This window comes from Vulpes lagopus, chromosome 11 (assembly GCF_018345385.1).
Source record: "Vulpes lagopus strain Blue_001 chromosome 11, ASM1834538v1, whole genome shotgun sequence".
Classification (NCBI taxonomy): Eukaryota; Metazoa; Chordata; class Mammalia; order Carnivora; family Canidae; genus Vulpes; species Vulpes lagopus.
The window spans coordinates 107,640,076-107,784,254 of NC_054834.1; the positions used below are offsets into that span (position 1 = coordinate 107,640,076).

The 144,179-nt window shown below is 36.0% G+C and overlaps 1 protein-coding gene across 1 annotated transcript; it reads left to right on the forward strand.

The window, feature by feature from the left end:
• Window positions 1-40,775: 40,775 nt before the first annotated feature.
• FSIP2 (fibrous sheath interacting protein 2) lies at window positions 40,776-116,521 on the forward strand. The gene is made up of 24 exons (XM_041722477.1): window positions 40,776-40,874; window positions 41,769-41,894; window positions 44,869-45,030; window positions 45,730-45,819; window positions 47,134-47,273; window positions 48,377-48,518; window positions 49,016-49,126; window positions 52,441-52,567; window positions 55,227-55,316; window positions 63,371-63,483; window positions 64,224-64,266; window positions 65,464-65,570; window positions 68,048-68,111; window positions 72,193-72,250; window positions 75,926-75,962; window positions 78,258-84,718; window positions 84,767-87,225; window positions 88,900-98,387; window positions 100,904-101,365; window positions 102,908-103,008; window positions 108,964-109,010; window positions 111,341-111,384; window positions 115,045-115,114; window positions 116,370-116,521. The coding sequence occupies exons 1-24, from the start codon at window positions 40,776-40,778 to the stop codon at window positions 116,519-116,521; spliced, it is 20,793 nt and encodes a 6,930-aa protein (XP_041578411.1).
• Window positions 116,522-144,179: the final 27,658 nt, after the last annotated feature.

The following is a 144,179-nucleotide window of genomic DNA, read 5'->3' on the forward strand; positions in this document are numbered from 1 at the left end:
TGGTCTATCACACACACACACACACACACACACACACACACACACACACAGAAAAATAAAACCCTGGTGTTTCTATGTTTTACAGTGATCTCTTCTACAATTATCCAAGTTGATTGACTTCAATCTACACTATGAATTTTAACTTACCAGATACTTTAGAGATAAGTTATAAAGCTATTATGGGAATCTCATAGAATGCTAGAAAAAAATACAATGTGGACTTAGAACTAAAACGTTTTACATTCAACAGCCTCTAGATACCTAACATACTCAGCATCATTTCAAAGACTGTATTTTTTCCTAATCAATACACAGTCATACCTAAGAAAGAAGCATCCCTTGTCTGCTCATTTACACATGTTTAGTCAATGACTATTAAATTAACACAATATGGCTAATTTATAGCTGTGAAAACAAACGGCGTGTTCAAAGAATGATAATGAGCACTTGTGGGGAAAAAATCTTTTTTTTTTTTGTTATTCCTTATGCTCTTCCTTATATTATTTTAGGAATTGTCTGAAATTATGCCGAATAATATAGTTATCATATCATTTTGTTTGGTACTTTCACAGACTGAAAAGAAGCAAACTAGTTTTCTTAAATACAAACAATTTTGTAGTTTATATTAAAAACTATTTTATAAATATAGTCAACTCATGAACTAAATATGTAAGCATCCAAACATCAGAATATGTATTTAAAATGACTTTAAACTGTTCCAAAATATGATGATGTCAAGAAGATGAGGGTCATCTTTTTCTATTAATCCAAGTTGATGATTAGCAAGCAATCATGTATAAGCATGAAAACTGAACATATATTCATTCTATAAATCTTCCATATTTATTTTTCTTTTCAATCCATTTTATTTTGTCAGACATAGACTAACCAAAACAGAAAAAAATTATTTTATGCTATAATGTAGGAATTATTTAAGACTATCAATATACCTTCCTATCCACTAAAGAAATGCAATAATTGCTAATTTCTTCTAAGGCAATAATTAACACACATCTAAGGTATTCAGATCAATTAAAATATATTTGAGAATAAATGCTCATGTTTACTAGATATTAGGATTTGGCAAATGATAAACTGCTATAATCCCTTCCAAAAAAGAGAACATACTTATGTAAAATTATGTATTCTAAATGATTCACCAGTTTTTTAAGACAAAAATTTTTAATGAGGAAGAAGCAAGATCAACTCTGAAAGACAGTATACATAGCTTTCAGCCTCAAATAAAATAATTTCTTTCATATCAAATTGTATATTATGCACTAGTCTTTACATTCATAGTTTATATTCATAGGTAGTTTCTATTACTATGACAAATGACTGTAAATAAACAATGCAATGATAGTGAACTTAGAATTTCAAAACAGCTCATTATAAACATACATCATGCAAGAATTAGGAAATTATCTTTATGATTTATTTTGTTCAACTATGTTCATATCACAGTTGAGAAAGAAAAGGGAAAATCAGTATGAGAAAAATGTAGTTCAAAAATTATCCCACATTAAATTCTGTGAAGTTATTTATTCTGAATTAAAAAGAAAAACATCCGAGTCTCATGACACATGAAATGTCTTAAGAATGATGGACAAATACAAAAGCAATTGTATTTCTAGTGAAATGAATGAAAACAAAGGTAAAGGGAACACTTTCTGACGCTAAGAATAACTGCATTGTAAGCATGGATTCAATTATAACTTGATTTGTCCTGTTGTTTGTGCTCATGTCCAAAGTAATGATAATCTTGTGAGAAGCAATTTCAAACGCTGAATATGACTGTGAATTAATACAAGTGTTATATTTAGACATCCACGACTTGTTTTAATACTCTATAATACAGTCCTCGTCAGGCCAAGGGTAAACATATAGCCCTCATTACTGCTTTCATCCAGTCATGGGGTAGGTTGCTTCATTTTCAGTAAAATAATTTTGGGTATCTTAACCCTTAAAATATACTTTTGTGCATTCCCTTGTTCTAGCTCATAGGGCCCACTATCATTTGACAATTTCACAAAGTTTTTTTTTTTTTTTAACTGTATCTCCATCTGGCACATACAACAAACCAAATGCTGAAAATGTGGTCAGATGGGATTTCTCAGGTTTATTTGAATACTCTAGATCTTTTGTGCTCTTATTTTGAAAACATTATATTTTAAATAGAGAATATATGATATGTTTCCAAAATATAAAACTATATTTTATTAAGAAACAGATCTGAGGGGAAAAAAGTGAAAATGAATCAAGTTTCCTGAATACAAAATTACACAGAGATTGCTTTAACTGAGGATGAATGTATAATAAAGACAAGGTGGAAAGAATAAATGGAGAAGCACTGGGATACCTGTAAAACGCCTACGTGACAAGCAGCTCTATAAAGAGCACATGTGTGAATGACCATAGTGCAGACTGAACAGCTGAAAGCTTTAGAAGACAATGGGTTGTATATTCCCTATATCTTAAGAAATATAGAGCACGAGTACCTGGTGCACATCTACTGAATGGAGAGGTCATACCAAGGAAAGGGAAAATATCTTAGCATAATAACTTCAGTGTTCTTGGAAAAAGATACCTAGCTAATAACAATAATTATAATAGAAAAAGCACCATATAACATAAAGTTCATAAGGGCAAATTGCATTTTGCCTAAAAGTGAAAAGACATGTTAAATAAGACAAAAAATATTCAGTATGTACCTGAGATTAAAAAAAAAAAAAAAAAAAAAAAAAAAAAAAAAAAACAAGTGCCAGACAGAAAAAGAATAAATAAATTCAGAAAAATAGATGCAGGAAGATGGCCTGGTTTTGAAGCAGATTTAGATCCTGCAGAGGGTAGGAATGTGTGGATTTTTAATACCTACATGGCCATCCTTTCTGGCTCCATGAGGCAGGAACTGAGTTGCCATACCAGATTTCAAAATATGTTTTAAAGCCATTGCTGTGGGATACATTTTTCTTCCTTATAAAAGAAAACTTGAGTGAAGTTTTATCTTTGTGAATAAGTGATGCTGAGGAGAAAAGGGTAAAAACATTTCTAGAGAGACACAATTAATTCATTTTGATGGGATAACAGCTCAAGGCCTCAATGATGACTGGGAGACCTAAGTCTACAGGAATTTACATATTTAACAAGATTCCAAGCTGATTCTTAGTCACACAAGTTGAGTCCCACCGACTTGGGGATATGGTCCAATAAAGATAAAAGTATTCTATTCTAAATAGGTTAGCCCAAACTGACTAAAAAAAAGAAAGAAAATGTATTCCATTTGATTCACAATCAACTCTCAAGTTATTTTGTACATGATGCTAAAATAAGATTGCATAGAATATCCATTGTCTAAACTTTCCTTTCATGCAAATACCTACTAGAGAAATTATTTCAATAAGCCGATTTTATTTCTTAAGTTTTAAGTTAATATTTTAATGGCAGCAAGTAGCTAAATTGGTGTCTTTTTAAAAAGCATAATAGTTTCCAGAAGTATTGAAATAAAATGTTCTCCGTAAGCAGAGACAATGGAAAAAATTATTTTATTGCCCTCGTGGATTCTTTCCTTTTTTCTAGGAACTACTTAATGAGCCAAAGACATCACTATTTACGGAAAAGGTTTGATTATCAATTGCTTAAATAATAAATTAATTCAAAGTGATCATGTGGATTCTGAATCCGACAGCTCGTTAATTTATAACAAATACCTATTAAATGCCTTCTGCATATAAGTTACTGAATAGTACAAATACTCTTTGCTTCACCGAATTTACCTTCCTGTATGAAATAATTGTCATCAGTTGAATTCAATTTGGGCCTGAAAATTCACTGTTTTATCCTCCCCTATGTTATCATAGGCAATATATGAATATTGAAAATTGGATTGTTTGGGAGGACAAGAGCTTGTTTATCTTCTGAAGGGAATTTGAATTTTGGTCATAAATGCTTGGAGCACATCTGGCATATAGGATAAGGAAAATGATAAGTCATTAGACAAACTGCAAAGGGTCACAGTGGAGCATGTGCCCGTGCGTGAATATGAGGACTACACCCTGGGGGAGTGCAAGGCATGTTTGGCCTGCTGCTTTAATGTGTCCTACATGATTTGTTAAGCAAACAAAAGACTATGGGAAGCTCGCTCCTCTGAGTGTGCCAGGGCGGCAGTCGGGCACTGGCCCCATTCTTTCCAGCCCACCAGCCCTGTGAGAGCTGCAGATGCAGGAGAGCTGGCTGCTGCACCAAGGTAAAGATGGCACAGTAACCACAAAGAATTATCAACTACAGAAATGTAAACTGCAGCTGCCGTCCTGGAAGAGTACACAGAGAGGGAGAAGGCTAAAACAAAAAACAAAGCAGGCATAAAACACGCACAGAAGCCAAAAATTAAAACCCACTCTCTTAGATGTGTATTTAAATACATTAAAGGTGATCGATACAAATATCATAGAAAATTGTATGACATATATATATTTGTATATATTGAATTTGTATATATTGAAATATATACATTTTTCAATCCAATACATTGAATTTGTATATATTAAAAATATATATGTTATATTATAAATATATAATATAAATATATAAAATTATATATAATATATAATAAAATTATATATTTATATATGATTTAAAATTATATATTATATATAATTATAATTTTAAATTATATATATATATATATATTAACTGAGACGTGAGGAAACTGAATTGATAGAGGAGAAACACCTGTCACCTGTGATGGAAAATGGTTTTCTACGTAACACCATAAATTTGAAGCAAGGCTAGAATTACAACCTGAGACTCATAATTTCTAGTGTAATCCGCTTTCCACAAAGCGTGCTGTTATTTGATTATTTTCTCAAATAGTACCACTTAATAAATTCAACCGATTATTTGATTTTCTGATAATATGTGGAATGAACATGTGCCACTTTTGTTAAATTTCTCATTTTATTAAACAAATTTTAATAGTGGTTCTAAAATATTTTAAGTACCATACGTTATAGTTTTTCCTGTGACAATGTTCCTTCTATTATTTAACCCTTTTGTTGTTTTGGTTTTATTTTAGTTTCTTAAAAACTAGATGTGTGGTACCCTTGATCCTTTTAGGAAAGATTAATTAAGTGTAAAAAATTCTCTTCCATTCTTTACATTACCTCTGCGTGTTTTGGGAGCTGTGGCTCAATGTTTATATTCTGATCTTGCTTTTTCTGCTGCCGGCTATCTTCAAATACCTGTTAATCTTCAACCGATTTTTAATATTTACAAATGAAGGACTATGTTGTTTAGTATTACCATTAGCATTTTATTCTTTTGCGATGGTAGAGGGTTGCAAACAAATTACAACAATGGTGGGAGGTTGCAATATTCTTTGCATTATGCAAGGAATAAGTCCAAGCTCTGAAAAATGGACAAGTTCTAAGTAGAGGCAGCCTTCTACTCAGGGAATGTTGTTAAGGAGATGTGTAGACCCTTCAAAACACTACAATAATAAAAAATATGCTATTCTGGGGTTGGCATACTTAATATTTATTTCAAAAATGAGTGGCATGAAATTCTTTTCTTCCCCCCAGTCTCTTGACTAATTTGGGGATGGAAAATCGTCTGAGCCTTTGTTTGCTCTCCAATTCTCACACTAGTTCCCTTCTTTGAAATGACTATTTTAGAAACCATGTCTTAGTGTCATAGCCCGTTGCTCCTCGTACACAGAACATATATGCTTTCAAAGATAGGTCTTTCGTTCATTACCGTGATTGCTCCTCCAACAGCCCATCACTGCATTCAGATCCTTTACCACATCCTCTTCTATGCAAAAATCAGTTATACCTTCTTTTCAGAGGTCTCAATCAATAATCATCCACTCTCTCTATTCTAGAAATTTGTCAGTGTTTCTCTTCTGTTGAGGCACTATTTCTTATTTTGAAATGGATTTATTCTTTTGTTATTAGTATTTTGTATACATCAACTCCCACTTCAGTTAGATTTTATGAATGAAAAAGGGTAAACCATATACTCTATCATCTTGAATCACTCATTTGTTCTTCATGCTAGTTTTTAATTGTTTTGACTAATTTTTTAATTCATATAAATCTGTCTATTTTTTTATAGTTTCTTCCTTTTTTTATTAGAAAGATTTTGCTCTCCCTAATATTATGTGGTATTTTATTATCAATTACAATTATTTCAAACTTTTATCCATATTTTCCTCTTTCTATATGACCATGAGAAACACAATGGATAAAATAAATAAATAAACAATAATTATGGACACCAACATGTGACTTACTTAGCTCCACTTGAAGAATTAGGGGGAGTTCTAAAGGGTAGTGAGTAATGAAGAAAGAATAAGACCAAGATGGCATAAACTTGGGTTTTAAGTAGATTAAACTGTAATGAAAATGCAATTAAAGCATTTATAGGACATCACAGCTCTATAGATCTCCCAACTGGCATGGGTTATAATCAATGTGAATAAATTAAGTATTAAGTAACCATGTATTTACATCCTCTAACTTGGTATTGCTTCCAGAAGGAAACTGCAGAGTCAGGAAATGATGGTGCAGATTTCCTGGCTTTTTCTGTCTTCTGGCTTGAGCTACTAATCTCTTGCTGATTTGTTTGATCTTACTTCAAGTTTTTACCAAAATAGATCACATAAATCCAAAAGAAAAGTCACCACATTGAACACACAGGATTTTTACCTGAAATTTTGGATTCTATTAAACTCCCTATGGGAATATAATGAATGCTCGCTTTGACATAATTATGCGATGACTCTTTCTTTGTCCAACACTATGAAATCTTTCAAATTTTCCTAGGGATAAGTTTTTTTTTAAGTAAATGGTTAGTTTAATTTATTCATGATACATTAAAAATTGCATGTTACAGGTTTTTTTTTTAATTACAACTATTATTTAAAGCGTTTAATGTTCACCAAAAAATTGACAGGAAAGTGCAGAGATTTCCCATATACCTTCAGTCCCCACATGTTTTTTAAACCTAAGAATCTGTGTTTCTCTCTGTCCACCCCCACTCCACCCCACTCCAACTCCATACGGGATCTCATTCAATAACATACGTAATAAATAGTATACTCAGACTTGCTTTCTGTATTTTGCTTCAGTCTTTCTGGTTTTAGGTTCTTTTTCTTTTTTGTCTTTATGTGTTTCATTTTCCAAAATATAGTTTGTTTTAAAGCTTTACTAAATTTCTTAAAGATTTATTTATTTATTTTTAATTTAAATTCAATTAGCCAACATATAGAACATCATTAGTTTCAGATGTAGAGTTCAGTAATTCATCAATGGTATATAACACCTAGTGCTCATCACATCACATGCCCTTCTTAATGCCCATCACCCAATTACCCCATCCTGCTACCCACCTCCCCTCCGGCAACCCTCAGGTTCTTTCTCAGAACGTGAGAGTCTTTCATGGTTTGTCTCACTCTCTTTGATTTCTTCCCAGTCCACTTTTCTCTCCTTTCTCCTATGATCCTCTGCACTGTTTCTTATATGCTTCATATGAGTGAAACCATATGATAATTGTCTTTCTCTGATTGACTTATGTATTTATTTTAGAAAGGGAGAAAGACAGAGAGAAAGTTGGAGGGGAGCTGCAGAGGGAGCGAGAGAGAGAGACAGAATGTCAAACAGACTGCCTACCAAGCACAGAGCCCGACGTGGGGCTCAATCTCATGATCCATGAGATCACGACCTGAGCCAAAAACCAAAAGTTAGATGTTCAACGGACTCAGCCACTCAGGTGCCCCTAAGCTTTACTAAATTTAAAAGGGAAATCTTTTATATGATGTAAGCCAACTTGAAACTAAATTCTGCTTATTCAGCAATAAAATAAATGAAAGAAAAATCTATTGACTAATCCCACAAATAATCTCCACCTGTTTCCTAGACTTTGATAATATACACTGGAAGGTTCAATGTTGATGAATAACAGTAAAATGTCTTAGTTTGTATTATGCATTTTCTTTATCAAAAATAACAGCTTCTTTTGTTTGCCATTTATAATCAACAATTTTATAGATATTTAGATCTTCATATTCTCTACAAATGTTGTCAAAGTACATCATCATTCACTTATTCTATTTCCCTTTCTTCATCTACTCCTAACATACACGTGGCACAAAGTGCTCCTCCTCCTCAGTTATCTCTTTCATGAACCTACCTACTAATTAGTTGCACAGGCCAGAAATATGGAAGTTATTTTTGATGACTTCCTTTTCCTAACTTCAACATTTAATTAATCAATCAGCAAGACCTCTGTATCATTCAAATCTATCTACTTTTCTCCTTTACATTGCTATAGTTTAAGTTCACACCACCATGTTTTCTTGTTTTCTGAGCCTCTGAGGGTTTCTTGCATTACTCCTGCTTACATAATTTCACACACTGTAGCTGTAGACATTTTTTTCTTTCTGCATTATTTTAACCCATAATTAAAATATGTTAATCATAGAAGAAAATTTTCCTAAGTAAATAACTATACAGATTTAATAAATAAAGTGGGTTTATCATGTTTATACTTCTGGATTTTATTATATGTCTTTTTTATTCCTACATAATTGTAACTTTTAGATATGAGTACATTTTGCTAGTAATTATTTTTATTAAAGTTGAGGAATCTTGCACAATAAAATCAAGTATTAATATATGAGAAATATGCTCAGGTACACTTTTTCTAAACATATTTTCAAAACTGTCAAGTAGGATTCATTTCATTTTTAAAAATTTGTGAATACTTATTTTTTAATATATCATGATAAATTGAAACTGTCATTAAAATTTTGTGATATTTCAGAATCAGTTCCTTGGTAATATTACATTCAGGGATAATTTAGACATAAAGAGAAATATGATATATTTTCTAGACAATTATGCATAATAACCTTGCTCAAAATTTGTAACAAATTAACATTTTAGGAACTAACGATCCAGAATGATAAGATGGAAGGTGAGAATAAAAGAAAAATGATTAATTCTGCATAATTCTCTATCTTTAAAAGATTATTATAGGTTATTATAGATACTATATATTATTAAGAGATTATTACTTATGAATTCTTATGATCTGTTGGCATCAGGGTATAATTCTTATTTAAATTTGCAGGAATAAGAAATGACCTAATATAGCCCACTTCCTATTTAATAATGGGTTATATTAATTTCCAATTATTTCTTCATATAACTCGTCAAATTGTAATATTGGAAATTAACATTGCTATTGCAATTTAACAGTATTTGTACATTCTAGCAATACTCTCAATCTTATAATAATTTAATAAATTGAGAGTCTGTTCTGAAAGTACTCCTATAATATTAGGATCAATCAGAAAAAACACATTTTTATTTTTGTGAATCTATTTTAGTGTCTTTTCCTTCAAATGCAAGGACGTTTCCTTCAAGTAATTTATCTAGGAAAACACAAAATTGAGAACTTGGGTTATTAATGAAAGAAGATATTAAACGATCAACTGTGTTTTTTTCCTGATTAGTGAATCTCTACAAGAAATCTAGTTCAACAATAACAAAAATTTACCTAAAATGAAATACTACAGAGAAGGAAACTAAAAAGAAAGGCAACTCCAGAGATCAACTGCTTGTTGACAAGCAAAGCAATTTAACTGAGAAAGAACAGTCTTTCCACAAATGGAGCTAGAAGCCCTGGATATCCGTATGCAAAGAAAACAAAACAAAGCAAACAAAAAGGAAAAAAAAAAAAAGCAAGAATCTAAATTTTAAAACTTCCCAAAAATTAACTCAAATGGGTCATAGACATAAATATAAAATGCAAAGCTATAAAACTCCTAGAAGATAAAAGAAAATCTAGCTAACATGGGGTTTGGTGATGACTTCTTTGGTACAACACAAATTTTTATGATCCATGAAAGACAAGAAAATTGACACATTCAAATTTAATAAAATTAAACAGTTCTCCACTGTGAACAACTGTTCAGAATGAAAAGACAGGCCACAGACTAGAAGAAAATATTCATTAAACACATACCTGATAAAAGACTAGTGTCCAAACTATGCAAAGAACTCAATAATATACAAAATATTTTTAAAAGCTTGTCAACAAGAAAATAACTCAATTTAAAAATGAACAAAAGATTTGAAAGACATGTCACCCAAAAAGATATACAGATGGTAAATATACATGTGGATAGATGTCCAACATCATGTAAAATTAGGGAACTGCAAATTTAAAACATTAAATCCCACTATACGCATATTAGAATGATTAAAATCCAAAACACTGACATCAAATCTTGGTGAGGAAGCAGAGCAAGAGAAACTTCTATTCATTGCTACTGAAAGTGCAAGACTGTGTACGCACTTTGAAAGACACTTTGGACGGGCCTTACAAAATCAAACACACTATTGACCATATGATCCAGCCATTGTGTTGTTTGGTATTTTCTCAAATGAACTGAAAATTTATATATTCACAAATGCCAGCACATAAATGTTTATAGCAGCTTTATTCACGATTGTCAAAACTAGGAAGATGAACACTAATAGGTGAATGAATAAACAAATTGTAGTACAGTAAAAAAAATACAATACTAGGGATCCCTGGGTGGCGCAGCGGTTTGGCGCCTGCCTTTGGCCCGGGGCGCGATCCTGGAGACCCGGGATCAAATCCCACATCAGGCTCCCGGTGCATGGAGCCTGCTTCTCCCTCTGCCTGTGTCTCTGCCTCTCTCTATCTCTCTGTGACTATCATAAATAAATAAAAATTAAAAAAAAAATACAATACTATTCAGCACTAAAAAGACAAGAGTTATCATGTCATGAAAAAAGACATGGAAAAAATCTTAAATGGTGATTTCAGAACCATTTAAAACAAGCCAATCTGAAAAGGCTACAACATTTCCAACCATATGATATCTGGAAAAGGCAAAGCTATGGATACAATAAAAAAATATCGGTGGTTTTTCAGGGGTGTAGAGGGAGGGAGGAAAGGATAAAAGGGAAGGAAAAAGGAGGGAGGGAGGGAAAGAAGGATAAAAAGGTGGATCACAGGGATTTTAGTGCACCAAATCTATTCTGTAAGAGACTATAATGGTGGATATATATATATATATATATATATATATATATATGATAAAAAATGTAACAGAGTGAACTCTAATATAAATTAAGTATTTTAGTTAATAACTCATCTATGTTAAGATCATCTATGGCTCATCTATGTTAAGAAATGTACCATGCTGATGCAAGATGTTAGTAAATAGGGGCAGTGGAGAATGTATTCGGGAATTCTGTATCTTATGCTCAATTTTTCTACTCTATATACCTAAATTTGTTCAAATAAAAAAAAAAAGACTGTTTAACTTAAAAACATGGGCAGGGAATTGAACAGACATGTCCCCAAAGAAGATAAACCGAAGGCCAATAAGCATATGAAAAATATTCATCATAGTCATTAAGGATTCTTCAAAACCACAATGATATACCACTTGATACCCACTAGGACAGCTACTATGAAAAAACAAGAACAAAAGACAAATATTGGCAGGGAGTTGGAGATATTGAAAGCCTCTTACAACGCTGGTGGGACTATGAAGCAGTATAGCCTCTGTGGAAAACACTTTGACAATTTTTTGCAAAGTTAAACATAGACTATACCCTATGACCCAGAAACACTGCTTCTAAGTATATTTCAAAAGTAAATTTGCATCTTGATTTTTTTAAAGAGATTTTATTCATTTATTTGACAGAGAGAGCGAGACAGCTCAAGCAGGGGGAGCAGCAGAGGGAGAGGGAGAAGCAGACTCCACGCTCAGATCCCTCCTGGGATCATGACCTGAACCAAAGGCAGACACTTAACCCACTGAGCCATCCAGGCACCACTGTTCTTTCAGTCTTATACTTTTATAGGATTCTTACATTACCCTATGTAAAGTACTTTAATAGTATTTTTAGGTAGACTGTGAAAGAATAAAGACATAAATGATATTCTTCAGAGCAGTGAAAAAAATAAATCCAAGAGATACAGATAGGAACCCATAGAGGAGAGAGCATGGAATACTAAAATATTTTAAAAAACAACCAGATTGGGCAAAGAGAAAATCAGAGCAGTTGAGTCCCAGATATGATATGTCCTAAAACAGTTTCTTCCTTGAGCCTTCGTGTCACTTCTTTCAAGTTATGTTCAGTTGTTTCAGTTTCCAAAACTTCTGATTTTTTTTTTTTTTGGTCTATATTAGCTAAAATCTCCACCCCACCTCACTTCTCAAAAAGTCAGGATTCAGCTCCTTTAGCTGTAAAGGGAATTTCCTTCTCGATTAAAATAATTCCTTATGTTAACTCTGAACCATCTGACTCTTAGGCACAGCTCATTTAAAGCCTATGTGTGCTCACTCAATGCTCAGATGTTCTTTTTTTTATTTTTTCTAGGTTTTTATTTCTATTTAATAAGTATTTTGCTATAATTCCCTAGATGTAAACAGTAGATTTGAGGTTATTTCTGAGGTTTCTATGTTAAAACTAACTTTCCACTTAAACATAACTCACGATTTTGTGTCTGTTTTTGTGTTGATTCTTTGAATCCTATCACTGCTTTCCTGAGTCTCTGGAATCCAGGCTTCATATTCCCCATCACTGTTTGAGAGTTTATAGTTTATATCTAGATATTTGATCATCCTTTCTGTATCAGTTTAACAACTGGGTTTAGCTAAAAAAAGAGAGAGAGAGAGAGAGAAAGCTGCCTACAGAAGCTTTAAGAAATAAGACTATTTTTCTCGTGCAATTAAAAGTCTGGAATAGGCAGTACAGAGCTCATTTAGCTGTCAAAATAAATAAAATAAAAATAAAAATAAAAAAATAAATAAAATAAAATAAAATAAAATAAAATATAAAATAAAATAAAATAAAATATAAAATAAAATAAAATATAAAATAAAATAAATAAATAAAATAAAATAAAATAAAATCTTCCTTCTATCTTTCAGCATTTGAACCTCTGAGACTTTTTCCCTCATGGCCTAAGAAGGCTATTCTGAGTTCAGTCTATCTATATTTTAGGTGTAAAGAAAAGAACAGGATGAAGCCAAAAGTTTTCCCAGAAACTCAGGTCTACTGATTTTGCATCTTTTTATCCAGAACTGTAATACGTGGCCTCATTGGCTGCAGGATAGTCTGAAGAGGTGAGTGTATTTAAAAGGACACATGCCTCTCTGGACAAAAACATGGGTAGTAAAGAAGGGGGACACTGGAAAACAAAGATGCAATTAGTATAGCCAAAAAAGTCTATTTTAATAACTACTTTCTGGGTTCTTCAGTACAATCCAAGTAGTAAAATCTCTTTTGATCCATATCAATAGTTTACACTTCCCAAGGCAAACAGAGCAATTCACTCCCACAGACATTATCATCTTGTCAAAATCTCTGAAGATCTAGGAAATGCTCCTGTCCTCCGTCCAAGGACACGCATAGACTCAGTAGTCCTATTGCATTCTTTTTCTTTGTGAAATCTCAAGTTGATATCAGAATCCAGATAATTCAATTTCTGATTCTTTTTCCTCCAGACGATCACATTTTGTCCATTTCAGAACCTTTCCTCACAGATCTGTGCTGTAAAATCCTTGATCTATATCAAAAATTTATTTAATCTGTATGCTATATCATGAGAATCTTAAAAACACTATTGTGACTTATATGCAGATATTGCTGATATTCTAAAGTTCTACTGACAAAAATTTGATATATCTAACAAATTACTTGAAATATGTAATATTTGGTTATTATTTGATTGGTCATTTATCATTCTCCATTAATCTAAACAAATTTTTTCTTTTTTCTTTTGGGAGCTGACATGGCAAACTGCATCAAACTAAAATTTTTGAATCAAATATTCATGGCTTTCTTCTTATAATTTTCTCATCAAATGGCTATTTGTTGGGGCACCTGGGTGGCTCAGTGGTTGAGCGTCTTCCTTCAGCTCAGGTTATGATCCTGGGGTCCTGGGATCGAGTCCCACATCGGGCTCCCCACAGGGAGCCTGCTTTTTTCTCTCTGCCTGTGTCTCTGCCTCTCTTTCTGTCTCTCATGAATAATAAATAAAATCTTTTAAAAAATGGCTATTTGTGGCTCTTTATTAGCTTTCCCATAATTCATTTTATCTTTTCCTTCATGCATTTCAAAGTGAATGCTAGTATCATTATATTTAATGACATAGTACTGTCTGTATTGAATACTGGAGTATGGACAGAATTCAAGGATTTTTTTGATATAAATATTCACATGCAATAAAATGGATGAATTTTAAGTGTACATTGGCTGGATTTCGATGAATGAGCATTCCTATGTAACCCAAATCCTTACCAAAGTAGAGAACGTTATCATCACCTTGGAAATTTCCTTTATTTCCCTTCTCATTCAGCTCTTACCCACACTCCTTCAAATGTCAGCACTGCCATGATTTTTCCCCTATAAACACTAGTTTTACTTGTTCGACAACCCACGTAAATGGACTCCTTCAGTATACATTCTTTAGAGAAGGCTTATTTTACTCAACAAACCATTCTTGAGATTTATGCTGCTGTTGTGCATATTATTAGTTTGTTCCTTCTCATTGCTGAGCAGTGTTCCATGTGTGAATATACCACATTTGTTTACCAAGTCTCCTAATGTAGGACGCTGGGCTGTTTCCATGGTTTGGACTATTATGAAATAGAATGGTTATTAACATTCATCTGCACCTCTATTTTGAAAAAATATTTATTTCTTTTGAATAAATACTCAGATGGGGACTGCTAGGTCAAAGAGTAGTTTAGTTTTACTTTAAAGAAAAAAAGGAAGGAAAGAAGGAAGGAAGGAAGGAAGGAAGGAAGGAAGGAAGGAAGGAAGGAAGGAAGGAGGAAGGAAGGAAGGAAGGAAGGAAGGAAGCTTCACATTGTCTTCCAAAGATATTTCACCATTTTACATTCCATCACCTATATATTTGTTAGTTATCCCAATCGAAAATCAAATAGGTTTGGTTATGTCACATTCTTGCTGATATTTGATATTGGCATTCATTTTAACGGTGGACATCCTGATGGGTGTGTAATAGATCTCTCTGTAGTCTTAAATTGGATTTCCTTAATAACTAATCATGTTGAATTGTGCTGTTTTGAGTCAGCTTCAGGTATGCATGGCTTCAGAGTCAGCCAGAGATTTTACCACAATTTATACATACAATTTGGAGCTCCTTATCTCTGTACTTTCAGATCTAATATTTCCACTGAATTTTTTTTTCACTTTGCTATTTTCTGCCAATACTTCCTATATTTTCTCATTGTAAATATATTTTCCTTTACTTTACTGAACATAGTCAAAATAGTTGCTATAATGTCTTGGTCTGACAGTTGCAGCATTGCATTAATTAGCATTTACCATTTGTTGATAGTTTTTTCTTTAATACTAGGTCACATTTTCCTCCCTGTGTGAATAATTGGATTTTGTCCCGATCATTATGAATAATACATTGGGTACATTCTAGATTCTGTTATTTTGCTTGAAAGAGTACTAACGTTTTTGCTTCAGACTGTTTTACTTAAATTGCTGATTCATGCCTGCATTGAATGGCAGCGTAGATTTCCATTCAATTTCTTAATCATTGGTTGCAAGTTGCTTTCAATTTGACCCTCACATGACTTGTTCAGGGATCATTCAGTGACTTGGACTGAGGTTAAGAAACAATCAGGAATTTTCTCCTGGCTTTCTCTTTTCTGGTGACTCCTTCTCCACTTTCCTGTAGCTCTGGTTTACTGGCGCTTTTTCATTTGGTTCCTCAGCTTGAACGATTTCACATTTTTCTGTTAAACTTTTGGAAACCTGTGCCGCCACTTTTGCAACTATGGTGGGAATTATTCCCTTTTGATTGATTCTCCTAAGTTTTGCCTCTCCCCCCCACACACAAAAATTAATAATATAATTGCTTACGTTTTTAAGCGACAGAGCCTTAATGTAGTATTTTGTTTTCCCCCAAAGTTATTAATAACTTACCTAGAACTAGTGCATTAGGTGCTCATTCCTCCAAGCCGAACAACAAATTCTGGAAGAATACGCTACTTTTAGTATCAGATTAAGACCCTGACATTTCAAGTGTCACAAATATCAGCTAATGACTAAGGAGAACTAGCTTATCTAAAAAGACTTTTTATGGATCTTTTCCTTTTATTTAAACTATATTACTGAACTAGCATCAAATGAATTCTGGACCTTTCTCCTGTATTTGCAATAGACAGCCATTCTATCGGTCCAACTATTTCAGAAGTACCGTTTATTTCTACAATTCTTTATTTTTTTAAAGATTTATTTATTTATTTATTTATTTATTTATTTATTTATTTATTCATTCATTCGTTCATTCATTCATTCATTTATTTATTTTAGAGAGAGAGCGAAACCAAAGGGGAGGGACAGAGAATGTGAAGCAGACTCCACACTGAGCCTGAAACAGGGCTCCCTCTGGGGACATTGAGATCAGGACCTGAGCCAAAGCAAGAGTCAGACATTTAATCCACTGAGCTGTTTTTATGACTCATAAATGTTTAGACGAGTATGATATTAAAGAAGGGATACAGGCGCGAGTAAAGGAAATGGAAAAAATGAATATTAATGTATGTCTACAATGCGCTAAGTATTTTGTTAGAGCAGTGAACCCTAAATATCTGGTACTGAATAAGCTTAACCCAGCTACTGGATTTTTTCCACATGGCTCTCATAGCAAGACCTCAGATTTTAACCATGCAAATATGACTTAAGCAAATTAAATTAAAAAAATAAATTCTATTTACTATATAATTGTCGAATTTAAAAGTTCTCAAAGTAGTTTAGTACTTTTAAATCCAAGTAAGGGGGAACTTTAAAATATACTTCTGGAGACAGGATGGAAGGTGAAATGGGTTCATAAAATAAATAAACATGTAGAATAATGTCCAAATACAAAATAAAAGATTCAGAAAGATAGGATACTCTTCATGTGTACATAATATGTTACTAAGAATAAATATGCCTTAAATTTTACCCAGGTTAATATCTGATGAACCTTTGTCTAACAGGTTGATTAAAATCAATTTCAAGTGTAAATTTCTCTTTCTTTTCATTTTCATATCAGAAGGATTTATATCTTATAAATCAATAAAGGTACATCTACTTCACATTTTAGAAACAGTATACAGAAATATTATATAACTTAAATAATAAATGAATCTTAGATTCCCTGTGATTATTTTACAAGTATACAACCTTTGTTATGTATTTTGCAGTAAATTTAACTTAAAAATGCAATTATTCTTTTGAGTTACTCTATTAGTATTTTAATACATTAAAAATCACATTAAACTTAATACCAGAGTGAGAAAAGGCCTTCCATTTAGTGAAATCCAATCATTCTTTGTGCTTCAGTCTACTTTCGTAAATCTTTTCCTCAGTTCTGATGATATCATAAAACGTCATTCACTTGGAGTCAATCGTGTGCCATCTTGTGATCTCACTTTCATTTGTGGCATTATTTCTATTTTGCACACAGTTAATGTCCTGTTTCCCTAAATGAGGACTTCACATTGTACTTCCAGCTGTTTCTTTACAGAGACACACAAAAGACACACACACACATCATATGGTGCCTACATACAAAAATGAAATATATTAATGTTTGAAAATGTGAAATGTCTATTCTTTTCTTTGGTTTGAGTAGAAGATTTACTAGAAATCTTACATTTTTGAAGATATAGATAACTAAAGAATTCTATAATTTCTATAGCTGAATTTAGCTAGTTATACGTTTTCTGTCATCCTAAAAATGTTTTAAATTATATATGTAAATTCAATTTAGTTAACACATACTGTATTATTAGTTTCGGGGTAGAGTTCAGGGCTTCATCAGTTGCATAGAACACCCATTGCTCACTACATCAAGTCTGCTTCTAATCTTCATCACCTGATTACCCCACCCCCCCACCCACCTCCCGTCCAGCAACCCTCATTTGTTTCCTAAAGCTAAGCATCTTTATGGATTGCCTTCCTCTCTGTTTTCATTCTATTTTATTTTTCCTTCCCTTTCCCTATGTTTTTTTCTGTTTTGTTTCCCAAATTCTACATACGAGTAAAATCATATGGCATTTGTCTTTCTCTGCCTGACTTATTTCACTTAGCATAATACCCTCTCGTTCCAGCCATATCATTGCAAATGGCAAGATTTCATTGTTTTTGATGGTTGAGTAGTAATCCATTTTATATGTATATAAATATTTATATATTTATATAAATATAAATGGTATATTTATATACTATATATATATATAGTATATATATTCCACATCTGTTTATCCATTCATCTGTCAATGGAAATCTGGACTCTTTCCATATTTTGGTTATAGTGGACATTTCTGCTATAGACACTAGGGTGCATGTGCCCCTTCAGATCACTATGTTTGTATCCTTTTGAAAAATAACCTGGTAGGCAATTGTTGGGTCATATGATAGTCTATTTATAATCTTTTGAGGAATCTCCACACTGTTTTCCAGAGTGGCTGCACCAGCTTGCGTTCCCACCCATAGTGCATGAGGGTTCCCCTTTCTCTGCATCCTCACCAACATCTGTTGCTTCCTGAGGTGTTCATTTCAGTCATTTTGACAGGTATGGCATGGTATCACATTGGGGTTCTGATTTGTATTTCCCTGATGCTGAGTGATGTGGGGCATGTTTTTCTGTACCTGTCGGCCATGTGTATGTCTTCCTTGGAGAAAGATCTGCTCATGTCTTCACCCATTTCTTGACTGGACTTTTTAGGTTCGGGGGTATTGGGTTTGAGAAGTTCTTTATAGATTTTGGATACTAGCCCTTTATATGTGGATACTAGCCCTTTATCTGATGACATATTTGCAAATATCAGAGGCTGCCTTTTAGTTTTACTGACTGCTTCCTTTGCTGTGCAAAAGCTTTTTATCTTGATAAAGTCCCAGTAGTTCATTTTTGCTTTTATTTCCCTTGCCTTTGGAGATGTGACTAGCAAGAAGCTGCTGTGTCTGAGCTCAAAGAGCTTGCTGCCTGTGTCTTCCTCTAGGATTTGGGGTTTTTTTTTTTTGTTTTGTTTTGTGTTTTTCCTCTAGGATTTTGAGGGTGTCCAGCTTTACATGTAAGCTTTCACCCATTTTGAGTATCTATTTCTATATGATGTCAGAAAGTGGTCCAGTTTCATTCTTCTGCACGTGGCCGTCCAAGTTTCCCAACACCATTTATTGAAGAGACTGTGATTTTTCTATTGGATATTCTATCCTGCTTCATCGAAGATGAGTTGACCATAGAGTTGTGAGTCTATTTCTGGGTTCTCTGTTCTCTTCCACTGATCTCTGTGTCTGTTTTTGTGCCAGTACCACACTGTCTTGATGACCACGGCTTTGTAATAATACAGCTTTATGTCCAGGCTTGTGATGTCATCAGCTTTGATTTTCTTTTTCCACATTCCTTTGGCTATTTGGGGTCTTTCTGGGTTCCATACAAATGTTAGGATTATTTGTTTCAGCTCTGTGAAAAATGCTAGTGATGTTTTGATAGGGATTGCATTGAAGGTGTAGATTGCTTTGGGTAGCATAGACATTTTAACACTATTTGTTCTTCCAGTTCATGAGCATGGAATGTTTCTCCGTTTCTTTGTATCTTCCTCAATTTCTTTCACAAACACTAGAGTTTTCACAGTGCAGATCCTTTATCACTTCGGTTAGGTTTATCTCTAGGTATCTTATGGTTTTTGGTGCAATTGTAAATGGGATCAATTCGCTGATTTCTCCTTCTGCTTCATTGATAGGGTATAGAAATTTAACCGACTTCTGTGCATTAAATTATATCCTTTGACTTTGCTGAATTCCTGTATTAGTTCTAGCAATTCTGGGGTGGAATCTTTTGGGTTTTCTACATACAGTATCATGTCATCTGTAAAGGATGAAAGTTTGACTTCTTTCCTGCTTATTTGAATGCCTTTTATTTCTTTTTGTCGTCTAATTGCTGAGGCTAGGATATCCAGTACTATGTTGAACAGTGATGACAGCAGACATTCCTGTCATGTTCCTGACCTTACGGGAATTGGTCTCAGGTTTTTCCCATTGAGGATGATATTTGCGCTGGGTCTTTTGTATAAGGCGTTTATGATATTGAGGTATGTTCCCTATATCCCTACTTTGTTGAGGTTTTTTTTTTTTTTATCAAGAAAGGATGCCATATTTTGTCAATTGCCTTTTCTGCATCTATTGAGAGGATCATATGGTTCTTGTTCTTTCTTTTATTAATGTCATGTATCACATTGATTGATTTGCAGACGTTGAAGCACTCTTGCAGCCCAGGAATAGAACCCACTTGGTTGTGGTGAATAATCCTTTAATGTACTTAGATCCTACTGGCTAGTATCTTTATGAAAATTTTTGCATCCATGTTCATCAGGGATATTGGTCTGTAATTCTCCTTTTTGGTGAGGTCTTTGTCGGGTTTGGGGATCAAGGTAATGCTGGCCTCGTGGAATGCGTTTGGAAGTTTTCCTTCCATTTCTATTTTTGGAAACAGTTTCGGGAGAATAAGTATTCATTCTTCTTTAAATGTTTGGTAGAATTTCACTGGGAAGCCATTCAACCCTGGACTCTTTTGTTGGAAGATTTTTTTATTACCGCTTCAATATCTTTTTTAGTTATGAGTCTGTTCAGGTTTTCTATTTCTTCCTGTTTCAGTTTGGTAGTTTACATATTTCTAGGAGTGTATCCATTTCTTCTGGTTTGCCTAACTTGTGGGGCATATAAATGCTTATAATATTTTATTACAATTGCTTGTCTTTCTTTGGTGTTGGTTGTGATCTCTCCTCTTTCTTTTATGACTGTATTTATTTGGGTCCTCTCTCTTTTCTTTTTGGTAAATCTGGCCAGGCTTTTATCAATCTTATTAATTCTTTCAAAGAACCAGCTCCTACTTTCATTGATCTGTTCTACTTGTTTTTATTTTTTAAATTTCTATATCATTGATTTCTGCTCTAATATTTATTATTTCTCTTCTCCTGCTGGATTTAGGCTTTATTTGCTGTTCTTTTTTCCAGCTCCTTTAGGTGTGAGGTTAGCTTGTGTATTTGAGACTTCTCTTGTCCCTTGAGGAAGGCCTAAATCGCCAGATTTTTCCCTCTTTGGACCCCTTTCCTGCATCCCAAAGGTTTTGAACTGTCATGTTTTCATTTTCATTTGCTTCGATGTATGTTTTAAAATTTGTCTTTAATTTCCTAGTTGACCCATTCACTCCTTAGTAGGATGTTCTTTGACCTCCATGTATTTGTGGTCCTTCCAAATTTTTTCTTGCATTTGACTTCAAGTTTTAAAGCATTTTGGTCTAAAAATATGCATGGTATGATCTCAATCTTTTTGTACCAGTTGAGACCTGATTTGTGACCTAGTATGTGATCTGAAGAATGTTCCATGTGCACTTGAGAAGAATGTGTATTTTGCTGCTTTAGGATAAAATGCTCTGAGTATATCTGTGAAGTCTCTGGTCCAGTGTGTCATTCAAAGCCTTTATTTCCTTGTTGATCCACTTAGATGATCTGTCCATTGCTGAATGGAGTCTTTATTCCCCACTATTACTGTATTATTACAAATGAGTTTCTTTAAGCTTATTATTAATTGGTTTATATATTTGGCTTCTCCCAAGTTAGGGACATAAATATTTACATTTGTTAGACCTTCTTATTGGATAGAGTCTTTTATTATGATAGAATGTCCTTCTTCATCTCTTATTACAGTCTTTGGCTTAAATCTAGTTTGTCTGACATAAGGATCACCAGTCCAGCTTTCTTTTGATGTCCATTAACATGATAGATGGTTCTCTGTCCCCTTACTTTCAATCTGCAGGTGTGTTTAGGTCTAAAATGAGTCTCTTGTAAGCAGTATAATGATGGGTTTAGTCCATTTACATTCATAATAATTATTGAAAGATATGAATTTAGTGCCATTGTATTATCTGTAAATTTGTTGTTCCTATACATTATCTCTGTTTCTGTTTTTTTTTTGGGGGGGGGCTCTCTCTTTAGTCAAAGGATACCCTTTAATATTTCTTGCAGGGCTGGTTTAGTGATCACAAAATCCTTTAGCTTTTGGTTCTCCTGGAAACTCTCTCTCTATTCCAAATGACAGCCTTTCTGGATAAAATATTTATCCATATTTTTAATATGGCTGCATATTTTTCACATTAGTACATCAAATAGATCATGCCTGGCAGTTCCGGCCTCCCAGGTCTCTGTGGACACGTGTGCTGCCCTCCTTGTAGGTTAAGGACTTCTTGTCCTGAGCTGCTTTCAGGATTTTCTATCTTTGAAATTTGCAAATGTCATAAGTGGGTGACTTTTTACTGATTATTATATGTCAAAGTGGGTGACCTACTTTTATTGATTTTGAGGGGAGTTCTCTACAGTTCCTAGACTTGAATGCCTGTTTCCCTTCTCAGATTAGAGAAGTTCTCAGCTATAATTTGTTCAAGTGAACCTTACCCCTCTCTCCTGTTCTTCATCTTCTGGGATCCCAATTATAAAGATATTATTTCGATTTATGGAATCACTGAGTTCTCTAAGTCTCTCTTACTTATCTAATAGTTTTTATTTTCAGATTTCTTATTTTCCATAATTTCATCTTCTATATCATTGATTCACTATTCTGATTTGTTCTTTCTTCTTGTTATAGCCTCCACTTGGTTCTGCATCTTTGTAATAGCATTTTTTATTTCAGTCTGACTAGATTTCAGTTCTTTTATTTCTTCAGTAAGGGATTCTCTAGAATCTTCATGCTTTTTTTTTTTTTTCCAAGCCCAGCTAGAATCTTTATAACCCTTATTTTAAATTCTAGTTCAGGCATCTTACTTATATCCATATTGATTAAATCTCTGGCAGTGAGTTCTATCTCTTGCTCTTTCTTTTGGGGTGAATTTCTCCATCTCATCATTTTGTCCAGAAAAGAAAAGAAATGAGAAAAAAACAACAATAATAACAACGAAGGGGACCCCTGGGCAGGGCGTGATCCCAGGTTCCAGGATTGAGTCCCATATCCGGGTCTTTGGGGGGGAGCCTGCTTCTCGCTCTGCCTAAGTGTCTCTCTCTCTCTCTCTCTCTCTCTCTCCCATGAATAAATAAATAAAATCTTTAAAAAAAAAATGGAAAGACAAAACAAAATGAAAAAACTAGACCTGGCATGTATTTTGGTTTGCTTGTTAGAAGAAACTAGATTCCAAAATAAGAAAAAAAGAAAAACTTTCTATGTATACATTAAAAAAAGAATTGAAAAAAATAATACTAAAAGACTAAAGAATAAAAAACAAAGAATGCTATTTACTGTTTTCCCCAAGAGCAGAAACTTTGCAGCCCTCTATGATTAGTAAACTTGGTGTGAGCGGGTTGTTCCTACTAGGCATCTGGGGGAGGGACCTGTTGTGCTGATTCTCAGGTGCACTTGCCCTTTGCAAATGCGTCTCCCTTGCCAGGAGGCCAGGCTCAGTGTAAGCAGCTCCAGGTTCTACTCGGTGGTGCTGTTTTGCTCCCTGAAGGCTTTCAGCCCTGATGAGTGGGATGAATATGGCAGCACCCATTCTCCAGCCCCAGGACTGAAAGTTCACAGCCCCCACTCCTCAGTGAGCCTTACAGGAAAACAATCACTCATCTCTCTGGTTTCCATCAGAACCCTGTGGTCACCTGGCCTGTGACCAAGTGTTTTCACCTCAGGCACACAACTGAGTTTCAAAACTCCAAATCCTACAGACTCCTGTGGTGTGGATCCATGCTACTCATCCCGCAGGAGGGAGGCAGGTCTTGCCACTCTTCTGCCTTTTGCTGGGCCCCTGCCAGGAAAGCAGTTGCATAACCACACAGTAGTTTGCAGTTTATGGCAACACAGAGCAGAAGAAAGCAGGCACCTAGACTCACCATTTTCAGCTGGCCTTCCCACTCTTAGGTCTGGGAACCCTGCCAAACTCAGGCACCTCTATGCTTCCTGTGACCCAGGGAACCCGGAGATGATGCTATCACACCTGGGACTCCACCCTCCTTTGCTAGCCAGGGGTGTCCTCCGCTGCAATCGGACTTCTAAAAGTTCTGATTTTTGCACTCCACTGCTTGTGATATTTTGTAGTAACCTCCTTACACAGGCTCCCTCCCCCCCCCTATGCTTAGACATATCACCCGGGTTTCAAGTCTCCTCACCTCCTACCTTCTCAAGAAGTGGTCACTTTTCTACTTGTGCAATTGCAGCATTTCTTTTCCCAGATCTCTGACCGATGTGTCAGGTGTTCAGAATGATTTGATAACAATCTAGCTGTATTCAAGGGTTGAGACAACGGGGTCCCCTACTCCTCCACCATCTTAACTTCTCCCCCTGTCATCCTAAGATTTTATTGTGTATATGGATTAGGCTGTTAGTTGGTGTGCTTTTTTTTTTTTTTTTTGGTTTATAAAAATAATTTTGACATGTTACATCTTGTAAATTTAAGTTATAGAGCATATTACTTTTTTTTAAGATTTTATTTATTTATTCATGAGAGACATAGAGAGAGAAAGAGGCAGAGACACAGGCAGAGGGAGAAGCAGGCTCCATGCAGGGAGCCCGACGTGGGACTCGATCCCGGGACTCCAGGATCAGTCCCTGGGCCAAAGGCAGGCGCTAAACCACTGAGCCACCAGGCCTGCCCAGCATATTACTTTAATACATTTATATATTATAATATGATTGCCATTGAAGTAATATTTATCACATCACAATAGTACAGTAGTATTGTCTGTATTCATCATACTGTGTATTAGATCTCTATGGCTTATAGGCTGAAACAGAATCTTATCCCCTCACACTCCATCCCCTGGTAACCACCATTTTACTCCATTTTTTTTTTAATTTACAAGTTGGACTTTTTTAGACTCCACATATAATTTATATTATTCAGTACTTGTCTTTTGCTGTCTCACTTATCTTGCTCAGCAAGGTCCATCCACGTCATCATAAATGATAGGACTTCCTTGCTTCTTATGGCTGAATAAGATTCCATTGTGTGTATATACAACATACTTTCTTTATCCATTCATCCATCAAGGAACATTTAGCTTAAGCTTAATTTGTTTCTTTTTCTAGTTCTTTGAGATATAAAATTAGATTATTTGATATCTTTCTAGTTTCTTAGTTAAATAAAAATTGCTACAAAATTCTTTCTTAGAACTGTTTTTGCTGTACGTCACAAAGTTTGGTATGCTGTATTTTCATTTTAATGTGTTTCAAGGTAACTTTTTATATTTTCCTTTTGATTTCTTATTACTTGTTTAGAAGCATGTTGTTTAGTTTCCACAGATTTGAAGATCTATTCACTTTCCCCTTGTTGATTTCTAATTTCATGCCACTGTGGTCAGAGAAGATAGCCAGTATGATTTCAATCTTCTTAAATTTGCTAAGATTAGTTTTGTGGTCTAATATATATTAGGATCTATCCTGGAGAATGTTCCATGTGTACTTGAGAAGAATGTGTATTCTGATGTTGTTGAATGGAGTATTCTATATATGTCCACTAAGTCCATTTGTTCTAAACTGTTGTTCAGTTCCAACATTTCCTTGTCAATATTCTGTCTAGACAATTTATTCATTGTTGATAGTGGGTACTAAAGTCCCCTACTACTATTATATTGTTGTTTATGTATTAGTTAAGGCCTATTAGCATTTGCTTAATGTATTTCAGTGGTAGGAGCATATATACAGTTGACCCTTGAACAACAAAAGTTTGAATCATGTGAGTCCACTCATACATGGATTTTTTTAAATATAAATATCATTACAGGTACTGTAAATGAATTTTCTCTTATGATTTTCTTTTCTTTTTAATTCTCTTAATAACATTTTCTTTTCCCTGGTTTACTTTATTATAGGAATACATATATAAAATGTATACAAAACACATTGAATCAACAGTTTATGTTATTGTTAAAGCTTCCAGTCAACAGTAGGCTCTTTATAGTTATATCAAACTTTTGAATCTGAAATACAATATTAAAAGTATATACTGAAAATGCTTATTAGGCATATTCCTAGTCTCTTTTTCTCTAGAGTCTCTGGACCCCCTCTCCCCAGGAAGAACAGTAAACCCAGAGCTATATAAACCTCATAAGGAGGGCAAAGAAAAATTCCTGTGACTGGCAGAATCAGCACCATTTTGGGGTGTCCCAGGAGGTCACACACACTGAGGTGGCACATTATGAGAGCTCACACTTCCACATGCCTATCAATAATGGCTTTTTACTGAGAAATCTGAAAATACCACCCTCACCAGGTAACTGAGTTCAAGTAGGGCACAAGTAGTAGGGCACAAGTAGTAGGGCAAATTAACTTCATCATCTGCTGATAAGATATATTGAGAGAAAGGTGGTGCAGCATCTGTGGTATTCTAGTCAAATATGCTTAACCTGAATCTAATGACCAGGAAATATTATACAAAAACTAAATGAGGAAAAAATCTACAAAATAATAGGCTTCAGCTTGGAATTATATCAAGAACTCAAAAGACAAGTAACAACTGAGGAACTGTTCCATATTGAGGGAGTCTAAGTAGAAATGCTTCCTTTAATACATGATCCCAGATCCTGGGTCCTGGATTAGAATGTGTTTGTTTGTTTGCTTTGTCATAATGGGTATCTTTGGACAATTGGTAAAATATGAACGAGATCTTTGGATTAGAAGGTAATATTAGTGTTGAATTTCTGATTTTAATTATTGTGCTACATTTATACAGAGAATGCCTTTGGCTTTTAGTGATTATACACTTAAGTATTTAACGATAATGGCACATCAGGCTTTTAAATTACTATCAATTTATTGAAAAAGATCTAATGGGGGTGTTTATCAGGGAACTTAAAGGGTGTGTGTGGAAAGAGAGAGAAAAAGAGAACAAATGTAAAATGGGGAACACTAGAAACAATTGGGGAACCTGGAATTTCTTGTAAGATTGAGATTATTTCGAAATTTAAAAAGTATAAATAACATCAAAGGAATGAAACAGGAACTTAATAAGTGGAGAGAATATTTATAAATATCCTTAAATGGAAAGCTGTTCTTGGAATGGAAGACTGAATACAGTAAGATATCTATTTTCTTCAACTTTATCTATAGCTTCAATGCAATTCCAATCAAAATTATAGTATATTTTTATTTTTGTAGAAATGTAAAAGCTAACTCTAAAATCTATATATAAATGCAAAGTTCTAATATGTCTAATATTGTTTTGAAGAAGAAAAATGAATCTAGAAGCTGTACAATACCAGATAAGTCTACAGTAATTAAGAGAGTGGGGTAAAGGTGTACGGATAGACAAACAGCTCAATGGAACAGACAAGGAGCACACTGATTCATGTTTTGTCACCTGATGTATGCCAAAGTGCCTCTGCACTGAAATGAGAGAAGCACCTTCAATAAAAGGTGCTGTATCAGTTGGAATCTATGAAAAAATACAAGTTTTCACCCCCCACAACCCACAGGCATTAATTCCAGCAAACATCTCCAAGAACCTAGGATAGGCAACAAATCTCTGAATAAGTATATAAGAAGCAAAGTATTAAAGGAAAGATGGAGAAATTGAATGTCAAAAACTAAGAGACTCTTTATCAAAAGACACTGTAATAAAATGAAATCAGGCCACAACTGACAGAAGATATTTGCAATACATGGAAACAAGAAAGAACATATCCAGTTACATGGAGAACACCTCAAATCAATAATTAAAAAGGCAATTGTCCCAACAAAGAGTGAAAAAAACCTGAACTCTTCACAAAAAAGTATACACAAATGGCCAAAAGCAAATGAAAAAATGTGCAACATCATTAATCATCAGAAAAATGAAAATTAGATACTACTCCATATCTATCAGAAGGCTAAAATAAAGCAACAACAACAACTGATTATACCAATTTTGGGTGAGGATGTGGGGAACTACAATTTTTATGCTACTTGTGGGAGTATAAATTAGAAATCCACTCTGGAAAATAATTTGCAGTATTTACTAAAACTGAAAATGTTCATGCTACTGCTCATCAATTCCATACCAGAAATAAATATGTGCATCAAAGAACATGTACAGTAATTATTTTTCAGAGACACAGGCATGTACAGTAATTTTTATAGCATAATTAGTTGTAATATCTCTAAACTGGAAAGAACCCAAATGTTCATTGATAATAAAATGGAAAAGTATGGTTTGCTATACCCATACAGTGAAATGCCCTTCATGACCTACTCGTATATGCAACAACAGGGATGAATCTTACAAACATAATATTGAATAAAATAAGCTAAGCATAAATGATACACACCCTTACACTCCATTTATATAATATACAAAACATTCAAATTTCATCAATACCTACAAATGTCAGAATATTTCGCTTGGAGACATCATTGATAGTCCTCTGGTGTGCTGACAACATTCTACATTTTTATCTAGGTGACAGTTACACAGGTGAGTTTATTTTGTAAAACTCAGAGACATGTGCCTAACAATTGTGCATTTTACTAGATATAGAGTATACTTCTATAGAAAACAGTAAATGAACAATAAGAAATCAAATTCTAACCCATGCACAGTTTGGTCAGCTTCATTGCAATTTGTAGCTAGTAGAAATCTTCCATTTATTTTAGTAAGTTAAAGAAGCTGTTATAATACTTTTGAAAGCAAATATCACAAGTGTGTGAAATGCAAATTGATGATAATATGTGATGCTCAACATTGAACTAAGAAAACATTTGTAAAAATTTTACGTTTAGTAATTTTAAGATTACCTTGTGAAGCACATAGTGCAATGCTGTTAAAATATTAACAATGCCAACGGTAGTGATTATTATCATTATCACTAATAATTATCATTATTAGCGACACTATTTACATTGGGAGTTTACATATGGTTGACAATAATGTAATATGAGCTAAGATGTACTTAGTTTTGTGAAATGCAAAGCTGTTGGTATCCTCCTGCATTCATTTTGGTCTAATGACTTAGTTGAAAATAACCTCTCAGCAAGTATATTTCAACAAAAAAGTCACAAACCACAAACTACTATTTAGATATACTACAACAATGAAGCAATGAAGGGAAGAAATAAGGAAAGAGAATGAGTGGGAGGGGGAGGAAACAAGAGGTGAGATAGGAAAGGACAGTGAATGAAAGAATGAAAAGAATCAATAATGTGAAAGATTTAGATAATTCAATTTATGGCAATGCTACTATGCTGGAGTAACACAAAATTTTGCCAGTAATTTAACACTAAGTTTCTTCTAAATGTTTAATTCAATGATACATCACTGACAGTTCACTTTCATTTAATAAAATGAATAATATAAAACATACTTGCTTCACATTTCAATTGCATTGTTTAATATTACCAACTCAGAGAAATTATAAAAATAATTATCACTATTATAATCTAACAATCTTCATATAAAGACCTATTTGCAAGTCTACACATGTTGCAAAGCAAATACATTTTATTACAAAACTAAATCATTTGTGAGATGAAATTATATGTAAAGAAAGTTTTCAAATTGCACACTTTTGATAAAACATGGTGCAAGCACCTGAACATTAAAAGCTAATTTAAGCAAATCAATTGCTTTATTTTTTGTACTACTAAACAAGAAAAAATCTGGGGAAATTAGTTTAATAAGCTATTATCCAACACCCTAAAATCTTCCATTGTAGGAATTGTTTTTTTAAGACATAATTGTTTCTCCATAATTCAGTACCTACAAAAATAATGGTTTCAATGATTACCAAGGTTATCTAAGGCAAACACAATAAATTTAAAATGAGGACAAATCTAAAACGTGTCTCTAATATTGAGAGCCATCAGAGGCTAATAAGATCATACTGAAAATGAAAAACCTACATAAATGAGGGCACGAGGAATATTCGATTCATAAATGACAAACTTTCTCTGAATTTTCTTCTCTTCCTCACTTAAAACATTTTATTTTCTGTACTTTCAAGATCTTAGCAAGAAACAACGGATCTGACAATCTCTTAAATATGGCCAGAATTTTCAGAGGACATTATTCCCTTTTCAATATGCACTCCCTGGGTCAGAATGGAAATATTAAGAGTGCACCCTTGTGAGTCCATAACTGAAGATGACTTTACTATTTGTATAAAGATATCAAAGAAATTTAGAAAAAATATTTAAAAGGGAGTAAAGGCCTCTAATAAGGGTTAGCAAAAAAAGACAAAGTCATCTAAAGAATCTTAGTAAATATAGCATCAACTAATTTGATTCTCATGTACACGTTATTTATGGTAATAAGTGAGCTGCTAGCATCACACAACATAGAATTCAGACAGAAAGACTCAAATAAGGAGGAAAAGAAATAAGGGAATTTATTTTTTCTACAGAATTTCTTCTAAGGTCATTTTTATTCCCACCATTACTTTTTAAATCATGCTAAAAATAAAACGTTTCTCAGGCTGTTTGCTAATTAGGTGAAAGAACTAAGCATCCAAACAAACAAACAAACAAACAAAAAAGCCCCATAACTGATAAGCTGCTTTCTGAAATAACCCTGCCATGTTAATATAAACGACCAGCTGGCTGAAGATGATAAGGAAGTAGTAATATTTTTAATTGGCACTTATTCTGAATACTTATAATACCAACTACATGAAAGGCTAAAAAATTATCCCATGTTAACAAAAAACAAATTTCTCTTAATATCAGAAGGATTCAAAAGTAAAGATATATAACCACAATTAGAGGCACTTTATTTAAACGGATATTTATTCTTTAAAAAAAAAATGAAAACAACCACCACATTTCCATGGTGATTGCACTTACAGTAACAAATGTGTTTATTGGAAGAAAAAAAAAAAAAAAACCTTAACTTGATGCCAGTTTCAGCTTAATAAGTAGAACAGATCCAGAGTTATACTTGGACAGCATTAAACATATTATCTTAACTTTTATGATTTGATGGTAAATTGACCAAAGACTTGAGTTATAGCTTAAAGTTCCCACTAATCTAATTTCTAATGTTGGAAGATTTCATTTTATTAATCCCTATTATCCTTACTTGTAAAATAAAAGTACTCATTTAAATAATGTATAATAACATATTCTGTTCTAATATTTTGAAGGGTTTTCACTTTTTAGAATCTTAATTGAAATATAAAAGCTCATAATCAATTATCCTGTGTTACTTTCAAAAACTACTTCCTTAAATCCATAATACACATATTATACATCTTATATATTTATATAAGCAAAATATGTAAATTTTATATCTATAATTAAATTTTCATAAAGTGATATTCTTGTTAAATCTGAAACACACTATTTTCTATTAATTCCTCTTTTGTTTTATCTTTAAAAATATTGTCTTGATCTACTGAGTTAATTTCACAAGTTACTATTTTTTTCCTTCTTTTAACAAAATAGCTATGTTTATGTACATCAGTAAGCCTGGTACTTTTTCAATCTGCAGATACTTATAGTTTTTACAACCGTTCGTGTATGAATGCTGAACAAATGTGATTAAAATATTCTGATTCAAAGAAAGTATGCAACAAAATTATTGCTACAGATTTAATGATGTACCTACTCTTGAAATAAATGAATGAGAGAAAGGAATGATAAGCCATGACATTGATATTTACTATTCTATAGCTCATGTTCTTAACATTATTAAGACAATAATTAAACAATAATTCAGGAGTTAAAAACATGCTATCTAAAAGGAGACAGTGTCAATTAGAAGGATCACTGTTCAGAGATCAATGACAAAAAAAAAAGAAAAATCAAAAACCAGAGATATACCAAAGTAAAACATTGGCAATGTCTATTTAAGTGTGACCAAGAAAAAAAGAAGATAACTGACTCACTAACTGAAGTGTTATTTATTGAATTCCTACTATTGAATTTTTCCTACTTAATAATAATTACTGGGCACCTTTCTAGTTATTGAAGAGTATATAGGCAAAAATTGTATTGAAGAAGACAGGCATAAATCTTCCCTAAAGAAATTTCATTTTATTGTGATGAGACATACCCATGTCTTCACATGGTCTTCTTTCTGTGCCTGTGTCCAAATCTCTTCTTCCCATAAAAAGACCCATGCTATTAGACTAAGATCCATCTTAATGACCTCATTTTAACTTAATTACCTTTTTAAAGACCCTTTCTCTAAATATACTCAGTTCTGAGGTACTGACGGTTAGGATTTCCACATATGAATTTTAGATGGACACAGTTCCACAACAATGCCCAAGTTTTTATAGTAGTTGATCATGTAAGCAAACACCTGCTGTTTAGTACGTATCGATTTTCTGGACTCCCAGATAGAAATCATAAGTCCGATGAACCACACTGATTTTATAATCAGTCTAGGCACAGTGAACCAGTGTTATCAGTTCTTGAATGGCTCAACTGCCAAGTTCCCCAATGCCAGTCACCAGGGGAGGGGACTTTTCAAGTAGGCTTTGCAAAAAATACCAACCTCAGATCTACTGCATTAACTCTTTTGTGTATTGTCAGGCTGACAAGTTCAGGGTTATTTTTAATTTGGGATATATTTTAGGCCAAATACATACATTTTTATTACAATTACTAAATTTTGCATTGATTTATTTAAAATATACCAAATTTATGTTTTGCAAATTAGTCCGTAATATGCAACCTGGCCACTATTTTCATTTTACTTATCCTCTAAGCTTGTATAATTTTAAAAATAACAGAAAATTATCCAGTGATTTAGCTAAAAGTCAGCAGAGTGAAGGTTTCAAAAAGAAAATTAAAAATACAAAGAGGAAAGAATCTCTATTGTCTCTGAAACAAAACAAAACTAGAAAAAAATAATTTTAGCTAATACCTGAAACCACAACCTATGAGAAAGATTTATCCAGGATAGAAAGAAGATGCTAACAGCAGGCACATGCCTTATCAAATCTCTATTTGTGGGAGGATAAATTAGTGTAACTGCTTTGAAGGAAACATGATGATAACTATATGAAAGATAGATGAAATCAACATACCCTTTAATCCATAAATCTATGTAATAGGATGCTTATTATAAAATTTTTGTAACAGCATAAAACCTAAAAATTCATAAATAGAAGATTAATTAAATAAATTTTTGGTAATTACAGCATTAAATACCGCTTATGTATAGTGAAAAACTAAACCAGTATAGTCATATGGAATGATCTTCAAGATATATTGGTCAGTTAAAAATGGAACATGGGGAACCCTGAACACTAAATGCTTGATAATATAAGTTTGCATATGTTGGGGAAAAAGAATTTCCTCTGCCCCTCAAAATCCTTCTAGCTGGACTAAGAATCAAATGGATATGAGACAGAGTAACAGAAGAAAATCAAATTTAGTAGCACATGCATGGGGAGTCCACGCAGATATGGAAATTTCCAAAGTGAGGCCACATGATGCTTATATGAACTGAGAAGAGGGGCAGGGCTCTGAAAATTTACAGCAGAGAAAGATCATTAGCAAGAATGTAAGAGGAGATGTTTGGAAACCACAGGTTGCCCTATTATTCAGATCAGTTTCTTAGGTAAAGAGGAATCTCGGTTAATAGCTCCATGCCTGGCACACAGAGACAGCTGGGGGTGGGGGTGGGGGAGGCAAAGAGCTTTTTTTTTTTTCTGAATCTGCTGCATCATTTTAACTCAAAATGATGTTCATGCCAAAGTGGCGCCGTGGGCAGAGGGCTGTCCTTGGCTTCTACGCATATGTGTAATGATACACAGGCTACTCTTGTTTGCTTGGTGGAGAGACTCAGCATCTGGGAATAGGGTAAATTATTTTATTTTACATTGTTTTGATTTTTTTACTCACCCATGTTATTACTTGGCCATTACAAAATTCTGTGTCCTGTGCCTCTGAGGGACACCTAAATGATTAAATCAATTAGATGGGTGAAATCTGAGGACTATCATAGAAATCGATGCATCTTGGACTTTAAGATAACATGAAAGGTCAGACTGATAATTCAGACTCACAAGACTCAACGATCTTACTCAATATCATTTTAGTAATAATTCCAAGGATATATGTGATCATGAGGCACATACAGATGAGAGAGGTCCAGAGCCCCTAGTGCAGTTCCTTCCCCAAGTTCTATTAAACCACATCAGATGCACATGCTAGTAGGGGTTTCTATGAGTTTTGGAGTTATTTATTTCACCTTCATATAATAACCCGCTCAGGTTATAAGACATTTAGATTTTATATTGAGAGGGTTATATTGAATCTGTAACATTTTCCAACCAGCCATTATCCATAACTCCGTATGTTACAGTTTATTTACCATAAACAATTTTAGACAATTAGGCAGATTCTGCTAAAAGAATTCTGCATAAAAAGCCTCTTTTGCTAGCAAAAACATTTGTTGCATTTGCTGTGCCAGAAGGATTGTCATCAGCATGTTTATAAGGGAACTAGCTCAGGCTACTCGCCTTCTTTCTCTTCCTGGGGCACCCCCAGTAAAAGAAGAGATTGTATTGCAGCCCTGTGACTTTTCAACTTTGTTCCATATGACAAACTACCTTGGACATACCGAGCAAATATATTTACGTTGGAATGAGAAGAGCAGTGGGTATATCTTAAGAGCCAAGAAAGAAACTACAGTTCAATTCAGAATGTAGTGAATTTATATTCTTCTGTATTAAGAACAGAAAATGACTAAAATGGATAAAAGTAAACAGAGATTTCGATAAACAGATGTGTGAGATCCTAGTGAATTACTGAGGTAGTGGAGTAGTTTAGAGACCGTATCTTTGACATGTGAGAAGGACTTGAGGAGAGAAATCAGTACATTGATCGTGCCTCTCAGGTCTTATTCAGGCTCTGTCGAGGTCATACTGGTACTCAGCAGAGATAATGAAGTTTACACCATGTGGCGGTAATATTGTTGGTTTTCTATTATACTCCCTAATTTTATACTGGTGAAGTCCAGTGTGAGAAGTACGTAAAGTACTTCAGTTTGTTAAGATTTAAGGGTATGGGGGACTGGAGAAAGGTGGTCAAAAGGTATAAAGTTCCAGTTATAAGATAAATACCAAGGATATGATGTACAATAGGAAGACTATAGTGAACGCTGTACTTAATACATAGGAAAGTTGTAAAGTAAGTTAAATCCCAACAGTTCTCATCACAGAGAATTGTTTTATTTTTTTTTAAGATTTTATTTATTTATGATAGATATATATATAGAGAGAGAGGCAGAGACACAGGCAGAGGGAGAGGCAGGCTCCATGCAGGGAGCCCGACGTGGGATTCAATCCCGGGTCTCCAGGATCGCGCCCTGGGCCAAAGGCAGGTGCTAAACCGCTGAGCCACCCAGGGATCCTCTCTGTTTTCTTTTTGTTGTATCTACATGAGATTACTTACTGCAGAAATCATTTCACAATATATGTAAATCAAGCCATCATGGTATAGGCCTTAAACTTTTGCCATGATGTATGTCAATCGTATCTCAGTAAAACTGAGAAAAGAAAAAAAAAAAGATTTAAGATCTAAGAAATGATTTTATTTAAAAAATGATGAGAAAAATAATTGTTTACCGATTAAGAATCCCTTAAAACAGAGCCAATTTCAAAGCCTTATGATGACAAGCAAATTACTTTTTCCAAGCCCGAGTTTCCACTGTAAAATGGAGATTGTAATAGCTAGAAATATGTTTGAACATTACTTTTATTTAATATTTCACAATGATTTGTGCTATCACACACATACACACACGCATATATATATATATATACACATAGAGAGAGAGAGAGAGAGAGAATAAATGAACAAATATCCCAGCCAACATTGCATTTGGTCCCCTTCTTTCTACATAGTCTGCACCAATTAACAAATCAGGAATCTGTATTCAATGTCAGCTTTTCATCATCAAGATAAATATAATATTTTTAAAATAATGCAAATATAAAGTGAAGTATTTACATGGGTGGGATCCTTATAAAGAGATATGACTTATAATATGAAAAGATACTGTGTGGTCCTTACCAGGGGCTGTGTGTGGGTGTGGGCCTGTGCATGTGGGGCCCTGTGCGAGTGTGTGTGTACGTGGGCCTGTGCATGTGTGTGTGCCCGTGTGCGTACACTACTTAGCAATGACTGAACGGTAATCAAGAAGGCAGCCTGAGTGCCCAGCACCACCCTGGGCACTGCTGACCCGGGCAAGGTAACTCACATCGAAGGACCCAGACTCTTATGGGGTGTGAGCCCCACAGAGCCTCATCGCGTACTGAGAGGTAAGAGCCAGGCCATACAAAGCCCCGGCTAATCTGTTCTGCCCTGGAGGGAGTATTGCCCTAATGATAGAGACAAAATTTCTTTTTAATATAATTTTTCTTTTTCTCCTTTGTAAAGATTTTACAAAAGGTTTTCCTTTTGCAATTTGTAAAGTATTTGAAAAACTAGAAAACATCAGCAAATAAGATATTTTACAGAAATCTAGAAAAACACCTGGAATGCCTGGGAGGCTCAGAGGTTGAGCACCTGCCTTTAGCCCAGGTCATGACCCCAGGGTCCTGGGATCGAGTCCCTCATCGGGGTCCCCGCAGGGAGCCTGCTTCTCCTTCTGCCTGTGTCTCTGCCTCTCTCTCCGTGTCTCTCATGAATAAATAAATTAGATCTTTAAAAAAAAAAAAGAAAGAAAGAAACAGTGAACATTTGGTAAGTTATATATCTTCAGAGGATGGTTTACTTTAATATTTGAGTCCGTTTTGTCGGCAAAATAAGGAGGAATGTTTAAGTAGAGGCAGTAACCAACCAGAAACCGAGTAAGCTTTCACGTGGGAGAAACAGACCACTTCAGAAAGGAGATGAGGGTGATTTTCATTTATCCTTTTTGCCTACTTTTACTGAATCAATTATGGGAAGTTGGGTAATTTTATTCTTTAAGTCTTGGAATCATTTAGAAACTCACATACATCATGATGGTTCTGATATCTATAATTTTGTTATTTCTAGACAGATTCTTATTTTGAGCCCTCTGCCTAATAAATGTCCCAATAAAGCCTTTTTTTTGACATGTCAATATATCAAACTTTCTCCATTAGCAGGATGCTTTGTAACTTTTTGTACTTGGTTGAATGGTGTCCTCCCTGAAAATTTAATCCACTCAGAACTTCATTATAAAATTATTTAGAAATGGAGAATCTGCAGATGTAATCTGGTTAAGATGAGGTCATACTGCATCAGTGTGGACTCTGACGGAAGGATTGGCATCCTTAGAAAATATTATACTGGTGAAGGTTTGAAAAGCACAAAAAGCACACTCCTGTTTATCCCCTCTTGATGCGGGAAATCCTAAGACTTCCACGTAAAAGAAGCTTGATCTAACCACCTGGAATATGAAGAGAACATCTGTGGAGCAATCCGAACCATTTCAGCCGTCCCAGCTGAGGTCCTAGACATGAGGGTGAAGCCACCGTAGATAATCCAGCTCTGGCTGCGCCAACTGAGGCTAAAGGAAACATCCACGAACCCAGAGAGCTGTGAGAAATAATAAGCCATTGTTGAAACCAATTAAATGCTGTAAAGGGTCTGCTATGAAGGAAAGACCCCAAAGTTCATAAAACTTCAAACGCATGCTCCTCCGTCATCTCCACGAATACAAGTACTTCTTTGCACAATTATCCTAGACCTCCTTCTCCATTCTCACTTCCCAGCTACTCTCCTTATAAAGAGAACTCACCTGTTTGATATGCTTTTCTTAGGGAATTTATTTACTTTTCTGGCTTGACTGTTCTCTCCAGAATTCAAGCTTATCATCTACCCTTATCAGCCTTACAACAGCAATTATTCCCTCCAAATCTGTTTTTTAAAGTAGGTGAGATAGAGAAGAACCCAAAGTTATGACACTGCTGCCTCAAATGTCTCTCAAATCCATTCTCTCCCCCACTTCATTCCTGTTGACTCATTATTTTAGGACTTTTTTCTTGCCCGTGTAACTACATATCATAAAGTCTCCTAGGCCTTCAGTCCCACCCCTACAAATCCATCCCCTTTATGGTCCCCAGAATGATCTTCTAGAATAAAAATTTGCTTAAGACCCTTTCATGGGTTCTCATTCGGGTCTGCCTACGTCAAAACAAACAAACAAAAAATATACTGGGGTTTCACTAAATACGTGCTGGACGCTACACCAAGTGTTATGCATATAAAGTTGAATAAGCCAATAGCTGCTCTCATGGAGTTTCTATTCCCTTAAAGGGGGACTGACAGATAAAGACATATTTTTGATGTAGTATGAAAAGTGCTACAATGGAGGGAAGCACAGAGGAAGAAAATTGGCAAAAGCTTAGGATGTCAGAAATACTTAAGCAGTCTTACAAGCTGATTGAAATTAGCCTAGCAATGAAGTGCAAAGGGCTGCCAGGCAGGGGGACAGCACAGCAAACATACAGAGTCTTGAATCCGCAGGCTCAGTGGAGGGAATAGACCACAAAGAGCTCCAAATCGCTTGAGGTTCAACTTGAGAGGTGGTATAGGGAAGTCGTGTCTTAAAAAGGGAGCAGAGTGGTAGTAGGCAGTCTGATATCCTGCAAAGGTGTCTACATTTTAATTTCCAAGACTTATGCGTCTGTATGTTCCATGGCAATGGGAAATTAAGGTTGTTTGGTGGAATTAAGGCTGCTAATCAGATGACCTCAAAATAAAGAAATTATCAGGGTGCCTGGGTGGCTCAGTCGGTTAAGCACCCGATCCTTGATTTTGGCTCACGTCTCGACCTCTAGGTCATGAGACTGAGCCCATGTATGCTGGGCATGGAGCCCGCTTAAGATTCTCTCTCTCCCTCTGCCCCTCCTCCCCATCCATGCTCTCTTATTGTCTAAAGAATAAAAATAAATTATCACAGGTCATCTAGATGGACCCAATGTAATCAACAGATTTTTGATTATAGAAAAGGAGGCAGAGGTCTTAGAGATCTGAAGACACTACATGCCAGATTTGAAGTGGGAGGACAGGCAAGCTTCTAGAAGCCATAAGGAGGAAGGACATAGGCCCCAGAAGAATGCAGGCTTGCCAACCCCTTGACTTCAGTAGGATGGGATCCATTTCAGACTGCTGAGCTCAGTTATTTTAAGACAATGCCTCTGTGTTGTTTGAAGCCACTAAAATTATGGTCATTTGTTACAGCAGGAAGAGAAAACTAATACAGGGACCCAGTCACAGGGGCTGTCATATGCTTCGTGGTAAGTTTTACAGCAACTGGGGATTTACTAGAACATGGAGAGATGGCATCAGAGGCCAGTTTGATTTAAATAAATAAATAAATAAATAAATAAAAAATGTACTGTTGTGTAAAAGGTGGCGGAGAGCTAAGACTGTGGTGTTCGCAGAAACCAGAAAATGATCGATGGCTTCACTGAGGGAGAAGGGTGCAGATGGAGAGGAGAGGACCAGTTAATTTGAGCGATGAAATCAGGAGGACAGAGAGATCCCCTGAATGTGGGGAGTTGGGGGGAAGGGAAGCATCTAGTATTATACTTCAGCTTCCAGCTTGGGTAGGTGCTGATATCATCGCCCGGATGGGAAAGGCAGGGAGAACAGGCCCTTAATCCTGCCCTGTTTTGGTGACGGGGTAGCTTGAGATTTGAATACACTGAATTGGAGATGACTGTGCGACGTCGACGACGGGGAGCGCTGGCAGGGGACTATCTATCACCCAAACCCAGATTTCAGATTCAGGAGTCCCATGCATACGAGGGGCATTAAAACAGACAGAGCAGACCTACGACTAGCGGGTTGACTAAGAAACTGTCTCTGGGGCCACTATTTAACGAAGTAACTATCATTCTTCTTTAACCTTTGGGCAAAAAGAGGTCATTATTGGCAAGGCTGTTATAAAGATGGAACGTGGGGAGCACTCAGCCCGGTGCCTGGAGTTCGCAGAGTCTCAGTAAATAGCAGGTTATTATTACCAAATGGGCCAGAAAGAAGAAAGAACAAGGATGAGTTAAGGAATCCTAGGGGCCTGAGGCCTCACTCCTGACAAATCTTACTGTCCGTGCCCTCAGGGTCCTCATGGTCTGGTTGGTTCCTCCAAGGAAGGGCCAGGTTTGAGTCACCGGTGGGTCCCCAGCGCCCCTTCCAGGGAAGGGCCCCCAGGGGTCAGGCATCTTACAGACCCTGTCTGGAGGGCTGAGAGGAGGCAACAGAGGGGTGTAGGAGAGAGCAAGGGAGGTGGAGAGGAGGGAGCAGGAGAAAGGAAGAGAGCTAGGCAGGAAAGAGGAAGGCTAGAGGGAGGAGGCCAGGAGGGAGGCCCCAGTGCAGCCCTGCCGGCCTGGAGGGGTGGTGGGAGCCTGGGTGTGGGGTGTGACCCGGCTTCGGACCCTACAATGGGCTACACGGTCACTCCTGGTTTATAGTAGCAGTGGGTGCTGTCCCCACCCCCACCCCCCAAACTGCAGCTCCTTGGCGGCCAGGAGCCCTTAGCCCCCTACCCTCCCGCAAAGCTTTCAAAGCTTGGACTTTGGTTTGCGGGACTGATGCGGGCCTCTGGATCAGGCCCCGTGTGGGGCACCCCCGGCCCAAGCCCCGAGGGCACCGCCCTTCCCCGCCCCGGGGTTCGGAGCCTAGAACGCCGCGGCCACCGAGCCTCGCGGGCGGGTACTGGCCAGTCCGGGTCCAGTCGCCACGGAGGGAGGACGACGGGGAAGGGGTGCGAGGGAAGGAGACGGGGGGCGCGGAGGCGGGCAGAGGGGCCCGGGGGGCATGGAGCTGTACCTCAGCGCCTGCTCCAAGGCTGCCAGCGACGCGGCCACCAAGACGGCCAGCAGCAGCCTGGCGGCGGACAGCCAGCGATGCGGAGACGTGAGTGCCCGCCGCGGGGGGGGGGGGGCACCTGCGCGCGTTCCTAACCTCCACCTGGGCCGCGTGCGGGGAGGTGGGGGGGGGGGGGGGGGGGAGGGCGAGAGGGCACCGCACACCTGCTTGCACGTCCCTAACCTCCGCCTGGGGCTGAGCGGGTAGGTGGGGGGGGAGGGGAGGGCGAGAGGGCACCGCACACCTGCTGCACGTTCCTAACCTCCACCTGGGCCGCGTGCGGGGAGGTCGGGGCGGGGGGCGGGGGGAGGGCGAGAGGGCACCGCACACCTGATGCACGTTCCTAACCTCCGCCTGGGGCGTGAGCGGGTAGGTGGGGGGGGGAGGGGAGGGCGAGAGGGCACCGCACACCTGCTGCACGTTCCTAACCTCCCGCCTCGGCCGCGTGCGGGCAGCTCCAAGCCTGGGGTGGGGGGGGGATTGCAGGGGCATTGCACACCTGCCAGGCGTTCCTCACCTCCTAATCTCCCACCTCTGGCACCCCCATGCGGACAGCTCCAGGCCTGGAGGCGGTGGAGGGGGGCGGGCAAGAGGGCACCACACACCTGCCGCGCGTTCCTAACCTCCTAACCTCCTAACCTCCCGCCTCAGCACCCCCCCCCCCCGTGGGGACAGCTCCAGGCCTGGGGGCGGGGTGCAGGGGCGCCGCACACCTGCCGCGCGTTCCTAACCTCCCAACGCAGGTCCCGGGCGCCCCGTGCTTTGGCGGGGGACGGGGGCGCGGGCTGCTCCGCCACTGGCTGCGGGGAGGCGGGGGGCGCGCTGCAGCTGCGTGCTGGGGCGGGATGGGGCTGGGGCTCCGGGGCTGGAGGGCGAGCGGATGGGCCTCGGGCCTAACACCCCAAGGGCTTCAAAGGCCCAACTCCCCGATTGCATCCGCAGGGCGTGCACAAAGCCCACATACGAGGGGTCGGAGCGGGTCAACTCCTGGATCTGCCTCTCGGGGTCAAGCTGCCTGTGATCCCGGGGAGCAACACTTTATACTATACCACGAAGATAAGTGAAAAGGTAAAGTGGTTTTTGACCATCTTACGTTGCTTTTCTTTGCTCTTTCCTACCGGCTGTTAGACTGGGGCGCTGCAGGTGCAAAGTCCAACACGGGAGGCCGCGGACACGCAGCAAACAGTGAGGATCCCACACCCAACCTAAGACAGGGCTGAGGATGCACATGGAGCAACTTCATCTTAGAGTTTGCCCGGAACCTTGGGCTATATATGAAGTTTAGATTCTTAGTTCTATCTTATAGTGCATGGGACCACATTAACTTTCCTTTATAATAACTTTATACCTGGTTAGTGCGATTTTTTGTCAGAAAGGCCGGAGGTTACTGGTGCCAGCTGGCCATTTAATTGTGTCATGATTTTAAGGCATCATGACCTGAACAAAACTCGCATTGCACAACACTTCTCTACGATTTTGCTTTGAGCTGCATTCTATTTCGTGCACTAGGTGGGAAAAAAAGTGAAGTCGGAGTAGGCGAACATGTTTACTATTTAACTAATGGCTCCATGATTTGCCCCAACTTCCCCATCCAGTCCTTTCTGTAATCCCACCTGTGGTCTCCTGTGCCTTACTCACACATACCACGTTGATATTTCTGGGTGTTTGTTGGCCTTGCTTCCCGAACCTGACATGTCCTTTCCTCCTCTGCCCAATCTCTGAATTTGAACCGCCTTTTGAGATTCTTTCTGAACTATTACAGCCCCCACTTAGCTTATCTTTCCTTAAAATTTGCATTGTCCTCGGTTTGTATGATTTTACTCAACACTTAGGATTTTATGATTATGATTGTATAATGGAAGTCATCCTGGGGTGTAGTGTGCTTCCCTCAAACCCTCTCATGCTTTTAGTCCTCAACGCTACCTCTACCTTCAAACCTCCCCAGCCTTTGACTCAGTAAACTAAAGCTTAAAGAGGCTCAGGACATTCTTTTTCGAGAGGTTACTTTGGTCCATAGTGCAAACAGACAAACAATATTACATGAAAGAATTCCGAGTGACCTCTGTGCCCTCCTTCTATCTATGATGTCATCAGAAATGACTAGGGCCCCTTGGTATCTGATACTTGCCTAACCAACATGTTGTCTTAAAGTGAGTTTTGTTTCTGGGAAACACGTAATTTCCCTTTGTTCTACTAGACTAAAGCAAGCTAAGGAAAAAGATGCCGCCTCACACTGTTCGAGCCACATCCAAACCAGCTCGCTTTCCTACGCGTGCATAAAACCTTTCACAACCCCTTTTTAGGATGTAAACTTGGCCCTGCCTTTCTTCTGCTTATTCAAATATATTGGTTGCCCAATTACCATTTCTGTCAAATAGTAATTCACTTTTCAACTACTCTTTTCAAAGATGTTCCATTCTTTATTACATTCATTCCCCACCAAACTGTCTTCATTTAATCATAGTTAGGCACCAGACTATTTCCTTAAAACTGACTTTGTGAGTCCTTCTTTTTCTTTCAGTACAATCTCCTCAATAAAGTGATGCTTTGCGTTTACACTTTTAGTGTTTTTTGTTTTGTTTTGTTTTGTTTTGTTTTGTTTTTTAAGAGAAGCCAATCGCTTTAATTGACAACAGAATGCATACCCTGGCTGTAATGAATGGATGTGTCTAAAAGGTGTTCCTCATCTACAGGTCAGCAGCCTAAGTTTGGTCTTGAGAAACATATTGCCATCATAGCTAAAGTTCAACAGCTAAGAGATGTTGACAGCTAAATGTCAAGATCTCAAAAAAAAAAAAAAATCCACTCTTGAGTCATGATTGTTGATTGTTCTCCTTACAGGAAAGGTATGGGCTTTATAACTAAATTCAAGACACCATCCTAAAAGATTCTTTTCTTTGCCTTCTCAGAGAAACATTAGTAATTAGGGAATTCTGCTGTGTGATGTACGCGCTTGGAAGACATTGAAACCTCGTGTTAAGCAAGAAGTCAGAGACTTATCAAGGAAGCTTCTAAATGGAAAAGGAAAGCCGGCATCCTATCAGATTCCTCCCGTCTGCCCCTTTGCCCACATATGAAACATCCTCCCTCCTGAATCTTGAGGGAGTTCTTTATAGGGTCCTACCCAGCCAGGCTCCTCCACTTTAACCCTCTGCTTTTTCCTTTCACAGGTTCCCCAACTACCCATCGTCACCATCTTGCCATTGAAAAATGGACTAGGAACTCAAACACCCATGCAAAACCCACCCCACTCTGGTAATAATGTTTTCATTTACAAAGGAGATGAGATAATTCAGCTGTTTCCTCTCAAGTAACAGAGAAACGTGGTTATTAGCTGATATTTTCCTTCTTTTATATGCTAATGATTACTGTAGTTGGTCTTTACATGTATGTAGAAACCTCCATCCTTATCAATATCTTTTATAATTGGGTTTTCAATATATTGAACTTTATAATACAGACCTTGGTTTTTTTCCCTGACTGTAGCACTCCGAGACCTATGGGTTTCTTGCCAACACAAAATGACTTTTATTATCTTTAACATCTGAGTTTTGCTTCTACTTTTTTTGGTTAAAATTGTTTCCATGAGTCTATTTTCTTCATTTTCAGATTACTGAGACATAATAATCATAATTAATATCATCCCTTTATCCTTTTAGTTGAAGTGAGTACCTTGATTTGAGAGAGGGAGAAGGAAAAGGAAAAATCATAGCTTCTACACCCTTTATACATTAAAGCAGATTTTATTCCTTTTCTTTTCCTTCTTTCTTCTCTGGCTCAGGACTAGGGACTGATAGTGATCAGGGGAGGAATTAATTGAGTGAGGGTAGGTTTTAAGAGTAAGTCAGGTCAGTGGGGAGAAGTCGGGATAATAGATTCATGTTGCCTAATCCAAATCTTTCTGCTGCTGGTTTTTCCCCACTTCAAATTCTTCTGGTGTGCTTTATTTTCAGTGAACAGTCTAGTCATTTCAATGGATTGACATTTAAAAGTGAAATTCATTAGTTTTACCTTTTAATATTTTAAAATCTTGTATTTGCAGCTTTTTCAACCTTCTTACGGTTTCAACCTGAATGATCCTTATTGTCGACTTTTGGAAAACCAATATAAAAGTCTCCACGATCCACATTTAAGAGAATACTATAAGCGCAAAGATATCCTGAGAAGATTAAAGAAAGGTGGCTATATCACCAGCAATAATAAAGTGGGTTGCAGATTAATTCTTTTTAATCATTGCAAACCCCCGAGAATTGATAAAGTTTGCTTCTGTACCTCACTTGGGGGGTCTGTATCACCTTTAACTTGGTCGTGAGAAATATTCAATGGGAAATTTCACAAATTACTCAGGATTTGGGTCAAGGGAAACCAGACAACTGTCTTTTCTAAATGAAACTACTTCCCTCGCCTTTTTTTCTTTATAATATCAAAAGATGATTACCAAAGAATATGAGGATGTAAAAGTAATTTCCCCAAATGTAGCATAGTCCTCTTTCTCTGTCTCTAATGTCACTGCATGCTTGTCAAGAACTATGTCCCATAAGCTTTTTAAGAAATTGAGACAAAAGAGGAACCTAGAAAAATCAGCCTGATAGAATCTTGATAGACTATATTCTTATTGGGGTTAAACATTATTACACTGCTAGTTTCTTTTAATGACTCTATTTGTGTAATAAATCCCTTATCATGGGATAGTGCATATTAATGAGGTGATTTGTTATGTGGATAGAAACTTGCTGTTGACTGAAAATTGCTTTTAGATACCGCTTACAATATTGTTAGCAATCTATTGCTCTTAATACCAAAATATTATCAAATGGTATGCTATTACTATCTTTCCTTGGAAAGTAATTGCTATGATTTTTAAATAATTGTATTCATATATTTTTGTTATTTTGTTTTTTAGATTGTATGTACCTTGAGGGAATTGAATAAGTACAGGCAATATCTTACCAGTATAAAATTAGACTTTGAAAGAAACTATATAAGAGATCAAGTAAGTTAAATACCTAAATTTGGTTTCTATACATAGGGTTTATTTGTGTGCAAATAAATAAATAAAGCTTTATTTGTATGCAAAGTATTTTCATATAATATTTTTATTATTATATTTCATATAATATTTTTACTTTTACTCTTAATTTTTATCAAGTACTTTTTCCAAATGAAAATTTAGAAGAGGAATAAATAATATTTTGAGGTTGCTATGTTAAACCAAGGAAAGGAAAAGGGCCAAGTCATCTATTAATATGCCAATGGGAGCTTTCATAATTTAGCAATTAAATTACTACTTAGAAAAAATAAAAATAAATAAATAAATTACTACTTAGAAATGTCATTCCTACCTGAGCTAGGAGCAATAAGAAGAATCTATTGTGGCAGCAAGATTCTTCGGCTTAAGTAACAAGAGAGAAGGAGTATGACTAGTGACTATGTCCTATAAGTGACTAGAAGAACATGCACACCGTGTATGTGTTCCCACACATGCAGCTGTGTTTGTTCAATAAAAATGTTGTGAAGTGGAATGATTTGGTGTAGAGTGGGTGTGGATAGGGACTTCCTTTCGATTTTTGACTCAAAGTTTGTGTGAGAGTGTGTGAACACATGCACATGGGCATGAGTGAATTCAGGCTTTGGGGTCAAGAGAGTTGGATAAAAATGAGAGATGTGTGTGTACATTTATAAATTTATGTTCAAAGGTTAAGAGAGTTATAGACGGGCACCTGGGTGGTTCAGTCGGTGGAGTGACTGACTCTTGGTTTCAGCTCAGGGTCATGATCTCATGGGTCACGGGATGGTGCCCCATGTCGGGCTCCACACTCAGCCAAGAGTCTGCTTGAGAATTCTCTCCCTCATCCTTTCTCCCGACTCATGTGCTCCCACTCTCGGTCCCTCTAAAATAAATAAATAAATCTTAAAACAAAAGAGAATTGTAGAGAAATGATAACGACTTCCTTACACTATTAATTGTTCTATATTTTCCCCAGTTTCACCCTTGTCCCTAGAGCATCTCCTTCCCTCTTTCCTTATTTTCTTTTGATTTTTAAAGAAAAGATAGAAAAATAAAATGAAATATCATTTATTTTCAGAGAAAGACAACTCTATTTTGGGTCAGTTGTCCTTGTCTATAATAGCTTTAAATGCAGTTAAACAGAATGAGCTATTCACAAAGTACAGGAATTTTACTAAGCATATAATGGGACAGTTTTATTTCTGGAGGATGTAAAAAAAAAGGTTTTATATATACATACCCCCATTTACATACATCTATGTATATGTGTATATATGATACACACTTTTTTTTTTATAGGAAATGCTTGCAAAGCAAGTAAATAGACTACATGAAAACAATCAGATACCTGGACGTTCTGATGTTGCACAGTTCCAAAACTGGTTGTTACAGGAAGGCACCCAATCTATGAAGGACCAGGAACAATTAATAAGGCACAGGTAAGACTGAAGTTAATGCATATTTTACTTAAATACTGTGGACCCAAATATGTAGGAAGATACTAGAAAGAAGTGAAGGTAGGTTTTTTTTTTTTTTTTTAGAGAGCTAGACACTGTTAACACCACTGTGGTCCTTACAATGACGAAGAAAGGAGACCAAGAGGTACAGGGATTGGGAAATTATGGCGGCAAGGTTATAAAGAGAAATTTCCACTAGAGAAGACAGGGTTACTGGGAGTCCACAAGGTAATCTAAGCTGGCAACTGAAGAACAAAATCAGATCCAAAGCCCTTCCCATTGGGGGAGATAGAGGGAAAGTATCTTCAAGCACAGTAGCTCCCACAATAGCTTCTTCTCATCATCTTGAAGGATTGATGGTATGAAGTCTGAGGAAGTGAGTGAAAAGTCAAAAAAGGAAACTTTATCTAATGCCAATATAAATACGCGTTGTCTCTAAACTTTCTAAGTTCTTCAGATGTTACCTACCAACGTTCAGTCATTACCATCCTGTGATCAAGACCATTTGTTAGGAAGTGAAGGGATTTTATAGGTCTTTTTCCTCCTCCTCCATTAAAGTATAGATTGGGCTGAAGTACCTGACTTCTTATTTCCATGGTTTCGTTTCATGGTAGTTCCGCAAAACACACTGACATACCAGAGACCCCGACAATAGATGGAAGATTTGTTTGAGGCCTTGTAAATTACAAGGGAGCCCGTATACATCGTTTTCTTAGGAATTTCGGATCCGCTTTGTTTGTTTTCCCAGAATCAAAGCCAGTGTTGCAGTTATTTGAGCTTTCTTTCCAAACCAAAGTCATGTAAACTTACTGCGCAAAATCTTTTCAACCAATTTACTCCACATTTTACCATTGGCTATGCCATAACAGGTCCTTATATACTAGAGAGATTCATATAAGGAGTAACGTATGATGAGTTGGTGGGCCAGGCTGGCTTAAAGGTCCATGAGCAGAGCTCATAGAAAAAGTGTAAAATTCCTGTAGTTTAAGAAATAAAAAGGAAGCAAGAAGGTGGTTTGGGAATATCAAGGCAGATGATGCCAGCATAAGGGACGCACCTTGACTTGTATTTGCACTTTTACTTAGATATTTGGATATGATAAGTAGGGAATTAGAACAACTTGAGCGCACAACAGAAGAGCAACGCCTACTCCGGATGGACAGAGAAGAAAGACGACAGCGAGAATACACCAGAAGAAAACTTAGCCTTCGTAGAAAAATTGAAGAGGTGAGATGACAAATTGAAAATATTTAGAGGAAAATTGCATACAGTTGTTTCATTTGTAAGAAATTTAGCTGTGCATCATACTTCCTGAAGTCATCTCAGGTCTGAATCATTTATCCGCATTACTCTTCTTTTCACCCCTATAGTGTGCAAGTTGTTACCTAAAATAATGAGGCCGACACCACAAACTATATACATAAGCCAATATACACTTTTAAGGAGATGATGGTGAAAGTGGCTAGACACTATTTAACTCCCTAACATCCGCATTGTGGGGTAGAAAAATTTTAAAAGTTAGCTTTATTTAAAAATAACCACGCGTGCATTCCTAATAGGAGTGGGTAGGAGTAAGGCCATCCCAAACCCAATGTAGGGCTTTAATTACGCTTGACCTGATTTCTGCTGGGCCCCTGCCTTGTGCTAATATGCCTGGTGCTGTGGACAGAATACAAAGGTTTATTGTGAACGTGTACTGAGTACAGTACCACCGCGCTTTCTAGGAATGGAAGACAAAGGAGATGCTACTCCTGACAAGGATTGGAGAAGACGTTAAAAGAGAAGCCAGGATTGAGGAACAACGGCGTAGAAGCAGAGAAGAGAGTGACAGGAAGGTAGGTAGGCTGAGCCCCCACCTCTCACCGGGGCTGTTTGACCAGAAGCGTTTGCCAGTTTTGGTATTTGGGAGTCCACTCAGTGACATCACAGTGGCCCAGTTACCCCGAGTGATATGCATGGTACAGAACGGAAGGTTGTGGAGTTCACTATATTTTGCCTAGATTATATTCCGACAATAATCTAAAAAGTCCTGCTCCACTGTTTGATGCAACTGCTTTTGACTTTATCTCCCACGGTAAACTAATACTTGGAATTCCTCTAGAAGAAAAATGATAATGATTTTTCCTACACTCAGAATTTCTCGGAACACAAGTTCTCAATATTTCCCCACCAGCTAATTTTTTAGAGTAACTTTTTAATTTTAAATGACACATAATATTTTATGAGAGTATAAATTGGTATAAAGGGAAAGAAACTCATTTGTAATCCCACCCTATCATACACACACACATTTTACAATGTTCCTATGAAAATCTGTTACCAAAAAAAAAAAAAAAAGAAAGAAAATATATTACAATAAATAAATTCATGTTATTATGTCTTTCAGGGTATTTTATATAGATTGCTTTTTCATTTCATAAAATAACATTGACAACCTTCCATGTCATTTAATGCTTGTCAACAATTCCAAATAATTTAGGTAGCTTATTGTTGACAAACCTAGATATGTAGTGTAAGATAGATGTAATTTGGTTATATTGATATATACTACTATGTAGAAATTATTTAATATTATAAATATAAATATAAATATTATAAATATAAATATTATAAATATAAATATTATAAATATAAATATAAATATAAATATAAATATAAATATAAATATAAATTTTATTCTACTTTTGTCACATGTACCTGTTAGTATTGTCAGGGCTGGTATGCTTAGCTCAGCTTGTTCCACTTTACCATAATTATTATTTTCCAATATTCACCCCTTTTTATCCAGTGGCATTCTCTCCAAGTTGCCTTTTTTATTTTTATTTTTTTTGTGTTTTTTGTTTTGTTTTTTTTTTTTTTTGGAGAGTAACAGAATGCCCCAGGTCTCCTCTTTTTGCCTGATAGCAATTAGTATTCAGTGAGTCCTGGCCAATTTTAGTGACAACTAGTGCATTGGGAGAAGTTCTGGCTCTGGGAAGGCCCATTAGACATGACCTGATGGTAGGCTTGGGAACACCACTGGCTGCTGGAGCCAGGTTATTGGCGGAGCTATTTGAATTTTAGATATTTCCAATGGAGTCATTCTAAATTGTTTTCTTTTGAATTTTGTTTTAATAAAACAGATTTTCAGTCCTCTGCTATAACTTCTTAATATCTTAATTTTTTTTTCATTGACATTTTTTACTCCAAAGTATGTGCTTAAGTTAGAGTTAACAAAATCTTTCAAAGAGCTTGCCTTTGCATCTTTGTCAAAAAATCATTGTACAGACTGATTTTTGACTCTTTTCTGTTCTTTGACCTCTTTGTCAATTATACTGTCTTGATTATTGTACCTTTAATGGTTTTTTAAATCAGTAGTGCTAACTTTCTAAGTCTGTTCTTCTATTTTAAAGTCGTGTTGGCTAATTTAAGCCCTTTACATTTCAATATAAATTTTAGAATAAGCATTTCAATTTCTACAAAGAAATCCTGCCAAGACTTTGTTGAGAGTTGCGTTGATTCTGTAGGTCTGATTATACTGAGTCTTCCAACCCATGAACCAAATATCTCCATTTCTTTAGGTTTCCTTAATTTTTGCAGGTAACTGGTCTTATACATCTTTTGATAGATTCATCCCTAGGTATTTCATAATTTGTATGTTATTATAATTGGTGTTTTTAATTTCAAATTCTGGTTATTTGATGTTAGTCTATAGAAAAGGAATTTTTTATATCCATCTTGTATCTTGCATTGACAAAGTCGCTTATTATCACTTGTAATTTATTTCTAGATGCCAGTGATATTCTCCATTAATGATTATGGTATTGTTTTATTTCCCCTCTTTGGATGTGGATGCATTTTTCATTTTCTTGCTTGATTGCACTGACTATAACCTGTGTTATAATATAGGATAGAAAAGATGGTAATGAACATTATTATCAAACATCTCCTTTGCCACCTCTCTCCTCTCTATAGGCATATTAGGATGCTTGATGTTGTTCCACACCTTTTTATTTTGTAAATTTTTTCTCTGGTTTCCTTTTGGATGGTTTCTTTTCCTGAATGTGCATTAATTAATCTCTCCTTCTGCAATGTCTATTCTATTATTAATGCATATCTCATATTACTCATACATTTAAAAAATTGATTCTGATCCTTTTTATATCTTCAGTGTCTTTTATTTACCTTATAAATATATGGAATACAATTATGTTTTAACATTCTTATCTTTAATTCTAATATTTGTGTCATTATGGTTGACTAATTCATTCGTTTTATGAGTCCTATTTCTCTGCTTTTTGTATGCTTGGCACTCTTTGATTGGATACCAGATATTATGGATTTAACTTTTTGGGTGCTGAATGTTTTCATATTCTTATATCCTTTAGCTTTTTTCTTGAATGTAGGTAATTTCTTTGGAAACAGCTTGATTGTTAGAGGTTTTGGTTTTTAAGATTTGTTAGATGAGGCCAGAGCCATGTTTAATCTGAAACTAATTACTCCCTGCAACTGAAGCAAGACCCATTTTAACACTCTACACAATCCCCCATGACTTAGGAACCTCCTCCAGGGTGGATGGTGAAAACAGGCATGATAGATAGTTGCCAAGCACTGTTCTCTCTCATCCTTTAGCACAGTCCTTTCTATGGCTTTGGTTAGTCTCCTCACACACTTGTACTGACCCATTCTGTTGCTGAATCCTCTAGGGAACCCTTTGCAGATCTCTATGGTTCTCTCTCTGTGCAGTTTTTTCCTTTCTGGTACATCTAGGGTCAACATTACCCTGGAGATTCACAAAAGGAAGTCCCGTTTCATATATAATGTGTATCTCTGGTAGGCCTGGGTGATACTGGTTTAGTCTTTCAGAAATCCTTCTGTTGAAGGTGATTTCTAAATTGCCTAAGCTCTCCAGGATAGCTAGCTCTGATTAAGAGATGCCACCTCACTTGTAACTGGACCAGTGTGTGCAGTGAGGTCATTGTATCTAAGCGCTCATGTTTGATCACAGATGGAAACTGACCCCTTACTGCACTCCTAAATCTGTACCATGTGACCTTACAAGTCACAAGACAGGAGTGACTACTGATTTCCAATATACGCTCATATTTAAATATTTGTCTTTCATTTTTAAGCTGATGTTAACATATATATATATTTTTTAATATTTTAGAAACAGGCCCTTATAGAGAAAAAAATGGCTTACCATTTACAAAAAATGCAAGAAAATGGCTTTAAAGGAGAAGAGATGAGGAATGACACGTTTCATTATAGAGGACAAGATGGAAGATACTGTGAACGTGAGATATTAAAAGCTAATGGAGCTATGTAGAAAACGCTTATTTAAATATATATATATATATTTGCTTATTTATATATTGATGTAAAAATCCTTTTGTAAAATTCTGTTTGCTTACAATTGCTATCTGCTTTGTGCTAGTCACAGTTTTAGGCATTTATTATAGTTCAAGTTGAACTATAAACACATAAAACTTTTGTGTTCTGTTGTTGTAAAAATTAAAACAAAGTAAAATAATCTTACCAAGTGGTTCAGTAGACAAGCTTGCATATACTGCAGTTCTAACCAACTTCCCTATGCTAAAACTAATGTATGTTTTGTTACTGAAACTTTAAAAACTTGTGTGTATGATGATTGCTATCATATACCAACATAGTAATGTACCAGGTTGCCAGTCAGAAAGGACAGTGCCAGAAGAAAGGGGGAGAGGGAGGAAGGAAGTTGGGGAATAAGGATGGGAGGAGGTAGAGAAGAAGGGAAAGTAAGGAAAGGAAAAAAGGAGGAAATGAAAAAGGAGGGACATCAAGTCACAACTCTACTATGCCCAATCTCTACCAGCTTTCTTTTATTTATAACTTTAGAAAAAAATAATGAGTATTAGATTGAATTCATTGAAGTTATTAATTACAATTTCGTTGTTAGAATGCAAAAATGTAGACTTGCTTTAATTATCATGACTATGTAGTATCAGGAAAGAATAAGATCATCTTCCATCTCATCAATCCTCTCTCTCTCCCGTCAATCCTGTTTCCAGGTGAGAGCCTCCTTGCATCACTCCAGTAGGTTGCTAACTAGTCTCCATTGGCTGTTTTTCCTACCCACTTCAAATCCATTTTTCATGCTACTACTAATTACACTTTAAATCTGTTCTGAGGCTTTCTTCAGGCCCCCAAATGTAAAGATCCCCAATACCTCTTAAATGAAGCTCAGACTTTTGAGGCAACCATTGACCATCACCTTTAGCCCAACTCACATCTAACTTTTAAACTTAACTTCATACCACCTCCTTGAGGAAGGCAGCTATGATTTAGGAGTGATGTGCATAGGCTCTGGAGACAAACTGCTGAAGTCCAAGCCCTGCTTTATCATCATCTAGCCATGTAAATAGCTTGGCCAAATAACCTCTCTGAGCTACAGTTTCATCATCTGAAAACAAAAATAATACTCCTAAATTCTCATAAAGATCTCAAAAGCTCTGGCCCAACGTAAGCACTCAATTTATTTCATTGTCCGATCAAATGAGACTACCGACCATTCCTAAAACACAAGTAACTTCTCTGACTTCTGTGCCTTTCTTCATCAAGTTTTCTCAGCCTGCAGCGATGTGTTCATCGTCCATCTATCCCAGTCCCACAATTCCTTTAGCTCAGCTATCAAGGACACACCACAAAGTCTTTCTTAATAATAATCCTTATTAGAAGATTCTTCTCCTTTGAACCCTTTATAGTACTTTGTATCATTCTCAATACACTTATTACATACTTCCCACTGTCTTAATCACCTGTAATAGTCTAACTCCCACTTTTGTGTTCACCGAATAGTACTGTATGTATGTGAGTGTATGTTTGTGTGTGTGTGTATGTATGTGTGTGTATTTGCTAAATGGACTAATTCAATCTATTCAGCTCATTGAAATAATGACAACAATCTCATGTTTTGGGAGAGAAACCACCTTAGGAGCACCTGGGTGGCCCAGTCAGTTAAGCAGCTGACTCTTGGTTTCAGCTCAGGTCATGATCTCCCAGTTGTGTGATCGAACCCCGAGTCAGGCTCTGGGCTCAGTGTAGAGTCTGCCCCAGATTCGCTCACCCTCTCTCTCTGTCAAATATATAAATCTTAAACAAAAAATAGAGAGAAAAGAAATCACTTTAGCAACAATATGTATCCCTACATCTTCAACTGTTAACTTTCCCATTTACTAGGAAGAGAGGTTCAACCAGACATTTTAGACATTGGTTACCTTAAAACCCCTCTTTTGAAGATGTTAATGAATTTATGTTGTCAAGGTGACAAGACTATCTACTTTGCAAATGAAATTGAATTACCATTCTGAGTAACACTGTCATCTTCCACTAAGTAGACAGTTTCCAGAGGGACGGAGAACGAGAGAGGAAGGGAATACGAGGTGAATTTGCTTCAGTGGGGAGACAGATCACTCTCACATCTTACATCTCTAATGAAAACCCATTGAGTGCACTTGATGTGAGGAGACTTTGCCTTCCTTAAACAGTCAGAAACAGGAACTACAACTGTGTCTATCACAAAGGAGGAATATGCATACAGTTGCTTGTGCCGGGCTGGGGGGCACATCCAGGAAGTGCAACACTCACTGGGGGCTGACGGGTCTCCAGCCAGTAGCTACCTTGGTTGGTATGCATCTCCACAGATGGGAAATGACATGGTACGGGGGTCTGCATGTAGCTTTTCTCTCCACCAGAAGAAAATTCCGTCCTTCCAAGTGTATCTTTTAACCCAAAGTGATAATATTTCAAGAGTGTCTTCCCATGTCATATCTCCCTGGCTCCTCTAATACCACACCCCATCTCACATACAAATTAGCATAAGGCTCACTTCTTCTTGAGGATGAAAAAAAAATAGTCTATCTTGAGAATTCATCATCACTATCATTAAAAATAAATATCTTATTACATTTCTTTAAGCGTATTCTCTAAAGAAGAAAAAGAAGATTTATGACAACATGAACTTAGTTTACCCTGTTGGTGACCAGAAAGAAAATAAAGGAGTAAATGGTAATTGAATATTTTGATAAGAAATACTAAGTAATAATTTTGGGAAAGACTGAGTTTGGATAGCACTGTTTGCTTAGATGCTTTAAATGCTTAAATCTGTTTTCTGTTGTCAAGTGACTGAGGAAGAGTGATCCCTACCAACAATGACACAACCTCTATGGGTTTCAGAATTTGATCTCTATACTGATTTAGTGTTCTAACCCTAATATTATGTCCTCGTTTTAGAAAAATCAAATGTACAGTCTACTGTTGTTAAATAAGTGGGGTATACACACACACACACACACACACACACACACACACACCTAACAAACTGCAAAATAGTTTTAATAATGTTCAAAATGATTTTAGAAAACTCTGAAATAGGTCAGAAATGAACTCCAAAGCCACTGTGAACTCTACTCATACTATATTACTTGATGTTGTCTCTTACGGCTCACTGGACTAAACCAGGAACCCAAATGACAGCATAAAACTCCTCCAAATAATACACTATCAAAAGTGTGAGATTATTCAAAATTGAACAATCTGAATTATCAAATTTCCAGGGAAAAAGTAAAGCGTAAAGAGTTAAAATTCCTTTGGCTTTATCAGTTCAAATCTTAAAAAAAAAAAAAAAAGTCCAAAATCTTTCCTCCCTGATAATGTGATTTGATTAGTCTTAAAAAATTAGAAACCTGGGGAGCCACAAGGGTGCCTTAGTGGATCGGTCTTCCACTCTTTGGACCATGAGGTAGACTTAATTCAACTCTAAGCTTCATGGGTCCTATTTTTAAAGCTTAAAGACTTTTTTTTTGGGGGGGGGGGCACCAAAGTTATTATTACCATGTACAAAATTAGGACAACACCAGCCCCACCTCTACTAAGTATAGACAATATAAACTTACTTTCCATCAATGAACCCTGAGTATGAACTCTGTAGAGTATCACAGCTTTTATATAGTTCTATGGCCAATTTGCCCTGTGTTTTGTGGTTGGCAGCTCCCCAGTCAGAGTTGTGAGCCCTGAACTCTATTCCTTGCTTCTGATCTTGTGTCTGTATTTTCTTATTTCCTCCAAAAAAGTCCTGACATGTTTACCCTGATTTTAAATCACCTCAGGCAAAATGGAAATTTTTTTTTTTGTATAATTGCATCCAATCACGTGTATGGATTTGTGTGATCTCTACCACAGTCACACAGGATTCATACAATCACACCATTCCAAAACCTTCCTTTTGCTGTCATACCTTGCTCCCTCCCATTACTAACCCTAGGTAACCACTGATCGTTCTTCATCACTATAGTGCTTTTTCCTTTAGAGCACATCTTATAAATAGAATCCTATAGTATTTGACGTTGTGATAACGTCTTCTTTCACTCGGCGTTCAGAATTTATTCAAGTTATTGCATGTACTGATCATTTACTACTATTGCTGAGTAGTTTTCGATAGTATATATGCACCAGAATTTTTGTGTACATTCATCAGTTGAAGGACATTTCGGTTGTTTCCAGGTTTGGTGATTATGAATAGAAAAAATCAGAAGTGTTTACAAGTCAGATTTTTGTGTGAACAAGGGATCGTGGAGTCAGATGGTGAACGTATGCTTAAGTTTATGAAGAGCTGCCCAACTGCTTTCCCGAATGCCTACACTGTTTTGCATTCCTATCAGTAACGTAGGAGAGATCCATTTGCTATGCAGTCTTGCAACCATTAGTATTATCAGCAATTTTTTCATTTTAGTCACTCTAGTAGATGTAGTGGTGACTCATCCTGATTTCCGTTTCCATTTCCTTAATGGCTAATGATGTTAATATCTTTTCATATGCTTGCTGTTTGCCTTTTGTAAATCCTGCTCAGTTCAGTTATATATTGAGGGGTTTTTTGCTCATCCTTTATCAGGTAGTTTTCTTACTGTCAAGTTTAAGGAGTTACTTATATATTCTGAATACAAGTGTTTTCCAGATTGCGGTTTGAAAATATTTTCTCTCTGTCTGACTTACCATGTCATATTCTGTTCCAGTCATCAATTAATGTGTCTATCTCTTTGCCAGCATTGCCCCATCTTAATTATTGCAGCTTTTCACTCTCTTAAAATCAGGTAATATAATTCTACTACCTTTATTTTTTTTCCCTCAAAATTTAAGGACTTTTAATTCATTTGACTTTTGCATATAAATTTTGTGATCAGCTTGTCTGCAAAAATTATGCTGGGATTTTTTTTAATGAAGTACATTAAATCAATCTATAGATCATTTTGAGGAAAAAAGAAATCTTTACAGATCTTGGTCCTCCGATTCATGAACATAGTATCTCTTTCTGTTTGGGTTATACTTGATTTCTGTCCCAAGTGTTTATATAGTTTTCAGCATAGAGGTCTTGTATGTGTTGTGTTATACATAAGTACTTCATTTTTTGGTACTATTATACATGACATTCCTAAAATTTGTTTTTCAATTGTCTATGACTTTTTTTTAAGATTTACTCATTTATTTTAGAGAGAGAGGGTACTCGAGATAGAGGAGGGGCAGAGGGAGAGGGAGAGAGAGAAACCCCAAGCTGACTCCCTAATAAGTCGAATGTGGAGCTTGATCTCATGACACTGAGATCATAATCTTAGCTGAAATCAAGAGTTGGACGCTCAACTGACTGAGCCACCCAGGTAACCCTGTCCATGACTATGCTTCCTTTGTACAGATTTTTTTTTTCCCCCAGTGGCTGTTCCCGATAACAGTGTACTTAGCTTTTCACAATGAACTATGAATAAATATTTAACCCTTTAAGTGGAATATGGAAACCTTAGCACTATATATGACCCCTTATCCCTCTTCCCTTTGTTATAGTTGTTCTATGTATCACATCTATTCATCAAACATCCACTCCGAAAATGTAATAAATTTTATTTTAAATAAGTAGAAGACTAGCTTATTATAGTACTCAGATAGTTACCATTTCAAATGCCCTTTAATTTCTGATATCCCAGGTTTCTCTCTCATATCATTTTTTTCAATCTATAGAACTTCCTTTTAGCATCTTTTTTAGAATAGATTCTCTGGCACTGAATCATCTTAATTTCCATTTTTATCTAAGAGTATCTTTATTTTACCTTTCTCCTTGAATGATAATGTTTTCATTTGATATAGAATTGTGTAAGTTGACATTTTTTTTTCCAGAACTTGAAAACTGTTACTTTATTTTATTGTATTTCCTGGTGCTGATGAGATATCAGCTGTAATCGAGTTGTTGATGCTCTATAAGTAAGGTGACATTTTTCTCTGGTTGTTAAGATGTTGGGGGGTGCAAAATAGTTGTTAGCAACTTGATTCTGATACATTTTGATATGGATTTCTTTTTCTCCCTTCATTTTCCCTGACTTTCCGTAAGCTATAATTCATAGCTTCTGCCAAATTTCTTTTAAGCAGGCTTCCTTCTCCCACAGAAAGAAACACTATCTAAATCTGGTGATTTCTATAACCATCATTTTTTCAATATACTTACAATGTGAATGTACATCCTTAAACTACACACATATATAAACACAGATACCATTAAACTATTTTGATGTGACTTATATGCTGTTCTTCCCAGTCTTAGGTGACTTGCTTTTTACACTCGGCATTATATTTCAGAAGTTTTATCTCTGGGCTGCCTGACATTTTATTTCATTTCACTACTGATCCTATCCCATTGTGTGAATATACCACAATTTACACATACATCTGTTTTCCTATTGATGCAAGTATCTGTTATTTGAACAATATTGCACTGAACATTCATATATGTATATTTATATATATATATATACATATATATATATGAACAGTCATATATATATATAAAATCTCCTCATACTCATAGACAAGAGATTCTCCAGGGGTTGTATGTCTAGATACACGAGTTCTGGGTCATGTTTCCTCTACTAAGAAGTTATCTTTTCAAATCTCTTGTCAATTTTTCCTACTGGGTTTTCTTTTTTCCTATGGATTTGGAAGATATTTAAAGCTATATTAGACATTTGTCTATTATATACATAAATATAGTATAATAAATAACTTCTAATTTGTGATTTTTTTCTGTTCTTTTTATCTTTTGATGATGGAAATTCTTAATTCAATATGGCTGATGTTAATTTTTTGTCTTATTTGGAGCACATATTTCCAGTGTTGTTAATTATTTTTTTAGCTTTTCTTATGGAACATTTTGAACATAAATAAAAACCAACAGTTCCTGGTTTTTAATGTGCCTATCATTCAAGATGGACATCCAATCGTGAATAATTTTGTCAATGCCCTCAACCTTTCTCTGCTGCCTTGTTGTTCCAAAGCTCATCTCATCAAGATGTAAATAGTATCTAAAAGATATTTTAAATGAGTAACAACAATACCATTATCACATGGCACAAACAATTCTTTAGCATAACAAAATATTTAATCACTCACCCCCAACCCTCCCCTCCCTGGCAACAATTAATCTGTTCTCAGCATCTGTGCGGTTGGTTTGGGCTTACTTGTTTTATTTTTTAGATTCCACACATGAAGTGAAATCATATAGTGTTCGTCTGTCTCTGACTTGTTTCACTTAGCATAATCCCTTTTCTACACGTAAAATCATGCTATTCACAAATAGTGACAATTTTACATCTTCTTTTCCAATTCTGATGCATTTTGTTTCTTTTTTTTTTTTGCCTAATCGGGGTCCCAGCAGGTCCCTTAAGCAACCCATAAGTTTTTTTAATCTATCTTTTAAAAATCCTTTTTTTTTTTTTTTTTGCTGCTCTGGGTGAGTGGTGCTGCCCTGTATTCTAGATCCCTAGCCCTTCCTTCTGGTTCAGCCAGTCTGCTGTGAACCCCTCGAGTGTCTTCTTCAGTTCAATCATTGTATTCTTCAGCTCTATGGCTTATGTTTGGTACTTTCTTATATTTTCCCTCTCTTTGTTGATCCTTCTGTGTTCATCCATCTTTCTCTCAAGATCCATGAGCATCTTTATGACTATTACTTTGGCCTCTTTATCAGATAAATTACTTATGTCTGTTTCATTAAAGGTTTGTTTTTGGAGGCTTTTCTTGTTCTTTCCTTTGGAACACATTTCCTCATTTCCTCATTTTGCTTGTTTATCTGCTGCTATGTTTGAGGCAAAACAGCTCTTCCAGTCTTACGGGCATGGTCACAAGAAGATTGGGGGTGTGTTTCATCTGTTATCTGTGCAACATCCCGCCAAGAACTGTCTCTCTGTTTCAGCCCCAGGGGCCCCAAAATGCAGGATCCCTTGGCCTCTGGAGACAGGCATTCAAAGGGTGTCTCCTGTGAATGGTGTATACTGCTAGCTTTGGCAGGGCCACAGGGTGGCATGGGGGCAGGCAAGCCCAACCACTGGCTTTAGTGGGGCAGGGCCACCGGAGTGGCACTAGCAGGGTAAAGAGACTACAAAAATGGCATCTGGCATTACCAGCACTTAGCAATGTCGGAGAGCGTAAAATGGCAGTAACCAGCACCTCCTTCCCTGGAGAGAATTGGAACAGACCTCTGCCCTTCCAGCAGGTGCCGTAAGAATAGCCGGGGGGAACTCCTTCCTGTACAGTCTAAGTGCTCTTCGGCCTGCTGCTTTTGTGCTGGGTCCCAGGGTAAGCAGTCTGTGCACAAGCCCTTTAAGAACAGAGTCTCAAGTTCCTAATGCTCTTTGAATCTCCTGGACATATGCCATGTTAATTTTTAAAGCCAATCACCATACTTTTTTTTTTATAATGTTCATTATTATTTTTAGTACTATCTATAGACTTCTGTTGTGCTGTTACCTCTAATTTTCCTGATGCTCCTCTATCTAGGGCAGGTCCCAAGGGCTAGTAGGGAGCTCAGACTCAGGGATGTGCTCCATATTTGTGAAATCCCTCTCACCTGTGGCTTGCTGCACTGGAGTAGGGGATGGGGGGTGTCGGGTGGAGCATGCCTCTGCCTCTCCTCCCAACCCATGTGTGGCCTTTTATCTTTTGTCATGGAGGAACTGTTGCGCTAGCTTTCATGTCTTCTTCAGAAAGAGTTGTTCTAGATGTAGCTGGAGTTTTCCTGTGTCCAGGGAGGAGATGAAATTGGGGTCTTCTTATGCTGCCATTTTGCAGGTTCAATTTCTGTGACAATACTGATTCCTAGAGGGTGGTGAGTCCTTCCATCAGGAGGTGTAGAACATCTCCATTTTCTCTTTGTAATGTTAGCAGCCATTTATGTTCAAGGCCTAGATCCAGGAATTAATTAGGGACCGCAAAACTGGGATATTTTAATTCTGTCATTCGTTCTTCATAGATTAACTGGAATACTTGTATAAAATAAACTTCCTCTTAACTACTCTTTGGTTAGGTGTAGTACAGGATAGTTGAGAAAAGCAAATCGATGCTTAATATTTTACCATCATTTATCAGTTTTCAGAGTAGTAAATTGTTTCAGTAGCATCCTCCAACAATGAGCAATTAGCTTTGTTTTATGTCAGTATGAATTTACAGATTTAAATAAATTCAGTGTGCCTCAATAGAATTCTGTTATTGTGTTAATGCTGAAATTGCGATAGCTTTAGCCAGTGGGATCTCCCTTTAGGATGATGATTCTTGAGCCCTTTGTGACATAACTCTGATGATTTTTGATAGCTTCCTTGCTATCTGGGAAGACAAGATTATTCAAGTTTATCTTGTATACGTTCAATTACTTCAACATCATTCAGTTTCACTGGCATTTTTGTAAAGATAAAGTGAACATTTATAGATGATAAGTAGATAGACAGACCTACTTGTGGGCAGTCTCCTGTTTTATTTATCTATTTGTTCTTATATGAATACAGTGTTCTCTGCATCTTTGGGATGATCATCTCAATTTTTTTGTCTTATAATGTTGTTAATCATTTTGACTTATTTTTAATGTTAAATGTTAAACCAGTCCTGCATTCTCAGGATTAACCTTACTCATTCATTATGCACTATCTTTATCATATATTGTTGAATTCAATTTATTTTATTTATAATTTTTGCATTTTTGTTCATGGGGGGATGTTAACTGAGGTTTTCTTTTCTTATAATGTCTTTTAATGATCGTAGTATCAGAGTGATCTTGATCTCAAAGTATAACTTGGGATAAGAGTTCATTCCTCTTCAATTTTCTGGGAGAGTCTGTGTCGAATTTGTGTGGTTTCTTCCTTACATATTTGGTATATAACAGAGAAATTAAATCTTAAATCATTTGAGCCTGGAGTTTTCTTTCTGGACATTTTTTTAAGAACACAGTCAATTTCCTTAATAGATATGTAGTTCTTTATATCATCTATTTATTCAGGAATGAGATTAATTTGTGTTTCTCAAGAGATTTGTCCTTTGTATGTAAATTTTTAAACTTACTGCCATACATTTTTTATAATATTCATTATTATTTTTAGTACTATCTATAGACTTTTGTTGTGCTATTATCTCTAATTTTCTTGATGCTGAAAACTTGTATCCCCTCTTTTTTCCTGGTCAATCTGGATATCACTTATTTTGAACTTTTCAAAAAGTCAGCTGTTAGTTTCATTATTTTCTCTCTTTTGTATTTTTCTTTGATCTTTACTATTTTATTTATTTGCTTACTATATGTTGACAATGATGCGTAAGAATTGAAACTCTAATGCATTGCCAAATGGTGTCCAAAAGGAATAGCCATTTTGGAAAACAGAAGTTACACATACAATATGATCCAGTCATTCGACTACTAGATATTTACCCAACAGAAATGAAGACACATGTCCACACAGGACTTGTACATGAAAGCTCATAAATATCTATTGTGAGAGGCCAAAATGGAAACAACCCAAACAAGAGGTAAATAGATAAAAAATTGTGATGTATCCATATAATAAAACACTTCTCAGTGGATGAAAAAAAAATAAAGGTATTAGAAAAGTTATTTTGATTGCAGTGATAGTTCCACAGTTGTAGATATATTTTAAAATTGAAGAAAACATTCAATTTAAATAAGTATAGTTTATTGTATTTCAATTACACTTCAATAGGTTGTTTTTAAAAAAAAAAAAACAACTATGGTGTTTCTCTCTTGCTTTTAGGACCTACAGCGAATGTCATTTATCAATGTCTAAGTACTTCAAAGACTGTTAACAAAAAAACAGCAAATCCAGCTGGTCTGTCAGATGTACAAGTTAATGGTACTGGACAAAAGGTATAAAATTTTGTCTCCAACTTTTGTATGGTGATTTTCTAGTTAATTTTTCACTTCCTTGACCTATCTTCTTCACTAGCATGATACTGACTGACTAAGGATATTAGGAGCTATTCAGGAGGCCAGATCTTTCCTTTAGAATATTGAGTCACTTTGTGATATAGCAGAAATTAATCCAAACATTTAGCAATTGCAATAATAAGAGCTACAATTTGTTGAACATCTACTGTTGGCCAAGCCCTGTGCTAAACCAGAAAGAGGGGGAAATAAGGAAATTGGGGCATATAAGATAAAAAGATAAATAAAACATAATCACTCCCCTTGAGGAACCATTGCCTGATGAGACAGACAGAAAAATGTCATCACAATGAAATGATTTTGAAAAATGTGTTTGCTAAGCTGTAGGCTGGATTGGAATGGGTTATATTTTATTTCCCTGAAACAGATTGAATGACTCTAACTTTTTAGAACCAACTATTGAATGGATTACTATACCTTTAAACAAAATACAGAATACTAGAAAAGGAACAACTTGTACATTGTTATATATTGAACTCAATTTTAAACTAGTTAAGTTTGAGATCCCTATATAAGATATTCTAGAAGGAGACAATTTGCATGTAAAAGATAAGGGGATAAATGGGGGTGGATTTTTATAAATTTGGTTGATTGATAGAGGCAAAATTTCTCTTAGAATTACAGTTACTAATGAATGTTTTTCTCTTTAATATACCATATAGAAAGAGAAAATAACTAGAAAATCAAGTAATTTTGATGATAGAGGTAAGAAAGTAGAAAACAATCATACTTGTTATTGTATTAAATTCATAATCATAGTCTTATCATGTAACTTTTCAAGTTGTTTTACATGATTATAAAAACCATGATAACTCTATACAATGCTTTACTTTCCAAAATAATTTATGAACACAGATATTATAATTGGGTTATATATTTTAGTGATTGCTTGTTGAGTATGACTTTTGAATTTTGTAATCTGTGGAAAAATTAGGGTTCATGCTGGGGCTGTTTATACTGCTAGACCATATTACCGATTTACTAGAATTCAGAAAGTTCCAGGACAGAGAACCATCTCCAGAAAGGTCCTCATACTCCACTGCCATCAATTCTCCATAGACAATACATCTTATTTCCCATCTCCTCTTCAGTGCACTACACATTGGCTAGATTTTTCTGTGCCTTGTGAGACTCCTGAAAGTCACTAAAAATACTTCCGTGCATATCCTACATATACATACAGAAGATATTAGACACCCCTATCCAGTGGCCAATGATCACCTCAAATTCTAAAGAATATCAAACTCATCATCTTCCTGGTCCTCTTTGTGTTTTCACCCAGGCACAAAACATGAATTATCTTTGACTCTTCTTTTTTGTATTTGCATCCCAAAGTTGCCACTTTCTGTCTAATTTACACCTCCATAATTTCTTTTGCTCTTTCCTATTTTTTCATTCCCACAGCTTCTACCCTTGTTTCCTTCATCCTTGACTATTTGAGTGACCTTCCTCCATTCTACTCCTCCTCTTTTTAATGCACCATAAATTTTTCTGTGAAAGCAATCTTCCCAAAACACAGCTTTGGTTATTCCCCTATCCAAGTAGTGGGTGGTTTACCACTGCAGACTGAGTGAAATGAAAACAACTAATCCTGGGAGTAGTCCATGTTTCATTATAGGGATTAAGTGGCCTAATAATAAATAAATTAGGATGAGAGGTCAAGGATTTCAGACATGTCTCTGAAGGCTAGAGTGAACCATTGGAAATTTGTAGTTAGTGAACATTTAAAAAGGTTATTCTTGGAGATTCTTCTCTTTAAGTCAAATATACCCCTAACTGTGGTAATTCAGTGATTGCGGCAGCTCAGCCAAGAGAGCACTAGATTAAATCTATTCATTAGCACTCACCCTTGTTCCAGAAATATGATCTTCTCATATGTAAAGTTATCTCTTCTTTCTCTAGGAAATGTACACATCTCAGCTCAAAATTCAGTTGTTTCACCTCAAACTTCCCCCACAAGAAATTGTCCAAAATCTTCACCGTCTTACTTGGATCCTCCAAAAGATGAGGTATGTAATATTTCTCTTGCTCTAAATGCAAGTAGAGTAAATGAAATACGGTCTTATGATCAGCATTGGTATAAAACCTTTTGTCATGAAGTGACAATACCAACCACTTCACTCCCTGAAATTAGCCATACCATAACAAAATTTTTATAGCCCTAGAATAATCTTCTTAAATATAAGGTACAACATTAGCACTCACAGTACATACCCGCAGCCCTCAGAGGAAGTATTAATTCGGCCTTTGATTGGGCTTTGACTAGTACTGATGGATTGTTCAGAGATAGCCATGCTACCTGTCCTCTTTTTGCCTTTGACTAGCCATCAGTCACCTGCTATTGGAAAGTTCCTAGCAAAGATTCAAAGATTGTGATATAAATGAGAATTTTTTTCTCTGTGAGTTGCCTACTTTGTGACAGGAGTCAAAAACCACATCATTCCATTCCATTAGTAGCACAGCATTAATTGGTCTAACTATGCTACAGAGTTCACATGATTTGAAAATGGCAATTTGCTAAGTTCTTTCCAAATGAATTCTACTTGAATAGGGTAGGAAGTGGCATCATTTTCTGTTTCTTCTAATGCACCATAATTGACAGACTATGTTATGCATAACTTCCAAGACGTATGTTTACCACAACATGTTTGTCTGTCACACAGACAATATTGCAAACATTTTACAGGTCACTGTTCTACTACATCGATATCCATTTTATGTAGGCTAAGAGTCAATAAAAGAAATTTCTTAAACTTCGACATTTAAAATCCTCGTATTGCCCAACAGATTGCAAAAGCTATGTCCTTTACTAAACAAACAAACCTCTTGTCAAAACAGTATCTAAATTTTATTACTGACCTTTTATGGTTAATACATTCGCCACCCATGTGGATCTCAAGTGAATACCAAATGTCCACCAAGTCCTAATTTATTATGAGAAACAGCATGGACATTTTTTTAAATTTTTTTAAATAAATTTATTTTTATTGGTGTTCAATTTACCAACATCCAGAATAACACCCAGTGCTCATCCCGTCAAGTGCCCCCGTCAGAGCCCATCACCCATTCATCCCTACTCCCTGCCCTCCTCCCCTTCCACCACCCCTAGTTCGTTTCCCAGAGTTAGGAGTCTTTATGTTCTGTCTCCCTTTCTGATATTTCCCACACATTTCTTATGCTAAATATTACACTCTGCTTCCGACATGTTGTGCACAGACTATCGCTGTCGGAAAATGTATTTCTAGGGGCCTATGTTCAGCTCTCAGATCTGAGGGGGAAAAAAAAAATAAGCCTATTTCATGAATTTACCTTCCTCAGCAGGTTGAGTTCCGGAACAAGTCTAGAGAACAACATGTCTTCTCTGCTCCAGCTCTACTTAAACCTTTCTCCTATTGGAGCTTTGTTAAAAATAATAATAATAATAATAATGCATCCATTCTTTTGTCCATTGAGTTGATGAACTTACTAATCAGTGCATTCTACAGAAAGTTAATTTTAGGATGCCAGTGAGTACTGCTGTGTAGGAAAGAGTTAACGTAGCAGGCTTGAGACTGCTGTCTTTAGAAGGGCCTGCTTTCAAGGTTGCCCTTGGCTAGTGTCTGGGAAGTTAGCTTTTCTAACAGTCCCCAAGTGATATGGAACGTCCCCTCACTGAATAGATGGTGCACTATATTGCAAATACTGTGATTTTTGCTGAACATCTGATTTCTTTTTAGGAGGCTGGAATCTTGATAGGCACTAAGGCAGAGGGTGTCCTCATGACCAGCCTTCCATAAAAACTTTGAGTGCTGAGTTTCTAATGGATTTCTCTGGACATAAACGTTGTACATGCTACTGTATATATATTTTTTTTCTTAAAGATTTATTTATTCATTTATGATAGACATAGAGAGAGAGAGAGAGAGAGGCAGAGACACAGGAGGAGGGAGAAGCAGGCTCTATGCCAGGAGCCCAACCTGGGACTTGATCCCAGGACTCCAGGATTGCGCCCTGGGCCAAAGGCAGGCGCCAAACCACTGAGCCACCCAGGGATCCCCTACTGTAAATATTTTTTTCAACTGCTAGAGAAAAGAGCATACTCATGTGTTCTCTCACAGTAGGGAATGAATATAAGAAAAATTGTGCATAGATTTTTCCAGACTCAGCCTGTGTCTTTTCTCCCCTTCTTTATCCTATAGTGTATCCTTTTACTGTAATAAATCTTAGATGTGAGTACACCTATATTCTGAGTCCTATGAGCCTAAGCAAATCACCAAATGTGTGGGCAGTCTTATAGACCTCCCATGATACAACAGTGAACTTTTAAATACTGTAAATAAATATAACATAAACATCACAAAATGTGTGCATTTAAAAAAAACTGACATTTTAGAAGAGTTCTCAAAATTTTAAGTTTCTATATTTTAAATATAGAATAATTGTTGATGTTCAAATCCTGGGGAGAAAAATCCTTTGAGGATGTTTGTTTGTTGTTTGGATTATGCAGAAGGGGATAACTGCTGACTGTAATAGAAGATTAAACAAGAGCTCAAGCTACCTCTGTGAATCAGGTAAACATCAATAATAGCTATTGAGTAAGTTATGTAATCTCTTAATTCAGTTTTTCAACTAACATTTATTGAGCTCCTGCTTTATGCCTGGTATGGTGCTAAATAATCTTTGAAGGTTTGATACAAATCACCAGCAAAATATTTAACCTGGTCCTGGTTCTCTTAGTGAGAAAAAAAAATTAAACCGTATATCTAATTAGATGTGAAACTACATATTTTGTTTCTTTCTGTTTTCACAATTTACACTTTTCTTGTAAATTTACTCATCTGAATTTTCCGATTTCCAGGCATAAAGTTATCGTATATCCTATGCATGTGGGTCAGATTATTGGAAGGCAGTACAGCATAATGAGTAGGAACGTATATTCTGACACAATTACTTAAGTTGAATCCACACACCAAAACTAAAAATTTACGTCTGGCCAAGTTATTTAATTTTCCGTTCTTTTTTTTTTCCACCTATAAAATGAGAATGTCATGTAACCCAAATTCACTGCCCATCACTGGAAAGGCCAATAATGAAAAGAAGAGTTTTGATAAGGAAGGTACTTAATTGTTTTGTGGACTGACAACATAGCCTTTATCATAGCAGATTTTTGAAATATCTACAAAATTGCTTTATTGGCTTAGCACACATGATTAATTTATTATATGTTCTGATTAATTTATTATATGTTCTGTGTGGTTGAAAACAATAAATATTACCAATTTGGTGGTTCCATGTTCTAAATATTTCCATTAATCAAGATGTTGAATTGTGTTGTTCAAATGTTCAATATATTTACTTTCATTTAGTCTGTTCTGATAGTACTATAGCCACATCAGCTTTCAGTCTTGAATCTTTTTATGTATAGATGTGGCTTTTGTAAACACTCTACCCCTGCATCTTGTTTTATTTTTATTGTGTATTGGAAATTTACTTTTAACTGAATTTAAGCTATTTACAGTTATGTTAATTAAACCGTTAGATTTTTACTGCCTTATTGGTGCTTTTGCTTTGTCATGCTTTTTTATATTTTGCTTTAATTTCTCCTTTCTTGCTTTCTTTCAGAATATTAAACTTATTTTTAATCCATTTTTCTCTCTACTGTTTTAGAAACTGTATGCCATGTATATTCCTTTTGACAATTATCCGAATTCTGTAATGTATAAAGTAAAAGTCAAAGTTAAAATAATTAACCTCTAAACCACCATCTCATATCATATTTAACCAATAGCTTAGTTTTTATTATTTTTTACCAGCTAAATATTGTTCTGATTTTTGAACAGTCAGGTTTTATTTATATTTGTATATGTTTACCAATAGTTTTTTGTAAATTTAAATTTAATAGTTTTTTGTAAATTTAAATTTAATAGTTTTTTGTTCACCATTCCTTTTTGCATTTCATACTTTATAGAATCACCTTCATTCTTCCCTAAGTAAATCCATTCTTTAGAAATGTCATCAGTGAATGTGTTTTGGGAATAAATCGTCAGATTTTATTTGATAAAGCTCTATTTTACCATGTTCTAGGACATAATTATGGCTGGGTATATAAGTTCTTAAGGGCAGTTATTTTTTTCTTGGTACTTTAAAGACATTGTTCTACTTAAATGTTCTACTTTTTCTCTAATAATCCCTGTGTGACTGATTCTCCCTCTCCCCTACCCACACACACTTCAGTCTGCTTTAAGGTCTTACTTTTGCTTTTCTGCAGTATTACTATGATGAACAGTTCTGGACAAGTTTCAGCTATTTTTCTCTCCTGTATTGCCTCTCCTCACTTTCTTTATTATCTTCTTCTAAAATTCCAGTTATGTATATGTTAGACCTGTGTTTTTTCTTCTACATCCTTTAACAACTAGATTTTCCATTTCCCTGCTGCATTCTGGTTAATTTCTTCAAATTTGTCCTTCAAATCACCAAATCTTTCTTCAGTTTATCTAATCTACTATTTTATCAATTCAATGCATTCTGAAATTTTTCTGATTAAACATTATATATATGCATATATATACACACATATATAATTTCTGAAGTTATTTTTCAAATTTTACTAGATTTTTTTGACAAGTTCTTGTCCCATTCTTGTGTTCTCCAATCCCTTCTTTATATATTTAAATATATAAATGCACTCGTAAGATATTCCTTATTTGGTAATTCAAATATTTGATATCATTGATGCCTAATTCTAATTTTGTTTTGTTTTGTTTTGCTGCTAACAGTCATGGGGATTTGTTTCTTCATATTTGTCTTCGTGTGTGTGTGTGTGTGTGTGTGTGTGTGTGTGTGTGTGCAAGGGGCATCATTGTTTTATGTGAGCTCATTTTTGATAGAAATGCATCCTTGGGAATTCTATGTTTGTATAGTATGTATTGCTCTATAGAACTCAAATTCAACACATTAAATATGTACGGTTTTTTGAATATCAATTATACCTCAATACACCAGCTTTAAAAATTTCTATATCCTTCTGCTAGGCATCTGGAAGAGGTATAAATACAGGTTCATTTTAAATTCTCACTTAGAGTTTTATGACCATATAGTAGATTTGAACCTCAAAGTCATATAGGAATTCATAATCACAGGTTATCTCTTAAGAGATATTTTTATTTTTTCCTCTTCTTCCTCTATCCACAGCTGAAGCCAAGACATAGTTTATGTGTGCTGCTACCTCTGTGGCATGAGTTTTTTTTTTTTTTTTAATTCTTCAATGAAAGGTATAGCTCTCCGGCATCCGGTATGTTTTTAGAGGCTCTTACTTAGTTTTGATTCTCCATTTCGTTTGCAGGTATTGCCAATGTTCATAGAGCAAGCATCAGCTTCAAAATTTGCTTACCACTCTAGATTTGTGTTACTCCAGACTTTTCACTGTCAAGGATTTTTTTTATTGTGTTTCAAAGCTTAGTTGTTTTTAAAAGGATAGTTTTAATATTTTATATAGAATTCTAAGCAAATTTTTCAAATATCTACTCCTGAATACTAATGGAAACAGAAAACTTTTTGTATTTTATTTTGTTTTTAGGATAGTATTGTCTTCACACTTAATATATCAGAGATCCTTGCTCTCCTACTGCCAAACTGAACACACACAAAAAAAGTATCTACAAAAAATTCAACAAGGTTCACACAATTTAAGTAAGACTTTTTATACATATCGCTAGAACCTACTGGTTACTCATTTACTGGAAGAAACGAGTTACCATCTAAACTTGACTTTGAACTGGTTCTAATCACTAATACTACTTTCTGAAATTAGGACAATCTTTTTGTTTAAAACTTTCATTCATTTCCATTTTTGCATAATTGACATACACCAATTCAGGATGCCTGTAGAGATGTACAGAAAGACTTCCTATATCACTTCAATCCAGAGTATTTAACAAAACTCAGTAATAGAATCTTGCTGGATTATATACAAAGCAAGTTAGGTAATACTCAAGTAGGAGAAGATTAATGGCAGACAAATCAATGAATAAATGTTGGCGAACATGTTAAATAATGGATTCAACAAACAAATGTTAGTGAATACTTACTGTGTTATGCGCTGAGGACACAGTGGTAAATTTGTGGCATAGGAAGACAGAAGAGTAAACATTTAATCATGTTATAACGTAATGAGTTTTGTAATAGAACTATGTGTGGAATACTTCAGGCTCACTACAGAGGGATATTTATTTACTTTGGCAAAGGTTTCTAGTGGAATTAACACAAACTGAAGCCTAAAAGACAAGTGGTTAAAAAAGAAGTCATAGGGTGCTCCAAACAAAGGGAATGGCAAAAACAAAGGCCCAGACACGTGGAAAATATGACATATTCAGCAAATTATGTCATTCTGGGTCTCTGAACCATAGAATATATATGAATATATAGAGACCAGCCAGAGTAGACACTGCACAGGTAAGTGAGAACATCAGATTGTATGGTATATTTTATGCCTTCCTAAGGAATTTGGGCTTCATTGTGGAGAATCTCTGGAGGCTTTTAAACAAGATGCAGTACCAAAGAATAAAGATCTACTAGAGGATATTAATTTTCATTTTACAAGTTGCTGGGGGGAAGAATACAAACTAATTACAATTTTCTTTTTCTAATAAATAGGACCTCCAGTTCATGCCACAGCTCAGGGTACTTTCCCTTCTCGTGTTTTCTCAAATATGTAAGTATCTAAGAAAATTAATGTCTAATTATAAATTAAGACTTTAATAATTACATGAGTGCTATTCAAAAGCAAATGATTACATGGACTCCTCTATTAGTTCTACTTGGATTTAGTGAAACTTCTGTCTTTTGCAAACTCTCAGCACTAAGCTTAAATTGTAAAGCAGACAAAGGGAATGTTTTTTGTCTTCCTTCTCTGTCTCCTTATCCCCACTGTGTTTCTATACTTCCCCCTTCACTTCAGAGTCTTCATACCACATTCAAGTATATCCTACCATAATCCCTCCTCTTCAAGAAATTTCTAAGTTTGGACCTTGTTACTTTGTTCTTATCTCCTTCGAAATATTTACCATTTCTTAGGCCGTTTGCGATTATTGGCTTCCCAAGGATGGTATGTTAGGTTACTACAAATATTAATGGCTTAACCAATTATTCTTGTCCTAAAGGGTGTTTACAGTAAAATACCAAATAATGGCCTCTGATGATGGAAATTGCAAGTCTCTGGAGAAGAAATTTGGGGGTCCTGATGGATTTTCATTCCTCAAAACTCAATAGCCACTATTTTATTGGTGGTTATAAATGGTTTTTCCAACTCTAGGGAAAAAAAACTACTATTTTAGACCCAATATCATCACTTTCTAAAAAGGTAATTTGAAAAATAATGTCCAGGATATACTTTAGAAACCCCAAATCTCTAACAATATGGTAGAGCAACGTTAAGTGATGTATGGTGGTAAAGGGTATCAAAATATTCAGGTCGAACTTCCTTGGAGGAAGAATCTTGATTTAGGATTGATGGATGTCAGTTTGACTGACTTACTGAGAGTGCACAGGATATGTAGCGCTGTAATAGATGCAGAAAGAAGAAAACTGACAAGTTCAGTTTAAAGCAATAGTACAAAGTGGAGGAATGACAATCATGTGCATAGAATGACCATTTTTATTTTATGTATTGAATAAATACATTTTTATTTATTGGAGATATACTTGCCTCTTCATTAAAAAGGTTAGAAGAGGTTCATAATAAAGTCTCAATTCTTGCCTCTTTATTTTGCCCCCACCCAAGATTACAGAACTACAAACTCATTTGAATCTCATAGCAAATATTTTGGCTACTTTTTCATTAAAAATGTTAGCTCAGCTAAGATGATTAACTCTATGCATGGCCTGGAGTTTCTTCCCAGTCCCTCCCAAATTGACAGTAGTAAAAACTTTTAGTTGCACATACCCAGCGTAACCTCAGGTCAGAGTACAAATAAAACAGAACTAACAATCCTTTCTGGTCTGACTCTTCTCATCATATGCATATCACAGTCCTCTTGTTCTGATTTAAATCAAAATTTCATAAGACTTTATTGTAGAATCATCACATTTGATCTGTCCACCTCATCTCCCCTTATTTTATTGCTTAGTTCTATTTTTCTCTAGTGTTAATACAAAAGGCATATAGGAAGGTTTATAAAATAATAAATGGAAATTCAGTATTAAGAGAATGAACACAAAGCAAATGCCATAACAGTGGGGGTAAACAGAGTTGCAATAATTGTGTACCACACTTAGATAATAAGTACGTTCACGTTATTAAGAAGGGAGACATAAGGAGTAACAGAGTGAAGGAGGCAATAAGTCTGCAGCTATGCAGACTGTGGTCAGGAATTTGTAGTTTATTTATTAGGTGGCACTCTGATGGTGTGGATGGGGAATATAATGGTCATATTAGCATGTACGAGAGACAACTCTGACAAATATATAAGAAAAATTGAAGGCAAGAAACCAGGAATCAGTTCTAGAAGTCCATTAGTGACCTGCACTAAGGCTCCATTCTGTATTAGAGAGTAGGCCTAGATCCAAAAGGCTGTAAATGGGAATTTATCAAACACTTATTGAAAAACTCCCATGTTCAAAACAGAATACTAAATGGTAGGCAGATCCTACAATGAACAAAGCCATGATCTGAAGATGGTGTTTTTCAAGGATACCATGGAGCTGGAGAAAAAAGACAGAAATAGGGCAAGTGAAAATTTCACAAAGCTTACTCTTTTTACTTAGATCAACCATTTTTCTTGAATAAACGTTCTTTGAAATGCTGAAAGTCCTATGGTTAATTTTCAGAGTTCAGAAACTGAAACAAGAATTCTCTAAAGACGTTTGCTATGAAATTATTTTTAAAACATTTTGCCAGTTTTCCCACTGCTTCTATGGAGTAGTAAGTTTTCAGAGCTCCTTACTCTGCCTTTTTCATACTTCTTCTGGTTATTACAGTTGTTCAAAGTGGGCTTCATTAAAGCATTCTGTTATTTGGTCAATTTTATTCTTTGGTCTTTGCTCTCTGTTTGGACCTATATGCATGTCTTTGGGGCAGAGAGCCTTTTGAGGACAGTTATCAATCAATAGGTTGGACTCCTCAAGTTCCATTTGGTACCTACAGTATAATGTAGAGAGAATAGAAGAATGAATCTGGGAGAATTAGGTTGCAGAGTGTCTGCAAGAAGAAAACTATGCTTAGGTTGACCTGAGAAAGCAGATCCTAGAAAAATAAAGAAGGCCAAAAGACAGAAAACATGTCACTGATATCAGCTTTCATGTTCCCGGTTCCATACTACAAAAAGGTTTTAATCTAAATATGAGTTGTTGCTACCGAGCCTAATTTCTGAGCTGAAACCAGTGAAGTTGGGGTTTGGGATGGTGTGTGTGTGTGTGTGGTGGGGGACGGGGGGGGTGTTGTTGTTGTTTCTGCCAAGATTTAGGATGTAATTCTCAGTCTTGCTGTTTCTCATGACTGAATTTTAGACTTTGGGAAAGACTTTGATTGTTTTAATGTATATTATAGACCTACAAAAATGAAAAGGAATGTCAATTTTCTTTTAAGAAACTGGGAAGAGGGCCTATGTTAAAATATATGAGAGTTCGTATATCTGATCATAAGCAAAGAGCCAAAGTCAAAACTTATAGAAGCATCACGTGGTCTTTGATCTGGTTTTATTAACTATTTGTTTTTTTTTTTTCTAAAATCTTCATTATTTTATTTGTTACAATTCAGAAACTATACTTTTAATTTCATTAGTGTGTGTTGACAATCCCATTAGAACACACGATAGAATATGTTCTTACATATAAAAGTTCTACATCTAAATTGGTATTGCATATGACTAGGAACCTCTTATTTTAACCCATATTGAATAATCATTCACATATTCCCTTCCTGCTGTTTGATGAAAGTGTAGGTGGGGCTATGAGGTTTAAAAGGGTAAGTAACGATTATCAGAAAACTCTGGTCAAATACCTTTCCTCATGGTGCTTTTTAGAAAACAGAAAGGACTAGCCCACCATCCTCCTCCAATTCTGTGTCCTCCTCCAGAGAACCACAAAGCAGGCATGGCGAAGGTGGCTTAGAAGTAGAATTTTCAGATAGGTATGTTTTGTATGCAGCAGCTACAATTCCATCCCCCCAAGCAATAAAATACGTGAGTACCAAAGAAGCAGGATAAATTATGGAGAGGGGGAAGGTTGGAAAAAAAAAAATAAGTTTATTCTTCCTTTTGGATTTCTGTAGAAAAACTCTCAGATAAAAGAGAAGAAACAGATGATTCAATGATTAGAAATTTTGAGAAAAGTTATATAAATTCTTGCCCGTAGGTAATAACTAAATGCTCAATCTTTCTTGACTTTACAGAGACCAGAACCTCCTAGAAAATTGCTTGCAAGAGAAAGTATGTACCATAAAATCTATTGATAAAGCAACATACTTTTAGTCCTTTCTAATGTGTCATAACAGGAAAGAAACTGTGAATTGAATAATGAGTAATCACCTATTGATATTAGTCTTTTATATTTGCCTTTTTTTCCCCCTTAAAGCTTACTTTCAGTTAATTCTTAAATTTTGCAGTGATCTAAAGTTCTTATCAAAAGATAATGTTGGCCCGTCAGGAAGAGTCTCACAGGTATAGATAGAAGTGTGCGGGATGACGTTAAAGGACCTAGCCGTCACAGCAGCACGAAATCCCACAAGCCCATTTTATCATGGGAAGCCACTAGGTGACATGGCTTTGCAGCCTTGGCTGGTGAGCTTGGGATGCCTGGGTCTGGCTCTAGCCATTTTAGTGAGAAGTGCCCTGGTCACCCAAGAACGTCACATAAAAAAGTACCTGGTCACCTATGAGCTGAGTCTTGGAACAAGCAGATAAGATGGTGCAATTTACAAAGCCCCGCCCTGGAACTCGTCAAACCAGTCAGGAAAGACAAAGATGTTGGAGAACAACCACAGACTCTGACATACTTTTTCGCACGGACACTCACTCAAGTCATAGGATATATAGCAAATATAAAAGCTTTGCTTCAAGGGAATATTTCTCAGTCTAATTTTAAAGTGGAAAACAACTAAAAACTAGGTTCTAATTACTATATTTCACTAAATGGAAAATTTGTGGAATATCTCTTTTTCATATATCAAAGTTGGAAACTCTTTCTCACACTTAGCCTAAGAATAACAATGCAGGGTTTGTTTTTTTTTTAGTATCTGTGATAATCAGAAAAATAATATATACTGAATGTCTTAGTTTATATGTGCTGTAGTGCATTAGAACAACTACTTTCTCTGTAAAAATTTAGATTACATTTTAAAAATGTTTGATTTAGGATGTCATTATATAAAACAAGTATTTTACAACATAGGCCGTCATCCAAAATCTGTTTTCAAACCACTAGCCATTGTACAATAAAGGGATAAAAAAAGTACATTAGGAGACTCCTGGATAAGAGCAAGATTGAATTGCTTTTCCTAAGGTGCTTCCAAACACTCTCAAATGTGTCGGGAAAGAGTGTGTTACAGAAGTGTTAAATTTTCTTTGAATGTTGATCTGAAATGTGAATATTTCCATGCTAACCTAAGGTCGTATTCTGGGTATGAACAAGCTCCATTATGGGGATCATATTGTTTAACCTGGTGCCTACATACTAGCCTTCCAGGCTTTGCTGCCAATTACTGATATTTACAGCCTTTATGTCTTAAGAGAAATAATTTAAAAACAGACTACTCATTTATCAGTAAAAGGATCTTTTTTGCAAGCCCCAAATTTATTTGCAGTAAATAAGAGGTGGCTTACAGAAATGCTGCAGATGCATTTTGTTTCTACTTTTGGTCCAGTTTAAGCTGTGACGTCACCATTGACTTACTAGGAAAATGGTTTCCCAAATCTGGTCCCCGGGCGTCCATTTCTGGATCAAAATGAGGAATCCAATTTCCCTAACCTTGTTCCTCTCCTAACTCTTTCAGACCCCAGCCTAGTGGGACCCTTTTTTTTCTATCTTAACTAATTTGTTCATTATACCATCTTTTCTCAGCCTTCCTATCTAAAACAGTTTGCACTGATACTCTTTTATTGAGTACAAAACCAGTCAGTCTCTATGAGCATTAACATTTTTGTTGCCTTTCAGAAAATTGTTAACAGTTAGCTGCACTCATTTTCATATGTGCAAATCATAGGTTCATCTCTGTGGCAGGGATTGGGAGAGAGGGATGGCTTATTTTTCACTCTTACATCTTAGCTAGACGGATGTCTCTGAAGACACCCAAATGTTTTGACTACATCTGTTTTGAGAAACACTTTGTTATAAATAATCTGGCATATTATTAAATAATATTGTTGGATCGTAGACACCATGTCTTCTTGCATGTTATGTGGCTAGCCAGCAATTTGGTGATTTTTTTTTCTATTTTTACCAAAAAGTAATTTATCCCAGCAACAAATGTTGGGGAAAAACAAAAAGACTTGGAGGAAATATGGATCAAATGGAAACCTATAAAAAATATTTTACTCCTGTACAGAGTAAACCAACTTGAAAGCAATCTGAAATTCTAAGTAAATCCCTCACTATGTTCTCTTTATAACCATCATGGTACCCAGCAAGGCACCATCTGATATAAAAAATTAAATGTTACCCTCTGTCCCAGAATAACATAAGAATGTTACGTGATTTTTCTTCATTCCTGCTTGCCTCTTCTCCAGGTAACCTCTGAAGAACTGAATAGTATAATTCAGAATATAATGACCTGGGTTGTAGCTACAGTGACCAGTATATTATACCCAGCCATCACAAAGTATGAAGAAAGATTGCGAAATAAGGCGTATCCAGTGTCTGAGGACTCCATCCTCTCTTCAGACAGCTCAAGTTTCTGCAGCACATGCAGTGAAGAGTTTACATATGGAAGCTACACATCTGCCACAACTCAAACATTTCATAGAGAGCCCTGTGCATTTGCAGTCGACATATCAGTAAGGCGACCAACCACACCCTTAAAACCACCCTCTGCTCACGTGGAAAGAACAATTGTGGGTAAAACATATGACGTGAAAGGACAATCTATAACATCCGAACTCAAATATAATAAGACCAGTATGATATATGCATATCCTAAGGTCAGAACTTGTAAATCTGATAGTCACCTCCTGACATCATCTGAAAGATGCACCAAAATATCTAAGGATGCCACCACGGAAACAGATGGCTTAGAGAGTCCACCGTTTCCTGATCAAAAAGCAAAAGCCACGAATGAAATGAAGAATTTAAAGAATGTTTTTGTTAACTTTAAATGTCACTTAAAAGGGGAAACTGAATTGATTTTAGAAAGTATTTTTCAAGAAATCATGTCTGATTTAACACAGGCCATTCCTTCTCTTTCTTCTGTTACTGCTGAAGTTTTTGTTGACCAAAGTGAACCGGAAAAAGAAGACTTGCTTTCCAATATTGATATCTGCTCAGCAGCCTCAGAGATTGTAGAGAATATGCTTGAGAAGCTACAGTCTGCAGTTGAGAAAAAATGTGTTGAGATATTTTCCCCAGAAGATCTGTCAGTTGACATTAAACCAGGTTTGCCACTCAGTAGAGAATATCTCAGTCCATCGAATGCAAAATCTTTAAAAGCTTCACTGCCTTCCAATTTGGAACCCATGTGTGATATTGCTGAGGATATGGTACATGCCATTTTAGAAAAGCTGATGGCTCTTGCCTCTTGTAAGCAAAATGACCTTCCTCGTCTTGAAGAAACAACCAAACTTTCTGAGCAGCAACCTATGACAGACCCAACATGCACGTCCCTCAAAAGAGCCAGCAAAAAGAAACCTAGTCCCGAACCTGATGCAGCTACTTTAATTGTTAAAGATCAGATACAAAATTTAATATCAAATATTTTTTCTCAGTCCTCTTTGGTTGGATATATAGAGGAAGCAATCAGTACTATACTAGGATTTGTACAAACTGAACTTAATAACGAGAGGCTTATTGCATCTGAAGAAACCATAGTCGTCCTTCAGCTTCTCGATGACGCCTTCACTCAGCTACATCAGGAGCCAGTAAAGGCAGATGCCCAAAGATGTAGGCACTCTAGACTACAAAATCCTTCTGACACTGAAGAAAAGTACAGACTCGCTGGCACGAGATTAACTAACGGCCCTAGGTCTAAAAGATCCTTTCCACCTATTAATGTTCCTGGCATGGTCCTTTATTCTGAAGATGATAATGAAGAAATCGACAAAATTGTGAAAAATGTACTCGATTCATCTTTCAGAGATGAAAAGCCAAAATCACAGGCACAAATTCCTGAGAATCAGTTTACAAAAGGCAACACCTGTTTTGAATATAAAAAAAATAGCAAACCACCTACAAAGGCTGCTTCTGGAAGAAGCAAAGTTGAATTTTGTGAGAGGGGATTAAAGACTGAGCTACCATCTTTTAATGATAAAGAAATTCTAAAGGAAAAACCCTGTTTGAATAGGGACATGTTGATTTTCAGCCAAGATGAAAAGCATCACATACAAAAGGCTTCAGAAAACATAGTTAAAAGTATTTTAACAGAAATGCTCAAGGACCTAGCTTCTGTTCCTGGCCACTTAGACAGTAAAACTGGCCAAGAAGCCTCAGTTCTTGTTTCAGAAAAATCTCAAGGTCTGTCGCATCCAGAACGGACGGACCAGATGATCTCTGTGTCAGAAATTAGTGCGGTGGCTCAAGAAATCACAGATGCTGTGCTAAATATACTCCAAAAGGCTTCAAGCTGCATTCTCAATACCACCAAGGGCTCCATTTCATCATCAGTTCAAACATCTCTAGGTAGTTCTGATACTCCACACACGGTTGAAGGAGCACCAAATAAAAAGCCATTAAAAATATGGTTTGACAGTGAAAAGAAAGTGAAATATTTATCTTCATTCAATGTAGATCCCGCAAAGCCTTCTCCGTTAAAATCTGAAAAAAGTGAACCTCAACCTGTAGGTGACGTTACTGATAAGATCATCAATACAATTTGTAGAAGGCTGAAGTTATTCATTTGTCAAAAATTACAAATGGGCTTCAAACCTTCAGTTGTGGAGCAAACTTCATTAAAATCCCAACTTAGTGGTTACACAACTAAAGTGGTAAACATTGTTTTGCGTGCTATCCAGAAGGAACTAGAACTCAATAAGAGAAGCCTAAATCATAGGGAACTGGACCCTGCCAAATCCCTTACAGGTAAAGGACTTTTTGCTGACACTGATAAATTGGAATCTCTTGTCTCAAATCTCAGTGATGACATTATGGAATCTCCATTATTAACTTGCATTTATGAAATGTTATCAAGTGGACATTCTGACCAAAGCGGTATATCACTTCCTGCAGAGAAGCCAAAGCCTGAAACTTCATATGGATCTGACATTATTGATAAACAAGATGTTTTGCCAAGTAGGCAGGATAGAAAATCTTTTCACAGATTTTTGGCTACTCCATGCGCTCTCCATAGTGTTGTAAATGGAAAAGATCCCAAAGACAATGCTAGATTGCAAGTGTTAGACAGCATTGGGGAGGCACTATATGAAATGTTATGTACGCTCATAGCGACCCATTCTCAGCATCAGCCACCTCGTAGTAAACCAAACAGAGAAAAGAATGAAAATTCCCAAATGGCTGCTACATTAAAGTCCAATATTCAGCACATTTCCAAAACAATTTTGGAATACATCCTTGCAAAATTATGTAGTGTTGATACGGATACCAGCTTTGCAAGTCCTGGATTTAAAGCTGTCTCAGAGTCTCTTGATATCGACAACCTATCATTTGCTTCGATTATTGAGGAAATGGCCAAGTGTACTGACATAATCTCTGGCATAATTTCCAGGATGATTCAGGAGGGTCCTAAACAGGTGACAAAAAGCAAAGCAAAAACTATCACGCCTGCGTCTTCCAAAACAGGAAGCACAAAAGAAACACCTCCCAATGAACTGAAAGCTATAGCTTTAGATATTCTTAATACGGTTTTTGCTAAACTGGAAGGGTTTGCTAATGGAAATTTAGAAACTCTGGGGTCTCTTAATGATGGAAATGAAGAAAGCGGTAAGAGAGACTTGGAATGGGAAAGTCCCAGTATTTTCACAGACACACATGAGGAACTGCTGCAGTCTGCTTTATACACGAATGCAAAGAGGATATCTAGTACTATTCTGAAAGCTATTCAAACGGAACTGAATGTGAACTCATTAGATTTGAAGACAAGTGTAAATACCCCAACACCCGAGAAACAAATGCTTAAGAATATAGTCAATTTAATTTTAGACGCAGTATCCTCAGATATGTTCAATGAGACTGAATCTGAAGAGGGAGGCACTGAAACTTATCGATACAGGCCAACCTGTGGAAATTCGCTTCCTGGAGGAGCTGAATCAGATCCATTTCTAGAAGATGCCTCATGTACAAAGAAAGAATTCACTGGGGAGAGAACACTAGTAAGAGAAGAAGATAAATCAGATTCTCTTAAACAATGGGTTCTAGAAAGAACCTTAAGCAAAATTGAAGTGAAACTCAAAGACCCACAGAAATCTCCAATTGTCCCCATTATAAGAAATATTTTGAATGAAATTTTTCAAAACGCTTTGGTCAGTCAATTAAATGTGCTTTCTCTCTCCCATTGTCATGCAAGTAGCATCGCTCACGATGTTGATGAGCCAATTCCTCAAACATCTGTTCAGTTTATAGATAAAATGATGGGTCCTATAGTGTCTGAAGCAGACGTAATCGTAGTGGCAGACGATGTAGTTAGAACCGTATTTCATAAACTTTTCTCAGCCACCATGCTGGAAAGAAATGCAAGAGAAAATAGGTCTAAAACCATCACCTTTAGAGCAAATGTTTCTTTACATGAACACACCCACGGAGGGAAGTCCTCTGTTAGCGTGCTAGATAAGAACCCGTGTACTCTTACGTCCCGACTCAGTGATGACAAACAGGCCAAAGTAAACATAGTTGAAGATATTGTACAGGCAATATTAACAAACTTAGAGACTTTTGCTACCTCCAAAGTAAGATCTCTCTTTTGTCCCCAAATCAACTTCACAGTTCCAATGGCTTTCCCTACTCAGGATAAAAGTGCATTAAGCAAGGCATTATCAGCCAAAGATTTGTATTCTGGTGATCAATTGTCCACTTGCTCAGTGGATCATATGACATCAGAAGAGACCAACTCAGTGTGTCAACTCCCTTTAAATAAACTAAATACATATGCAACAGAGGTGGCTAGAAAAATTTTACAAGGCATCAAACATGAGTTAGATAAAGAAAGGGAAAGTCCCTTCTTAACTCATAACATTGTGGTTTCTGAGAGCGTTGCGAGTCACATTGTTAACACAGTGTTAGATATCGTATCATCTAAAGGCCCGTGTGGCAAAAACGATTCCGAGAAAGAGAGCAATTCAGGTCAACAAGAAGGAATCATTGAAAAGCTGTTTAATAAGGCCGAATATAGGAAAGTACTTCAGTTTCAAATACAAGATATCATTGAAGGCATCTTATGTGATATTTATGAAAAAACCTTGTATCAAAATCATCTCTCATATGCCACAGCCACTCTGAAGTGTAGCACAGCTGGGAAACATTCCGGAGCAAATTCTGAAACAGTCACTGAGGAGGCGAATAAGATTATTCCAAGACTTTCAGTTCCCAAATCGGATGTCATTTTGATATCTAATGACATGGTCAATATTGTTCTTCATAATCTCAGCTCCGCTGTCCTACTCGGCATAAATGCAAAGAATCCTACTTCTGCAAGACTGCCCCTGAACCTCTGTGACATATTTTCACAAGCAGAGTGTCAACAGCCTCCTCTTACGGGGTCAACAAGTGAAAGAAAAACAGAGTATTTGCCACCCTCAGGAAGTCTGAAATCCGCTTATGCTGATGATTGTCAGATAACTGCAGTTGAGAAAGAAGATGCCAAAAAATCTGCTCCTGACCCGAGTGGGGAAAATGCTAACTTCATTACTAAAACTGTTTTCAATCGGTTAGAAGCTTTTGCCACAGAAAGAATAGACTCATTAATTACTGTTGCTTTCCAGGCTAACGAAGAGTCCATTGCTAGCCTAGAACTGGAAAATTATAAACGAGACGATAGCGCCTGTCATGAATCAAGCCAGGTTGAATCAAATGTGAACGTCCTTAAAGTATCCACTAAAACTATCCTTGGCCTCGAGCTCACAGATTCCACTTTTGCAAGTTACAGAGAAAATCTTCGGTCCACAATTCATCTACCACAAGGTTGTCTTGAGGAATATGCTGACATCATTACCAGTGCCATATTGAGACTTATTAAAAGTGACCTAGACTTAGAAATTCAAAAGATGTATTCATACCCAAACAACATTTCATTCCAAGAAAATATCATCGTGAGTGGAATTGTCAACAGTATCTTAGAGAATTTATATGACAAAAGATCTGCTAAGGAAATCAGTGTTTACTCAAAAGACAATCCTAAGTCGTTTTCACCACTAACTGTACCAAATGAAATATGGCTGGGACAAAGAGAGCAGGAGAAAGACAAACTACCTCAGGTTTCGATATATCCGTTGGAACAAAACCAGATGACATTGGAAAAAGAAAGCCAGGGAACTGTTTTGGAAGAAATATTTATGAGAAATGGAGAATCAAAGCAAAAAGAAAAGACAGTATTGCTCAGTGCAGTGGAAGACGTTTTAACTCAAGCGCATCAAAGAATAATAGAAATCATTGGCCATTTGTCTCCATTTAATGAAATGCCCCACTTAGTATCTAATTCTAAAATTAGAACATCAGGCATAACACAGAAAAACCTCTTTCAGTCACAGATTAGCAGCACAGCAAATGACATGGTTGAAAGTGTTTTTGGGAAAATGTACTCTATAGTTGTTATCTCATTAAACAAAAGTAACAGACAAGTAGGAGCATCTGACAACAACTATACGTTGTCTAAGAAAGTGGCATGCGCCAAAGAAACCAAACAAACAGGAAAAGGAAGTAATGCCACCCGATATGTGATACCACAGGTTTATTCTTATGCAGGCAGCCAAAATGTCTCTCTGTTAGAAAACAAATGTTTGCAGTACTCCCCGTCGCAAGTGGGGAGGGATTTAGTCCAAATGGTTCTTAATAAGATCATAAATTTTGCCTCAATTCATCTAGAAGAGACTTTGTCCCCTGAAAGTTGTTCTGATGAGTTGCAACCTGTAAAGCTACACAGTTCTAAAGTGAGCTTCAAGGGCAGCCCTAAACCAGATTTTAAAACGAGTTTAAAAGCAAGACCAAAAGTTACTCCTTTGTCTAAATTTAGAACGAAATCACACCTAGGACCTGGTGGCACTAAGGTCAAAGGCAAGACCAGGTTGGGTGCTAGAGAGAAGACTCCAAGAGACAGCCAGTCCAAGACCTCCACTAAGCTGCCGCACTCCCTATCAGCAGGAGATGCCAAAAACCTACTGGACATGAAACTGCCTACCTCAGAACTAAAAATGTACGCCAAGGATATAATAAGTACCATCCTGGAAACAATCATGAAAGCATTTGAGAAGGTGAAGCAAACCAGAACAATGACGAATGTTGAAGCTTTACCGTCCGATCAAATCATGGCAGCCAACGAGACAGTTAATATGGTTTTGCAAGAATTATATGCTACAAGTAACCACGATTTGGCTTATCCAATCAAGTTCTCACACGTGGACCACCTCAAACTTTCACAAGGGCATTTCGACGCGGAGTCCCTTGCCAGACCACAGGCGTGTTTTTACTTGGAAAATGTTTCTTCGCAGCTAGAACAGATTTTTCCTAAAGAAGGTATATTTAAAAAAATGTTTGACAAATGGCAAGCGGAATCAAAGGACATGGAAAATGAAAAGCACAAGCTAATGACGATAGCTGAAAATGTCTTGACTGAAATTCCAATGAAAGCAAAAGAATTAGAATATTCCCTCTCGCTTTTAAGTTTGCCGCAACTTGAGGATTGGGAAAGCAGGTGCTATAGTCATTTTAAAGGAACTTCTACTAGACTTGAAGATACCAAAGCGCAAATTAATATATTTGGAAGGGAAATTGTAGAAATGCTGTTTGAAAAGTTACAGCTGTGTTTTTTGTCCCAGGTGTCGCCCCCAGATAGCAAAGAAACTCTAGCAAGTAGGAAAGAATACAGTCGTACCAGAAGTAAACACGACTTGCCCATCAAGGACATCCTCAGCAGTGCACCGGTATATAACACAAAGACGATAGACCAGATTTCTTTGGGCTCCAGCAACCAAATTGTCCGAGAAATTGTAGAAAGGGTTTTAAACATTTTGGAGTCCTTTGTCGACTTGCAGTTTAAATATATCTCTAAATATGAGTTTTCTGAAATAGTGAAAATGCCTATAGAAAACTTCTTTCCCGCCCAACAGAGCCTATTAAGCAAAAAGATGTTGCCAAAGCTGCAACCGCTTAAAAAGTTTTCTGATGAACCCAATTCAAATACTATTGCTTCCAAGGAAAACATACAGGATACCCTTCTGCAGCTCCACTCGTTCCATTCCGAATTACTTACATATGCTATTAATATTGTCAGTGACATGCTCAGTACAATTAAGAACAAGCTAGACAAAGAAATAAGTCAAGTGGAACCATCTTCCATTAGCACATTGAAAGAGACCGTCATAGCAAGTGAGATCATTGGCACACTGATGGACCAGTGTACTCATATCAATAATCTTCCGAAGGAAAGGTGGTACCGAGGAGCAGAAAATAGCTGTGTTGCTAATCAGGTTGAGTTAGCAACTAATATGAAAATGCCCACATCGAAGTTGAAGGAAGTTCGTTTTGGGGATAATCCTTTGCAAATCATACCTGGTGTCGTGTGTCATTCAGAGGAAAATATGAAAAGAAAGTACAGAGCTTCATCAAACTTACCCTCATATGCCAGAGCGTCTACAGAAGATACAATTAAAGGCTCAGAGCCAATGGAAAGGCTTGATTCAGAAAATACAGTGTCGTGCTTTACAAACAAGGTACAAGACTACAGCCCAAGGGACTCAAACTTTGGCCGTTTTGACCAAACCGTGCGAGGAAGTAGCTCTCCCCCCGAAGCCAGTGTCTTACAAAGACTGTTTAAGAAAGCAAATGAGTCCGCAGAGACAGCATTAAAGCAAGTCATGTCATTCATAGAAATAGGAAAAGGTGAAAACCCAAGAGTGTTTCACTATGAAACTCTCAAACCAGTTGAGCCAAGCCAAATTCAGACAAATGTTTCTCCACTCAAAATATGTTTAGCTGCAGAAAATATTGTCAATACTGTGCTGTCGAGCTCTGGCTTTCCAAGTCAACCACACATTAATGAAACAAACATGGAAACAATGAAACCAATTTTCATATCAAATCAAAACCCTTTGTCTGTAATATCTGAAGGACAAAAGAATGAGGAGAAGAGTTTGCTTAGAACGTGGGATAAAAAAGTCAGCTATCTACCAGAGGAAGAAGAAGAAAAAAGAGCTGAAGCTAGCTGGGGAGATTTTTCTTTATTGCAAAAATGGGAAAGTCAGAGATACCCAAGAAGAAAGAGTCTGAAGGAAGTTAAAGTCATCGCTTTTGCTGATCATGATCTGGGTCCAAAGGAAATTCATTTGGTAGCAAGACATATCACCACATCTGTGGTCACATATTTCAAGAACTTTGAAACTAGAGGTAAGCAAGAAATAACCTACTTTAAAAGTTGGCATAATGTAGAAATAATAGATTTTTTAAAAAAATAAAGTATCCTATCCAAGGAGCTGAATTTACTGGTTTTGGGCAGGGGGTTTGTTTTGTTGTTCGTTTGTTTGTTTTTCCTGAAAATAGCCTTAGAAGTGGAGTATCTAATTACTTCTTAATATATCAGGATACAAAAAAAAAAAAAAAAAGCAAAGTTTAACCTCACATGGTTTGAATCTGAACAATTCTGTTGCTCAGTTTTCCATATCTACAGATGAGGGAAGAAGACGTTACTCTAAAGCAGGGGATTTTGGTTTAATATAAGATAGGAGTTCCAAATAATTTTTAAAGGTTTTATACATGACCTCTTTATAATCTTGCCAAGTATATAGTTAATTGATTGAAGTTAGTGGTTCATCTTTTCAAGGTGTACAGTTGAATTCTTTGCCTCATTAATCATGATTTCTAAGAACAGTGGTATTAACCATTTGCTTTGTATATATTCCAGGATTCTTAAATTCCTTTAAGCCCAAATACAACCTCACAAAGTTATTTTCACTCCTTTTCTAAGAGGTTGAATCATATGTAAGAGCCATTTTTTTTTTTTTGTATATCAAAACCTATTGATTATTGGCGGTTTCACAAAAATGTAATCTAATAATGCCATACATAGTACCCCTGACCCGGATCAGTAATTCCAGTTACCAGTTATGAGTTGCTTCAATACCAGGTCAGATACATCACTTGCCAACCATTCAAACGGGGAAACACATCGTAGCCGTCCTATCCACCTGCCTGGGGCTCATTTCTCATCCTCAAAACGAGCGTTCTTTCAGGATGGAGAGCTGTGCGTCTGCCGTTTCAAGCTCATAAACAGGCTTTCCCCAAACATAGCTTACGTGAACTTAGAGAATAATAATGAAAAACAAACAAGAGAAGATCCATGATTTCATGCCATTGGTATTCATCTCTATCAAATCTATTCTGTATTTTCAGACATGTTTGGGGCCTTCCACTGATTCTACTTCTGCTTCTTATTCCTCTTGGAATATGCTTTCCTCACTTTCTTCATCTCAACATCACCAAATCCTATCTAGCAGTCAAAGCTCAGCTTAAAAAGCTGCCCATCTCCACGGAGTGTTGCCTGATTTTGCATGCAGAGACGTAATAGATGATTATGTTTTGAGGAAATTTTTTTGGGGGGAAGTTCCTCCCCCAAATAAATAAGAAAAAATAATAAATATTTTTTTAGGAAAAAAGTAATGGATAGCCTAACATTAAATGTTTTCACTGAAAAAAATAATTTTAAATAATTACATGATCTCTCTCGAGATCACGGCAGATAAGCTAGATTATAACATTAAACTAGGAAACCATTATTCTGCTCCATGATTTCCAGCTTCTTAGGGCCCCTAACCCATCTTAGCAAGTCAGATATCAGCACTTAACTGGCAGATTTAAATTCTTCAGGGTTACTTGATTTCCTGGCTAAAATTAAGAGTCTACAGGTGGGAAAGAAATTTCTGATGAAAACTCGGTTTCATTCCTGATTACGTTTTTTCTTCAGTGAGATATCCCAGAGGAGAAAGTCATATGAAAATAATTGCCAATACATTGAATTGTACATATTTCTTTTTATGCATGCTAAAAGTGGTCATTTTTTTCCAGCTTCCAGCGAAGAGAAGGTGTCTATTATCTCTACATTGTCAAGTAAAAAACGTGAATCAGAGCAGCTTCTAAGAAGTATCTACAATGATTCTTCACTTAATCAATTTTGCGACCATCTCACTGAGTCTGTTATTTGCCGTTTAACTTCAAGCATTTCTGGTAACATCAAAGATAGTAGAGCCAAAGGGAAAACATTGGAAAGCCAAATTGCATCAGTTAACAAGATTATTTCAGTTGATTCTCAAATGTTTGAAAGCAGGTCAATTTCTATTGGGGAACTTGCTTTAAGTATTTCCAATACCATTACTGAAATCCTTTTAAAGAGTAACGTTATAGAGGTTGACACCGCACAGCAAATGTTTCCTTTAGAAACAAAGTACGTTTGCTGCCCGGGAGTAGCTCCTGATGACTTTGATAATCTCTTTCAAGATCTCTTAACAGGAGTGATTCATGTAATGTCCAAAGAAATTGGAATAAACCATCACCTTGAAAGCAATGGAAGAAAATCATTTTCCATGCTTAGAAGAAATAGGGTGACTGTTTGCAATGAAACAAATACCATGGAAAGACAGAAAGGCTCCAAAGATGGGGAATCATCTAATTACCAAATTGATCCTCTCCTTCAAAAAAGTAAATTAAATTATCTGGCACGTAAGTTAGACAATCTGGCTGGTACCCTAAAAACTTATGAATCCAAAGAAGTAGTCAATAAAGTTTTTAATATTGTTTTAGATTTATTTTTACCAGATGAACATCCAGATGACGTTATGAATTCTGGTAAAACAGCAGGAACATTTTACTCATCCTCAAGTGATCAGCAAAGTAACGGCACTCTTGAAAATAACTTAGGCCTCACCCCCAAATCAGTTTTTCTTCTCAATGTCGTGTGTGAGAAACTTATCAGAACACTTTTGGAAAAATGCACAAACACGGTTCCTCTCGATAATAGCCCTCTATCCAATGAAATATCAGCAGAAGAATATAAACTTTTAAAAACACTGAAAAATGTAGATGAAGAATTTGATTATTCTAAGGGAGCAATGGACTGTGAACAAATTCAGGATTATACGTCAAACTTTTTAGAAAATCTGGCAGAAATAGATCAAGATTTATTATCATCAGAATCTATGCTTACTATTATTTCCCACAACTTGGTTAAATCACTGATGGAGAAACTACATCACAGTGTACAGCTCCCCCCAACCCCACCTTTTGCATGCACAAGAAGAGAGATGCAGGCTAGTTTCATAAAGGCAAACAGGCCAGAATTAACAGAATTAGGACAAGGTAAAGCCTTTTTAGGATTCATGAGTTATGATGGTAATGCTTTGACGGATTCCCTGAATAATCCCACCGGGGTTAGCTCCAAAATACAAGCACCACTTGGCAAGAAATGTTCAGTAAATTCTACTTTTGTGTCTCCTCTCAAGAGACAGGGATCAGATGATACGCAGACAATACCCATCCATAATAAACTATATCCAGGAGATATAAATACAGGTGTGTACTCGGCCATATTTTTGGAGGAAATAATTTCTGAACTATTTTTTAATCTCTCTACTTCACTGTGGGGCAAAAATGAAATCACTGAGGGCCGGCTCAGTGAGATGAATACATTATTTGTCAACAACATAGTGAAAGAGTTTAATAAAGCACAGGTCGCTGTTTTACGGAAAGTTGAAGAAAGGCTGTGTTTTCCACCAATCCATGAGGAAACTATTAGTAGAATTGTTGACTCCGTTTATTGTGATGTTTTTCAGCAATATAAATTGAGAGTGACCTGTGATGATAATCTAGCATGTGGCAATACCTCACTAGCAGAACAAATAACTAATGGCATATTGTTAGAGATTCTAGACTACCAACTCCCATCTTGCTTCAGGGGAAAGCTCGCACCAAATTCATATTACCCTCTCCAAGCTGAAATTATATTGCAGAAACTTCATAATAAACTGAGAAAATTTACTTCCTCAGTCAGTTCTTCAACAGGCTACAGTACCATGTTGTCCCATTCATTTTTAGAAGATATCATCCGAAGACTTTTATCTCAACTCATTCCTTTACCCAACAAGGCTTCCTCTTTGGGAAACAAATATTTCATGAGTGCCGATTTCAATGAAATGTCTACCTGTATAATAAATAAGGTTATATCAGCCATTTCAAAACATAAAATTTTGTTCACTATATATGATAATCGGTATCTATGTACTGGAACAAATCTCCAGAAGATGGTGGATTCTGTTTATAGTAATATCATGCAAAAGTCTGACTCTCTTGTTTCGATACAGAAAAGTATAGTCAGCCGAAGCCCAATTATGATTAACCGAATAGCCAGTTTTATTATCCAAGAGATTATTGATAATCATCTTCAGCCATTTTTGTGTGGAGAAGGTTTACCTCGCCGGAAGATTCCATTGGATGCAGTATCAAATATGGTTAAGCAGGTTCTCAATGAAGTCACAGAGTCACACAGACTCCAGACACCATCACCCTTAGGAATTTATCCTGATACATTTGTAGGGGAAATTGTTTCCAGACTTTTATCAAGGATTTTCAGTCCAAAACATAACACTGAAATTGAACTGGAAAATATGACCCAGAAAATAGTAAACTCAATCAATAGCCATTTTAACAAAGCTAAAATTCATTTTCTGTATGATGACAAAGAACAGCCTTACACCTCAATAAATACAGATATTGTGGACCAACTCGTCACCTCGATTTATAGAAATGTTTTAAAACAGCATGGGCTAGACTCTGAAGTTGATAAAGAGTCTGAAAGCAGTGATATTTTTGTGGAAAATATTACCAATTTAATTGTAGCAGCTATTTCGGATTACCTTCTTCATCCACTATTTTCTGGGGATTTGCCGTCATCTTCCCATTCTATTCCAATGGCTGAGAATATTGTTCAGGACATTCTTAGTAACATCAGTAAATCTACCAAGTCAAGTCAGAGTTTATCTCCATATAACACCTTGCTGCCATACACATTTTTAGATGACATGATAAGAGTACTGTTATCTAGAATCTTTCCTTCTGCATCTAGCAGTATTCTAGACAGAGAAGCTCCAAAAGACAGATCAAGAGTGAATTTCAATGAAATTGCTTCAAAGATAATCAGCGATATTAGGATGAAAATTTCCCAACATGAAATACGATTTTCAAAAAATGAAGAGACTAAGTTTGTTTACTCAGAAGATGACGTTCAGAATCTCATTGATTCAGTATTCAAAAATATTTCACAAAACTCTGAGTCTCAAGAACCAGTTGAGCAAAATATCACAGGCAGCAATGATATTCTTATTGATAGAATAGCAGGGTTTATCATTAAACATATCTGTCACCAACATCTGCAGCCATTTGTGGATGGAAAGTTATCACCTTCTTCATCATACACATATTTTGATGATGAAAGAAAGCAGTGGTTTTATGCCACTGTTTATTCCTCAGCTTTCTTGGAAGATGTAGTCTCAGGGGTTTTAAGCAAAATATTCCACAGGGTGTTAGGCATTGTGCAAACAAAATCAGTAAGAGATTCAGAAGATGAACTGTTTGATAAAGCTGAAAAACTCATACACTTGATAGCAGAGGAATTCCCAAAATTTGAAGTTAGCATTCTAGAAAATGCTGAGGAACAATTGTGTTTGCCTCCAGTGGAGAGAGATGTAGTCAAGAACATTATTGACACGGTGTACAGCAAACTCCTGCAAGAATATGAGATGGAAATAACGCCTGATGGAGATTTTCTGAATGACACAAAGACATTAGCTACAAGGATGACCAAAATCATCCTCGCTGAAACTTTTAATTTCCAAATTCATCCAAACCTTATAGGAAAGCTTCCGTTTACATCACACTCCAAACTCAATACTAATGTTTTGATGAAGAGAGTTCAATGTTACATTACCAAATCCAGATTTCAAAGGCAGGCATCAACAGTATATACTACCATGTTATCACACACCCATTTGGAAAAAATTGTCACTCAACTTATATCTCAGATGGGTCCACTGGCCACCAGGACAGAACACCCAGATACTTCTCAAACAGACTTAAGTAACACAGTCATAAAATTGATAAATGAAATCATGTCGATAATTTCAAAACATGCAATATGTATTATTAAGCATGGAAATGGGAAACAAAGTATGATTTCAGATAAAGATATCCAGTCTATGGTTGATTCCATTTATGCTGATCTTTCATATTCAAATCTATACCAATCTCTTACAAAAGATAAAAAAGGAATAAGTAATATACCTGTTTCAAAAATAGCAAGTTTTATTATAAAAGAAATCTTTAACCACCATCTTCAGTCATTTTTATCTGCAGATAAAACTCTTCTTTCACCTGCAGTTGATCAAACACATAAACAGAAAGCAATAGAACCTAAACAAAGAGAGTTGTCTTTCATTGTGAATTCGGCTTTCTTTTTGGAGGAAGTAATTTCTGAGCTCCTATGTAAACTCCTCTATGCATTCTCACATAATTTATTGGCTGCTGAAAACCCAGATACAGTAAAAGCCAAAATTACTGGCATTGTTACAACACTAGTAAATTCAATTGTTCTGGAGTTTACCACATCAGAGATTTTAGTTGCAGATAACTTTGATGCTGATATGTGTTTTTCAGAAGGATATAGAGAAATTGTTCAAAAAACAGTCAACCTAATTTATGAAAAAATTTTAGATGAATATAAATCTCTGATTCAAGTATACAGAGCTCTACAAAGTGACACTGTTTGTTTTGGAAGAAAAATCTATCACTTGCTATTGGAGGAAATTTATGACTATCAGGTGCAATCACTAGTTTCAGGAGAACTAGTGTCTTCTTCCTTTTCTTCCCCTCAAGCCGATAATATCATTAGAAATGTGCTCAATGTCATCACAAATGACAGCCATACCTTGCCATCATGTATTACTGTGCTGCCTCGTTCCCTTTTGGAAGACATGATTTACAAGCTGCTCGTGCACATCTTCCCCTCATCCAACAGTGACAGTGAGCTACAAGAGGAAGAAGTTACATCAGATTGTGAGTTTGTAGATGCAACTTCAAAGCTGACAGAGGAAATTATCAAAGAAATATCTGAACATGAGGTCTGCCTCGCCGCAGCAGAAGAGCATGCTGAAAGTATGCAATTAGAAGTGATTGAGAATTTGGTTGACTCTATATGTAATAACATTTTGAAAAAGTCTGAATTTCAAGCTGAAGTACAGAAAGGTGCAGACAAAAAGGGAGGCTCGTTCCTCAGTATAATGGCTGGATTCATCATGAAGGAAATCATGGATCATCATCTGCAGCCTTTTTTACGTGGTGAAGAATCGTCTTCCAGGGCCATGTCTGATCATGGGCGTATGTCTGTACTTAGTAAAGCTGGTAAAGAAAAAACACAGCCCGCTCTATATTCAGCTACATTTTTGGAAGATGTAATCGTTGACCTTGTTCATAAATTTTATTCCCTTCCCAGTATTACTGAAGATTCTAAGAAAAAAGAAGTGCTAGAGCCAGACATTGTGGGCTTAGCTATAAAGTTCGCAAATTCTCTGATAGGAGAATTTAGGAAGAGTAAAATTAAAGTACTACCAAAAGCCGAGGAAATGTTTTCTTTTCCACCAATTGATAAAGAAACCGTTGACAAGATATCCAATTTTGTGTATGATCAGTTCATAGGAAAGTACGGATCTAGTGATATTCAGACAGATGATAAAAGTAACATCGTAATAGAAACGATTGCTGCTTTAGCTCAGAAGGCAATCTCTGCTTTCAAGATTCAACCACTTTTTTCAGGAGACTGGTCTTCCACCTTCTTTTCATTTCTAAATCCGGATAATATCACCCAAAGGGTTCAGCACCTACCCCCACAAACCTCTACGCAGATAAACAGATCCTTGAAAGGAAACGAACTTGCTTTGCCAAAGCAATCGCATAAACACACTTCTGTCACCACAGACCAGAAAAGTGTGTCGGACACTCTGGGAACAGACAGCGGTGCAATAACTAGAAAGAAAAGTCTCAAAACCGAAAAGACATCAATGGAAAAAGGTGACGTCCAAGATACAGTAGTTACCTCTCTAGCTAGAATTATGGAGAGCAGTGTGATTAACGTGTTATCCATGCCAGCTGCGAGCGCGGCAAATAAAAAGAAAGGGACAGAAAATAAAACAGAAGTTCCAGGTAATGAGAATGCATCAGGAGTTGCTTCTCTAACTACTAGTGTGAAAAGTAAAGCTAGGCCAGAGCCCGATTTGATGGTAACTCTTGAAAGTAATGAAATTGAGAAGACGAGCATATCAGCTACAAAAGATGAGAAGAGACAAGATAATAAGGTACACATGCAGTCTCCAGTAGCTGCTATGATAGTATATGAGGGGGAAAATCTTGGACCAAATACGGAAATAAAAAATGAAGAGAAGATTGACAAAATAAGTGTAGATACACTTACAAAGGAAGACAAGCCTTTCCAGTTATCTGTGACATCCAAAGCAAGAAATACAAGGACCAAACCAGAAGGTGGTTTGAAAACAGTTACCCAAAGGCCAAACAATGAGGATGGAAAAGACCCTGCATATCAAAAGGATGTAAATGAGGAACAATGCTCAGATTATGAATATATTCAAAATGTCACTGAAAACATTTATAACAATATTTTAGAACTATATCATTCCGCAGAATCAGCAGAGTGTTCAAAACCCCCAAGTCTCGTAACTGATGCAACATCGCATGTAATTCAAGACGTTGGTCAAAATTTTACACAGTCTGTTTCAACAAGGGATTCATCCCTCTCAATTAACAAAAATCTCCTGGTCAAAGAGAAAGAAGATAAAGACCAACAGAGAAATAAAGAGAGAGAGAAAGAGAGCGAGAGAGAGAAATGGAAAAAAATAGAAAAAGTGAAAAGTAAGGAGATTAAAAGTGAACCTAGTAAATCAGACAGTCCTCACTACCCACCAAAAAGTAAACCTGGAATTGTTCCCGCTCAATTTTTAGAAGATGTTATCACCGAAATGGTTAACAAATTGATCTTTTCTTCCTCATCAGAAACACAAATATGTAATAGATACCAAAATGGAAGTGATGATGAAAATCAAGCTGAACTTTATGACACAGCTCTGAAACTTATGGACTCACTGTTAAAGGAATTTTCAGATGCTCAAATTAAGGTATTTAGGCCACATGAGGAAAATCAGTTTTTTCCACCCGCCGATAAAGCGTCCTCAGTTCCTAAAGCACCTCCTAGGCATAAAAAGCCAACTGCAGAGGAAACATCATCCAGCATTAAGAAAATGACTGGGGATAAAATGCCACACATGCCCAAAATGACTGAAAAACCTTCATCAGATAAGATACCTTTCCTAGATAAAATACAATTAATTGATAAAACGCTGGTCAACAAAGTTGTCCATTCTTCTGTATGCAACATTTTGAAGGAATATAAATCTCAAGACTCCATTTGTAAGAATATAAAGAGCAATGGCGAAAATTTAGCAAGAAGACTAACCAGTGCAGTGATAAATGAGATTTTTCAACATCAGCTTAATTTCATACTTTGTGATGAGGTTCTAGCATCAGCATGTTTGCCTCTGGAATCCAAGGATGTTGTTAGAAAGGTCCAAAAGGTGGCACAAACAGCCAGCAAAGAATGTCAAACATCATCGCCCTACACCGTCATGCTGCCTCACAAATTTTTGGGGAACGTGATTTCTGCGCTTTTATGGAAAATTTTCTCAACAGTCTCCGACGCTGGAGTCGAAACATCTGAGTACAATTGGTTCACAAAACTGGATTTCCTTCAAATGAAGCTATTAAATACAGTTACAACAGCAATCTCCAAAGATAAAGATATGACCATACGATATGTAGAATCCTTACATCCCAATGATGATGAAATTATTCAATTAGTGATTCATTCTATTTATAATAATCTCTTGTCACAGTTTGGGTCACAAGAGGTAATACAAAATTGTGTGGCCAGCAGATGCCGAATCCTTTCAGAAACCATAGTGGACTTAGTCCTGCAAGAAGTGTCCGGCAACCAATTGCAAAACTATTTTTCTGGAGAGCTGACTCCTCATCAGTGCACAGAAGTTGACAAAGTCGTTGAAAATATTCTTAAAGATGTCATCCAGACCGCTGATGCTCCCCAGCCTCCACCGTCACGTGTTCATATCCTGCCTTATAACATAGTAGAAGAAATTACCGTAAAATTTTTATCAAAGCTTTTATCTATGTTTCCGAATGTGGATGAGGAAAGAACCAAATCTCTAGAAACTGACATGCAAAGAATAAGCTCAAAAATACTGAATTCAATACAAGAATTTATGTCCAAAAGTATGATAAAACTTGTGCCACCAGCCAAAGAACTGCCTACTGTACCTTTAGCTAACAGAGAGGATAATTCCATTATCGAAAAAGTGGTTAATTCTGTGTATGCCAGTGTTTTAAAGCACTCTGGCTCTCACACTTCTGTATTTAAAGATTTGATGGGTAAGAGCAATGTCCTCTCTGATGTAATAGGCCTTTTAATGGTGAAGGAAATTTCCAATTCTGAATTTCAACCTCCAGTAGAGGACAAAGTATCAAGTTCGGAATTAGTTCTGGAAGCTGTCAACATTATAGAAAAAGTGCTCAAAATTGTTGATGAGTTTAAGTCCGGGGAAAAGTCTTCATCCAAAAAACCTCCTATGCTAGACGCCAGGCTTTTAGAGGAAGCACTGGCCTTGTTCTTGGCTAAAATAGTAAGGTTGCAAAGTATCTCATGCAAAGATGCAAAAACTGTATCGAAGCCTGAGTTAAACAAAATTGTATCCCAACTGACGAAATCTGTGACAGCCGAAATTTCCCAGAGTAACATTAATCTTGTTGCTGCTGATCCTGAATATCTTTTAAATTCAGAAAGTATAGAAATGATTTCTCAGGTTATTGATTCTGTTTATAGTAACGTACTGCAACAATCTGGAACCCAGGAGGAACTTTATGATGATCTAAAACGTACAAACACTGTTTTCCCTAAAAAAGTGGCTAGTTTAATTATTAATGGAGTTTCACATCTTCCAGTAGATGCAGTTAGCGGAAAGAATCCAAATGCTAAACGCTTTGGAAATCTAGATGTTAATAGAATTATTCAAAAGGCCCAAAAGCATGCTGCTATTGATAAATTGCATGAGTTACGGGAAGACGAGTCCTATCAAGATTCAACTGAAAATTTTCCGATCAGAATCGTTCCTCATATTGGGAATAAAGCAATCAATATAGATCCAGAAATTATCTCAGATCACTTAGCAGTGATTTCTGTAAAAACTGAGCCTCTTGAGAAACTCAAGATGGAGTGTTTAAGAAAAACTGGACATAGCATAACTGAACTGCGAAGAGCATCAATCAGTGGGAGAAGCTACTCCTTACCAGATACATCTAAGGTAGAAAAGATCAAGAGAGAAAGACGTATCTCATTAAATAGATTGGGACGCCTGGACGTAAAACCCTTTGAGGTAAGTGCAAAAGCAATAGCAAAAAATATAAGTGAATAGTGAGACGTGGTTGTTCCGTGATTCCCTTCCTCCAACAGATATGTGGGAATGCGTTATTTGTTGTTATTGTCAAGCCCAACAGGATAAACTGGTTGCACGGGTTCATCCGTGTAGTCATATAATTTATTGGGACTTGCCATATCAGCTTGGGGGCTCACTCTAAAGATCTCAGGCTAGTTTTCCTGAGAAAATCAGTTTAAACGAGCGTTTTTGTTTTTTTTTTTTTTAAAGAACAGAAATGCAGGAACATACCCTTAACAGTAAAATAAGGCTGACTGAAATCTTAATCTTCAATGCAAATTCAGAAGAAGCAAAATCTCATGTAATTCCTATAGTTTTTGATTGTGGATCAAATCGAACGCAGTTTTAAAAGGCCACTTAATAGAATATCAGGATACATGAGGGTTTCAAAAACTACCTAAAATACGTTTGACTTCTCAAACTTATAGCTCTAGGACAGTAGTGCTCTTTTTAGCAACATTCAGTAACAAACATTACACTACAAATGCTAGCGTATGTCTGTTTCTTATTATTTCATTTTAATTAGCCTTCCTCAATTTTCTCTGTGCTCTCAGTAAGTGCCCAGTTTGCTCTTCTCTCCCTATTCTGGATCCAGCTGCCCTAATGCTGCCATTTTGATTTCCCCTTGCTATGGACCTAGCTCTGCCCGAAAGCTTCATACCAGGGGCCCAAATATATTAAACCAGTTATGACTTTAAAAATGCCAAAACGATGGCCTTGTATCATGGAAACTATACCGCCGAGGACAAAGGGATTGTCTGCCTATACAGTTACATTAACCTACACATTTTGATTTTTGTCAAATCCCCTTCTACTAATGGGTTTCCCTCATTAGACGACTGAGTGTGTTTAGGGATAATAATCCATGGCCTATATAGACAATGAACAAAGTTTTCTAGAACCCTTCTCCCTGGAGCATAAACTTGAAGTGATTTTTTTTCCCCCAATACTGTCCTACAACACACTGAAGTAAGTCTTAGGGCTAGTACATATGTTAAGTAGTACTTTATGTTTCATACTCAGATACTGAGATCATCATGAGCTGAGGCACTGATTTAATCTCCTTTGCCCTAAACTTTTTGGCTCAAACGACAGTCCTTTACACCTCTAAGATTTGTTCTTCTCTATGTTCTGATACATCTATAACGTTCTAATGCAATGTTCCCATCATTGTATTAGCATATTGCTTAGTGGTCTTCATTTATATAAAGTAATCCCTTGGGGGTAAAATTTGTGTGGCCTCTAGAATAGCATTACTCAAAATTGTTTTTCAATTATCTGTAAAATTGTCTGTTACAAATCTTCCTCTTAGTCACTGCCTCACTTTCTAAACCACTAGTTCCCTCTACTAACCCAGAAAAATCAAAATTATGTTTTAATTTATTTAAAAAGATGTTTCTATATTTTTTCCATAGAAGATATTCTTTTAGGGCACCATTGTCTGAAAAACTGGCTCACCATATTACAAAGGGATGTCGAGGTCTACGATTATTAAGTCAGTTTGGATGGAGGTTCTGTGGCATCATCAAAAGATACAGGAATTAGAGCAACTCTGTTACCTAGTTATAGTTGTCTTTTTTTTAAAATCTGTCTTAAGACATTGAAAATGGAAAGTAAGGGATCCCTGGGTGGCGCAGCGGTTTGGCGCCTGCCTTTGGCCCAGGGCGTGATCCTGGAGACCCGGGATCGAATCCCACATCAGGCTCCCGGTGCATGGAGCCTGCTTCTCCCTCTGCCTGTGTCTCTGCCTCTCTCTCTCTCTCTGTGTGACTATCATAAATAAAAAAAAATAAAAATAAAAATAAAAAAAAGAAAAAAAAAAGAAAATGGAAAGTAAGATTTGACTTGGAGGGTAAAAAAAAAAATTAAGATTTATGTTTTGAAGATTCTTTTGGAAAATATAACCAAAGGATCAGGAGTGGAAGAATGGGGATTAAGGAGTCAAAAATCTTCACAAGTTTGGTTATTCATCATCTTTAAAAGCCATGATCAGACAATACCTTGTTTTTTTTGTTGAATATATATACATTGGTGTTCTCTATGATTGCTGATCTAGAATTTTAGAAAAATAGATACTTCTGTCCCAAAACTTTCAAGGTCAATGAAAAACAAAAAGTAAATTATGACGCAGCAAAATATAAAGCTTAAGAAAAAAAGAAAAAAGAAAAGAAAAGAAACCAATGTCAGATGTTCCTCTATAATTTGGAATAAGTTTTGATAGATTAAGATGATCTCTGGCATAGAAAATAAATGCTAGATGCAAGCATGTTTTTTTTATAACTTTCATTTGTTTCTTCTTTTTAAAACACTGCTAATATACAAGTATAATGGCATTTGAAGATAATATTTCTTAAACTGAAACTAAAAATCATATTAAAATAGCTATCTTACAATAGATCCACAAGAAGAGTGATTGAGGCGTTTGTTTTTAATGCTTGTTTTACCTTCAATTCCAGGCTGTTTGCAGAAATTCATTTCAGAATATAAGAAAGCCTGATATCACCAAGGTAGAGCTCTTAAAAGATGTTCAGAACAAAAAAGATCTTATCATTCGGTTAGTAGCTCATGATATTTATCAAGAAGATTCAGTCAATACCATAGAAGAGGGACTAATGTCTGAAGATGAAGTTGTTTTGAAAGAGGTTACACAAGAAGGATCCTTAGAACAATTTGAAGATCAAGTGAAAGAAGCCACGAAGCCGGTAGAAAGCACAAGCAGCCTGAAAAAATTTTTGTCTCTAAGCAAATGTTGTCAGTCCACATCCAGTGTAAATATTGAATGTATTGAAGCAACCTCAAATCACATAATAGAACCTAAGGCGAGAAAAGTCAAAAGAACTATTGCTGAGCTTGACATGGCTACGTGCTCAAGAAACATGCCTGAAACAGGCTCTTGGGAGAAAAAGCCACAGAGTAAGGTGAATGAGAAACACAACTGTCAGTGACAGATATCCATGTTTCCATAGAGTAGAGATCTTCAGAAATTCTGTCCAAGAATGTATCTTAATGAGCCAGAAAAGAATACCAAAATTGTTCTAGTCTCCTCCTAAGCCTGGTAATATTTATAGTATAAAATAAATCATTAACAGACGAAGTCATGAAACTCCATGGAAGGACAGCAGATAATGGAAAGAGACCTAGAGTAGTTAGAAGCCCAAGGAGAATAGAGGACAGAAACCATTGAAAAGAAATGCAAGTTAATGGTTTAAATCTGTTATTTAACAAATCCCAGTCCTTTTGTATTTTGGCTGGTAAATACCCATTGAATATTTGTGTAAAGAAAACTTATATAGGTAAGATTGCCCTAGAAATTGGGTCAATGTCGGAGGAAGTAAAAAAGACCCATATGAATTTAGATTGAGTTTGAATCCTGACTCTCACTTAATAGCTATGTGTCTTTTGGGTGAGCCAACTTTTTCTTAAAAGTTACTTAGCCAACATGCCCAAAAGTAACAGGCATCAAAATATCTTAAACATCACCCTTACAACTGGCCCATATCCTCCACTGTCCTCATGGGGTGTAGCTCTTGTCCCTACTATCATACACCCCTCAAATGACACTCTGGATTTCAGTGATCATTAAGGTTGGCCCTGTCCAAAAACTGGTACCAAAACATGTTTTTGAAAAGTATATATGATGTGATATTTCCTGGTGATACAATTCTATTGATTATCCAGTTGATAGGATTCCTGGATATACGCAAAAACTGAACGCAAAAACTGAGATGAACAAGAGAAAAAGAACAGAGATACAAATCTGTTCCAATCATAACCTTAACAGGTAACTTAACACATATTCTGATGTATCAATTGGGAAGCTGCGCGTTATTTCATAACCAGATGCAGTTTTCAGAATAGTTTTCTTAAGCCTCATAGTCAGAAAAGCTGACTTTATAGATAACTAAAGAAACATTATAATATTAGCAAAACTCAAAATGGATTAAATGAACTATAATCCCAGTAACAGTAGCTATTTTAAAATTTTAAGAAATTCCACAATAAAGATATTCTCATAAAAAAATATGGCCATGAAATCACACTGAATTCCTAACAAATATATTAGAGGACATATTAAGAATGTTGACCAGAAAAGCTTCTCAATTGACCAGAGTTATGTCTCTGTTCCTTTTCTTTTTCAACTCAGTAAGATATGATTTAAAATATTTGTAAAGTGAAGAAATGGAAAATTATATTCTTCAAATACTGCTTAAATTTATATTTAAAGTCTATTCAAACTCCAATATTATATATCATCTTCCCTGAGTCATTTCCAAAAAAAAAAAAAAAGTATCATAAAGAGACCTTTTCATTAGAATTATGGGATTCATCCGTCTTTTAAGTAATCTCTAGAAGTTTTTTTTTTCATTATAGTGTAGATTAGAGTGCAAAATATGCCAATAAGGTGAGAAAAGTACATGTCAAACTGTACTTTATGTCACACATGGTTTTCACTTTTCCAGAAAGAAGACAAGACTCTTAATAATGAACCAACACATTACTTCATACATAGAATTATGAGTTCATCCTCATACAACCAAGAAGATCTGATTTCATCTGCCAGGTACATGAAATTAAAGCAATATAACAATAGAAGTCTGAGGGATCCCTGGGTGGCGCAGTGGTTTGGCACTTGCCTTTGGCCCAGGGCGCGATCCCGGAGACCCGGGATCGAATCCCACATCAGGCTCCCGGTGCATGGAGCCTGCTTCTCCCTCTGCCTATGTCTCTGCCTCTCTCTCTCTCTGTGTGTGACTATCATAAATAAATAAAAATTATTAAAAAAAAACAAACAAAAAAACAAAACAACAACAAAAAAAAAAACAATATAAGTCTGAGATAAAAATTATACTTATGGGAAGAATGGCGTCCCTGGTAAAATTAGGGTTGGGCAAGTATTCAGCCTTAGACTTTCTTTCCCTCACTCCTTATTCTTCCCTCCTATAGCTTCCCATTGAGGAGACTTGTTGAGGCCTTCCCCTTTTCTATGTAATCCCTCATTTCTAGTTACCTGGTTTCTACATCTTTGCTAGTATAGCAGAGTCTTGGATCAAGAATTTGCTAGTGTGTTTTGGTTTGGGTTTTCATTTTTGTTTTCAGTGGGACATAGGCACAATGGTATCTGCACTATCAACCCAAAGAGTTCCTAGTCAACTCTCTTCAGTAGTTAAATGTTCTAGTCCATATAACTGCCCGTAAGAAGAATTCAAAGATTAAAGGAGGCAGTGTAAGGTAGAGCATTCAGAGATGAAGTCTAGAAAACAATGGATCTTGATAAGGACCTCTAAGTATAGAGAGCATTTACATGAGAAGATAATCCAGGTTTGGACGACTATTGAAACAAAGTCTGGAATGTGTGGCCATTACAGGGGACCAACAGAGCAAAGCATACTGTAGACTTGAAATCTAATAACTAAATCTAGGAGAGTTAAAACATGTTTAAAATTTTTCTCAAGTTTCTGAATATTCTCCTAAGCCAGAAGAGGTAACATTTTAAATTATAGGAGAAGAAAAATCTGCCTGGTTGCATTTCTTTCCACAGCATGAAGCAATTGTTTCTGTCTGACACTGACGCACTATTTTGGGGACACCCATCATTGCCTCTTTTTCCCACATAGTAGTTACCTTAAAGTGCATTAGTAATACAAGCACCTCTCTATTGTTTATATCAATGATGAAGACAGAGGGCACAGATAACATCAAATAAAAGACAATTCAGAGCAAGATGGCAGACCAGGAAAGTACAGGCCCTTGTTTCCTCAGGAAAACAAACAAACAAAAAACAAGTACAATCTGACAAAATAACTTTATGTGAGCTCTCAAAACCAAGAAAATATTTGCAATAATAAAGTGAGTGTCTAATCAAGGAAAAGCCACATTCAACATGGTAGGAAATTCCAGATTTTTGTTTGCATTTGTCTAGTCCCCTCTGCAACATGACAAGACACGGTTGGGAAGAAATGGCGCAATTCCCAGTTCCCTCTCTTGGGATGGAAAGAGCAGATTAGAACTTGTTCGTATTGTGCTTCTATCCGTGGGCTGCCTGAGGGGATGTTTCTGTCTCACCTAAATAGACTGAGACAGTGGCACAGTTTGGAGCTCTGCCTGGAAATCACAGAAGGAAGCTCACGGGTGCCACAGTGTGTGAAAATCACAGGGGACTACAAAATGCACCTGAGAGCAGGAGATTACTGCCAAAAGTATACAATGAATATTGAAGACCCTGAGAAGAAGCACGATGGGAAGCATTCTTGGGAAATAAAACATTTAAAAGAAGATCAGAAGGAAGGGAGTCCTTGAAGTTTGGCTGGGAAGATGGCAGAAGGAGGACCCTAGGCTCATTTTGTCCCGTGGACACAAGTAGGTAACACCCATGCGAGTGCAAATAACATAAGCAATTACCTGAAGACTGGTATGGGAAACTCCACAACTAAAGGCAAGGAAGAGGCCATGTTGAAAAAGGTAGAAAGGGTAAAAACATGGTCTCAGAGCCAAATGGACAATGGCCTTCATTGGTAGGGAGCAAGCCAATGGCATAGAGAAGGGCAGAAAACAGATTTTCATACTGAGAAGCCACAAATGGGGAGGATGAATCTCTGTAATATTTGCCCTTGAAAGTGAGTGGGACTAAATTTCATGAGTTACTAAAACCAGCAGGACTTAAAGTCTATTATTTTAAAAATCAGCAGGCTTGGCTGTGGTGCAGCCCAGAGGTGTTAGGAAGCAGAGTCCCTGCCCTTAAAAAGACAGCCTGACAAACAGCCCATGCGGATACAGCCTAGAACCAGCAGTTTGAAAAATGCAGGGGACAGACAGGAGGAGAGTGATCTGCTCATGTCAGAGTGTACCTGAGAGAGACAGCGATCATGAGGAGACCCCTCTGGGAACAAAGGAGATGTCAGGTGTCATGTCCCTCCCCTGCCCCCAGCATAAACAACGGCCACCTGTGGGAACCAGTACAACACTGACACTCCTTACCTAACTTGGTTGGATCAAGTCCCATCCCCCAACACTTCAGCAGATTTACTCTTCTCGGTCATGCTCACTTCAGTCTTGACACTGCAAGCCCTTCCCCCCAGAAAACCAGCACAAACTCAGTCAATACCATATCACCTGACCCCTGAGTATTTTGCAGGACCTCAGTTCCAGCGGCAATGGGGAAAGGTCTCACTTTGCAAGCAGACCACTGCACACCTTGCTGCCCACGCTAGGCAAAGGCAGCCTCTGCAAACAATTGGACTAAAGAAAAAAGAGATGGTCTCTCTCTGCCTATGTCTCTGCCTCTCTTTGTGTCTCTCATGAATAAATAAATAAAGGAAAACGTCATAAACAAAAATGCATTTAATACACCTAAACTACTGAACACCATAGATTAGCCTAGCCTACTTTAAACATGCTCAAAACACATTAGTGTACGGTTGCACAAAATCATCTAACACCTATTTTATGACAGAGTGTTAAATAAAAGGCAAAGCATAAGGAATATAATCAATGATAGTGTCGTATGGGGGCAGATGGTAGCTACACTTGTGGTAAACATGGCATAATGTATAAACTCGTCAAATCACTAGGTTGTACACTTGAAATTGATTTGAAATTAATATAACGTTGTGTGTCAACTATACTCAAATTTTAAAAAGTAATTAAAAAACTCATGGATTGGAAGATTAACTATTGTTAAGATGTCAATAATTATACAAAGTATGCTACGTATTAGTATTTTATAAGAATTATATTTGACGGCATTCTTTTTTTGGCAGAAGTAGAAAAACATTCATTCTAAAACTGATATGGTCTCTCAAGGGACTCCTAATAGCCAAAACAATGCTGACAAGAAAGAACAGAGTTAGATTTACTAATTTTAAAACCTACTGCCAAGACATGGTAATGAAAACAGCATGGTCCTGGCATAAAGACAGATATATAAAGCGATGGAATAAAATAAAAGGCCTATACATAGATTTTTCATATAAGACCAAATGATTTTTGATAAGCATGCCAAGGCCATTTAATGGGAAAAGGATATCCTCAACCATGGTGTTGGGAAAACTAATTACACACACACACACACACACACACACACACGAACACACACACTGAAGTTAGACCCTTACCTTATACCAGATATAAAAATTAACTCAAAGTGGATCAAAGATCCAAGTAAAGCTATAGACCTCTTATAAGAAAACATGGGGGGAAGGAGCACATGGGTGGCTCAGTAAGTTAAGCACGTGACTCTTGATTTCTGCTCGGGTCATGATCTCAGTGTTGTGAGACTGAGCTCTGGGGTCAGTGGAAAAGCCACTTGGGATTTGCTTTCTCCCTCTCTGCCCCTCCCCTGCCCCCTGCTAGTGCACATGTTCTCTCTCTCTCTCTCTCTCAAAAACAAACAAAAACAACCAACACACACACAGGAAAAAGCTTCATGACATTGGATTTGGCAATAATTTCTTGGATATGACACTAAAAGCACAAGCAACAACAAAAAAATTGCATAAACTGGACTCCACCAAAATTAAAATCTTTTAGCTCCAAAGGATAGAGTGAAAAGTCAACTCAGAATGGGAGAAAACTCTTGCAAATCATCTATCTAATAAGGGTTACTATATATAAAGAACTCCTGTAACTCAGTAACAACAACAAAAAATCAAACAACTTGATTAAAAATTGAGCAAAGGAGTTGAATAGATATTTCTTCAAAGAAGATATACAAATGGGCAATAAGTACATGAAAAGATATTCAACACCACTAATCATTAGGAAAATGCAAATCAAAGTCACAATAAGATACTGTTTCAAACCCATTAGGGTATCAATTGTCAAAATAGAAAACAAAACCAAACAGAAACAGAAAATGACAAGTGTTGGCAAGAAAGGAAGGAAATTGGAATCCTTGTACATTGCTGTTGGGTAATTAAAAATAGTGCAGTTAAATAAAGAAAGAAAGAAAAAAATAAAAATGGTGCAGTTATAAATAAAATCTTAAAAAAAGAGGGGGACGCCTGGGTGGCTCAGCAGTTGGGCATCTACCTTTGGCTCAGGGTGTGATCCCAGAGTCCCGGGATCAAGTCCCACATCGGGCTCCCTGCATGGAGCATGCTTCTCCCTCTGCCTATGTCTCTGCCTGTGTCTTTGTGTGTCTCATGAATAAATAAATAAATAAAATATTTTTAAAAAATTAAAAAATAAAAATGGTGCAGTTGCTGTGGGAAACAGGATGAGAGTTTATCAAAAAATAGAATTATCATATGCCCCAGCAATCACACTTCTAGATATATACCCCAAAGAGTTGGAAAGAGTCACTCAGGTATTTGTACACTCGTATTCATAAGCAGCATCATTAACAGCTGGCAAATCACTGATAGATGAATGGTTAGGCACAATGTGGAGTACTCATTCAATAGAATATTATTAAGCCTTAAAAAGGAAATTTTGGTACATGCGTCGCATAGGAACCTTGAAGACATTAAGCTAAATGAAATAAGTCAGGCACAAAAGGACTGTGTACATGATCCCGCTTATAAGAGATGCGTCAGGTAGTCAAGTCATAGAGGCAGAAACCAAAATAGTGGTCACTGGGAATAGAACGAGAGGGTAATGTGGTGTTAATATTTAATGGGTTCAGAGTGTCAGTGGAGGAGGATGAAAAAGTTCTGGGGAATGGATCGTGCTGATGGCTGCATAATAATGAGAATGTATCCAAGCACAGAACTGTACACTTAAAAATCATTAGGTGCAAATTTCGTGCTATGTGTATTTAACCAAGATTTTAAAAGTGGGGGAAAAGTCAATTGAAAAGTGATTTCATTTGGTTTGGAAACTCTGTGATAAATTATTTTTTTTTTTTTTTTTTTTATTAATTAACTTTTATTGGTGTTTAATTTACCAACATACAGAAAAACACCCAGTGCTCATCCCGTCAAGTGTCCACCTCAGTGCCCGTCACCCATTCCCCTCCAACACCCGCCCTCCTCCCCTTCCACCACCCCTAGTTCGTTTCCCCGAGTTAGGAGTCTTTATGTTCTGTCTCCCTTCCTGATATTTCCCAACATTTCTTTTCCCTTCCTTTATATTCCCTTTCACTATTATTCATATTCCCCAAATGAATGAGAACATACACTGCTTGTCCTTCTCCGATTGACTTATTTCACTCAGCATAATACCCTCCAGTTCCATCCACGTTGAAGCAAATGGTGGGTATTTGTCGTTTCTAATTGCTGAGTAATATTCCATTGTATACATAAACCACATCTTCTTTATCCATTCATCTTTCGATGGACACCGAGGCTCCTTCCACAGTTTGGCTATTGTGGCCATTGCTGATAGAAACATCGGGGTGCAGGTGTCCCGACGTTTCATTGCATCTGAATCTTTGGGGTAAATCCCCAACAGTGATAAATTATTTCAGGTTTTCTTCCATATGAAGAGTAACTGGCAGGTTGTTCATTTGATTAACCAGTAATTTCTTCACGTTCAATTAAGACACAGAAAATGAAATGTTCTCTTTCTTTTGTTTTAGTGAGACTGAAGATTTCACCACAGATTCAAACGACAAATTATTAGAAGGTTGGATTTACTATTTTTTCTTAAATTAGCATTCGAAAGGAGACTGTTCTATTGCCTTAATGAACTTTTTAGTTATTGCCTTTGTTTGTTTACTGCTTTGATGAATTTTTAGTGATCAAACCTGGGGTTGATACTTTTTCTTTTCCTGTGAATTTACCTATTTTTTGGAAAATAATCCAGCACTACATCACTCAGGTGTTAAAATGAGCCAACTCATTTGCTTTTGCCGAATTGCTATCAAGATCCTTTTAATGATTTTGACCAAGCAAATGGTGACATTATGAATTCACATTTACCATGCTCATGTGAAAGATATTCATAAAACAAGAACGTATCACACAATAGCTTTTATCCATTATACTAGGATTTAATGATTTCTTACCCTTCCTTTGTACTTAGCCCTACCAAAATGTACAAAAACAAATATGTGTGTGGAGGGAGAGTTTTTGAGCTAAATTTATTTTCTCACATTAATATCTGACTAGTATGGATTTAACTTTTTAAAAAAATATCTATTAGTACCTACTCCTTAGAACATTCATGAGAACTTTTTGGTTGTCTATTTTTTGAAACCTCAGAGAATCAATGTGGTTCTAACAGTGATCGTACATACAAGAGGGAGAATGTCATGTTTATTGCAAAGTGGCCTCAAAATCAAACCAAAGGTTTACCATTGGCTATTTCAAACACACAACCCACTCAAGGAATTGCTTCAAAAACATATTCTCTCAGCTTGGAAGTAAAATGATTTTTTTAATTAAGATGATTCCTAGAATAGCAATAAATATGCCTGAATTCCATGAACACACCATAATCAGATGACATCACAGTAATCACTGATCATAGCTGTAGGATGGAATCATTATGCTGCCAGAGTCAGAAAGAAACCATCATGTTACCCCATCTCCTCTGGGACACCAAGAACCTAAAATAGACATGTAGTAGGAAGACAATTTAGTAAAATGAGAGAAACAATGGGAATAACTTCTGAGAGGCACAAGAATTCTCTTTTGGTTGTTTTGGGATTGAGGTACCCATTAGATATTCAAGTTGAGGTGTCACATCTGAAGCAATAGGATGTTTAAGATTAGAGTTTCATGGAGAGGTTAGAGCTGGAAAGTTATATAGTTTCCTATAGATATACAACTTAAATCTGAATATCTGAGTTCCTCAATTAACAGGAATTTTTCTGTGACTTCTCATTAAAACATAGTGTATCCTGGGAAGTGGACAGCCATTTAGCCTGGAAAATTAAAAACTTGTATGACATGGAATGATAGCCCTGGAAGTAAACCCAACACCCTCAGTCATTTTAAAGTAAACATCAGTTCAATTATGTGCAATATAGAGATGGGCAGTTTAGAAAGGTTATCAGCAATAAAATTTTACCAATACTGTCGGATAAGTGCAATAATCAGTCCCTCTCGTATTTGGGTTCATTGAGGTTTCACTACTACTTTTCTTCCCAAAGCCTACATTGACCTAAAGGATAACGCAGAGAATGACCACTTGTGTTGGCCCTTGACGATTGCATGTCTATAAAATACACAATTTTTATATGTAAGATATCTCCTTGCATCCTTTTTGTGAGACAAGCAGGGAAGATGGTCTCATTCACATTCTACGTAATGAGGACACAGAGTCAAATAAGTTAGATTCAATTTGCCAGTGTCCACACAGCTCTAAGCAGTGAAGCTAAGACTCAAATTCAGATTTTCTGCTTCCCTAGTGGTGAGTCTTTGTGAAATGTTCACATCATCTCTTACTCCTTCAGCTAAATTTGTTTAACAGGCATAGTAACCTCCCTTGGAACTCAGGCAGCTCTTGGTTCTGCAGCACTTCCTCTTGGTAGTGTCTCAAAAGTCTCCTGGTTCTCACTGAAAGCATTTCATAAGACCAGCACTTTCCTGTTTGCTCCAATTATCTGCTTTTAATTAGCTATGTAGAATCAAAGAGCATTAGAGCTGGAAGGCCTCTAGGAATCATCTATAAAGTAATCCCTCAATTTACATGTAAGCAAATAGGCCTATAGAGATTGGATAGTTGTGCAAAGATATGTGGCTACTAAGTTACAGAGGCCGCCTCTCCTACCAAGTCATGTCATCTTTCAAAATTCCTGAAGGAAAGTCTAAGACACGCCTCAGAATTCTGGGGATCTCTCCCATTTCAGTTTTGTTCCCATGGTCTGTACACTGAAAGTAACAATTTCTTCCACCTGCCTGAATTCTAGAACTCTCTGACGAAAAATAATAAGACCATGTATGTCTCAATATTATTCATGCCTCCAAAAGAAAAATAATATTTTTCCTTCCTCCCCCCACCCCCAACAGGAAATTCTCAGGAGCAAAGGCCAGAGAATTCAAACAGTCTTAAGGTAAATATTCTTCAATAAACTGTAATTGCAGGATGTCTTGGTGGCTCAGCGGTTTAGCGCTGCCTTCAGTTCTGGCTGTGATCCTGGAGACCCGGGATCGAGTCCCACATCAGGTTCCCTGCATGGAGCCTGCTTCTGTGTCTCTGCCTGTTTCTCTCTCCCCCTCTCTCTGTGTCTCTCATGAATAAATACATAAATAAATCTTTAAAAAAATAAAAATAAAATAAAATAAAATAAAATAAAATAAAATAAAATAAAATAAAATAAAATAAAATAATTGGCATACAGGAGGTCCAGCTGACTATGAGCCCAGTTTTCTTTTTTTTTTTTTTTGAGCCCAGTTTTCAAGGTCAAATCAGGGCTTAGGTGGTAGACGTGAGGAACGTCAGAGACGCATCCCTATTCCCAATTTCCTCCTGCTCAGATCTCTCCCTCTGGTTGAGGCCTGTCCATGGGACTGGAGAAATCCCCTAATTAAAATTCTCACCTTACAGTTAAATTATTCCTTGCTTAAGTGCACAGAATAAGCCACTGTTCTTCCCTAGCCCCTAAATCCAATTCCATTCCTAACCTCTGCAGCCTCTGAAGAAAGCCCTACAGGGAGTCACTTGTGCAGGGCAGGGAGGCCCAAGTGAGAACTGGTGGAGGCAGGGAGGGAGTAGAAGCTTCAAAAATAGAGGAGACTGGCTTGTAGCACATGAGTGCAGATCCCACCTATTTTTCTGTATTCCTAAGGACTATTAAAAGGCAGCTTTCCAAAGGGCCCAGCTACTCTCCCCCATAAACTCAGATTTCCTCTTCCTTAATCCCTTTTGGAAGTTTCCAGTAAGGGCCGAAGCTATAGATCCTCTTCTGCTTTTATCACTTTGTTTGTTGGCTCAATTGAATCCCACTTTTAATTGAGTTTCCCCAACACCGTGTACCACATAATCTGTCAATTATCCAATCCCGTCTCATCACAGTAGTTTTCAGAACAAAATCTTACAAATCCTTATCTCATGCCAACCCCTGACGATGATGGGCTAGTTCCTCATTCAACCTAATCTTCATTTATGAATGTAAACATCTATTTCACAACCTCAGGCTTAACTTAGGCCATATTTTCCAAGTAAACTCACATGGAGACATGTGACAGGGAGACAGAGAATTTCTAGACTGATGACCTGATTACAGACTATTCCTTGTGCTAAGCTGAATCTCTGGCAAACCTGGACCCTTTTGTCTCCCTGCCCTTCTCCTCACTTGCACCTTTTCCATGGTGAAACTAAGGTTGAAATTGGTGTTTCCAATTCAGTTCAATGTAAAGTGAAGTAAGCACATTCCACCCTGTCTCTCTCTCTCTCTCTCTCTCCCTTTTAAAGATTTTATTTATTCATGAGAGAAACAGAAAGAGGTGGAGACACAGGCAGAGGGAGAAGCAGGCTCCCTGCGGGGAGCCTGATGAGGGACTTGATCCCAGGACCCTGGGACCTGAGCCAAGACGCTCAACCACTGAGCCCCCTGGGTGCCCACCCCCTCTGTTTCTCCCTTTTTGGCTAAAAATTTTGGAAAACTACGAGGCTGCTTAAAAATAAATAATAGCAGGGGTTTGAGGAGAGAAATAAAAACTCAAAGAATCACCATGAGTTTCCTGCTGCTCCCCCTGCCATGTCCTGGTTTAGACTCAGAGCACTTCAAATCCTGGAATTATATAGAAAGAACAGGCAGAAAAAACCTTCGGGAGAAACCATTGCCCTCTCACCAGAATTAGGAAGAAGTTTTTGTGGAGTGGGAATTAGAGGAAGCTCACATTCCACACGCACCCCCACTTGGCTCTGCCTCCAGGCAAGTTTCAGACATGAAGCTACTCAGCAATGGCAGCAGAGGCTGCTGAGGTGCTTGAAACTCAGAGAAAACACGTCCCTCTGACCAGAAGAATTAGGAAAAGGTCTCCAGTAACCTGAAGAATATTAGAAGGAAACTTTTTTTTTCCTGCTACTTTTTTTTTCTCTGCTCCCTTTTGTCGTTTCACTCTAAACATGATGCAGTTATGAGCCGTGGGAGATGGCACAGAGGGAGGGCAGCCACGGCATTCTAGCCAAAGAGCCAGAAAAGGAGACTTCTGAGAGATAGAGATACTGAAGAGGAAAAAAAAAAAAAGTCAGAGGGGAATCATCAAAACAGGATCCCCTACAAATCTGTCTGAAAAGTCTCTCCTGAGCTGTGAATGTATGGAACTGATCTGAAGTTATATATATAAAAAAAAAAAAGGCTTTGAGATCTTAAACTATAGCTTTAATAGTGGTGCACACAGAGATACAAAAAAAGTATTGCCAAGACTTTAGAAATTGAATTTACATAGGAAACACAGCCGTAGAAGGCAGGGTAGGATGTGTGGTCTGAATCTAAGTGCATTACCTACTTGAGCAAACAAACAATCAACCATCTCCAGAGGAAAGAAACACCAAGTGTTAGAGATAGTGGAAAAAAAAGAAAGTCTGAGGATTATAAAAAAAAAAAAAAAGGATCCCCTACTAATCAATGCAGCCAAGGTTTTGGGAGGTGATTCTAACAGTGTTCCATAAAGAAATGGCAAATACTCTTAAATCTAATGTAAAGACAGATGTTTGCCGCAGAACGTATGTGTATTTACTCATTTCAGACACTTGGTCGCATCTGCCTTCTGCTTTTAGATTAGAGATTCTCTAGTCAGTCTCACACATGTGGGCATTTTTTAAAAAAGATATCAATATCTGCCTCACCCTCAGAGATTTAAATTCTATTAGAGGTGTGGGACCCAGGGATTCATATTTTTTTTTCAAAAATGTCCACAGATAATTATTGTGCAGCCAATACTGAGAATCCGTGCTTTACAGCCTCAGTTTTATTCCTTAGGTATCCTGCTTTGAAATATATTAATTTATAAATTGCCTGAAGTCCTCTTGGAGAAACTATGATAAAACTCCTCTTAATATCTGGTGGTCTTTACATAATCTATGCATATTTTATGTTCCATATATTTAGGCCTTCTTTTATTTCTCTTCGTTGATTTCCTTATTTAATAGCTAGTATCATAAAATATATACGATGAAGTCCAGCAACCTATCCCAGTCTATTTTATGCCTTCCAGAGAAGACTACTGCTTCTGCACTCAAAGAGGTGATAACAGGCTAGAGAATAAAGCTAGTTTCTGAGCCATGTTCCCTACCTTACTAGGTCGGGCCACAGAACCACTTTATTGCTCCAGACCCCAAAACGCTTAAGATTTCCATAACAGGAGATTGCAGTTACATAGTGCACAGCCATTTTCCTTCTCCACTTACCATTATCTCCAGTATTAGAAAATAATGTATATCATTTGTTACTTATTTCAATTTACCCAAAAGATGGAGGGGGCAGACAGAGCTGGCATTTTTTGTGAGGTAAGATGCCTGGGCATCATTTAATGGTGGCTGAGGCCCACATTAATGACAAGGGTAAATCCTAGGTGCCATAATTGGCAAAAATTATGAGCTGAAGTCTCTGAGAATAGTTCTGAGATTTCAGAGAACAGAAAACTATTCATGTAAGGTTCTACATAAACATACATGGCTGTACTACATCTTTGGAGGGATTTCTAAGTATCTTTAGTGTGTTGTGTCCAATAAAACATTAAGTATGTACTTTGCTTTGTCTTGGCAGTTTATCACCATCTTTGAAGGAAACAAGAATATTCATGGCAGTGGGTATTCCTCAAAAGAAGTCATTTCAGGTACAAAATACATTCCTTTAACATTCCTCTTGGAATAACTGGCTCCTGTCTTGCAAAATTGACATCTATTATCCATATGAGATTGAAATAATATTATGTACATGTATGTTTGTATAGTAAATTGCAGCTTATTATGAAGTTCTTTTACTTTAACCCCAAACCACAGTAATAAGTAATAGAACTAACATTTATTAGGTACCAGATTTATCTCCATTTTATTGAAGAGGAAAGTGAAAGTCATTGAAGAGAAAAGTGAGAGTAGGTTACTCAAGGTCACCGCATAGCTAAGCTGCAGAGCTGAGGTTCAACACAGATCTGCTCAACTTCAAAGCTTAAGCTCATTCAGTATGACCATGATTCATTCATTCAAATGCTCACGGGAGCCAGACAAGTAATATAAACAAGAGAGGAGGTAGGTTGAGTAGGGGTCTCTGGTGCACTGGAGATGGCATGCCCCCTCTATAGGAGGGAGCTGGACTCAGGTCCAAGTCACTGACAAACTGGGTTGTTGCTAGATCTCCAGTTCAAGTCTTGACATTTTTCAAAACAAGCTGGAGATGAAAGTTTTATGTGAAAATTCCCGACTTTTAAATTTTATCAAATAATTCAAAGCTTTTGTGAAATATTTTTGTGGACCAAACAAAACTTGTCTACATCCCTTACACCATACTAATCTCCCTCTGTCAATCATAAAGCCCTAATTTACAAAAGAGAATATGGAGGTAACAATTGCTTGAGTTTACAAGGTCAACAAATGGAGAGCTCTCAGAGCTCAAAAACAGATCTTCTGACTTTGATCCTCCATTCTTGCTTTCCTCCATAAGGTGGTTCCATATTGTAGCCGCTGCATTGCAGAATGAGCCCCATATTGGGTAATGGCCAAAGTTAGTCTATAGCTTTGCTATGAAAAGAACTATCAACAGACAAACACAGGGGTTCACTAATCTCTCTAGGGATGAGTTTCACGTATGTCATTAACCTACGATACTAGCCACCCACAGGTCTTGAACAAGATAAAGGGAATCTAATAATAGATGCATATTTGAGAAAGTGTCCTCAGGAGATATCGTTCTTCCTACCTCCCTCACAAGAGTGTTAGAAGGATCAAATCAAGAGTCTATGTGTTTTTAAATCCCGTAAAGTATTTTAAAATGTCTCTTTCTGAATTCTATCTGAATCATCAATGCTGTAGTATAACTTCTCTCAGTTAGAATGTCTAATAAATAGCCATATTATTTTTCTGCTTTGTCCACAGAAACTGCCAAGCCTAGTATTTCCAAACAAGGATCTAAAATGCTGGCGAAGGTATCTTCAGCTCTGTCAAAGGTGTTTTCTCGAACCAACACCAATATTTCCAAACCTTCCTCATCATCTCACCAGGATGATCATGAAGGCTTTTATACCTGATGCTTACTTTCCTTAGAAAATAAAGTGGTTTTTACAGCAGAACATAATGTCCTATGAGGTGATGTTTATAATACTAAGCAAAGTTTTAAGAGCAAAGAAAAGTGCAATAGTGATCTGGGTAAGAGAAAGTTTTGATGAATGCTTTTGATAAGCATCTTGGTATGAGAAGAGGCAGGGCATTAGTATTACCTGTGTACCATAAGGATAGAGACAAGAAAAAAAAAATGAACCCAGTAGCCAGTCAGCACTAAGCAACCACCAAAAAATGACCTTGGATGTTTCCTGTTAAGTTTTTAGAGGGTGTTTTCACCAAAATAGTTAGGGAATTTAGATGACACTCAAATGAATTTTATAACACAGCTAGGAAATGGATTCATTCGCTATTAAAGGTGTATTTGGAGGTTCAAATAAAAGTATACCCAATATATAAAATCAGTCTTTCCCATCCACAGATAATGTCTCATCAGTTTGTAAAATACCTCCCAAGCAAAAAGATCCAATTGTGGATAAAACACAAAGAAATTAATTACTGTGGATAAAATACTATGTATGCATAGAATGACTCCTGTAACTCAAACAAACAAACAAAACAAAACCTTCTTCAGAAAAGAGAAAAGTATTTTGTGGATAAAAATACCATCAATAAGGAAATTGTTGGTCAGCAGTCATTAAATCCTTTATATAAATATTTTTCATGAATATAAATAAAGGCTTGATTTGTAAGAACATAAAAAGTAATGAAAATTTAACAGGAACAACTGCCACAGTGATAAAAGAAACTTTTCAAAATCAGTTAACGTGCTACTCTTTGATACAGATTCAACTTCAGCATGTTTGCCACTGGAATCCAAGAATCTTGTTTAAAAGATCCAGAACAGCAAAAAGTGTCAATCATTATCACTATCTACCCTAATGCTGAGTCATGAATTTTTAGAGATTGTGACATCTCTTTTATCTAAAATTTTCTTGACAGTAGCCAGTGCTAAAGTAGAAACATCTGAGAAAAATCTGAGAAAATTTTGTTTTACAAAATTGGAGTTTAATAAAGTTAGGGAGGTTATGATAGGGAGCTCCAGAGAAAAGGATGTGATTATATGGTAGAATTTCTACATTCTAACAATAATGAAGTTATTCAATTAGTAATTTAGTCTATGATAATCTCAAATTATTTGATCTCAAAGATCACACAAAATAATGTAGCTTATAGATGTAGATGTTTTCAAAAGTGATAGTTGATGAGAAATGACTGGCAGTCCAGAACTATTTTTAAAAGAATTCTACCAATGGGCTTAAATCGACAAGTATTAATTGGAAGTTTCCTTACAGATGTCATCAGAACCACTGATGTTTGATATCTTATGCTTTTAAGCTGTCTTTTAACATAAGATTTTGCTGTAAAAATGTTTATCAAAGGTTTTATCCACCTTTTCAAAAGCTGATAAGAAAATAAATCTCTCCCAAGGGAAATTCAGTTGGATTTCAAGGCACTTAGTTCTCAGATACTTTTTATGTAAAGGGCAAGATAATAAACACTATAGGTTTGCAGAGTATATGATCTCTTTCCAAGCTATGCCATTGTGCCTTTGTAGCACAGAAGCAGCCATAGAAAATATATAAATAAATAATGTGGCTGTCTGTGATCCAGTGAAATCTTATTTACAAAGAGTAAAACTTGAACTTTAATTTTCACATCAAAAATATCATTCTTCTGATTTTTTTGAGTGATTAAAAATTGTAAAACCATTTTTAGTTTGCAAGCTGGTCAAAAACAGATGGCAGGCTAGATTTATGCCATTGGTGGTTGTTTGTTTAGCAATTTAATGTAAAATATAAAAATTTGGGACCCATAGATTGAGTATGATATGAAGGACACAGGATTTTCTAAAAACAATAAACTTTACTAGTGAAGTACATTACAAAAAAAATGAGTGATTATTCAAAAACTGAGTAAATTTCAAACATTTATCTCTTTAGTGATTTAGTTATCGAATATATTGCCAAGAAGGCACATAACCTTCTGTTAAAATATACCTTGAGTTAGAAAAAGAAAAGTTAGACCAAATTTAATTTGAAGCTGAATTTCTAGTGAAAGTTATTTCTTACCTTGGGAATAGCTAGTCAAAATCAATCTACTAAATGCTACTAAGGTATTCATTTAATGCTACTAAATTATACATTTTTAAATGGTTAAAATGGTAATCTTCTGATAAAATGGTTGCTTTTATCATAATAAAGTTTAAAAATATTTTGAAAAAGAAACCACACAAATTCTGGAGGTAAAGACTCCAATAACAAATAAAAAATTTACTAGAGGTGTTCAACAGCAGAGTTAAGCAAAGAGAAGAAACAGTCACTGAACACTGAACTTGAAGCTAGGACAATTGAAATAATTTAGTTTGAGGATCAGGAAGAAAAGGAATGAAGAAAAATACATATAGCCTAAAGGACCTATAGGAGATCCCATGAAGCAGACTAAAATATGCAGTATGCAAATCCCAGAAAGAAAGGAGGAAGAAAAAGGGACAGAAAGAAAATTTGCAGTATACCTTCATATATACCACAAATCTTTCCTTTTTTTTTTTTTTTTTTTTTTTTTTTTACTGTGTCCTAAAGCCAGATGTCCTCAAGTTGCTAATTTTATACACCAGTTTTAATTTAGGAGCTTAGCTGGTCAACAATTTTATCTCATACTCTATTTTTGGAAAAGCATAGATTTGATGACCAAATGCAATGTGCAATTTTCCTCAGCATGGTCAGAAATGCATATAGAAGAAAACTTTAAGGCATTGTTTTCTTATATCAAACTCTTCTTTGTCTAATATCTAACTTGCACTTTTTCCTAAAGGTGATCTATTACTGAACCAACAGATTATTGCATAAATAGAATTGTGAGTTCTTATTCAGATATCTAAGAGGATCTGATTTCATCTGCTGGTTATATTCAGTTAAAGCAATTAAAAATATAATTCTGAGATATAATTTATGAGTTTGCTAAGATAAGGCCCTTGACAACATTGACTACTTGACCATTCCTCCATTCCCCAACTCCCTAGTAAAGTCAGTTCCTAGACCTACCTTTTCCATCTGCTTCCCCATTCCTGTTTCCCTAATTTCTACTTTCTTTTCTTGAGACCTACTTTGCTGTGCAATGATATGATGGATAAAATTGTTGCTAACGTGTTAGATTCTTTAATTGGGAGACAGGCACTTAGCAAGAGGGCCTTTGCACTCTATCCCTTTTTACTTTAGGCCCTTATTTTTCTTTTTAGTGTTCAATTTACCCAGTTTATAAATAAATCTTAACTCTTCTTAAACCTGTAAACACGATTTATAATCTGTCACTTAAATGGTTACTTGCAAATATAGTAATTTATGTTAGAATTGAAAGCACTACTTTTACTCATATTTTTTGTTTAATACTAAGTCTATCATTTTGGCAGTGTGGAATTACGATAAACATTTACCACAGTTTACAAATTTCATTACGCAAATTCTTTAAGATATTTCAAACTACATGAAAAAAATAGTCTATTTTTCTCAAGCATTCAAAATATCTACATCTCAATCTAGGCAACAAATGCTTCCTACTAATCAAACTTTTAAATGTAATAAATTGGATTTTTAAATTAGAAAAAAATTCTAAAGTATTTCAAATACAGCATAAAGAAAAACATAATGATTGTAAAATTTGTCAAGTACACCCCCACACACATATAGAGACAAGTATTATTATGATTGCTTTAAGTGTTGTGACCAAAAACAAGATTTTTGGTGATGGATTTCATTGGTGGGTATCTAATATGAGAGTGCTTGAAATGACTGAAGGTTGCCAGAAACAACTCAGTGGTCACCATTCTAAGGACCAAACCAATCTAAGAGCAGTGATCATGGAGGCACCCCAACTGACAATATTTACTCAAATGAAAAGTTATCTTCAAAAGACTATTTGTTCTCTGACACATTATTTAATGGACTGAATATATAAGCAAAAGAGACTACTTAAACAGGAAAGACTTAAGATGCTATAGATTAAGTAGTTTATTTCCCAATAAGCAAAATGCGATTCCACGAAAGTCCAGAGAAAGGGATATTAGAAAATTTAGAGAAAGACAAAGAGACTAATGTTTTCTCTGAATTCCTGAGTATAGCCTGAATAAATTTGCAAAGGTTGTGTCTGGAACTTTTGGCTATGGCTTTGAAGAGTTTAATAAAACCGTCCTCTTCCTCAAAAAAAGTATAAAATTAAATGAAATTGTTAAAGCGAACAATGTGAGGAATATGAAAATAGACCTAGGGCAAACAAAAAATTGGGAAGGGGTTATTCATAACAACCTGCCATAATTTCAGGTAAGAACCGAAAGAGATCTGGTTTTGCATAAGGCTGCTCCTATCATCTCTCTCCAATTTGGTCACCTGGGACATTTTTTTCCAGGCATGGATGACCACCATAACCAGAAGCTTTTTTCTAGAACAAGCACATGATTTGAGGCAAAAGGTAAAAACCTGAGGTGATTTTCTCATTAATGGTAGTAAACTCAGTAGAAAAGAAAGGAGAAAAGCTGACACTGTGCTAGGACTGGTTTGTAGTCATGGTTGGTACACAGAGAGCTCTGTGGGGATTGGCTTATAAGGTGAGATAAGCTATCCGCACATTCCTGGCTAACTAAGACACTAAGTACAAGCATCGGGGATACTTGAGAGACCCTGAGATCTTGGATACTGAGGTACCTCAGATACTAAAGAAGTGAAAGCCCAGAAAGAATAGAATATTAGCTGTATTTTTAATGGATTCTAACACACATACATGATTCAAGTGAGGTTTAAAGCCTTAAGGACTTAAGGCATCTGAGCATATCCTCTTCCCCAGTCATTGACTGATACATAGCTCCCCAGCCCCAGAAGTGATCATTAAGATACCAGGCTAAGAGCTAAATAAATAGAATAAAAAAATATGAGGACAAATATATCCAGATACATTCTTTGAAGTGACAGATTTTGTGACTTAATCCAGAAAAGTTACCAAAAAATTTTAAAAATAAAGCAAAATAAATTTAAAAATTTAAAAATAAAGCAGACTTGTTATATTACCTAAAATGTACAGTTGTCAGTAAAGTTAGGAAACATGCAAAGAATCGGGAAATTGTGGAGGGCTGTAAGAGGGCCCAGATGTTGGACTTAAGAGACAAAGATTTCATCCATTATGTAAATGCTTGAAAAATTAAGATAGCATAAAATGACTCAATAAATGGGGTTTGGCTACTTTTCTGTTATTTTTAGTTTAATTACATTGTGGTCTGAGAGCAGACATTATGTGATTTATATACTTTTGAATTTGTGAAGATGTACTTTGTGGTCTATTTTGGTGAGTGTTTACTGTATGCTTGAATGTGTATTCTGTTGTTGTTGGATTAAGGAGTCTGTAGATGTCAGTTAATTATCCAGTTGATTTTCCTTATTGATTTTCTGCCTGCTCAACCTATGCATTTATAATAGAGGAGACTGAAGTCTCCAACTGCAATAGTGGATTCATCTATTTCTTCTTGCAATTTCATTAATTTTTGCCTCATGTAGTTTGTCACTCTGTTATTAGGTGCACACATGTTTAGGATGTTACATCTTCTTGGAGAACTGACTCCTTTATCATTATATAATGTCCTTCTTTATCTCTGGTATCTTTCCTTCCTTTTAATTTTACCTCTAAAATTAACATAGCTACTTCTGCTTTCTTTTGATTAGTGTTAGCATGGTATATTTTTCTTCATATATTTATTCTTAATCTATATGTATCTTTATATTAAATGAAGTTTCTTATAGACAACAACCATATAATTTTTTACCTACTCTGACAAATCTCTGCCTTTCATTTGGTGTATTGATATTCAAAGTAATTATTAACTATAAAGGAAATTAAAGATCAAAACCCAGTAATCTTACCAAACGTTATAGATCATTTTTTATCAGATAAATGTCAGAGCCTTTACTGATAAATAAACTGGTACAAATATTGCCATATTATAAATTAAATTGATCATTCGAAGTTCTCAAAAGCACTAAATTATAAACACTCCAACATAACAGGAAAACTGTGCTCTCAAATATTTCTATGCTATAACACTTAAAAAACTAAGAATGCAAAAAAAATAAAAAATTTAAAAAATAAAAAAAAACTAAGAATGCTCTCTAAGCTTTCAAAAGTTGAAAGTATAATGAAATATACTTTGTGAGGAAGATTATTTTGTGATAGTACATTTGGTAGTTGGCCTTTGAATAAAATCACATTTGGAATTTCTAAGAAATATCTTAATTCAAAATTTCTTACTGAAATTTTAAGAAAGTTATAGCAGAGAAGTAAGTTGGGGAAAATGGAGAGTTATGATAATTAAATTATTTGTAATGCATAAAGCACTTAGGGTAGACTGACACATAGTACATTTAATAAATACAGAGATACATTATCACTCAGACTTCATGAAATCTTATAATTTCAGCGGATTCTTTTACATAAATTAAAACTCAAAAATCTGACAAATATATAAAAAATGTAGACAAAAATGTGCATAGTGCTATAATTTTAAATAGAATGAAATTTAACCATTGTTAATTTTAATATTTGCGTTCAAATAAATTATCATCCAGTCATCTAAATCAATTCCATTACAAACAACTTGTTCTTAATGGGCAAAGTAACATCATTATAACCTAAGTTTATTGAACTATCAAAATATCTTGACCCAAAACATCAGAATGAAGTCTGTTTTTTAGAATTTTATTATGTGAATACTTAATTACATTGATATTTCTTGTTTTTTATTAAACCTTTTTAAAATATACTATTGTGTATTCCATCTATTATGAAATGCATGTTCAAAAAACATAATTTTTGGTCAATCCACATCTAAGCATTATAATATGGTGGATAATTATGCAGAGTTGGGAAACACACATACCTACATGCATATTCCCTCTCTGTCATCTACTAACTTTATTATCCCAGTAACAAAGGTTACTTACTCTCACTGAAATATTCTTATTTCATAGAGATGTTGTGAAAAAATTATGTAGACCGTAATGACGTTCAATTAATGTGACTTTGAATTATTATCAACTACTGATCTTGTTTAGCAGTTCCATTTTACAGATGAGAAGACAAAGATCCAGAAAAGCTAATAGGCTTATCCATAGCCAATAGGCTTACAATCTGTCATAGAGTCTAAAATTTAGAGCTAGGTTTACAATTATTTACTCTAAGTAACAATTACTTTGCCTTACAACATGTTGATGAACTTTAGTTGAACTTAACCATTCCCTCAATTTTTTTTCCTAATTTTAATGAATTAAGGCATATAATTCATGGACAGTTTTCACTCAGATCAAATGTCCTCATTACTATAACTTAGAACAAAGCCCTAATGTGACCACACATTAGCCTAACAGGCCACAAATATTCACTCCACTATTGAGTTGTGTGCAGACATTTCATACTCTATAAAAACCTGAGGAGAAGGCAAAAATCTCATCCACCCAACTGCATATCCAGAAACTTTATTTGTGCTACACTCTCAAAACTGTTTCCAGATAATAATTTGGGAAATTCTTGGGACTCATCTTGTTTTTCTTTCCTCAAAGATCACAGACTTACACAGTATTTTGTTCAATGACTGAAAACAATATTTCATATATTTTTGTCTGCTTTTAGATTGTTTTTGCATAAGGAGATGGTAAATCCAGATCACTACTCTTATCATGGATAGAAAAAGTATTGTCTTATTTTTACTCTCCTTTTTAAAAACTTATTTTTTTTGGTAAATCATTAGGTAATTTTAGTTGGAAACCTTCTACAAGGTTCTAGTCAGTTGGTATGCTAAAATATTTTATGCTCCAGGGGTTTTTCAGTTTAAGTATTTTATACACTTGTGTTTTATCCAATTCAGTTCATGAGAAAGAGGGTTATATACATTCCTTGTTGAACTCCCTCTGAGCACATGAATTACCTCTGAACTTGAACCCCTACATGTAAATATACCTGACCTTAGAAGACTAAGAGTATATGAGTTTAGTTTCTTATTGGCTGATAGGTGTGATTTAGATAAATCAGTTTTTGGTATTCTAAACTTTTTCATCCTTCATATCATTCAGGAAAAATTATATTTTGTGTTTCCATGTTTCCCATTGCTAATATGTGCCAGGTTCTGATATAATTTAATGTATTCATAAAATTTTACATCTTATCATGTTTTAAAGATGATTACATAGAAGATTTAATTTTTGTTAAAAGCTTGAAATATGGGTCCTTTTTGTATTAAATAGGAAATGAAAGTTTCAAAATAATACCACAATACCCTTAGAATAATTGATCATTATCAATAGTATATTTTGGGTTAAATTCTATGTTCATTTTCTGAAAACTACATATTCTAACTTCTGACAGCCCATTTTAAACACTGAATAAACTATTTTACTCTCTAATGTATTTCTCTTATGATTTTTTATTGTAATATAAGGAAAAAGAAAGCATCTGTGTTCGCCAGCTGTGACAAAGTGTTTCAATAAATGAGGCAAGCAACATCAGTAATAAATAAAGCAATTTACTTCTTCACAAAAATGACTATCTCTATTTAATATCAAAGCTGTAGCTAGTGGTACAGCTTAGCAGCTGGTATGGCTAAAGTGAATACTCACTGGAAAATTAAGTTGCTATTATATCAGCTATATTATACTGACAAGAGCATACTAACATTCCTGTGGAAAACATTTAAAAGCTTTCCTTTTGAATTCAGTACCAAGAAACTGTCTCATTTCACTTGGGTCACTGATATTGGTTGAGTGACAGAGTGCAGTCTCTTGCTGCTACCACAAGGCAATTAACTTCCACTTCCCACTATAAGCACAGAGTCCAGCATGCTCTGTAATGATAAGTAAGAAGAGATGTGTTAAATCCATAAAATTGATGCAAAACATTACATTGCTTATCCAGAGATTGCCATGTTTCTAGAACAGCTAGAGGTTGTAGAAATAGAGCATGTTCCAATGTGAAGCTCTTAGGTAATTCATTATTTTTATAAACACACACACACACACACACACACACACACACACACACTCTTCCCCTAGTTGTTAACTATCACAAATTAGACTATATAATAAAATTAAAATTTTCCAAAGTATCTCCGGAACCTATTGTATTTTCTAGTAACCACTAAATCTATGAGGAGCCATGGTTAAACTGAGTTTTGTAATGCTCACTGGAGAAAGCACACAACTAGTCAGTAGCTATTTATCACCTCTCAACCTGGATTCATATTCTCACACTAATATTTGGATATTACAGATCAAGGCATCACCTATTCATAGATCCAGATAAGTGTCTTAAATGTACATGTATCAATGATCAAGGACTAGTATCATTCATTGAAATATTTATAGCTTATACTTGTATAGCACTTTGAGGCTTATCTTGTATTTTTGTATATATTAATATATTTAATAACAACGTAAGAAATATATGAAAGGAGTGGAATGCCTGGGTAGCTCAGTGGTTGAGCCTCTGCCTTTGGCTCAGGTTGTGATCCCGGGGTCCTGGGATCGAGTCCTGCATCGAGCTCCTTGCAGGGAGCCTGCTTCTCCCTCTGCCAGTGTCTCTGCCCCTGTCGTGTCTCTCATGAATAAATAGATAAAATCTTTAAAAATAAATTAATATATGAAAGGAGTCATTCCCCACTTGAGATGAGACCACCCATAAGGGTAAAGAATACTCTAATGCTAAATATCTGTTTGTAATCTTTCTGTTTGCTAGACTGTGAAAAGGGAAAATTACACAAAATAACTGTCAAAATAAAGTCATCATTATATTAATATACCAAGTTTGGGAAACAAGTTAATGACAGGATGAAAAAAAAAGAGAGAGAGAGAGAATGCATATAATAGAGAACTTAAAAGGAAGTGATCACAAAGGAATTGCTGATGCATTTGTATATTTTCATCAATATTTCATTCTCTATTTTTTATAATATGGCCTGAAATGTGTTTCTGCACATAAAAACCAAATTATTATGCATATTATTTGTTCAGAATTTCTGCCTTCTGAGTGTGCTGACATTCTTGGCAACTTGCTTAAGCTGCTCAGTGCTCACCAGGTACATAGTGAGCAGAATTTTTATATTCCCAAGGGTGTGACACTGAGGACAGGTTAAAGAATTTTTCCATAGCTGTCAAGCAGTACAATAAATGATTATAGCAAACTAGTAGGTAACTTAAAAAACTGCTTCTTGATTTTCTATGGTCTAAAAAATGGCCAGTGAGTTAAAACTATTTTCAGAAGAAGAAGACAATGATGATAATGACAATGACAAATTAGCCTTTCTCATGCTCACACTCTTGTAAGTATTCTAGATCCACATGATGTGTAATATTAAAACATATTAAATAAGCCCTCTTCTATTAGACCAAACATGAAAGTGATTTTCAAAATGATAAAACAATGTCAGTCTTCTTGCTTTTAAACATTTTTAAAGTTCTATAAATATATAGAATATTTTATAAATATTTTATAAATATACTTGTATTACTTGTTTATATATTATATATCTATTTTAAATAAATGAATAAATATACTAAGAATTCTGTTTAAATTTCTAATGTCATAAATAAAGGTAGAACTTACCCACATTAAGGTTCTCAATAATTTTTAAGAAATTAAAAATTTCCTGAGAACAATTTTTGAGAGCCACTGCCCTAGATTAAATATTAGAGTGTGCTACACCAGGTTCATAACTAATATATTCATCTTATCAAATGGGAACAGAGTTCTGCTTCTGCTACATATAAGTAAGTTTTTTTTTCAGGTCTACTAATTGAAAGTTTTAGGAAAATATTTTCTAATAAACATTACAAGTGTTGGTACATTATAATTAAGCTTACGTAAATAAAAATTCATATTAATGATAAGGGTCAAAATGTGTCAATCAATTTGATAGTTTACCATTATTGGCAAAGAACTTACCTTTTTCTCTTTTTTTTTTAAGATTTTATTTACTCATGGGGAGAGAGAGAGAGAGGCAGACACACAGGCAAAGGGAGAAGCAGGATCCATGCAGGGAACCCGACGTGGGACTTGATCTGGAGTCTCCAGGATCACACCCTGGACCAAAGGTGGCACTAAACCAGTGAGCCACCAGGCTTCCCAGAACTTTCCTTTTCATAGCCATGAAAATCAATCAAATGTTATATTAATGAATTTCTATAAAACTTATCTACATCAGAAGTAGTGGGAAACATGTGAACACTCTTCTGGCAATGGTCAAAATGGATTATGGCAAATGATACCAGTAATAGTAGCCTCTCCATTAGTGTTCACAATAGATAAATCTAAAAGGCTCCTGACAGCAAATTTTGAGAGCCATTCAGAAGTATTAAGGATTTTTTTTTAATGAAAATAAGTCTACTCCCCTGTAACACAAAATATTGAAGGTAATCAGAAGTTAGAAACAACTATAGGATGAGAACGAGAAAGTTAAAACTGAAACAATTTGAATGTACACTGTGGGAGGTAGATTGGCATATCTTAGACCACCTGAATAATCACTTAGTCCTCTCCTCTACAATTTCTGGGACATGTATGTATATGTGAAGTTAAATTTTCACTTAAACATTTTGTGTCTTCTGAGCAAAACTGGAATACAAAGTTAAAATGAGTCTCAGAACTAGACTTCACAAAATTCCCAGTCTCTTAGTATGAAAAGTGTATAGTTGTTTTTTGCTAAGTTTTACTGGATCATACATAAGAAAAAGGTTGTGAAGACAAAAATATTAATTTATATAGAGTCTGGGAAGACCTGAATAGACGAATGGGCTCTAACAGTCTACTGTGTCTCCTGAAACTCTCATATAGAATTACAGTTGATCATTTTCCATGACCTTTGGGAGGTCCATTTCATTATGAAATTTAATTGAATACTTGGTTTGCTTCATTCTTCTCCCAAGGGAATCTAAAAGGACTAACTTGATCGGAGTTGTGTTATTTCTGCCTGCCTTGATTTAAGAGTTTTTGTTGTTGTTATTGTTGTTGTTTTATTTAAGAGTTAACCTTAGATTCTATTCTGGTTTACATTGTTTTAGCACTAATTTTTGGTCCATATTTAACTGTTTTGATCTTATTGGAAGAAAATTATATATTATTTAATTTTTCATGCATGAATCATAATAGTGATAACTATTAGTGAAGACTAATAGTGACCTATTAGGGATGCCATAACTAAATATGTCATCTGTACTTAAATTGCACTTTTTGTCTATTCCACTTTATTCTCCTAACCATTCACTTGTGCCTCAACAGTTGAATAGATTCCCTAATTTATTGAAATCAACTGCATACAACTGCAATTCTGCTAGTCAGAAATTATTACTAAGTTCATATATTGAGAATCCAGAAAAATCTAGAGATCTAGATAAAGGTAGCTAATCCTAGTTGCCAACAAATGATTTATTGATATGACAACAAGAGCATACGCAACAAATACTAAAAACAAGTGGAGCTACGTCAAACTAAAAGCTTGTGCACAGGAAAGGAACAACAACAAGAAAAAACCCACAGTGGTGTAAAGAGGAAACCTACAGAATGGGAAAGTTATTTGCAAACCACATATCTGATTATAAATTAATTATAATTATAGTTAATTATAAAATATATAAGGAACTACTATAACTCAAAAGCAAAAAACTAAAACAAACAAACAAAAAACTCAAAAGGACTTGAGCAACATCTCTCCCAAAAAGGCACACAAATGGCCAACAAGTAAATGAAATGCTCAAAACTACAATGAGATATCACTTCACACCTGCTAGAATGGCCATTTAAAAAATAAATCAGTGTTGGTAGGAAGTAGAAAATTGGAACTCATACACTGTTGATGTTAAATAGTGTAACAGTTATGGAAAACAGTATAAGGATGCCTAAAAAATAAAACTTTCATGTAATCCAGCAATCCACTTCTCACTATGTATCCAAAAGAGTTGAAATCAGGATCTTGAAGAGATATCTGCGATCCTATGTTCATTACAGCATCATTCACAATAGTCAAGATACAAAAACAATCTGTGTCCATATATACAGATAAAAAGAAAATGTGGCATATACATATAATGAAATATCATTTAGCTTTAAAAAGGAAGGAAATCTTCTCATTTACAATATAGATGAACCTAAAGAACATTATACTAAGTGAAATAAACCAGTCATAGAAGGACAAATATGGTATGATTCCACTCATACAAGGTATCTAAAATCTAAAATAGTCAAATTCATAAAAGCAGTGGAATATAATAGTATTTGCCAGAGACTGGGGATGGAGAAAATGGGGAATTGTTATTTGATGGGTATAAAGTTTCAATTATGCTAGATGATTAATTTCTAGAATTTCTGCTATACAACATAGTACCTAATTGTTAAGATTATTGTGCACTTCAAAGTTTAAGAGGGTAGATCTCATATTAAGTGTTCTTACCACAAAAATGATGATAGATAGATAGAAAGACAGATAGATCGATGATAAATAGATACAAGCAAACATAAGAAAACCCTGGGAGTTGTTAAATGTGTATTACCTTGATTGCAGTAATGTTATCACTGGTGTTTGCATAAGTTTAAACTCATGAAACAAATTCGTATTAAATATGTGTGGTTTCTGCATATCAATTATACCTTAATAAATCTGTTAAAAATAATAGGGATCTTCCTCAACCTGGTAGAATGAATGTAACAATATTTACAGCCTAGATTTTCTTTAATAAAGGAAACTTGAATCACTTTCCTGTGTAATCAGGAAAATAATGATTTCCACTTTCAACATTCCTATTAAACATTGTTCTTAAGGTCTTAGGCTTTGCAATAAGGAAAAAAAATAAACAAAAGACACACAAGGTAGAAAGTAAGAAGAAAGCTTTTCATTGATAGTATAATTGTTTTAACAGAAAATTTCATGGAATCTACAAAAAAATTACTAAAATTTATGAATGACGTGGCAAAGTTCAAGGAAAAAAGTTTACAATACCAAAATCAGTTGTGTTTTTATTTACTAGTGGCAACAATTATAAAATATTTCCATTTCCTATATACAATAAATAAAGTACATAGGAAAAAAAAACAAAAAAGATGTACCATATCTCTACAATGTAAACTATAAATCACTAATGATAGAAAAAATTTTAAAAACCTAACTTAATGGGAAGATAATAATATTCAATGACTAAAACACTCAATAATTTTAGGATAGCAACCTCTTCCATTTGAATTTTGCATTAAATGTAACTAATTATACAAATTGACAAGTTGATTCTAAAAATTATTTCTTTTTAAAATTTAATTTCAGTTAATTAACATATAGTGTATTAGTTTCAGAGGTAGAGATCAATGACTCATCAGTTGTATAGAACACCCAGTGCTCATTACATCACGTGCCCCCTTAATGCCCATCACCCAGTTACCCCATCGCCCCACAGTGACCCTCAGTTTGTTTCCTATCATTAAGAGTCCCTTATGGTTTGTCTTCTCTCTGATTTCATCTTATTTTTTTCTTCCTTCCTTTCTTCAGTGCTCTTCTGTTTTCTTAAATTCCCTATATGAGTGAAATCACATGATAATTGTCTTTCTCTGATTGACTTTATTTCCCTTAGCATAATACCCTCTAGTTCCATCCACGTGGTTGCAATTCGCAAGATTCATTTTTTTCTAAAAATGATTTCAAATAAAAATAAAAATATTTACTCCACCTTATTTCAAGAATAAAGCTACAAAAATCAAAACTGATATTAGTGCAAAGACAGACATATAGATTGTTGTAACAACAACAAAAAAACATGCAGAAATAGGCCCAAACATATTGGGTCATTTTATTTTGACAAAGATGCCAAAACAATTAAATTTAATCTGTAAATGTAATCATAAAGGGTGAGCATTCTCCTTTTCCTCATGCCCCACATAAAATTAAATCAAAATGAGAAGCATATCTAAATTTCTTCAACCAAAAGCTATACAATTTCTTAAAGAAAATACAGTTTATTCATGACCTTGCAAAGATTTCTTAGTAAGCTAAATAAGAAAATGATAAATTGGGACTTCAATTTAAAATGTTCTTCATTGATACAAGAAGGCATCATCTTATACATCATTTAGACAATTAGAAGACTTCATTTATACAATTAAAAGAAAAGTTATTGAGCTGCCAGATATCAAAGTGGTAAGTTAAGACAAGGAGCCCACCCAAAAGTAACAATCAAGCCTTTATTCACCTCCGGTGTGTATTAATTTGTTAGGGCTGCCCTAACGAAGTACCACATACTAGGCAGTTTAAACTTAGTTTTGGAGGCCAGAAGTCTGAGATCAAGGTGTTGGCATGATTGTTTCCTCTGAGGCTTGTAGGTAGCCTCCTATGTCCTCCTATGTCGTCACGTGGTCTTCCCTCTGCATGGTTCTGTCCTAAAATACTCTTCTTATAAAAACACCAGTCATGTTGGATCTGGGCCCATTCCAATGACTTCACTTAACCTTAATAACCTCTTTAAAGTCTGTAACTTACATTCTGAGGTACTAGGGGTCAGGACTTCAACATATAAATTGTGTAAGGACACAATTCAGCTCCTAGTACTGGGATAGTACAGGTAAGAGGCAAAGAAAAATAAGAGTGCAGGTGGGCCATGTTGCACAGGATGGTATGGAGAGAGGGTCCATCAGATGACATGCAGCATGATGACAAGAACCTTCCAGATTCATACACCCAGGTGGCCAAGAGGATGGGTGAGGAATGACAAAGTACTGAAACAGAGTGGTGGAAACTCTCTTAGTGAGAAGGTTTCAGCCGACGCACCCAAAATGTGCTTAGGCTAGGAATGCTGACAGGCATATAACCACAGCTACCCCAGGTGCAGGTATCCTTGACCACCTCAACATTCAAAGCCGGGTGCTTATGAATACAACATATAAATAAATGCAAGTCTACATTTTTAATATTAGAAATGTGTAATCTAGAAGCAATGAAAATAAGTTGAAATTGTCAACTTACTAATAAAGGAACTGCGGAAACAAGTGAAGACGACCCAAATGAGAAGGAGCAAAGGCTATTTATTCAGAGCTTGCTATGACAAGGGAGGCAGCCATCAACACTTCTGTTTGGCAGATATTCAAAGGCAGGCAGATGAACGGGAAAGCTTTATATGGCAAAAAGGGAAGGCTTCAAGTATCCTCTGATTGGAGGCTGTTGCCATGGAGAGGCTGTAAGTGGGCTCACTAAAAGCAGGCCATCCAATGTGATTGGTTATGGGACCATCTCTGGCTTTCTCTGGTTGGTCCTAAGTTGGAAACAGGAGGCAAAAATTAGGGAAGCTGTCAATTATTGATCAAGTTCTGACTCTTTTGGACCAATGGCTACTGAGGCTATTGTTCACCTCCCGGGACTGACCGTGGCAACTTGAGAATCAGAATTCTACTTTTGTACATGGTCTGGCTCTCGTCCATTTGTATATTCAGTCTCTCAGGGAGAAAGCAGTCAAACATTAGCACAGAATTTTATGACCAAATTATACTGTCAGTTTCTGAATAAAGCTCAAGTAATATATATTCTTTTGCATTTTTTTTTCCTGGAAACTAGAGTTTATATGTGGAATTGAAAGTAACACTAACATGTCATATATAATTAGAATTAAAATTACATTGTAAAGTAGGAAAAGTGTTCATAAACCACAAAATTAAGTGCAATCAGCATGAACGTACTAAATATAAAACACTTAGGAGAAAAAAAAAATAATAAAAGCCTGGAGTTCCCCAGAGGACAAGAATGCAATGCAAATCACAAATAAGGCATTATACAAGGTCAGCAGATTAGAGATCCTAAAGGCAAATTATAATTTTTTAATTTGCCACAGTTTTTTTTCTGGAAGAAAACAGCAGGTTAGAATATGCATATTCCAAGGCATTGATAAAATTAGTGACTGGAGAACAGACTAAACCTTAACGCTGTCCCTCAACTGGGGTAAAAATAAACGTCAATTGCATTTGCCCTCTTTATTTAAAAGAATGAATACCAAAACCTTAAAGAAGAGAAAGCAATTTTTAATTTTAAATACTAAAAGACATTTCTCATGGTTTGGTAGTTTGATATGATGATTAATAGTGTAGTCTCTGAAATCAGGCTGCCTAAGGTCAAATCCTACGGATTTATAAACTGGCCATTTCTCTGGATAACATAGGATTCCTGCCAGGATGCGGTATCATCTACTTAAACCACTTCCTAACACTTGGCACATAGGTTACTATCTCTTCAAAGTTAGCTGTAAATATATTATTCGCGTAAGAAATAAATAGCCTAATACTTTCCAGTCATTGTTTTAAATATTAGTAGTAAACCAAACAGACATAGTGCCCGGCTTTGTAGTTGCATTCTGGAGCAATAAAAATGCTATAAATAAGAGGAGAGCAAAGTACCAGCTAGAGAGAGTTAGGCAGGGAGAAAGGTCCCATGAAGAATCAGCCAGGAAACAAAGGAAACTGAGAAGAGACCTGAAAAGAGAGGGAAAAGTCCCACAGAGAGGCAGAGGAGTGTATGTGATAGAAGGAGCTCTGGAGCATCAAGTGCATCTCACTGCATTCTTAATACGGCCTAAGAGAAACAAGGCCATTTTGGTAAAATGGAAACTGTGGGGTATTTTGAGCCACGCAATGACTTGAATGTATCTTGCAAAGATTACACTGGCTGTTCTTCGTAGTATAGACTATAGGAGGGCAAAGAAAAGATCATTATCTTGGTCAGTGCCTCCATCTCCCTTCCCCTCTGTCTTTCCCTTTCTCATGTTTACTGCTTAATTCATTTTCATTTTAGCCTGTAAATTTCCCTCAACCTCTAACAAATTTTACAGACTTGATCTTATCGATTCTCCAAGACATCCCAAACTACATCTGAAAACTAAGTCTGTTTTTCTCAACCATTTGATATACCAACTTCCAAACATAGCCACCTTCCTAATGTTTCAAAAACTCATTGATGTCTAATAAATCAGATTCGGTTTTTAAAAATCCACTTCAGTGCTTCAAACAAACATATAAACAAGCATGAGGGTTTTAAAATTTGTCACTACACCTGATGAATGCAATTTAAACCGAAGTATTAATGTTTTAGATTTTGATTAAAAATATGCACACGAACCCTTGCATGCACACGTGTGCATAAATATGGATAATTAGGAGCATAGAGGATACCTGTAAAAATAAATATATCAACTACTTAAACACTGATCCACTCATAGACACCTCCTACATTCTCTCATTCTCACATCCATCCACTCTTCTGTCACACTCAAACCATCTATACATGCCCATGTGAAGACCCATATATCCAGAAGCACACACAGACTTACACACATAAATATAATTGGAATTAAGATATAATAAGTATTATTGGAATGGTACTAAGCCTAAAATAATCTTATGTATTAATATATTCTGAAACTCTACATATACCTGAGATATGATAATATCAAAATACTTCTAATAGTCGAATTGCTTCAGTTCAGTGTTGCAATATATTCACTCGAGGAATTCTTGTGGCATTGGCACTATATTTGTTTCTTTTTCTTTAAGATACACCATTTCTTGAAGATTTGTTCCAGATCTCTAAGGAGTCATTTTTAATCTTCAATGTGAGGGTCATAAAGAATAGAATACTTTTATAGTAGACTTCCTTAGATGTCATCACTTATTTCAGCCATTTTATGCTTATTTTAGGCTTTGTAGCTTTTGATCCAGCCATCAGAATTCTTGCTACAACTTTTGAACAAACGTATTACTAAGCCGTGGAGTTGGAAATGACTAGCTGAGCAGGGCTATTATGAAATAGCACCTGAGTTATATACTCAGCAGTAATGGGATTTGCAAAATGCAGCAAAAGAAAACAAAACAAAACAAGAAAGTTAAAAAACTAACTTATTCTGTTAAGAAGATTGGGTGTTAAAATAGAAGAGATGATTTTATGTAGTAAATAGTTTGTTTCTCAAAATGCAAAACTACTAATTACCCTTTGAATAAAAAATATTTTTGCATTCCGGATATATATAAACAAAGTTTTAATCCTTTAAAATATATGTAGGTTTCAGAAATTGATCTAAAGATACACTGTATCTAAGGGTATTTTAATATTAATGTTGAATATGTTATACTTCATCAATGAGTTTATTTTTGGTTTCAGTGAGAATTCATGAGATCAACCATGGTTTGAACATAGTTTATATTTGCAACCAAGAAAGTAAATATTTTGCATAATTGAATCATAAATTTTACCCATTATACCTGGACTTTACATCTATATCCTTCAGAAGAGCTCTAACATCCTTAATTGCATCCTGTATTATTTTTGTAAAATAGCTTTGTTTTATAGATTTATTGCACAATTATTTCAAAACAATATGAGGACACAGAGAAATCACATTTATTTTTATAAGCATATTTTTCTTTCCGTTATGTTTTATAGCTGTGTAAGGAACTCTAGTTCTGTATTTTGTATTTTTTTTTTTGAATACTGGATGCTACATTAATTTAATTGAAATTTTTAAAAACTTATAGTAGTCCATAGTAAAGAAACTTTATTTCAACATTTTTGTTAGATGTGGAGACGCACCACCAGATCTCCCATCAGGAAGGCATGGCCCAACAGTGGAAAGGAAGGTAGCGCCAGCCTCTACATCCTAACCTCTGCCTCAGCCTCAGAGAGCTGGCTTCCCCCAATTTCCAGCCTTCCCAGGGCAACCTGCATCCCATGACTGAGAGGGATGAGAGAGCAAAGGTCTGATCCTTTGGGCCCAACAAGGTATCATCTGCTGGGCAACAGTCTCCTAAGAGCTCCCTGCCAGGGTGACTGAGGATTTTCTTGAGCCTGCAGTTTAGTATATGCGTCTTCTACCCAAAGCGCATGTCAGCAGCAGCAACTGTGACCTTTTGAAAAATTCAAATTCCTGGCCAATCACAGAACTACTGATCAGACATTCTGGGAGTGACCATCAGCAATGTCTGTGTGATTCTGATGGATGCTGTAGTTTGAGAACCACTGTTCTCTTTAATCCTTCTTTCTCTCCCTTCTCATTACAATTGTTAATCTTTAATAAATGACTTACGGCCCAATTCTTTCTCAGCATCTGCTTACTGAGATCCTGACTTGTGACAACTCTGTTGTGCTAGTACCTATGTGAATCAAGCCACTTACTATCAATCTGAAAATGAATATGCATAACACTTTTAGGCACTCAGGTCTTTAGTATGGTCAGGTCTTCAGTAACCTGAAACCATTACAACATTGTGTTAGGGGCACTTGCTTACTTTTCGTCTCTTAGTTCCATGCCTACCCCTCTATATGCTGCTCAGTGGTGCTAGGCTTAGAAATCTGGACACTGTCATTAGTCAACTCCCTTCCCAGCTAAGTTAACCCTCCTAGTGGTAGTCCCTGGTGGAAGCCTAGAGGACTGGAAGTAGAACCGCTTCCAACTCCTAGGTCCGGTTGACCTCCCTCTGGTCAGGTAGGCTAAGTTCTCAATCCAGCTTCTTTTGACACATTCAGTAGTCAAGTGTCACTCCCTCTAGAGAATGAATAACAGCCCAGGAATATGCATCAGGAGTTAGAGTTTCAGAAACACCAAGTTGCATTCACCTCTGTTTTCTGAACACCATCAAACCGCAGGCCCTCATCAGAGGGTGAACACCAGTGGCAGGATGTCCTCTCCACCAAGTTCAGGTAATGCCACCTCTTCCCTTTAGGTCTCCACAGAAAGGGTGATGGGAGCCTTTTATATTGCTCTAATTCTCTGGGTTTCCTTAGCATCCCTTTTATTCTCTTTTAGACTTCACCCATGGAAACAACAGCCTGAATTTAATCTGTGTCTTATTTTCTTCAGTTTTACTAGACCCTAAGTTATGCTGAATGCTTTCTCTGAACTGGGGGAGGAGGGGTCCAAATTTTTAAACATCAAGAACCTTTCGTGTATAAAGATGGAGACACGATGTGAAAAGATGCGGTAGCATGAGAGCATAAGCCAAGTCTTGTGAGAATACCTATACCAGAAAATCAACTTTAAAAACCCACATATTTAATAAAAGCACATTTAAATACAGTAATGGCCTTTTTCATTGTGCATATATAGAAAACAACAGCTAGAAAGTACACACAAAAAAAGGGTAACCACTTATATCTAAGTATAATCTGCTAAATTATTTAAAGGGTATACTGTTCTTCAGGGAGAAGGAAAACTGTATAGCTGCTCTGATGAAACAGTAGGAAGCATTTTGAGAGTAACAGCAGAAATGTGTGTGAGATCATCATTTTGATGAGATGTCCAAGAGAAACACCCTGAAGTAATTAGACATAAGCCAAGATATAAAGAATAAAAAATATTTGACTTTTGTGGAGGAAGGGATTTTAGGTAGCGAAAACAACATGTACTGAGTTCCTAAGAGAAATAACAGAGTGATAACCAGAGTATGGACAACACATGCATTGAGGAGTTTATATTTTGAAAGTTTTATGCAAGACAGTAAAATGTACAGACACTACCAGATTTATATTGCTGTTGTTATTACTTGTAAATTGTTTACACTAATAATAACAAAAACTAAGAAAAAAAATTCATTTACAATAGCATCCAAAAGAATAAAATACTTCTGAATAGAATTACCAGGATGGTAAAAGACTTATACTCTGAAAAGCACAAACATCAATGGAAGAAATTAAAGGAGATACAAATAAATGGAAGATTGCCAATATTCATGGATTGGAAACCTATTAGAATATTGTTGGCAATACTGCTCAAACTAGCCTACAGACTCAGTATTATTTTGATCAAAATCCCAATGACATTTCTTAAGAAATAGAACAAAAAATCCTAAAATGAATTTGGAACCACAAAAGACTGAACAGCCAAGCAATCCTGAGAAGGAAGAATAGGGCTAAAGGCATCCCACTTTGTGATTTCAAATTTATATTACAAAGCTACAGTAATTTAAAAAGTATATATATGGTACTGACATAAAGATAGACATATAAACCAATGGAACAGAACAGAGAACCAGAAATAAATCTACACATTACATGGGCACCTGCACTTCAACAAGAGTGCCAAAAATACCCAATGGGGAAAGGGTAGTTTCTTCAACAAATTATGTTGGGAAAACTGGTTATCAACATACAAAAGTATGAAATTGGACTCCTAGCTTATACCACCCACAAACATTAACTCAAAATTGATTAAAGACTGAAACATAAGATCTGACACTGTAAAATTCCTAGAAGAAACCAAAGGGGGAAGCTTTATGACACCAGTCTTGGCAATGATTTTATGACACATGACATCAAAAGCACAAGCAATAAAAACAAAAATAGACAAGTGGTACTATATCAGACTGAAAAGCTTCTACCCAGCAAAGGAAACCACAAAAGAATGAAAAGGGAACCTACCAAATGAGAGAAAATGTTTGCAAACATCTGATAGAAAATTAACATTCAAAATAAATAAGGAACCTCTACAACTCAAGAGCAACAAGGACTTGATTTTAAAAACGAGCAAATGACTTGAATAGATATTTCTCTAAGAAGACATATGATTAGCCAAAAGGTATATGAAAGGTGCTCAGCATCATGAATCAGGAAATCCAAACTGAAACTAAAATTTCACACGCATTAGGATGGCCATATTATTCAGGAAAAAAAACCTCAAGTGTTGGTGAGGATGTGGAGAAAAAGAAAACCTTGTACACTGTCAGTGGGTGGGCAGACAGGTATAGCCACTATGGAAAATAGTATGGAGATTCTTTAAAAAATTAAAAATAAAACTACCAGGGGATTCAGCAATCCTACTCCTGGATGCATATCCAAAGGATTTAAAATCAGGATCTCGTAAAGATATCTACACTCCCATGATCATTACAGCATTAGTCACAACAGTCAAGATATGAAAACAACTCAAATGTCCATTGACAGACAAATGGATAAATAAAATATGGTATATACATATAATGGAATATTATTCAGCTTCCAGAAGAAGGAAATCTTGCCATTTGTAACAACATGAATAGCCCTGGAAGACAGGCTGAGTGAAATAAGTCAGTCACAGAAGTCAAATAGATGAAGCAGAAGGTAGAATGGTGGTTGTCAGGGGCTTAGGATAGGAGAGAATGGGAAGTTGTTCAATGGATGTGACGTTAGAGTCATATAAGATGAGTAAGTTTTGGTGACCTGCCATACAATATGGTGCTTTAGTTGAAAATACAGTAGGTGCATTTAAGTGTTGGGAGGAGAGATCTCATGTCAATTGTTCTTACCACACACATACACCTGCGTACACATGCGCAGAGCAAAGGGACACAAGAATCTTTGGGGAGGTGATGAACATATTTGTTACCGTGATTCCAGCGACCATGTCATGGGTGTTCAAATATGCACACAATTATCACATCGTATACATTAAATATGTGCAGGTTTTTTTCTGGCAAATCATTTAAACCTCAATAAAGCTGCACATAAAAAGAATGCAACAACAGCAAAAGCTAAATTTTAAAGCCAGAGCAATTGTAAATGTCAAGCAGTTCAGGCATTCTAAAATTTTATGTAATTTAACAAGGGCCTGGAAGTTCCGTCTGTGCTCTAGTTGAGAGCTGTAAGGGAACATCATTGCCTTCCTGACACTGAGAAAGAACCAGACCATGTAAGAAGTATGAATGTCGTACTGAGCCCTAAGACCATAGAGGGCTGATGTTGTAAAGCTCCCAAAAAACCCACGTTTCAAAAAAGTGACAAACCGCTCCGAGAAGGAACAGGTCACAGGAACTGTTTCAACTTTATTAGAGTAGGTCAGAGCCAACTGCCACAAAAATAGGTGAGAAAGAAATCAGTTATGATTTTAACAAATTTCTAAATGCTACGTGTGACTTAGTGTATCAGTTTAGGAGGACTTGCATTCCAGACACAGGAGAAGTTTGCAGTCACTTGCAAACTCTTTCCTTGAGAGACCCCGGGGGGCTCGTAAGAAAGAATGGAGAGCTCTGTTTGGCAGGGCAGAAATGCAAGAGAGAGCTGCTTGGAGCAGGTACCAAATACTGCATGCTTCCCCAGACCCTTGATAATCCCTATGTTTTAAGTAATTTGTTCATTTAATTTATAAGATTTATGGGCATGACTTTTTCATGATATTTTATTATTATCCTTTAATTTCTACAGCATTTGTAGTGAGATCCCTCTCTACTGGTTCTTATATTTACTACCATGTAATTTGTTTCTACTCTCTTTTATACCCTGATCGGTCTGGCTAGAAATTTGTCTATTTTAATAAGTAATTCAAAGAATCATAATTTTAACATTTTTGAGATTTGATTCTGGACAAGACAACTTTGGAAATAAGCATTGGTATGGATAAGATACAATCTGGGGTGAGCATTCCTACTTGGAGGTCAAGTAGATGAAGGGGTACCAGGAAAAGAGACTAAAAAGTGGTGGTTGATGAAGGGGACAAACACTAAGGGAATGATGTTCCAAGGGAAATAAGGTTCAAGGAGGAGGATGTGATCAGCTTTGTCAACTTTATGGATACATGGATGAGAGGAAACTGATCCTGGCTTTGTCTGCAGGGAGACAGTAGCATACCTAATGTACTCGGCACCAAGAATAGATCACTTCTTAATACTTTCCTCCTCTATCTAATGAAGTTATTTTCAGTTATAACTGTGAAAAAACCCAAATAATAAGAGTCTAAAAGAAATACTGACAATGACATTTTCTCTTATTGAACTTTATATATATATATATATAATCATACCAGTGGTAACTATACAAGGAATATATCTGTAAACCAAGACTATCCTGGGAAAATTAAGGATGTATAATAACCTTAGATTCAGGGCACAGGCGCAGTGTTTGGCCTCAGACAGGACCTGGAGCAGGTTATCCATAGAAACAAGAGGGAAGGCAAAATATACGGGAACAGATGCAGGTAGTTAAGGAGACGAAAACCTGAGAGTCATGTTTCTTTGTTTTAATCAATGAAATAGAAACCAAGATCATCAGCAGAGAGTAAGGAGGAAGATTAATTAGAGTTTTAGAGTTTTGAAAAGAGAACAGAAGATAGGAAGGTAGTTAAAGATAGTTGAGCAAATGAAAGAGGAAAACATAAGTAAATTATGGAGAAGTGTTTTCTTAAAGTTAGTGTAACAGTTTGTAAGTGTGTGTGTGTGTGTGTGTGTGTGTGTGTGTGTGTGTATTGATGGATATATGCCAGATGCCAGATGAGCCATATAGCAGAGGAAAAAGTTGAGTGGTCATCTGCTGCCCATCTGGGACTTAAAAGCCCTTGAAAGCAGGAACATTTTCTTATTCAGATTCCACATTTTGTCTCTGTATTGAAGGGATGGATGATCTCTTTCTGCAAGATGTATAAAGATGAATTACGTAAGGCAAACCAACGAATTTCAAAACATAAAATAATAATACGAGAAAATGTACAACACAACAAAGAAGCGTGTGATGTTAGTATTTCTGACTTTAAAGAATACAGGTTCTTGGCTCAAGCAGAGATGACCGAGTCCAGAAAGGTTTCACAGTACGGAGGAGGTCTGTTCTGGGACGTGAAAGACACACAGGTTTTTAATAATTAGAATAAGCAGAGGATGTCCTGTGATTTACACTAGAGGAACAAAGGTCACTAACGTGGAATCTGATGCATCTCAGGTACTTGACGATTTGAGTAAATTATGTGAGTTATGTGACTGTAGGTAAACACTTGATTTTTCAATGCATGTTTCCTGTAAGATATTAGTTGATATGGTTGAAAAACGATCTGTGCAAGATTATAAAAGACATTGTATAAGGTAATGAATATAGACATTTTCCTCACAGGCAGTGGAGAATTGATGACTCTTGAACAGAGACATCATTCGAGAGTGCTTTTGAAAGAATAAGCAAGTAGCGCTCTTCAGGAATCATTCAAAGGCGAGAAACTGGTGGTGAAGAGCAGAGTTAGGAGACCATTACAGGATTCCATAAGTGAGTATGCGTTATCTTTGTCTTAAGAGAAAGGACAGTAGAAAATAAATGGATATTTACTGAACATTTATGTGATTCATTATGTTGTGCATTTTGGCAAGTGTTGGTCATTCAACACATTATAACTGAATGTAACAGAATGAATACCACAACGTTACCTGGTTATATCTTAATGCCACTTTTAGGGTACCCCAAATAAGCTGAAATGCATAAAAACACCTAATTTTTGTGGATATAAAAATTATAAACCCAATTATAATTTATTAGCTATTTATAATTATTTTTTTATAACTAGACATGGGATAAGGACGTACATCTTTGCCAGGTTAAACAGGATGACAAAATGTTTAATTAAATCTAAGCATTGTAGTTAGTAATTTTATGGCTAGCTTGGGATGCCGTGGTTAATGCGATTTCATTGACGTTAAAGTCCTAATTAAAGAGAGGAGTACAGCCTTTTGTAGTATATGAAGTGAATTTTCTTTGGTCTAGTCCACAGAATATATGGCTTACAGAGAAATTTTCATAATACAGTCATATGGGGGGCGGGGCGGGAAGCCTACACACTCTTAATGCAATATTTAAAGTTTTAGGTTAGCTTAAAGTTAAATAGAAATAAATAAGAGCTTTTGCTCTATTTAGTAAATTTGACTGATTGGTAGTATCATAAATAAGAATCCATATAAAATTGAACATATCTTTCATGCTGAATTATCTGAAATACAGAGAAGATAACATATTTTCCACAAATTGTGCTTTAAAAGATATAAGGTGGGAAAAAATGATCAGTAATTTGAGTTTTTTCAAAAATCTATCAAATTCTACTTGGAATTATACTTATTCCTAATACACATGCACTTTCTTAAAAATGGATATTTGTTGTATTTACTTTTTGCATTTCCAGTAGCACTTTTTAGTATAGCACTTTTTAACTTATTAATTACATAATAATCATTGATGAATTTATATTGGAGGGCAAAAATTCAATACTGAGCCTGTTGCTAATTTCTTCCATGAAAATGTCACATCCTTATTCAGGATAGAAATCCTTGTTATAGTTAACGATGCAGAAAGTGGAAGTGGCAAATGTTACTAACTTCCGTATCTTATCACTTAAGTCCAGACACTATGTAACAGCAAACAAATCAGAATTTTCCTCTTTTCAGCCACACATGGATGGAATATGTGGCATCCTTTTCTTTGAGGAATCACTCTCCTACACATTGAGGCACCCTAATGAGGGACTGCAAAGGTCTGGACTTCTAGGTTTTAGAGGAACAATAATTAAAATGAGGCCAAATATGATTTCTCTTTACTTCTTTAGCAATGTTTGTCCAAAAATGGGCATATAATCTAAAAAGCACCATTGAAGTATATTAAGTAACAAAAAAATACCCCTTAAAAAACTGGTACTCAAGGTAACATAGGGCCTCTGGTTGTCATCTCATCTGCAAGCCCATCTGTGGTGCTCCTGAAAAACCCACATAGTAGGAAGCAACACTAAGTCAATGAGAAACGAAAGGCCTGAATTTGCTTCCCCTCTTTAAATTCTCCTTTAATATAGGGACTATTTTGGGCCACCTGGGTGGCTTAGTCGGGTAAGC

Bases quoted from the DNA above. Each gene is read 5' to 3' on its own strand.
- FSIP2 (XM_041722477.1), top strand. From the start codon at position 40,776: ATGGAGCTGTACCTCAGCGCCTGCTCCAAGGCTGCCAGCGACGCGGCC. The intron at 101,366-102,907 runs GTGAATGAGAAA...TCACTTTTCCAG, and splicing joins AGAAAAAGCCACAGAGTAAG to AAAGAAGACAAGACTCTTAA. The intron at 109,011-111,340 runs GTTGGATTTACT...CACCCCCAACAG, and splicing joins AAACGACAAATTATTAGAAG to GAAATTCTCAGGAGCAAAGG.